At 37.0% G+C, this 125,854-nt stretch overlaps 3 protein-coding genes and 2 long non-coding RNA genes across 7 annotated transcripts; 2 read left to right on the plus strand and 3 right to left on the minus strand.

Annotated features, from left to right (window-relative positions):
• The first annotated feature begins 22,412 nt into the window (after nucleotides 1–22,412).
• On the plus strand, nucleotides 22,413–96,379 carry LOC139973233 (uncharacterized). Of its 2 annotated transcripts, none has more exons than XM_071979769.1 (34): nucleotides 22,413–23,003; nucleotides 57,368–57,438; nucleotides 64,375–64,434; nucleotides 65,291–65,423; nucleotides 66,030–66,239; nucleotides 66,820–67,003; nucleotides 67,676–67,747; nucleotides 68,295–68,324; nucleotides 69,522–69,578; nucleotides 71,297–71,395; nucleotides 71,975–72,019; nucleotides 73,068–73,121; nucleotides 73,865–73,909; nucleotides 74,702–74,767; nucleotides 80,634–80,684; nucleotides 81,016–81,069; nucleotides 81,603–81,674; nucleotides 82,615–82,668; nucleotides 82,973–83,026; nucleotides 84,039–84,092; nucleotides 85,141–85,194; nucleotides 85,885–85,938; nucleotides 87,139–87,246; nucleotides 87,817–87,870; nucleotides 88,620–88,727; nucleotides 89,613–89,711; nucleotides 90,166–90,273; nucleotides 90,667–90,738; nucleotides 91,417–91,530; nucleotides 91,885–92,031; nucleotides 92,249–92,303; nucleotides 92,688–92,879; nucleotides 93,403–93,480; nucleotides 93,771–96,379. In XM_071979769.1, exons 1-34 carry the CDS (start codon nucleotides 22,969–22,971, stop codon nucleotides 93,968–93,970), a joined length of 2,943 nt encoding a protein of 980 aa, XP_071835870.1. In that variant the 5' UTR covers nucleotides 22,413–22,968; the 3' UTR covers nucleotides 93,971–96,379. The 2 variants fall into 2 exon arrangements, with proteins under 2 accessions (XP_071835870.1, XP_071835869.1); XM_071979768.1 differs by lacking the exon at nucleotides 22,413–23,003 and adding an exon at nucleotides 52,970–53,275.
• LOC139973511 (uncharacterized) lies at nucleotides 75,472–80,237 on the minus strand. 2 transcript variants are annotated; one of them, XR_011795234.1, is made up of 4 exons: nucleotides 79,129–80,237; nucleotides 78,115–78,329; nucleotides 76,125–76,229; nucleotides 75,475–75,856 (listed from the first exon to the last, which is right to left on the minus strand). It is a non-coding gene; the product is annotated as an uncharacterized lncRNA (long non-coding RNA). The 2 variants fall into 2 exon arrangements; XR_011795233.1 differs by having other exon boundaries at nucleotides 75,472–76,229; nucleotides 79,129–80,236.
• LOC139973236 (uncharacterized) lies at nucleotides 96,031–105,257 on the minus strand. Its single transcript, XM_071979771.1, has 3 exons — nucleotides 104,848–105,257; nucleotides 101,709–103,867; nucleotides 96,031–97,665 (listed from the first exon to the last, which is right to left on the minus strand). The coding sequence occupies exons 2-3, from the start codon at nucleotides 103,845–103,847 to the stop codon at nucleotides 97,588–97,590; spliced, it is 2,217 nt and encodes a 738-aa protein (XP_071835872.1). The 5' UTR covers nucleotides 103,848–103,867; nucleotides 104,848–105,257; the 3' UTR covers nucleotides 96,031–97,587.
• Nucleotides 97,986–99,981, plus strand: LOC139973237 (uncharacterized). The gene is made up of 3 exons (XR_011795172.1): nucleotides 97,986–98,382; nucleotides 99,112–99,273; nucleotides 99,675–99,981. It is a non-coding gene; the product is annotated as an uncharacterized lncRNA (long non-coding RNA).
• Nucleotides 105,258–109,775: 4,518 nt separating the features above from the next.
• On the minus strand, nucleotides 109,776–119,556 carry LOC139973235 (uncharacterized). The gene is made up of 3 exons (XM_071979770.1): nucleotides 119,253–119,556; nucleotides 114,916–117,281; nucleotides 109,776–113,288 (listed from the first exon to the last, which is right to left on the minus strand). The coding sequence occupies exons 2-3, from the start codon at nucleotides 117,244–117,246 to the stop codon at nucleotides 113,163–113,165; spliced, it is 2,457 nt and encodes an 818-aa protein (XP_071835871.1). The 5' UTR covers nucleotides 117,247–117,281; nucleotides 119,253–119,556; the 3' UTR covers nucleotides 109,776–113,162.
• Nucleotides 119,557–125,854: the final 6,298 nt, after the last annotated feature.

Consider the following 125,854-nt stretch of genomic DNA (forward strand, 5'->3'; position numbering starts at 1 on the left):
AGTTGGGGCTGTTGGTTATGCTGATATAAAATAACATAGTACGCACACACACTTTTATTGGTAACTAGCGTTATAAAATCGTCCCAATTGGTTGCTCCCGAATTGACAATTATCCGTGGGAAAATTGTCCGGGGGAAAATAATCCTGGGGGGGGGGGGTTCCAGGAGGAATTGTCCTGGAGGGTAATTGTCCGGGGGGTAATGTCCGGTGGGGAGTCGTCGGGGTGGGAATTGTTCAGGGGGAGTTTTTTCTGGAAAAAATGAAAAATTTCGGTCAAAATTGACCTTTAACCAGTCATATTTACCACGTTTTCGTTGCCACGTTTGAGAAATTGTGTCCTACGTTCCTTATACTCCACCATACAAAACTTCGTATGATTTTGAATACTCTAATAGTCTAAACAAATGCCTAATAGATCTACCGTACAACGTTCGCCAGCTTCAGTTATATGAATTAAAGTCCAGACATTGGACAATAAACAAGAATCATCCTGCTGGAAACATTGTAAAAGAGCACTATGTTTGTCTTTCTGATATAATATGTAAAAGAACATGTAAGAGAATAATTCAAACCGGAAGTAAAATCGCTGATAATATGATATCATATGATAATGATGAAACTGGCAAAACATTAAATCAGAAGTAGGATAACTTGTCGTTACCGAGCCAGAATTCTCGTTGTAAGAAGCCAAAGCCGTTTTTGTAGTCGTTCCAACCACGGTAAAAATCTACAGCGCCATCAATCCTACGTTGAAAAACCTCTTAAAGATAAACTTTATATTTCATAACAATACTATTTATTTTTGGTTGTACGGTGGGGGGGGGGGGGGTGAATCATCTTTCTATTAATACCCTCTACATCGATCATCTGTTTCAATCAAACAAGGAAACAAAGAAGTATTTCAAGAAGACAGATATAAAGCACATACCGTCCATCCACCTCCATCTATTGAATTATTACAGTGGACGTTGAAAGGTTCAGGAGCACCGTCGGGTTGTATCATGAAAACACCAGATTCAGTTTGATCATCACATCGATCATAGACTTCCTTGCAATCTCTCGGATACTGAGGCTCTTGGTAGTAGAAGTAAGAGGAACCTATACAGTATATAAACATAATATTTTGTTTGCTAGCTAAGAATTTCACAAACAAAATGCTTTCCTAATATTATCCCTAATATAGCGTTCTTAATTTAATAACTCTTCAAATTTTCGTTTCGTTTAACAAAATGGAGAAGACACAATTATTGCTTTTGAAGTTTGAAAATTCCTTTCGAATATGCAAAATTATGGACAAGTTAATACAGCAATGCAATTTGCCTCCAATGTTTTCCCTTTCTCACCACACCAATACATTAGTCAAACGTTAATTGTCCTTTTATACATATGCGGGGGTTTCATCATTGTGTGAAAGGACGTATAATGGGTTCCAAATTAATGTCATCACATGCTTAATAATATTCTTCACTGTTGGTTGAAAGCCTGATCTTAATATCGTGTCCCTAACTCTAGTTAATTGAAATGTTACCTATTTTGACTGGTTTCACCTCCCTTATTCCAGATAATAGAACACTTCATGTGATTTGTGATGTCTCAATTGCAGCTACTCTTCTATACTTTGAATTATAGGCTATTATAACCTTCATTTTGATTTATCCTTGACACGTGATACATTTGGGATGTTTGCTTAGCTGTCAACGTTTTCTGTTGTTAGAATTCCATCAAAATGCAACGTTTATGTACAAATATCAGCCCCCCCCCCTGCATACATAATTGAAATAATATATAAATAAACTAGCTAAAGACATTTCAACTCAATTGCACAAATGATATCTTTCACTCTGCTGTTGCCAGAAGCAACTTTCAAAATATAAAGACCCCCCCCCCCCCCAACGCCCTCCCTCGCAGAATAAAACAAAACATTCTTTGCAGTACAAACTATTATATGCGGATATGGTTTCATCTAACGATACAGACAATATTTAGACACATGAATATGCTTTCATTAATGTAATGCATCACTATTAAAACTCCTAATGAAGCATCCAGCTGGTTCGTGCTATAGATTAAAGACTAAAACACTCCTGAATATAAAATCAGTGTTCAAGCACAATTGTCACTCAAAACAACAACAACAACAACAACAAAATAAAAGGACATGTTTAGAAACAATTACTTACTCTCAATGCTTCTTCTTTGTCTGCTTTGACTGTTATCGTCGACTCGCAAATCATCCTGGGAGCGAAAGAACGAAATTATAGATAAAAACAAATTAACTTTACTATAACTTACTTTACATTCATACCAAGCTTAATAATTGTAATAACGGGATATAGTAATTTGCAATTCAAAACTCTCATATATTTATGTCAATATGTATTCCTTAAAATAGGCTAAATGTTAAAATTATTGATCTATCAAAGTATTGTTGCAATGTTTTTCTATTTATTTGTGGAATGAAACTCGACCAGTTATGCCATTCACGTTTTCATTTGAATGCAGCATCGAGTAACGTCGGGGAATTTCTACAATTCAACTCATTCAGCTGCTTGATATGCGGTAACTGTTACATGATATACATTATAAACCAACTAATTTCGCTGTGGGAGTAAAAAGTATCACTGATGTAGTCAAAAATAACGTTACTATATCTTCAAAGGTTCAGTGGCGGAGCTAGGGGTATTGGTCAGGGGGCGAGAATGGTCTGTAGGGGCGCTTTCGACACTATATAAACGGAGCGCCACCACAGGTTGGCGCGGAGCGTACAGACATTTTTTGAGTAATTCTCCCTAGATCGCCGGAAATGACCCTTTCCGGGCCTTGCTTATTTGCAGATAAACGGAGAATAAATAGGTGTCGTCGCCATTTTGTCAGAAAATTACACTGTCCAACAAAATGTGACAAATGTCAATAGGTAGATGAGAGCGCAATAAAAAGTCAATAATCGCGAATAAGTAAAAAGTGATAACAAGCTGAAAAGGGCGCCAGCAGTCCATTTGAGTCCGTCGGGGGGGGGGGGGGGGGGGAATCCGCCCCTGACTGTATGGACGCTTCGCCAGTGCAAAGGTTACTATTAATTATTTAATATGAGATATCAGAATTGACGTACCCTCAACTATATAGAATATAGAAAAGGAACACGAGTATGTAATTAGCTCTAATACGTCAACAGCTTATGATAAATTCACATAAAAAAATCCATTCTGTATTAATATTTCCTGTAAATCTCATATTTTCATTCATACTGTATTCATGTTGATTTCAATTTGAACTATACAATCAGTGTATTACTGAAGACTTAACTTTCAATTTCTTTTTGCATAAAAAATACGTACATATATTTTCAAGTAAACTGGGTCAATTAATATATAGGAAGTTAGTGTGTAACCCATTGATTGTAAAGTAAATTTCCTCATTTAAGTAAATCCTTGGATATTTGGGAAAGTTTTTCTTTTTGGCATTAAAACAATTATTTAGTTTGTGTTGTAACTTAAAACAAACAAGGCCTTGGCGTGTTTTATTCTTTTTTTGAAACGAAAGAGCATATATTCTTTAGAAAAATTTCCAAGGAATATGTTCTCAACATCCAGTTATTGTGTATTTCTCATTTTGGTTTTGGAGATATACTTTTCAACAGCGAGTGTCAATTTAAAACTTCTTGGATATTTGGAAAACTTTGTTTGTTTTTTCATTTACAAAATATTAAATTTGTGTTGTAAATTGAAAGAGAACCTATGGGTGTTTCATTAATTTTTATGAAATCAAAGAACCAATATTATATAGAAAATATAAAATAATTATCATGGAATATATATTCGAAATCCAGTCAAAAGGAAGAAACAATGTAACAGACCAAATAGGGTCTGAAATAGTTACTTCAATAGTTTACAATAGGTATAAGCTTCCATTAACACCACAAATTATATATAAAACAAAAATTGAAAGTAGTGTAACTTATAGTCTCTTTTTAAATACCAGAGACTAGCAAAAATATTCGACCTATGTTTTTATATTGAATTTGTTATTTCACTCTGCAATGCGATAGTTGGGAGTAAAATTTCCTTAATTCTAACAAAATAGATCGACTTTTCATAACTCAGATTAAAGATTACGCTTTTACAAATTGTGTGTATTGCAAAAATCCTCTACGTTACAATTGCACTGAAGAAATATTCAAGTATATTTAATAATGTTTAAAAGAAAGTATTTCCACACACCGACGTTCTCCTTAAGGTATCTAGCCATTAATTTGCCATTACACTTTCAATAACTTTAAACCTTCCAAATGAATAGGACTTAATTATCACTGTCTGGCGTTACACCTCATCGTGGTTACCATTCCAAATTAGTTTATAAATAACAGTATTCAACTCCGAGATAGAGCTATTGGGAATTTGGCAGATTTTGAAAAAGATGAACAAGATGCGGCATAGCAAAGAATGTCTTAAAACTTAGGTTTCTGCCAATTGATGGAATATCTCTCGATTCGGTATGTTTAAAGATGCGTTAGAGACGAGCGACTTTCGTAGGAGAGATGAGCATATCAAGTTCTAATCCTGTTGTAAGTAAAAGTAATACCTAGCGTTAACGGACCATGTGACTGGAAACTATATCTTATTTTAATACTCACTGCGTCTTCGGTAGACTTCGTAGATGAGAATTCTTGCAGGAAAACTCCCACGACACAAAAGCACAAAACTTTAAACTGCATGGTTGCGTGAATTAGTGAAATGTACCAGTCAGGAAATAGAGATGATGTGTAAGAGATATAATCTAACAAGGAAATAAACACAATACTTTGTCGGAATCATGAAAACTACGACAGGATAATTATAAGGATGCCTAGAATGAAATAATTTCCCCAAAATACTGACCCTCATTTAAATGACTTCTGTTTCTTTCAAATAAATTATTAATCTTTTATCAAAAAGATTTTTTTACCTTCATTTTTGTAATGTATTGATATTGCGATCACATTGTAATTCTTGTAAAAGTAAAGAGCGACCTCTTTCTGATCAGCAATAAACATGGCGACCTCCAAAAAGTTCTGACTCTGTTTATATCTACGTAAATAAGACATATACGTAAACATCAAATGTTACATATGGCGACGAGGATGGGATAAAATCATCACCTATCATCATGGCAGTAGCACTGGACGTGGATACGGTGGCATCGTTTAACATGACGGGCGACTTTGCAAGTATGTCTCCTCGATGGAAACGTTGGAAAAGGGCATTCACCTTTTACATAACAAGTAGGGGGATAACCGATGACGCACAGAAAACTGCATTACTACTACACACGGCGGGCATGGATGTACAGGATCTGTTTGAAACGTTGCCAACACTACAACCTAGTACTAATAGTACAGATACGACGACAACGCAGAGTAAGTACGAGCTTACTATGAAAACATTAGATGACTATTTCACACCTAAAGTCAACGTGCCTTATGAGCGGCACATATTCCGCCAAATGAAACAGGAGGAATCTGAAACCGTTGACCAATTCATAGCGCGATTAACGCGACAAGCGGTAAATTGCGAGTTTGGCCAAGAATCAAAGGAGCACATTCGTGATCAAGTGATTGACAAATGTAATTCATCAGCCCTACGGCGTAAATTGTTGACAAAAGGGACAGGGCTAAAATTAGATGATTTACAAGAAATTTCTCGAGCAATGGAAACCGTTGATGCACAGATGAAAGCAATGGAGTTAGAAAATAACCATGGGTCAAACTTGAACACTGAAAAGTCAGAATCAGTTAATCACGTCGGCCAAAGGTCAAATCAGGTGAGGCCAAGCCTTAAAGGGGCACACTGGAATAAACATAAAAAGGGAAAAGCCTATAATAAAGATAATGGTTGTTATCGCTGCGGTAGAGAAGGACATTTCTCACGCGATTTAAACTGTCCCGCGAAAGATGAAGTATGCACAAAGTGTCATTTAATTGGGCATTTCGCGAAGATGTGCAAAACTAAACCAGAACGTTATCAAAAGGGGAAGCAAAAAGGGGGAAGACAAAACCGGAACAGAAAAGAGGATGATGACGTCAATCTAGTTGACTTGGCAAATGACTTTGCCTTCGCAGTGACCAGCTCCCGTAAGTCAGGTGTAACAGTAGATGTAAAAGTAGGGGGAGTCAATGTGGAGATGCTGATTGATTCAGGCGCGTCATGCAACATTATCGACAAAAAGACATGGGACAATTTAAAGCAACAACGGATAACCTGCGAGTCGGCAAAAATAGATAAGACTTTGTATCCATACGGAGGCGGAAAACCGTTAAAAGTGCTTGGAAAATTTGCAACGACAGCAAAGATCCGCGAGTCTAAAACCGAAGCAACATTCTACGTCATGGATGGAGAAGGATGCCCTCTATTAGGGAAAGAGAGCGCAATTGAGCTGAATGTGCTTAAAATAGGGCTTGACATTAACCAAGTAAAGAGTGCACAGGATATTCCTGCACAATATCCGCAATGTTTTGAAGGATTCGGCAAACTAAAAGGATATCAAGCGAAAATCCACATTAATCAGTCCGTGAAACCGGTAGCACAAAGCGTACGCAGAATTCCATTCAGCCTCCGACCAAAAGTTAAGGACAAGTTGAAGGAACTAATGGAACAAGATATCATCGAAGAAGTTAAAGGCCCTACACCTTGGGTAAGCCCAGTAGTTATAGTTCCTAAACCTGGGGGCGATATTCGATTGTGTGTTGACATGAGATTAGCCAATGATGCGATCATCCGGGAAAGGCACCCGATCCCTACGGTTGAAGAAGTTCTCTACGAAATGAACGGTAGTTCCCTATTTACCAAGCTAGACCTAAAATGGGGTTTTCACCAGATCGAGTTAGAGGAGAGTTCTCGGGAAATTACAACATTCGTCACACATGCTGGACTATTCCGGTACAAGAGGCTTATGTTCGGGATTAGCTCTGCTCCTGAAACATACCAACACATCATACAGCAAGTCATAGCAGGATGTGAGGGAGCCCACAACATCTCTGACGATATAATTGTTCATGGGAAAGACGAGGAACAACACAATACCAGATTAGTTAAAGTACTGGACTGTATCTCTAAAGCAGGTTTAACATTGAATAAGGACAAATGTCAATTTGGTCTTGATAAACTTACATTCATGGGTCATGATCTCTCAAGCAATGGGGTAAGTCCCAGTGATGAGAAAATTCAAGCAGTAAAAGACGCATGCAGGCCTACTAATGCAAGCGAAGTGCGTAGTTTTCTTGGATTAGTCCAATATTGTGCGCGATTCATTCCAGATCTTGCGACTGTGTCTGAACCACTAAGGCGACTGACAAAAAAAGGGGTCAAATTTGAGTGGGGCCCAGACCAAAACAAATCATTTTGTGATCTTAAAGATGCATTGACAAAGGCTGAAACGCTAGGTTATTTCGACCCAAACGCTAAAACCAAAGTCATAACTGATGCAAGCCCAGTCGGTCTAGGTGGTATATTAGTGCAAATTCAAGCAGGCCAGCCCCGCATAATAGCATATGCGAGTAGAAGTTTGAGTGATGTTGAGAAACGTTACTCACAAACTGAGAAAGAAGCATTAGGAATCGTGTGGGCATGTGAAAGATTTCATATATATCTTTATGGTATTTCATTTGAGTTGCTGACTGACCACAAACCTCTTCAGTATATCTATGCTAAAAAGGCAAAACCTTCTGCTCGAATTGAGCGATGGGTCCTGAGGTTGCAGTCATATGACTTCCAAGTAGTCTATATTCCTGGTCCAAGGAACATCGCTGATTGTCTCTCAAGGTTAATTTCCAAAACGGGGGCAAAATCGAGTGGTCAGAACATAGGGGAAGAACATATTCGGTTTATTGCTAGTCATGCAACTCCAGTGGCGATACCAATCCAACAGGTAGAAAAAGAATCATCAGTGGATCCAGAAATGTCATTGTTAAGAAAATGTGTCATAAATGAAAATTGGACTGACATTCCAGAAGGGTACAAAAGTGTGAGGTTCGAATTGGCAGTGTTGGGACAATTAGTTTTAAGGGGCACCCGCATTGTTATTCCACAATCTCTTCGTGCTCAAGTGATAAATTTAGCACACGAAGGCCATCAAGGCATAGTTAAAAGCAAGCAAAGGTTGCGTACAAAGGTATGGTGGCCTGGAGCCGACAAGGACATAGAACGAAAATGTAAATCATGTCACGGCTGTCAGGTGGTTGGTAAGGCAAATTTCCCTGAACCAATAAAGTCGACACCATTACCGACAGAACCTTGGCAACATTTGGCAACTGATATTCTTGGCCCACTACCTGATGGATCATATTTGTTAGTAACAGTTGATTACTACAGTAGATTTTTCGAAGTAGACATCCTGAAATCCATAACTACTGAAAAGGTTATTGAATGTTTGGAACGCATATTTTGTAGATTTGGCCTACCAGAGAGTCTCAAAACTGACAATGCTTCTAATTTCACTTCAATTGAATTTGAAAACTTCTTGAGTACCTCAGGAATTGAACATAGGAAGAGTACACCGTTATGGCCTCAGGCAAACGGGGAAGTTGAAAGGCAAAATAGGACGATTTTAAAAGTACTCAAAATCGCACAGATTCAAAAGTCTGATTGGAAAAGAGAGTTAAATAACTTTCTGCTGGCTTATCGTTCCACCCCACACTCTACAACAGGTGTGAGCCCTGCAGAGAGTCTTTTCAAAAGGTCACTCAGGACAAAATTACCTGATGTGAAATTTTCCCAAAGTCAGGAAGAAAACATGAAAGACAGGGATACTGAAATGAAACAAAAAGCAAAGGATTATGCTGATGTAAAACGACATGCTAAAACTAGTGACATTCAAATAGGCGATCATGTACTTGTAAAACAAAAGGAGCAGAACAAGTTAACTGCACCATTTTGTGAAGTACCGTTTGAAGTGGTTGACAGATTTAATAGTCAGGTAACTGTTGAATCCCCAGAAGGAGTTCAATACAAAAGGAATTCCGCTCACCTCAAAAAGTATCAAACTGATGAAACTTATTCGGATAGGAGTGCAACTCCACTACAAACTGAGAGTACACCTACCCGACCAACTCGAATCAGAAAAGTTCCCAAAAGATTTGAAGACTTTGTTACCGAGTTGAAACCATAGACTAGCTAAATAGTTAGTTATGGAATAGTTGTGTTTTAGCAACATTCAAAATTGTTATAGTTTAAAAAAAGGTATTTCACACGTTTCAAGTTTAAGTCTAAAAGGGGGAAGGGATGTAATGTATTGATATTGCGATCACATTGTAATTCTTGTAAAAGTAAAGAGCGACCTCTTTCTGATCAGCAATAAACATGGCGACCTCCAAAAAGTTCTGACTCTGTTTATATCTACGTAAATAAGACATATACGTAAACATCAAATGTTACAATTTTCATCCGAAAAATAGAAAAAAACAGGAGATTATTTGGAAGCTTGGCAAAAAGATCTTGAAAGAATAATTCATTTTCTCTCCCAAAGTTAACTAATATTCTAAGGGGAAAGAAACCTGTATGTCATCATTTACTCGGGTTAATATAAGATACCGTAGATGAATATAATTATCTTGACATAAAGACCTTAGTAACTATTATGAAGAAGTAGTATACGGAAGAAATAATTATCGTCGGCATGGTAACGTAATACACACAATATAACAACCATCTATAGATCATACGTTTAAATTTACTCTTTACTTTTATTTTTTGTTATTTACAACTATATCTATGATTTCATAGTATTGATAGATACATATTCTGTTCGGTAAACAAACTGTACTCATAACGTGCTTTGTAGAAGTAAAGAACAAGTCTCCTACATTCATTATGCCTCCTTGCTCCCCTAATTACTTAAAAAGGAAAGCCTTACTCCCAAAGATTTGTATGTAATCAATTTCTAAAATTTTACTACCTTGAATGTTAAATATCTTTTAGTATTTTAGTGGAAGAGACAACTAGAGTTCCAGCTGTTAGTTATATAGCTGAAAGTAAGAGATGTAGAAACCATCGACCGTATCAATACTATGGTAATCTTTATTCTGATGATATAACTCGGTTTAAAATAGAAATGTTTGCCAAATGTATGCTTCTTATTGCCAGGGGTTCTCAAAGAGATTCTAAAAATCTTTTGTTGACGTTTATTTATTTTGTGTATACCATTTATGGAACCAATAGATATATACATGATAAATAAAGTCTGTCGATTGCTTTAAATGGTAGAACAAATTTATTGTACGTCCACAAAAGATTTTAATAATCTCTCGTTTAGAACTCCAGGCAGAGTGAAGAATACATTTGGCATTTGTCCAGAATATAAGGATACAATGGTAGACATACGGTTTATGGTTGCTACATTACTTATTCCAATGTATTTGAAGCTAATAACAACGAATGACGATATTCATATAAAAATTAATCTAGCATCCCGAAAATTAATAACGGCATTATTATTATTATTTTCTCATGGAGGAGATTGATCATAATGTAAGAGTTTTGCACAAGACAAGAATAAGTTAAAGAAAATATATAAAGTAACAAATATAAACGTTTGAAATTAGAAAAGTCTAATATTTGCACAGACGAGAAAAAAAAATCGACGAGATATCATCATCGTTATCGTCATCGTCGTCGTCGTCGTCATCGTCATCGTCACCGTCATCGTCATCGTTATTGTTATAAAAATGTACATATTACGCTTTGCATCAGATTGTTTAATTCTATGTTTACAATAGTGTCCTTGTAATTCTTTCTCGGAAGAGTTCTGTGATTAACAGCAATATTACATAATGGATGTAAAATGTTTTTTTTTTAACTTACGGTGTTCGATTAAGTTTGAATGGGTGTTGGCAAGGTAACGCGGCAGTGAAAACATGTATAACCACTTCCTTAGAGGATCATGGTACACCACAAAGATCATTAAAGTATAATATAAAGTATACGAATTCGCGTAACTAGGATGAGATGTATACGTGAACAGACTTTTCTGCTCCATGTAGTAACTAAGGGTGTCAGAAAATAAGAATTTCCTTTGGGTTTAAAGCAATTTGCAGTGATTTGATGAAAATATGTACAAAATATATATTAACCATGGGTGTATAGATAAGTCGGATCAATAGAATATGACGTCACATGGGAAATAGAATGACGTCTTATACTACAACACATTAAACTCTTTTATAAACACTCGGATGTTGTGACTATCATCAAGATCCTCCGTCAAATCAACAGTATATCGTGAGACATTGGACGATATTGCCAGTACTAAATTTTCCGACTTAACTTTTTCTTCTTACACCCGGAGTAATTTTTATGATGGTTATTTGTTTCTCATTAGAGGCCTGAAAAGTTCGGGATATTTTGTGTTACATCCTCAATATCTCAAAAGTATTTGTGTGTGTGGGAGGGGGGGGGGTGGCATGTCCCCCGTCCACCACGGGTTCTACTCCCATGATAGTAACCACTACAGTGAAGAAATTAAAATAAAATAGAAAACTTTCAAACTAATTATCTAATGACATAAAAGTAGATAGAATTACTAAATTTACCACAAAATATCAAAATAGATATAGATAGTTTGGGCAAAACTTTTTTCTCACTTGATATTCATAATGCTCTGTCATTCTTTGTATTCTCAGGTGTTCATGGGGTGCAGTCAAGGGTGTACCGCCGTTTTTACTGAATTTGTATACAAATTTACATTGCTATTGCTTCACTTCAATGTCTCCTTAATTATGATTAACGTTACTAAGAGGGTCTTGAAAATAATATGTTACAGACTATAAGCAACTTGATGGTGAACCGTTCGATCACAAGAAAAATTGATATTTAGGCCCAGTGAATATTTTCTTTAGGATAAAGGAAAAATCATTTGCTGAAAGGGTATAAGTCATGTTTACTATACGTCCACCAATGACCTGAATAATCTCTCGTTTAGAACCCCAGGCAGTGTAATGAATACATTTGGTAAACATTTCGAGTTTTATCTTCCAGAATGAAGGATACAATAGTATCAATGGTAAGAAAGATTAACTACCTTTAAATTAGGAAAATTAAACATCACGAAAACCAAACAAAATATCATCTTTTACAGACTGTTAGAAAATTGATAGTGAACCGATCGATCATTTTTAATATACGTTAACAAAAGATTTTAAGAATCGCTCGTTTATAACCCCAGGCAGGGTGAAGAATACATTTGGCAAACATTTCTAAAACCGGCATTAAATTTAGTTTGATACTTAGAGCTTAGAGGGAATATTTACAAATTTTGGTGAACCGTTCGATCATAATTAATTTCCTTTAGACCCTGTGCATATAAAAGCCTTTTTTTCAAGTAAATCTTACTCTTTTTGTTGATAGTACGTAAAATCGAAATAAAATATTCAGATACAGGAAAAATCAAGTCTTTGGATTGCTTAAAGGGTGCAAAAAATTGATCGTAGGTATCATACGTATTGATCGTACGTATATATATATATATATATATATATATATATATATATATATATATATATATATATATATATATATATATATATATATATATATATATATGCGTGTGTGTGTGTGTGTAACATAGGCCTACATAGTTTTTGCGTGGATAAAACAGTTATCTGCATAGTAACGACACAATTCTCTTGCATATATACATTGTATCATAACTAACTTCTGATCTGTTAGCACTTGTCACGAAAATTCAACAATACATCTACAAAGAAAGCTTATTGATGAGACCAATAAGCAATTGAGCAATGGAAACAGCTTGATAAAATCAATATAGAGAGGTTAGACTTCGTTTGTTTTCTATATAAATGATATAATTCTCAATAACATTTACTTCAACAAGAAAATCCTACATATTTCTCCCAGTTTATTTTGCAATGCTTTAGCACAATCCAAATAAATGCCACCAAAAGATAAGCTTACACGGATGGTATATCCCTTCCTCGCTTTAGTAATCTGCAATCGTCTATTCATTGTGGTATAGCAAATAGTTTACTCCGCCCTCTATTTCCAATCTAAATGTCTTGGAATTTTTTTATTGCTGTCGTTAGTTATCGGGTATGACGGAGGAATAATATATTACACTACAGTTACAGAATGTCGATCGGTTGAACCGTGATTTTAAAGGAAAGTGATATACATGCCTTCACTAATGTTTCCCCTTTAGCTTGGTATTCACAAACATATAGCATCGTTATTTTTTGACCCAGCAACGACCCAGCAGTTAACTTTTAAGTTTGGTAAAAGAAAGCCTTCACAACAGAATAAAAATGTCTGCCAAATTTCTTCTTCACATTGTCTGAAAATCTGAATGACATATTATTAAAAATCTTTTGTTGACGTTTAATTTATCTTTTGCACTCTTGAACTAATCAATAGACTTGATTTTCCTGTTTCTGAGTACATTTTTCGTACAAGAGACAAACTAAGAAAGACTTAACATTGTATGTAATATGTAATAGGCATGAATATCCTTTATAATAAACGGTTCACCAATCTTTTGGTAATAGTCTGTATCAACTTATATACAAGACCATCGCAGAAAACATAAAGTGATACAACACCAATGTACAGTTGATGGTAGTGATGATTATGATCATGGTGATGGTGATGATGATGGTGATGGCGATGGTGATAATGATGATGGTTATGATGGTGATGATGATGGTGATGGTGATGGCGATGGTGATAATGATGATGGTTATGATGGTGATGATGATGGTGGTGTTGATGGTAGGGATGATTATGATGATGGTGATTGTTGATTGTGATGGTGGGGGTGGTGGTAATGGTGGTGATGGTGATGGTTCTGATGATGGTGATGGTGATTGTGATGGTGATGGTGATGGCTTCAAATGATGTTATCGTGTAAGGTGATAGCTTGCATGACTATAAGATCAGTTAAAATACTCACTTCATGGAATGAGACCGCCAAATCCATCCTCGGCAGCGATTATTTAAACGGTCCCATATGGAAAGTATATGTTGTACTTACATGGACAACACTCTGTGACATTCCCTCAATTTGGAATATATAAATCCGCATATTAAGTGTAACGGTGCGTAATGTTTTGCATTGACCTTTGCCCTATTCTCTGGGCCACCGTGGAAGCGACCAACAAAGCTGACGCTAGTTACCCTTTGCCGCGTGGGACCGCTGCTATGACAAACAAGAACAAATGTCAGTATCGTAGTAACTAGGTTATCCGCGTCTTGTCTGGCGGCAATTATTTTAATGGACTTCAAAAGTCAAAAAATATTCACAAAGAAATATTGCGGCCTTGTATCCTGGTAATTTGTACCAATTATTATGAATTATGTTCGCTAAATAGGTTACATTTGGTAACATTCCTGTAGCTAGATATACAGATGGTTGTAATTCGGCGATGTAACATATATATATATATATATATATATATATTTAAACCAATGCATGATGCAAAGTCACTTTCTTATACCACTTTGATAAGAAAGAAACCAATTCAAGATCATTAGCTAATGTAGTAAATATCTTTAATTCCTCCTTCAATCTAAGCTATTGAGGTTATTACCATGCGTACAGGGGATGTGGCGGTGTACACCATACTTTTTCATCCCCCACCAACAACAAATCATAAGTAATATTTACAGTGGCGTAGGAAGGTACTTTTGAGTGGAGGGGGGGGGGGGCTGAAGACTGATGGCCGGCCTGGGGAGGGGTCTAAGGGAAGGGGGTGAATTGGATTTTTTTTGCATTTCCAGGTGGCCTCAGATGCAATTTGGTGCAATATAGCACACTTCAACCCACCCACTCCATTTTGTATATAATTTTGCATTTTCACCTGGCCTCAGATGCAATTTGGTGCTCCAAATGAGATTTTTTCTCATTTGGAAATGAAAAAGGGAATTTCTGACTTGCGAAGCTGGGGCGGAATGATTCTTCCGCCCCTCCATATTTTTCACTGGGGGGGGGGGGGTCTGGCGCCCCCAGCCCCCGGTTCCTACGCCTTGATAATTTATAAGCACAACCTTTCGTTTTTCGTTTAGCCAAAATTACAAAGCTAATTTATAGTATAAATAATCCTCACAGTGCATCATTTCACGGTTAAATTCAAGGGGTCGGCGTCCACATTCCCGGGGTCACACCCTTCCTTTTAATATATTCTCCGCCACTAAACCCCGATCATTGAGGCACCATTACGGTACTATACATACATAGGCCACGCCCTTCCTTTTCATAAATTCTCCGCCCTACACCCCGATCATTGAGACACCATTACGATAATATACATACATAGGTAACACCCTTTCTTTTCATAAATTCTTCGCCTCTGCACCCCGACCATTTGGGCACCATTACGATAATATACAAACATAGACAAGCCCTTCCTTTCCATAAATTCTCCGCCCCTACACCCCGACCATTGAGGCACCATTACGATAATATACATACATAAGCCACGCCCTTCCTTTTCATAAATTATCCGCCCTGCACCCGATCCTTGAGGCACACTTGGGATAATATACATACTTAGGCCCCAGCCTTCCTTTTCATACATTCTCCGCCCCTGTACACGCCCCTTGAGGCACCATTTACGATAACACGACAATCCTCATGACGCGACATCTGATGGGAGATATCTCCAGAAGTTTTGTTCTTATATATTTCGGGCGTTCATCATCAGCAAAGATGTCTATTGTATAAAAAACAAAGAAGATAATGATTAGACGTGCTTCTCCTAGTTTCATCCGACAAAGCTTACAAATTTATATATATATATATATATATATATATATATATATATATATATATATATATGTGTGTGTGTGTGTGTGTGTGTGCGACAAACCAGTACTAGGCAACTGCTGTGTTTACGCATGCTATATAATGCATGTAACTGTGTCATAATAAGCAAACGTCATTTCGAGTAAGGGAGTTGTCATCTTGGCAGGTCTGTGTCTCATGGTACCGACTTGATTCGAGGAGTTAGACACCTCGGCCGACAGGTCAATGCAGTAATGACTTAATATGTGGTCAACGACTTTAAATAATATAAGTATAAAGAAAAAGCATTGTTATCCCTTAGGGGTGGCTGCAAGGGGTTGCTTATTAACCAATCACTATCCTTGTTGATGGATTAAACAAAAAATAACAATCATAATTTGTTGCACATGTTTACAGTCATCTTGGCGGTTGTAAATGTTTTTTTTTTCTCGATCGATACCAGTTTGAAAAACAAGCTCATATCATACATAACAAATCGGTTTACCTTCGCCAAAAATATACCAAAATATGGCTAATCAATCTTTATAAACTTTGGCCAGTATTTTCTAATAATTTGACCAATCAATTGATAAGTGCATTATGCAGATTGAATAATTAAATCATTTATCGCTTCAATATAAATTTGCTCGATGCCAATTTCAGTAGGTAAAATGACCATTCATCTCCAGAATGGCTTCATGTGTCTCTAAGTAAATCTATTTAAAAAAAAGTGTTACATAGATTGGATTTGACTAAGTGTGGTAACATCCTTGACTTCATACCACACATAAAGTGCATACAAATATATATTAGTTGAAATTCTTTGCTAGAAAATTTAACAAATCTTTTGCCGCAAATTTGTTATCATTTCACTCGATAAAGGTTCACCTACTAGGGTTTCCTGTTGGGATCCAATTATTATGTGGGAGTCAGTGACGTCATGATTACCACAACACCATGACCTCTGTTATTATGTTGGTTTAGGATTATGATTCGATAGAAAGTTTGAAGAATTCTACTTTGTATTTGTGCTTCTTAGTTAATAAGTCCTGGCTCTCACATAGACCTCTAACCTTACATTCTGAACTGGTTCCGTTTATAAACTTGATTCCTAGTTTGTCTTTTCGTCCAAAGATTTTAATATAGCGGGAAATCAGACACTTTGAGGAGGCCAAAAAGAAGTGGTATAATATTTTGAGCTCCGAATATCACCCCGATTCTTTTAGAAGACTATAGCTGTACTCTGCAGACATTATGTCATACAAGTGATAGCAAGGTGTATCATGGAACGCCAAAACCTTCGCAACATAGCGTGTTGTTCTGAAGAGGGCGTCCATGTTTCAAAATTCATTTTCAGTTGTGTAACCGGGTATGTGAATATAGTTAAACTTAAAATGTTGTTACACAGTGTTGACACATCTGCGGTAACAAATACCACTTCACTCTATATAGAAAAAAAAAACTAGCAGTTTTCTTTTTAACAATTCGACCCTAGTGAGATTTAACAGTTTCTTACGTCATCTGTTTATGATCATAGAGCCGGTTAAAAGGGTATAAAACGAGCATTTTTCCAGTCAACAGTTTTCCTTTATTCATGTTTTGTTCCAGAATTATGAATATGATCTATATAAATAAAAACTGTGACAATCAATGACAGTTATATCTGGCTTATGAGAGTAGTGTTTTTATAAATTCTTCGACAGTCTGAAGGAAATCTTATTCGGAAGACCATGAGCGATCATAAATCTCTAAGGATCATAGTCTTCGGTGACAAAGATCCTAACCCCGTGAATTGTAGTCTCATTTCATACATTTGTTAAATTATATCGTAAATTGTAAGTTATTGATGAGCGTTCGATAAATTTAAAATTACACACTGAACTAGACCGCCACACCTCCCCCCCCCCCACCCCTCCTCGCACTTTTCAATATTTCTTATGTGACGAGTTACTCGGTATATTTTGAAAATGGACCAATATTAATATATTTCAGTTAAACGGAACTTACATACAAGGCAGCTAACAATGATATGAAACACTACTACACTTATCTCCCATCAAACTGTTTTGTTATACCTTCGCATTGGTACGTACGTGAGGCCCTCTTGTGACAAGGTATATTACATCGTAGTTGATGTTTTCCATACTCAAGATTCGGCATCATTTTTAGACTGTTTTATACCCGAGTATGTACTCGTAAAAAGTCTCACCGTAAATAATTGCCTGCAGGACAATTCCATACCAAGGCATTTTACAAGAGAACGTGTCAAAATTACAATCCTTTTGTTAGCTAAATTGGAAGATATTGCGGCCTATATTAGTGTGGAATATATCTGTACGGAATTGTTGATTGGTTATTGACATAACTACAGTCATGGAAGCTGGGTCATCTGCAGCGACCTGTATTCATACATGTGCGTTTAAGATTCCTTCCTGTTGTGAAAGTAAAATGTATAATGAGGCCGGGGAAGTTGTAGGAGGGGGAGGGGGGGAGGGGATTCTTGAAGAAGAGGGGGCGGACAGAAAACAAGGGAGAGCATGAATTCAACAAATGAAATGTTATTTCATTCGCCGGCAAAGTATGTGAAATTGTAACCACAATTGTAACTTTACATTTGTGTCTTTCCGAACAATTTGAATGATAAATTGAAACGTTAACAAACGATTCTTGTCTAAGTATATGAAATGAAACAGTTGTGCAAAATTTTACTCGATGATAACATGGAAATATATTATACCGTCATATGATACTACCGTGTACGATTTCATAGATGTGCAGGTAATACATTCACTGATAAGTTTGGAATTTAGCCCCAAAGTCTGACAAAAAAAAATGGAAAACAACCATTTCAAACAAGGGTGTGATGTAAAACAGTCGCGGTTTCGCTTTAAGTGTGTGTAGGCACCCTACCCTATTAATTTAAGTTTCACGAGGACATTTCATGTAACCTCTTGTTAATCTCAGTTCAAAATCAAAATTGACTAAGGGCGGTTTACTCTGCGTGGATTCCTTCAAACACGTTCATCTGGAAATACCAAACACATGACGGAATGTCTGACGTCATGGATACGACAAATAAACATCTTTTTTTCCTATGATTTGCATATCTTAGCAGAGGGACAAAAGGATCAGGACCACCTAGAGCGGTATTAGGAGAGGGAGAGGGAGAAGAAAAGAAAAACATATCGTGGTATGTCCTTGCCAACAATCATTGCTTAATTGAAGGGAAATTAAAGAAACTTGGTTTATCGGACACAAACGCTCAAAAATAATATAAAAAAACGTTCTCGGTTCAAAGTAGTAGATTTTATTTCATTCCGGTGATGAGACTAACATTTTTTCCCCTAATTATTCTTTTTTGTGTGGAAAGTTAAAACCTGCCATCCTCTTTGATATACTCTAAGAACGAAATTACATCATATTTGCCTCCGGGAACTTTGGGCAAAGATTATTAATAATTTAAACGTTATGTTGAATCATAGGTTCAGCTATGGTGCACTACTATAGGTGTGAAATACACAAAATATTAGGTCAGTCCCTTTAGATGCAACACTAATCCCAATGAACAAAGAAAATACATATATGACTTTCAAATTATATTGACAGTAAATTACAATTTTTTTTATCAAGATATACTGTGTTGAATAGCATCCAATGGTGCTTTGTTGTTAATATTATATTAAGTTAAAAAGAGCGTGTTTTCGTCATTAGAATTTATATCACTGTGGATTAACACTTATAGGTCTTTACTCTGGTGATGACGTCATCATATCTGAAGCCTTGGTTGAGCATTCAACAATTAAAGCATATTTTAAAGTTGAATATGTTTGAGTACTTTGTAGTAAAAGACTGTAGGCCTATATACTTTGCATAATAAGGACATCTTCTGAGGGGACTGGGCTGAATGGGTATCAAAACGATTAAATATTGTTTGAGATTTGGTGGATATCGGTGTATTAAGACTCAATGTTGGGTTTACTCTTTCTTTCTTTTTAAATTATCTATTTATCACATGGATTGTTCCTGTTTCTTTCTTCGTACGCAATGGATTCTAGAAGATCAACATCGCTATTATATGAAGTTTAGATAGACACTGAGAACATGATGGTAAGATATGATCAAATATTATGAAGTGATCTTTGGATTTCTTTCTTAAATTTGGTTTCGTAGATTTAAGATTATGTGACATTTTCAATATTTTATTATTTAGTTTTTATTTCCAAACGTAACCAAACATATAAAAAACTATTTATAAAACTTTGATAGCTCCAGGAAGATTTCCGTTCCAATTTCGGTCTTCAATTTCTACCTGGCATATTCTTAATGGTTCTCAGCTACTCCTACACACCTCCTAACAAGTGTTGTCACCTCGGAGCACGATTTTGTAAAGCTTCATCCCATTCCAGTAGGATCAAATTGTTGCGTATTGTGTTACATAAACGGATATCTCACGAACTGAGATTTGAAAGAAAACAGCTATATAGTGTCGGTAAAATTGTCTGGTCTTTAATGGTCCTTAGAGACCCAGTTATAATGTTGCCATGAATTCAAGATGGTCAAAGTTATCTCGAATTTATTTTAGGGACACTGCAACTATGTATTGCAAGATAAAACTTGAAATAAATAATTAATGAATGGTAATATTTAAGGGTGAACATAATGTTTAGGCATTGAAGGAATGTTTATTAGGAATTATATCAAAATGTACCTTATAGATGTCAAAATTATTTGCAAAGATATGTAAGCTATAGTGTTCAAGAACACATAATTTCTGGTAACAGATATATTAATTAAATTAAAAAAATAATAATAATATTATTAACCTCATAAAAGAAACATATTTGTAATGGAATGTAAAGTTGCCCATGTTATATAGTAACTATATTATAATATTATTCAAATGCAATGAAAAATTGAAATATTTGATTCAGCAAATGTAAGATTGTTAAAATTATGTTAATAATATCGCAAATTCAATACAAGACCCAGTGTAATGGATAACTATTATGATTACATTAACTACATTGGAAAACTTGCATTCTCATAGCAAATGAAACTTGACATAAAGACACCACAATAGAATAAAAATATATCTGAATATCATTATTGTTCATAGTTAATAATAAAACTACATCCACGATGTTTGGCATGCTATTGAAAAGATTTGAAGGGCAATTTATTATTGATATTGCTTAAAATACATTAAAGATATCGGAAATTCAATAAATGATATCTGAATTAACTTATTACTGTAATAAAAATATTATTAACCATATTAAAGATATTAGACTGTAATGAATGATATAGCTCAGGTACATTATTGTGACTCTACTGTAACTAAATTAAAGAAAATCGAGAAAAAAAAAACAGTTTAAGTGAATGAAATAAATTGCATAACTGTATAAATGTTACTAAAACTGAACGATATTTGATTTGAATTTATTTTACCAAAATTCATAACCAAAACCAGTAAAGATGGCCTGTCAGTCAATACAATGTATTATAAAATATTAGAATTAATTATATTCATAACCATGCTGTAAAGTACTTCAATTACTTTAAAACGAAATAAAAATATAAAAAATGAATCAAGAGCTCAATCTTATTACTGCAACTGTTATATCAATACTAAATAACTTCAGAGATATTTAGAAACGATTGATCTGAAATCCACTTGTGTATAGTTTAGTATTATTGAAACTACATATGTCAGGTTTGCAAGGAATGATATATGAGTTATTAATATTACTTTCCATTAAAAGTAAGATGTATCTCGGTCACCAAAGACGACGACAACATTATACGCTATGTTTTAAAACAAACACAGCGGATCCGTGTCTAAATAACGGTTAATGACTGCATACTAACTACAGACAAAGATTAAGTTTTAAAACGATCGAGTAAAATGAGTTTTAATTTGAGTTATTTATAACATTGTTGGTCGCTACATGTGATCATGAAAACAACCACTTCCTCTTAACTGTCGCGAGTTATGACTTTCACGTAATATTTGCGACATCGAATATTCTTGCTAATTTAAGTTAAAATGAAACTTGGCAAGTTGGTTTCTACAAAAATCCGTAATTTTATATACCCCGGTGAATAACGTAATAGCGGATTGATAAAACATACGCGTGGAGGTCGATATCCCGAATCGATGTAATTTTATAACTTTCATAGCCTGGCAGTCAACGGCCTTTGGTATTTTCTCCCGCCTTAGATGATTTAGCTTGCCTAACATAGTGACATATTGCAAAACAAAGCCTTTACCGTCATAGTCCTGCTAAATATGTTTTGTTTTTCTGACTGATACCGCGTCGTGTCAAGTTTTTAACAAGTTCGAACTCAGCGCCCCTGCGGCAATAGGCCAACGCGTTTTGGTAACCACTTTCCGTATCATAGGCAGAAGTTTGTGCCATGCAAATTAAATCGACATATTACCGAGACGATGTTGTGGTTACCATGTTAATATCGGGAAAACAGCTCGTACCGACGAGCCGGGATTTCACAGCGTTATCGTAACTGGCCGGGAACCCCCGTTGAGGCTGAGGGACAAAAGGGCATACGAAGGACCGGCCTCGGGCAAAAATCAAATTAGACATTTCAAGTTTAAGTTGACAACTGCTGGTAGGAATGAATTGTTCGCATAGGACTCCCTGGGTACTACAGCTTCCATGTCGCTATCACATCACGCTCTCTACTACCAGAAAGTTTGTCACCATGCTTAGTCGGCATTCCTCGCGAAATTTGGCTATACTCATTTCAATGATTCTGGGGTCAGACGTAGCCTGCCCGATAATATTAACTGGCAGCGACATTTTTTAGTTGAAACTTCATTTTGTACACCACGTCTCCCCAAGGGGTGCTGATTTTTGTTAGGGCCTTTTCTTCTTATGTTCCAAACTGGGTTTTTTTTCGCGCGACAAGCGTTAAGTTCGTTAGTTTAGGCTCTTGTTTTTCAAACCTGTGAGGTTGTATTGGTCGCGGGTTTTTAATTCTGTTGCCGATAGTACAAGCTATAGTTTCCATCGAGGAGTGCGTCCTCTTGACATCTCGGTGTAACGGCTATGGAATGAGCGATCCTCCTTAATTATAAAACATAAAAAGGAATTGAAAAGAAACCCATCTCACCTGTGTTTGCTGGATTATTTACCGCTAACCACAGACCAAATCAATCAATGAATCAGTTCTGAAGACGTGGATTATATAATGAGAGATATGGCGATCGTTAAACCTTTGAAAGGGTATGTCCAAATTTTTCACTTATATCACCAATTTATAAAGATTAATATTTAAATATATATATAAGTGCTTATAGGTTACAGTATAGGCTATTCTTCTCTTATATCCAACTGATCGTACTTTGTTTAATTTCGCGCCCGTTTCTAGTTACACAGCCATTGTTTTATCACGTGAAATCCTTTGTCAACGCCCTTATTGTAGACTTCCGCCATATTGATTATTATCGCAGTGATTAGTGACGTCATTATGATGATGAGGGAAGGTTAAACTTTTGTCTTTTCTTTTCAACGGGATCTATATTCAAAAATATCTTCCTCGTAATTAATTTTAAAGGATATTTCCCGGGTTTTTAATCGTCATCAAAGTTTTCCTTTCCATCTTGGAATTTTACAGTAACGCGTGGTCTTGTTTTGATCGATCCGCAACTTATTGTTACGTCACAATTATGCCATATTTATAGAAAGAAGACAAGATAAGAAAACGAAGGCATTTTGAATATATATTTGTTTTCCCTGAATATTTGATTGTAATGTCAAACTTCTGTCGTTTTCAAAGAGGAACGAAAAAGGTTTTTTCAAAAAGGTACAGCAAAAGTCAATGGTTTTAGTTTTCATCACACAGACCCAAAAATGTACAGTCTGTGAAAATTACGAACTTCGCAACTGTTTACTCAAACCGTGAATACGCTAACAAAAAAAATCTTGCAAACATTTAAGAACTAGCAATGAGGTGTCTCTATCAAAACATCTTTCGAAACATTCTGATATCAACAAAACAAAGCAATAAATTTTAGATTATTATTCAGCTGTCGTGTTTATATTTCCTCCGTCTCATTACTGTAAATAATTGCGCAGTCATTGCTATCAGTTATATCTTTATCTCTAGAGAGACACGTGGTATTTATTCAATAAATTCAAGACAAATCATCGGATTGGCTAAACATTGACTGGGTCTATGTCATCGTCAGTATATGTCAAATTCTACTAATTATTCCTCAACTTTTGGGAAACAAATATGACTTAGGTGAGTGTTTTCCTGGAACTCAGTAGGGTAATATCGTTATGCGAGGGTAAGATCATGGCAGATTTGGAATCGATTTGGCATATGTTTTAATAATATGCGCACCATATGTGGCTATGACTCAGTCCTACTTATAGTTAAGTAAATGTAACGTGACATGATTGGAAAGAGTCGATGAGTATATTACAACTCAAAACGATAGTAACAGGTTTTGGATGAATGTATGTGCTGTGGCCGACCCCCCCCCCCACCCACCTCCCAGCGTCAGACGGGGGGTAGTTCAGTCGGGGGATTTTTCACAATCAGCCGGGAAAAATATAGATCACTTCTGTGGGTGTAAGCCGCCCCACCCTTTCTTAACCTCAAAACAATTATACTAGTTTTAAAGATCTTATTTATCTAATATGCCTCACAATACACCCATTGACTACCCCTCCCCCCTTCAGCAGCCACAGGACCGCACTTCTCATTTACAAACTCTTTGGTACACCTCTGGCCCTTCCATAATGGTTCGCGCCCTATACACTTAGTCGGAGAAATTTTGAATTCAAACCCCCACCGCCACCCCACCCCCCCCCTCCCCCCACCCCCTCTCCCAGCGTCATGTACACTCCGCTATAGACGTGCTGGTACACAATGTACACATATGAATACTGATAAGCTTTTGCAAAGCATTTAAGACCACATTTTAGTTTTGTTTATTGTGTTACTGCAGTGTAAAATAGCCTAGTATAAATCGATTATCGACTTGTTTTGTCCCCGAATTCGTCAAAGCTTTTCCCTGTGGATATTTCCCGGCCCTTGTATGTCCTTCAGTGGCTTGCACAGTATTTCATATGTGGAGGGGTGGAGGGGGTGGAACTGATGGCCTGAACGTTTATGGTAGGGGCAGAGTCGGATGAAGGATTTCTAAAGGAGGGAGACTGAACTGTGGTCATTGAGGTCAACTCTTAGTAAGGGAATGGGGTGGGGTTCCTCCATCAAGAAATTAAACTTTTAAACGTCATGTGGTATATTCTGAGACGTGTTCAAATTATAATTAATGTCTTTATAAGTAGCCCCCAAAACGCAAGCTTGTGATAAAAACAAAACTGATTTGTGTGAGGTTGCAAAGAAGGGGCCATAAGACCGTAGTAATGGTCCAATTCTTTCCCGGCTGATAGTAGAATACCCTGACTGAACAATTTTCCCACGACTCACGCTCGGGAGGTGGGGCTATGGACCCCCACCCCTACACCCCTGCTCTGTGAACGACACTGATGTCCTTGGTTGTAGGGAATGTTAGTAGTCTAGACCGCCCTAACTTTTCGGTACAAAGAGACCAAAGTATAGTTTGATGATATGTTTTGGTCCATTGCTCCACTGGCATACGCATCATGCAGATGTCCCCAGAGTGCATACCTCACACACTATATGATGACTGGCATGTGACCCGTCGTTTTGAGCTAGAAATAGGGGATTAGCATAGTAATTAGTTAGAAGTCGTGTGTCAGCTGTCGTGACGTAATCTTTTCATTTAACCAAAGATTTTCTAAAATAACTTCCATCAGCTTTATCCCACATTTTTTGTATACAATTTACATTTTTTGTCTTCGATACCCAAGCACGCCAACTAGTGACGAAAGCTACAAAAATGCAAAGAAAATACACTTCATTTTGGTCTCTTTGTGTACTTTGAACCTTTCAGGCGAATGATCTGTGCTATTTATATTCTAGTTATGTTATAGCACATTCTGGTGGCTGTTTCTTGTGTGTTGCACACATATCACTGGCTAGTACATAGATGGCAGGCATATATACTTGTAAGAGCACCATAGCTCGACGACCAATTCAATATTGTTTTGTTTTTTTCGTATCAAAAACCTCTCTGTAACATTTACTGGTAAATACGAAACTCGGTCGAAACTATTTTTAATCAAGTAGCTTCTGTCTTTGATAACTACATTCCATTTAGATGAATAACAATATTATAACCTCCTATATCTGTATGTCATTTAATATCGTGTCCAGGCTTAGAGGCTTTACCTTTTTCTGACCACAGTTCATGCCTTTTTGCCAAAATCAATAACTTCATCAGATTTGATTCCTCGGAATTCATACTGTTAAAAGACTAAGAAAGGGAATTGAAACTTATCTCAGCATATGTTAACAAGGACAGCTACAGGTGGTCTGTTTAAAAAGAAGTAAACAGTTGGATTTTTCGTTCGTAATCTTTGCAGGGAATTTCACGAAAAGGTACGATATGTTTGGATCCACGGACCTTTGTCCAAGTTAAAGGATACTGGATAGATGATTGCCAAGTTATAGCTTGAAAAATCGTCAATCATAGACTTCTTAACAGATTAATATTTCAACTTAATTTATAACTATTGACTCTACAATAATCAGTCATCAAATAGTTTCAATAAGATAAAGCCGTCGAGATGACTCAGGGCGCCCTCTTTAAAGTCATCATTTGACTCAAGTATATTTAAAAATGAGAATATGTTATTCTTTATCCCATATCTTCCCGTGCGCCTAAATGATCCCATACCCGGGACTATTATCTCCCAACTCCCCACCCTCCCCCGTCACCCCACCCCCTATCCCATCCCTCTAGTTAGCCCTACGTCTGGCGTCTACCTCAAATCATTGAAGTTAGAGACGTTTCAAAAGTAAATATTACTTTTAATTTGGTAACATTCTGTCCTTGACACTATGATACACTTTGATACGCATATTTGTTTTCATTTTCCGTATAATATCTTGTTTGTAGGACCCAGCAGATCTAAGCAAATCAACAATCCCTAATTTTTTTTTTTAATTCCTTAACCGCATTTGATAGACAGGTCGGATGCATGCAACTAAATTCCATACCCCCTGCCTTGTCACTCAATTCACTCAGACAAAATCCCCCAAACAACATTCCATATGATGCGAGAAGATTGATATATTTGTGTCAGAAAATTGCGGATGAGGTTGGCTGATCCTGCTTACCGTCAAAATTCATCTTAACACAACCAATTTAACTCTTACCAGGTTTTGGTCTTTCCTGGCATACCAGCAACAACAAAAAATAACAATTTGATTGGGTGAGTAAATGAGGCATAAAGGGTTGGGTAAACAAGGTTAGGGGGTGATATTAAGAAAGGGGTTACATTGGATTAATGAAGCATATCCCAGTATTCAAACCCTTTTGCTTGGTGACCCTAGTTTCTCAACGACCCTAAAATTTCGGCTACCCCTCCCTTTTGAGAATTCTTTATATGACTAAAGGTACTTAGTTGCGAAAGAGCGTTATATTTTGCAACTTTCGAAACAATTGATTTTCAAAATTTACCCTCTTTTATTCTGCCACAAATATCTACAAGTTTTTTCACCGAAGGTTTTTGCCGGCCCTCTAAAATATTTTGTTGACCCTTAACCGTCGCGAGCCCAGTTTGAATACCAAATGAATTAGGTCATACAAAGGGTCAGCGTTTAAATGTTATTCCTTTATCGACGAAGTACTTGTCGTATACTGCGAATGGTACAGTGTTGAGGGGGTCATAAAATGTAGGGCAGGAGGAAGCATCTCCCTGGGGGTAGGGGGGGGCGGGACCGAACGTCATCAAGTGGAAAGGTGTCGTTGTGTTTTATTAACTATGGATAATTATTGTTCCATTCACCCTCAACCGCAGCAATGACGGCTCTATAGTGTGACGTCATTGTGTTTTCAGGACAGAGTATAGATGGGTGGAAGTGAGAAAATGGGAAATAGGCAGAGTTGTATCGAATCACCATATGTTAAAGGTCGAATCGATTCATCACCAGTAACGTGTCTGACTTGAGTCTCTGCACTATATATGCAAATTAACTTTCGGAATCTATATAATAACTTGCGACTCGTCTTAACATTAGCAGGAGGGACAATAAACATATTAAGATGATTAGTTATATATGAAACTTTTTATTTATCTTTAGTCTTATGTCTCTGTACCCCCCACCACACACCCACACCCCCAACACACACCCCTTCACCGTCTAGTATTTATGAATCTTCTTTACATATACGTATAAATCTGTACAAGGTCACGTTAGCAGCTTTATGTGACGTCAATGTGCGGTTTGCTGTTTACACCAAGCATAAAGTAATAATATTAATTCCATGCCGTATTCCTGAGAACAAGTTATTTGCTAATTTTAAAGTATTATATGCACATCTGCTCTGAAAGCAAAAACAGAAAACAAATCCGAGCTTATAAGACCAACCTATACTGCATGACTGAGCACTTAATTTAGGCTGATAAATCTGATAGGCTGAAATTGCTCGCTATCTTCGACTGCGATCTTTACAATACCTTCCGGCAAACTGATTACATAGATTGTATCTGATAGAGTTACTGAGAAAACCGTGGAAGTGTTTCAAAGTGTTCGCTGGTGGTGAGACGTGTAGGAACTCAGAGTTATCGTAACAACAGGAGCATTATAGGACTTTGTTCTTAAGAAATATTTAAAAAACAAAACGGCATTTGGTTGACGTTGTCATTTGATTACAGTAAAATGTATGAGTAGTGCGGATACAGGGGCTTTGGTGTGAAACCCCCTCCCCTTTCCCAACCCCACCCCACCCCCTCCCCTTTCCTAACCCCACCCATACCAAAACAAAGTTAAAATTAGCATAACCTTGCATCTAGACTTATAATTATAGACCTAATTAATAGCCTAAATATGATTCAGAATACACAATCCATGTTTAAAATTCTAAATTTGTTCTGGGGTGGGGTGCATTGAAATGAGGTTTTATTACACCATAATTATTTGGACCCCCTCCCCCCCCAAGAAAACCAGAAGTACCCCTTCCTCTCCCTTCCCTCACCTCCACCCTCCCTCCCCAGTGCAAGCAATAATTGAGTAGTAGACAAAACAATTCGCAGTTCTAGTCAATGTTGATGAAGTGCTTTTGTAAGCTTTATCTAAAACCAACTAAAGAAGGCATCGCCTTTAAATTAAAAGTGAAATTAATTATGAAAATCTTATTATATCTATAAATGAGCTTTTGGAGTAATGGCAATTAAGTCAATCTGCGCTCCTGTTGTATTTAATTATTTTTATCGCGAACTCCTGCTAAATTCCCATGACGATGATAGTTTAAAATTACAATTTGTGTATATATTGCAGTGGAGGAAATGAGCTCATTTTATTATCCTTTATACAAACCAGAACAAGAGACCAGGACAAGGTCTGACATAACTATGCTATATTTAACGATTTTAAGTTTGGTTTGGTTTGTTTTATGTTACTATAACTTTGTGAAATATTTAGCGAAAATACCAACGAATTCCAAAAGTAGGCTACTATGTCGGGTGGTCTTTCTTGCATTCTTTCAATCTGCCGTCTTGTTTGTTTATAAGATATCGACCAATCAAAATATTGCATTAATTGACACGTCCAAGAGCTTGACCATTGCTATGACATGTTTAATAGGCTCTTTGGAGATTAAAATAATATCATAGCCATGTTTTTCTTCCAGCGTGTTTTGAAAACGGGTTATGTTACACACTGCCTAAACACAAAAAGCCACGGGTCACGGTGTACTTTTAACATGTACGCTGATTAAAACGGCAAGGTTATAGGAAACAGGATAAGCCAGGTGGACCTTTGATAAATGCTACACGCTGCACATCCGATTCTACTTTGAAATTAGTAAAAATATTCGTTTTATTTCATTTCATTATATTTATTATATATAGTAAAATGTTACTCCGACTAAAATATTAAAACACGCTTTGCTGTTGAAGGCTATAGTTGTATCTGTTATGAAAATGTGAAACAGGTGAGACTATATGTTGAGAATTATAGAAAAGCAACATATCCTCAAGAACATACAAAAACAATTGATGTGACATTATTAATTAGCCACAGAATGCATCAATCTTAAACTCCTTTTCCATCATATTGCTATGAAAGCAATTGGTATCCCACTATGACAACAGTTTGACCAACATCTGATTAATATAAAGAGAACGGTCGATGATTTTGCATAGCTAAAGTAATGAATAACGGGCTTATGAGGATATCAGCAGTGACGTCATTTACTCACATGTTGAATACTTGTGACGTCACCTGAACTCATTACACTGATGTACCTGTCTTAAGAATACTATATAATGCCTGCATATAATATTTGACTTTGAAGATTTGGTAATTTTCTTCAAGATTCCATTCTTTTGACGACTTATCACATTTTGGTTTTTAATCCTATCTTGTTGATGTTTCAAATAGATAACGGTGTGGAAGACAAATTTGTTATATTTCAAATTCATATTTTTATTTTTTTATTATGAAGGCGTATTATATTGAAAAGAAATATTTAAAGCATTTTATTAATGGACTTTTATGGACAAATTTACCGTGAACATGAAATGTATAACAGGCGCGTATTCAGGATTTTCTAACCCGGGGGGCGCGAATTACTATCTAAGCGGAGCGCCACCATCGGTTGGCGCGGAGCGTACAAGAAAATTTCTGGTTTTGATACCCCCCAGATCACTGGAAATGGCACTTCTCTGGCTTGAAAATGAGCAACCAGATGTACACTTTTGCCTGAGAACCAAGTATTTCCCAAAAGTTTTTTCCATCCATAACCTTTTTGAAGATTGTCACCAGTCACACATCATGTTCGACCTGATTGCATGTCCTATGGATCATTGCTTTTGTAGGTTATTCTACGTCACGGCCCACAATATCCGAAAGCCCCACTTTTCAAGGTTTTAAGCCCATTACTTGTTGAGAATTTGAAAATTCACTTTTCTCGTGAATAAAATCACTTGAAAACATCCCCATAATGTTGCACAAAATTCAATCTATAGACAACCAATATAGAAAAACCTCCTTGAACCCCTAACAGACAGGCCAAAATTGAACGAGTAGAGGAAAGTATGATGAAAAATGTTGGTGAGGAAATTTTGGAAAATTCCGACACAGTTAATTTCTTGGTGTAGAAATATTGCAACCTCTTATAATGGCTTTTACAAAACTTGGTTGAAGGAACAGAAAAATAGGAGATATTTCCGATATGAGGTATATCGAAACCGAACACTTCACTCATAGGCGTAGGTCCCGTAGGAGGCGGGGGCTGCAGTCCCCCCCCCCCCAATTGTTTTCCCATTTTTTTTGGGCACCTACTGAAAGAAAAATAAATAGCAATGAATAGCTTAAAATGATCTCCTTGGTAATTGAAATAAAGTTGTAAGCTTGGCCGACATTACCTTTGTAAAAGAGAGTTTTGACATAAATGGATCTGTATGGTTTTTCTCCTGATCTACATAAGACATTTGGTTGTTTACATTAGCATCCGGCGGTATACTGTGCAACTTTGACGGACCGTGCGGTACACGATGCCATACAATGTAATGAGCGAACTTGCCTATATGATATTGGCATCGACATGTTGAATGCGCGCTTTGCGCGCGAAAAATTTTGGCTTTTTTTTCGGGCAAGTCATTACAGCCCCCAAATCCAATCTGGCTCCTACGCCTTTGACTACACACATTGACAGTTTTTGAGGCTGTACATCGTGGAACATGCATTTCAATGCTCATTGATATGATGTTATATCTGCTCTTTGCTTTACAAATTCGAACAGGCGTGTAGCGAGTAATTGCCAAAGGAGGGCGAAGCCTGTAGGCAAACTATCTAAGCGAAGCGCCACCATGGGTTGGCGCGAAGCGTACAAGAAAAATTTTGGCCGAAAATGCCTCCCAGATCGCTGGAAATGACACTTCCCAGGCCTTGTTAGTTGCATCTAAGCATTGTCTATTTTGAAATTACTAGCGATGTCATAAAGAAAATTTGCTCGGGGGGGGCGGTCGCCCCCTTCCCGAAATGCGTTATGTTCCCCGACGACTCGGTCGAGTTCAAGTACATTAGTGAGAGAGGAAAAACGGAAACGTCAAAAATGAAGTTGTCGGGGTAAGGGGCAGGGTGAGGCGCACACCCCCTCCGTAATCCTTGATCTGTCACTGGCTACCCTGTGTATATAATAGGGATCTTTCTCTTCCCGAGGTCTTGGCTATCTTCTACTCCCTCCTTTTCTCCTTTTTCTCTCTTTTTTCTTTTTCTTTTCCCTTCCTTCCTCTCCTCCTTTTCTTTTTCCCCCCTTTTCCCTTTTTTCTTCTCTTTTTTTTCTCTCCTCTTTTCCTTACCCGGGGGGCGTGCGCCCCCAACGCCCCCCCCTGGATACGCACCTGTATAAGTCAACATTATTTCATGCAGGGATATGTTAGATCCTTGTAACTAACGAATCTATACGAATGTAAACAATGTCTGGAGACACCCACCGCAGTATTCACCGTTCAGTCTACTTCTATATAAGACTTCTACCAGGGTTACCGGGTGTGGTTCATGTCTAGTTTCTCTGCGTGAGCACATTTCTGACATAACGCTGCAAATTGGAGGTTAGAACACCTCAAAGTTAGCCTCAAGAATGCTGAGCTGTCTCCTAGGAAGCTAACTTTGATGTTTGTTCACTTTCAGGCCTACTGTGGATATCACTGAACAATTTGACGCGACATTATGACACTCTGGGCACGCCTAGTGTTATGAGACCCAGGGAATGTCGTGTTAGGTTGGACGGGGCTACACACAGAGAGGTCACGATAGTATATGGTATTTAGGCTGACCGTAGACTTCAGAGACCATTGTGAAAGTTAATAGGGTTCAGTTGGATTGCGTTAGGTTACAGACATGGCTATATACGTAAATTACGTTAAAGAATGTGGTCTAGCCCGCGGTGATCCATCAAGGTGCAGTTACATGCTTGGCTTCATCGGTAAACGGTCTTTGACTTTTGTATTTCGATTTAATAAATGGTATGTAACTCGCGACATATTGTTTGACGGCGGGTGCATCTAACGTAAAATGTAGTCACTGTGTTAAAGGTGGCATGTTGTCTGAGACTAAACATGCAGGTATATTTAAATATTTTTACGCATCAAAAACCATCACGTTTCTACACACGTGAAGACATCCTGTTTATAAATGTCTTAAGTTTTCATTTTCTTCAGCATTGGAGGCTTACTTACATACATGCATATATATATATATATATATATATATATATATATATATATATATATATATATATATATATATTTAAATATATATATATATATACATACATATATATATATATTATATATATATTATATATATATATATATATATATATATATATATATATATATATATATATATATATATATATATATATATATATATATATATATATAAATGAAAATCGTAATGAGTTGGAAAATCAAGAACAGTGAAAAAACTTTCAGCCTCCACCGGGATTCGAACCACGGGCCTATATATATATATACTTGTTGGTCGTTTACATTCTTAACTGAGAAATATTTCACAGAATATTTCACATACTTTCACGTGAGTTCAGAGTTCACGAGGAAATCTTTTCTAAATGATAACTATTTCCACGAATAGCCAAAGGCTAAATTCTAAAGTGTCTGTAAAATTTCAAAGGTTATCTGAAATCATTTATAAGCCAACCTCATCGCAGGTGAATTGGAACGTGGCTTGACCTATTTCATAACACATATATTTAATATTTAAGAATGAAGAAAATTTAACATTTGAACAAGGATGATAAAAATGATCAAATAATTTTGCCAATGACCTCATTACAAGATTAAGATCAGCTTTTCTCTTGTCATATTGTTGTATTCGTTTGCAGGGCGTACTAATTATGATCCATGCCATTAACATTGTTTAACCTGTGCAACAATCGGATCGAGATATGCATTTTATAGGGAAAGGCACCCTAGATAAGAATCTGGGCACGAAAACTAAAATATCTTGATCCAAGCTCTCAACCCTACTCGTACCCTTACATCGAGATTGTAACCGTATCATGATGCGGGGAGATATGAAGTACGTTAATCTTGTAAAGGTCCAGATATACTATCATTGAGAACTAAAATATATTGATCCGAGCTCTCAACCCTGCTCGTACCCTTACATCGAGATTGTAACCATGTGACCATGATGCGGGGAGATATGAAATACTCTGATCTTGTAAAGAGGACCCTCTTCGCATTCCAAAAAACCCGGAGGATGAAATTTAAGCTTAATCAACGTGATGAGGCAACATGCCTGTATGTATGTACACAGTAACGTATAACCAGTGTGCCTCTACAGGCCCGCTGTGCCAACTTGACATTGGCATTTTATGGTGCTTAAAACAGTGTAACATCTCCACGCTGTTTGGTAGAATTCGGATAGACAAGTTATCGGAAACCAGTAATAAGACCGTAATTTCTGCATGACCGTCAGAATTATTGGAGGAGTTATCCTACCGAGGGCCAAAGCGACCCTCTCCAGGGGTCAAAGGGGTATCTAGTATAGGCTAAAAAAGACCCAACAAAATAATCTCGCCTACTGTCTCTTACAGTTGAGGTCAATTTTGCTTGTGAAAGAAATTTCGGAATCAGGAGGAGCACTAAATCAATTAAAAGAAGAAATTTTAAGCATTGAAAATAAATGTAAGATACCAGAGTTTTAACATCAGACGTAGAGTTCGAGAATAAATAGGTTAGGTACATTACTGTCGTCATTTCATAAAGGGGATAAAAACCACTGTTAAACAAATTGCTTATCTACTGCAAAAAAACAACAAAAACCTGTGCAGGTAAATATGTAAAAGTAAAACATGTAAATATGTTAATGGGGGCCTGACGTTTCGATCCTAACAGGATCTTCTTCAGAGGCAAACTGAAAATAGAAAGGACACATCACTAAAGAGACAAATGGATAGACGGATGAACGGACAACTAAACTGGACAATTGATGGAACAAACGTAGCAACTTAGCAACTTAAACTCATGTAGACAATGATTTCACCGGAAGGCATGACTGGCTAGGATGGTGTGGGGGTGGGGTTGGGGGAGCGTGGAGGGGAGTGATGCTCTCTAAACATGCATACGAAACGATTGCTTTCATAATGTAAACACAATCCCTTTCACCAGAAAGACAAAAAAGGAAACGATGTAATTAATATTAACATTCACAGGTATTGCACTAATGAGCCGACTTTATCATGAATTTAGCTTCGAGAATCGTTTCAGAGATTTAACAGACTCTAAATGTGAATATCCTGGAATAACTTGAATAGCTCATGAAACAAACACACACACATAACAAGACTAAGATGCTGCCTACAAAGTTATCCTTTAATAAAAGTATGTGTAAAAGTAAGTTTCGATCTTATCAGAATCTTCTTCAAAGGCTAAATGACAAGTAACAGTAACAGAAGGGACAAAAACACGCACAGAAAACAGACAGGTTAATGAGCATGGTGAACACAAAAGTAAACAGATGATAAAACCTAACCCTTTCCACTAACAAAATTATAACTGTCACATGAATGATTGGATCCATACGTGGACAAATGAAAAGTTTTATTGATTCTATGCAGAAACCTTCACCCCAACCTGAACTTCTTTCCAATTATCCTGATACTGTGTCAGCAACACATCAAGAATTCCCTTCCTTAAGGCATGTCCGATTCCACGAGATATGACAACTAAGTGTTTACTCACAGCAAAATATTTCAAACCTTTCTTCTTGTTTGTATGTACAATGACCATATATACCCAACAGGGATTTTTCGAGGTTGAATTTTGACAATTAAAAAAAAAATTATTAAATGAGCCAATCGCAAGAACCCATTGGCTTTAGGTGGAATTTAAAATATGGTAAATATGAGTTTTTCGTTTTTTTCCCTCGAAATTATCGCGGACATAACGTGTGTCCACGTAAGAATAAATATAGTGCATATTGTATGAATATTTGGAAACTGTGAAAATTAATCTCTGTGGAACTGGAGTGTAGTGGGGAGGGGGCGGGGGGCGTTGGCTCAGTGATGTGGCTTTCACCAATATGGTATATCCCACAGCTTGTTGCTGGAATCGTTTCTCGAAGGCCTTCTGTTCATATTTTATCAGTGAAATAAACAGAGTTGTAACCGTGATATATATTAAGTTAAGGTTACATAATACTGACAAATACCATCTCTGTCAAAGAAGGTCCACCCTTGTCCACCCATCAAAGTTCTCATGCAACGGGTTCTTACCAAAAAAAAACTTCACGTACATGGACAAACATTATCTTCAAAGACACAGGACTGCCATGGGTACCAGGATAGCTCCTTCCTTTGCTTGCCTGTTGATGTCTAGCTAGAACGGATGCTCAGTCGCAGCTCCCTGCCGTCCTATTATATGGTGGCGCTACATTGATGACATCTTCTTTACTTGGACCAGTGATGAAGATAGCCTACTCACCTTCATTAATCACATCAATTCTTTCCACAGCACCATTAAATTCGCCTCTGATTGCTCTCACCAACAGGTTGTCGTTCTCGATGTGACTGTTCCCAAGGAACACGGTTCTCTCTCTACAGACTTATACACCAAGCCCACAGACACACACCAGTATCTCCATTCTACAAGCTGCCATCCCCGTCACTGCAAGTCTGGAATTGCCTACAGTCAAGCACGTCGTCTTCGTTGCATTTGCTCTAACAATTCCTCTTTCATTCGTCATGCAGATGTTTTAGAAAATCACCTTATTGCCAGGGGCCATAGTGCCCGAAGGGTGCGTGAAGCCATTTAGAGAGTCCGCTCCCTATCCAGGTCATCCACATTGGTAGTGAAGGTCAAAAAGGGAAGAGACTGCGACGACAAGCTCCCTCTAGTTGTTACTTTCCACCTTAATCTTCCTCTTCTTCAGTAAATCATCAATAACAACCAAAACATTCTCCTCACTATAGACTCCAACGAGCCGTCCCTGAAAACCCACCATCGCCTACAGACGTCCACGCAACCTACGAGACCTTCTTGTGCGTGTTGTTGTTCCATCTCTAACTTCTTACCCTACACCCATTCAGCATGGTACTTTCAAATGTAATCGTACTTCGAGATGCATCGTCTGCAGCCACCACATTGTTGAAACCAATTCCATCACCAGCCAAAGCATCCAACTCACACACAAGACTAAGGGTCACATCACTTGCACAACCTCTAATTTCATATATCTGCACTCCTGTAGAGTTTGCGGCATCCATTATGTTGGTGAAACGAAAAACACCCTCAAGAAGCGATTCTATGGTCACAGATCAACAGTCAACACCGTGAAGACTGAGACCCCAGTTGAAGAACACTTTAACCTTCCCAACAATACCATTAACGACATGTCCCTACAGGGGATTGAATCCTTAGGTAGCCGTCCTCACCTAGTACGAATCAGCAGAGAGAGGCTGTGGATGCAACGCCTTCACACCATTCAACCTCATGGGTTCAACATTGAAGAAGGACATGACTAACTTTTCTACTGCCCCCTACCCCTTCATCTCCTAACTCTCTTTTCTCCACACTTTCCTGACTTTGTCATTTTACAGTATATTCCCTACACCCTTTCTTAATCCTCTCTTTTTCACTCTATAGTTTATCTGTTCGTTTACGTGTTCGATGTTTTACACGCTTAAATAGAATTTCCCATGTAAGCCAATTTAATTTAATGTCAAAACAGAAAACCATATTGTTTCGGTACTACATCGATGTTTTACTTCATTCTTATGATTTTATCAACCTGACCAAAAACACATCTGCATCGTATTATGTAACTTAGACAAGGTTTCGGTTAGTTTCTCCAGAAGCTAACCGAAACTCCAAAAACTAACCGATAAAGAATGACATTAACAATGTTAGACTTTGGTGGAAGGAAAGTGGAAAAAAAATAACAAACACATATGACAATGTCGATCAAAAGCTGGTGACATGTTGAGGTGATTTGCCGAGAGGTTTAATCGTGGTTCTATATGAGTGAGATGAAAGTCTCCCGTAGATGTAACAACCCCCCCCCCCCCACGCAGACTAGATATATGTAGACATCAAAACAACATGGTACAACTATGATGTAAGTTTAGCTGACTTTGATCAACATGCATGGACTCTTTAAAACTGGTTATTGAAAAAAAATAAGCTAACGAAAAAAAAAATAAGCTAACGAACCTTTTTTTTTGGTGGTGGTGGTGGTGAACAGGAGGGGGGAGGGGGAGGGACCCCTACGACTTTTCTTTTGTGGGGTCAAATGTCATACTGGAGCTAGTCCCTTCTCGTTTTCCGCCTACAGTATATTTATATTTAGTACTCGCCATTGTGCAGTAGTAATATGGTTCTCGTACTCGGGATACGTGGACGTTTAGTACAATGCTAATGCAAGATTAACTGTACTCGGAATCTCATATAGCCTTGCACTCATACCAGGCGAATTTTACTTGTAATTTTACTCAACCTGTGTACTCATACTCATCCTGTTGCACTCATACTCATCCTGTTCTCTCATACTGTTGTTACCATCCTCAACTTGCTGTACCCATCATGTTATTATCATACTCATCCTGTTGTCTCATACTGTTATTATCATACTCATCCTGTTGTACCCATCCTGTTATTATCATACTCATCCTGTTGTCTCATACTGTTATTATCATACTCATCCTGTTGTACCCATCCTGTTATTATCATACTCATCCTGTTGTCTCATACTGTTATTATCATACTCATCCTGTTGTTACCATATAAACTCATCTTGTGTATTAATTCTCACCCTGTTGTTCTCATACTCATCCTGTTGTACTCATACTACAAGCCTATACCTAATGGTATAGAAATACCATATTATTACAGAACTCTATTCCAAAGCCTTGAAACATCATCAGCCGTTCCCTGATTGATTCTCCGGTGATAAAACAAGCTCTAATATTACTTAATATTTGCTACCCTACATTCCAACTTTTAACAAAGCGTATTTTGATTCGAACGTTTTCGTGTTTTGCATGAAAATCTGCCATCGATTACCTTTATTCATTGCAAAAATAAATAAAATAAACATCGCCAAGTTTGTTTCAGATCAAACATTTAAACCTGCACAAAGACCTGTGTTGGTGCGAAACTGCTCGTAACATTCCATCGTGTCATACATGTCCGAATATCAGACTACAGAGAGTGTTCAGTCTCTGCATTGATATCACGTCACCTTCGTTACATACCAGTATATTCAACATCCCAGCATGTGTACAAAATATCTTAATACGTATAATCTCACCCTGGAACTTATTTTATATTATACTCTCTAAATTCAGTTAAATGCATCAAATCTTGTTAATAATCCTTTGCTAGCAGGTGAATGAACAGTGTGACATACATGTCGTCATGAAGTATGTACCTGGGTGGAACGATCTTCACACGTACCCTCCAATATGCTAGACGGTCATATAATACAGTGTGACATACATGTCGTCATGAAGTATGTACCTGGGTTGAACGATCTTCACACGTGTCCTAATATGCTAGACGGTCAGATAATACAGTGTGACATACATGTCGTCATGAAGTATGTACCTGAGTGGAACGATCTTCACACGTACCCTCCAATATGCTAGACGGACAGATAATACAGTGTGACATACATGCCGTCATGAAGTATGTACCTGGGTGGAACGATCTTCACACGTACCCTCCAATATGCTAGACGGTCAGATAATACAGTGTGACATACATGTCGTCATGAAGTATGTACCTGGGTGGAACGATCTTCACACGTACCCTCCAATATGCTAGACGGTCAGATAATACAGTGTGACATACATGTCGTCATGAAGTATGTACCTGGGTGGAACGATCTTCACACGTACCCTCCAATATGCTAGACATTCAGATAGTACAGTGTGACATACATGTCGTCATGAAGTATGTACCTGAGTGGAACGATCTTCACACGTACCCTCCAATATGCTAGACGGACAGATAATATAGTGTGACATACATGCCGTCATGAAGTATGTACCTGGGTGGAACGATCTTCACACGTACCCTCCAATATGCTAGACGGTCAGATAATACAGTGTGACATACATGTCGTCATGAAGTATGTACCTGGGTTGAACGATTTTCACACGTGTCCTCCAATATGCTAGACGGTCAGATAATACAGTGTGACATACATGTCGTCATGAAGTATGTACCTGGGTTGAACGATCTTCACACGTACCCTCCAATATGCTAGACGGTCAGATAATACAGTGTGACATACATGTCGTCATGAAGTATGTACCTGGGTGGAACGATCTTCACACGTACCCTCCAATATGCTAGACATTCAGATAGTACAGTGTGACATACATGTCGTCATGAAGTATGTACATGGGTTGAACGATCTTCACACGTACCCTCCAATATGCTAGACAGTCAGATAATACAGTGTGACATACATGTCGTCATGAAGTATGTACCTGGGTGGAACGATCTTCACACGTACCCTCCAATATGCTAGACAGTCAGATAATACAGTGTGACATACATGTCGTCATGAAGTATGTACCTGGGTGTAACGATCTTCACACGTGTCCTCCAATATGCTAGACAGTCAGATAATACAGTGTGACATACATGTCGTCATGAAGTATGTACCTGGGTGGAACGGTCTTCACACGTACCCTTCAATATGCTAGACGGTCATATAATACAGTGTGACATACATGTCGTCATGAAGTATGTACCTGGGTGGAACGATTTTCACACGTGCCCTCAAAAATGCTAGACTGTCCGATAATGGTCAATCACATGACAACTGCAAGAGTTTTCCAACTCAAACCATCAAAACAATTCCCATCAGTGTGAAGTTAATAATCGCTTTCACGTAACACTGCTGAAAGCCTGGAAATATATTGCAAGGTCATACACTTATGGAATCACTTTTAAAATCTTAGCAGCAAGTTATATGCTTTCATTAGTTTGAAATTCATACATACTCATCACAAATTAAAACAGTTGGTTGAGCTTTTCGAACTTACCATTTATCGTCTACCAAATATGGGAGCTAGCACACAATAGAGGGAACGGGGGGGGGGGGGGATGCAAAGCATTGCAAAGCATCATAAGGTGGGATTTAACCCGGCGCCGCCTATACTGAGAAAACACTGTTATAACTCAAACAACTAGAGCAGCGGTGGATTGTCCTAATAGCATACCGCCATGGGCGCAGATCAGTCTTGGATAATGGTGGGGACGCGTGTCTGTTCTCTGATACTATCTAAGCAGAGCGCGACCACGGGTTCGCGCGTAGCGTACAAGAATTTGTTTGGCAAATATACCTCCCAGATCGCCGGAAATTACACTTCCCAGACCCAATGATGCTTCCAAACCTCCTTAAATTTTAGATCTCATGGCTTAGAAATTTAGTTTGGGGAAATACATGGGCGTCTGCAGAAGAAAAATCAGGGGACTAATAATCCAAGCAGACTTTCGTATGCGATGGGTCTGGGATCCTCTCCCAGAAAACAATTATAGACTGCCGCAAATGCGATTTTCGTCCAATATTTAACAACTGCGGATACATATAACAAAATGAGTACTGCTGCATCAGTGTCATTTGCACAATGCTGGATCGAACTGCGCCAAAGTTCAATACAGGTGAATTTGAAATGCAGCGTTTGGTCAAGACAAATTGGTGGGGACACGGTATATCATGTCCCTACCACTGAAAAAGTTGGTGGGGACGCGTCCTGCCGTCCCCACCAGGATCTGCGCCCATGCATACCGCCGACTCGGAAAGGCGAGCCACTGACTTCTGAGTGACCAATGTCGTCGCCGGGTTGAGGTGTTCAACCTCTCCTGATCATAAAGAGGTGCAAGTTTCTTGCAAAAATACCCAGCGACTTGGTAAAATGCCCCAGCGCTTTCGGTTGGATAAAATGAGTCGATAGCAATTGATGGACCAATCGTCACTACACTGATGAGTTAAACTGTAACTGTCGAGTAACAGCAAACGGTAATCAAGGGTCTCAGTGACGTCACAGTGTAGGTGTTTTTAGTTTAGTTTTCTCCTTTCTTTCATTTTCTTGTGTGATAAGCTAAGACCCTGCATGACAAGGTTTTGGTCTTACTAATCAAGGAGCTACCATTTCTAAGTAGGGAATGACAACTCTTCTAAAAGTCGATGTCCCCTAAATGTATTCCCTAGTGTATATACCATTGCAATAAGTGAGCATGAAAACTTCACGCTGACTTTTTAATTATAGCTTTTCGTCAAACGTGTAAGTATACTTAACATTCCAATGTGAGTTGTTTACATTATGGCGTATCGGTGGTGAATGTTTGCCGCCTTTTCGCTACCGTGTAGTAAATTTAATCAGATATCAGTATGTAAATTGGTATTGGTTATGAATAAATATTTCAACCAGAGAAGGCGCGTCCGGGGTGGAGTAACTGAGTGTACGTGTTCAACCACTCCCCCACCCAGTTCCCCACTGTATAGTAATATGATGAGTATGATGGCATTATCGTTTTAAAAAATATGTTTTGCACTTCGAGCTCTAGGATTTAGACGAGGCTGTGGAATGTGCAAACATATGGGTTGTATTGCATTATTAAATTTGTACAAGGCAAATTCAGTTCCCAGCAAAGTATTATAGACCTGTATAATAGTATGGTATGGTATGGCATGGTATGACATGGTATGGCATAGTATAGTATGGTATGACATGGTATGGTATTGTACGGCATAGTATGGTATGACATGGTATGGTATTGTACGGCATAGTATGGTATGGCATGGTATGGTGTGGTACGGCATAGTATGGTTTGGTATCGTATGGTGTGGTACGGCATAGTATGGTATGGCATGGTATGGTGCGGCATAGTATGGTTTGGTATCGTATGGTATGGTATGGCATAGTATGGTTTGGTATCGTATGGTGTGGTACGGCATAGTATGGTTTGGTATCGTATGGTATGGTATGGCATAGTATGGTTTGGTATCGTATGATATGGTATGGCATAGTATTGTATGGTATGGTATGGTATAGGTTAGTCTGTGGATGTTCCCCACCCTTAAATTGTCAATGTTACAACACCAATTCGGTATTGCTGGATACGGGTCTGTGTAAAATTAAATGTGGTGAGCTATGTAAACTAAGTCACAATACAAGTTTGACACCTCTCATGCATATTCAACAGTTGTCGTACATGTCAGTGAACATTACAATCAGATTGGGTGGTCAGTTGCCTATATAGCCTATATACATACAGCATTATCACAAAATACTTTGGGCGGGAAATGTTAAGTTTGCCAATATCAAGAGCTTCTTTAATTTGATGGTCTATTATTTGTAGTTGCCAACTCGCATCGCCCTCGCCTACTTTTTCCGTCTTGGCTTATTTCACCAAACGTCAACTAATTCAGCTTATAATTAATAATTCAATTCCATTATCGATATTTTTTATATATAAGTATCAGGGAAATTGTCCCAACTTAAGGACTTTTCGTAATATTTTGGAGGAAATTCAGTCAAACATGATAATTACCACTTTAATGGGATTTTATTATCAAAAGCATTTCTGTGTTGATTTCAATCAACACAGATAGGTCATTCAACCTTTGCACTAGAAATAAAACGTTTGCATAATTCATTTATTTCTTATTTCAGGTTGTAAATGATATGTAGGCTATGAAATAATAGGACTGCCAAAGTACATTACATCATCTCTCTAATTTCTGTCATATCTTTGATGATATTTGTCACTTGTGTAAATTCTTTTCGTGATTTGAAATCAAAGGTCTCCCTTTTATTCAAAACCTTGTGGGAGAGATATGATTATGTCCTCTTATCATGAGCGAAAGTCGATGGCCGAAGTGAACATAAGTTCAGGGAGATGTTATTACATTTCGCGCCAAATTTGTTTTTTTCTTTTGTGTTTAAAAAGCATCTGTTTAGTGGTAATCACATCCTGTCGTCTGATCATTTTGATATTAAAATTCCAGACACTCTCAAAGGGAAATAACCCACAAACAACAGAAAGAAATCCATTAGAATTAAATTTAATAACCTTTGACCAATAACCTACTTTATGTCTAGATTTTAACTCGAATATTGAATTACACACATGGAGCGGAAGAGAATTTCTGATAGCCTATATATGGCCTTATATATATATATATATATATATATATATATATATATATATATATATATATATATATATATATATATGGCCTTATATATATATATATATATATATATATATATATATATATATATATATATATATATATATATTTATACTGTAAAATAAGGCACAGTAAGTCTGAGAGTAACGCGTTAGAAACTTGGAAGTCGGAACGAAAGTAGACTCACGTTAAAGACCCCAAGTCAATTTATAATGGATTACAAAAGAAAATAAATAAGTAAATGAGACAAACTTTTTTTTTCATATTTAAACATTGAAATACACACACACAAAAAAGGGTAAAACTTTCATCTTCTATAATTGCACAGTATACGACATCATACATTATTCCTTAAATGACGTCCCCCTAATATAACTAAAGAACAAGCAAGATTTTTCAGGAAAAATGGTATGAAAAAAAGGTAAGAAACCGACAAAAAAACGATGATAATTGTTGTGAAGTGAGAATATGCTTACACAATTGAACGCAGCTGATGCAGATAACGATATATGTAGCCTATGTGATGAACGTTCAGGAGGGAACAAATTCGCAGCCCCCTTTCATGTTCATGTGCATGTTACAAGGTCAAATGCAATCTCCTGTATTAATCATACAGTACACAATTTCTTCTTTCTCATCCGTGTACAATATTCACATATTGTGTTTTCTTCTCACAGTTTACCACAGTTTTCATCTTCTTCTTCTACTAACTCCCCCCCCCCTTTTTTTTTACAAAATGCGGTCAGATCTAAATCAGATTATTTAAACGTTCGACGTATCAATAAGTTTCTCAATGGGGGTTGCTGAATATCTGAACAGATCTTAGATGTAATCTCATATCTGCTTTATTAATCCATGGTGAGTTGGATCCAACAGGTGCTCCCATGTGGTTATACTAGGTGAAGCAGAATACAACATTTCGGTCTAGTCAGGTTGAATATATATATGTATATTTAGCCTTATATATATATATATATATATATATATATATATATATATATATATATATATATATATATATATATATATATTTAATATAAGGCTAAATATACTACGTTTCCTAATATTATTAGCATGGATGTTTAAAATGCTCACATTAATTACCTAGGATTTGAGAATGGAAGAAAACAAGGGCAGAAATCTGCCCGAGGCAGGCAAACATATTGGTTGTCATATGTAAGATTTTACAACATTGTCGGTTGACTTTGTGAAGCATGAATACGTTAAAACGTGACCACCGTGAACTGGAATATGCATGTCGCCCTCATTTCAGGTTCAAACAATAATTAGCACGCACGCCTAGCTGGCGTGACTTATCATAGTTTAGGACATAGGCCAATTTCATAACATAAAACTAGTTTGTAAATATTACATCTGTCCTCAAAAATGTTTCGCTGTTATATTGTAATTTATAATTATAATCAACTGTTTTAATGTATTGTAATGTTACGTTTCCCACTATGTAAATGTATAAGAGCACAAATAAATAATAACGCTTTCAATTATTATTACAATGGATACCATTCTATAACGAATTTCTATCACAAGTAATGCTATTTCATTAACTGGATCATTAATGAAACAAAATTCATGAAAAATGTCAAAAATATATTTTTAAATTTATATTTCTAATACATTTTGTAGTTGTGATTAATATTAAAAGGCCTATACCTGAATTATGTCTTAGTGGCCAAACTTGAGAACCAACATGGAACCGTTGATTACTAAGTTGTCCATCAACCTTCATATTTGGGAAACAACCAACGGGATTGTCTTTGTTATACAACTTCAAGTTTTGGTTTAATATATATGATAGTTAGTCCGTTACCTGTCAATATATATGACATCAACATTTGACCGAGGAATTTGCATAATAAAACTTACTATTGTTAAGCGTATGGAGAAGGTGATGGATCTACTAACTTTGGCTTATTTAGTATACCCGACGAAAAAATACCATCCTCAGTCAAAAGCGTCTGTAGGCTCATAAGAATTGAGGCTGGCTATACCTCGTCCGAGTGTACAACAGGCATATAGGCACACAGACAAAACAATTGGGAGCAACACGTTCCCCCCCCCCCTCCAGAATTATGACTTTTATAGACAACATTACAACAAACTTGAAAAATTTCGTATCCCTTTTAAATCAGATTTTTATGGTGGGGGGGGGGGTTCAATAACATCGCCATAAAAGTCAACAATAAACAAAAAATATAAACAGCGAAACTAAAACAGATGCGTATCAACTTTTTTATTAGTCGTTCATTTTCGAACATTACTGCACACTTATAATTAATATTTATTGCGAGTGATCCGTGGTGATTTCTGGCATTTTATCTAGATAACAAATATTCGATTCTTTTCGTGGTTTGAAGGCCTGTTCTTCAAACAACAAATGATTTTCATAATACGACACGTATAGGTGCAAAAGTGACAATGAAACTAAACGTAGAGACCAACGTGAAAGATATTTACAACCAATTGAGCCATATGAAAACATGAGCTGTCTAAACATTGAGGGTAAGAGTTGTAAATTAGCTGAAAGTAAATATGCTATTAATCACTCCCTGGTCGAATTTTATGGTATTGAAAACAAACGGGTAACGTTTGCTATCGGTTAGTCAAAACTTTTCAAGAAAAGAAAAAAGTAATGTAAGCTTTACATATTTTTTTTTAGCAAACCATTTTCAATATATGGAATGTTATGGAGGACAAACCAAACCAATTACTCCATTCTGCAGTTTCGTAATTTGGGAATGACTGTAAATATTAGGAACATTTTTTGGTAGAGCAATTTAATTTGATGAAGACTTGTGTATCAACAGAGATATCAACAATAGTAAATATCCCACGAGTGGTTGCCACATGTGATGTAATGGGTCAAAGGTCAGTTTTTCCAGGTGTTTAGATGCTGCGGGGTCGTGCTGAGATTTAAATTGCAAGTTCAGCTTGCCTTGACTTTGTATTGAGACTGTGTAAAACCGTAATATATGGAAACCATATGTTGCGGTTGAATAACGTGTGTTTTGTTGTGCAATACACAGTTTGGTTAGGCCAACATGTATAACCTACATATAGTTTTTTTTATAACAAAGAGGAATGTAAAGGTTAATATTGAGTTGGCCTACAATTAATTGATCACGTGTTTAATTTTCCTTAGCAACCGATAACTCATTGAATCATTTGTTGGTATAGGACCTGTAGATATTTTCACTAGAATGCTCTTTATTAATTTGAATAACTCATTATTTCTAGTAAGATGGAATTATGAAATTGAGTAGTAATTACCAGAGTGAAAAACAATTAGTTCGTTTGTACCTATACATGGCCTGCAGTTAAATAGGTTTCAACAATAGGCGTAGGCCTATATACAGCTCTTCAACAATAGGCGTCGGCCTACAAACAGCTCTTCAACAATAGGCGTAGGCCTTCATATGTACAGCTCTTCAGCAATAGGCGTAGGCCTACATACACTATTCAGCAATATACGTAGGCCAACATACAGCTCTTCAGCTATAGACGTAGGCCTACATACAGCTCTTCAGCAAAAGGCGTAGGCCTATATACATACAGCTCTTCAGCAATAGGCGTAGGCCTACATACAACTCTTCAGCAATATACGTAGGCCTACATACAGCTCTACAGCTATAGGCGTATATTCCTACGCACAGCTCTTCAGCAATATGCGTTTCGTTTCGTTTATTCCAGTATAAATTGCATAAAATACAGTTCATAGTATAGGCCTACATACAGATCTTCATATTTCTAAGATAGGCAACATGTAGTTTTATTGTTGTCGTCGTCATTGTTATTGTTGTTTTGATGACAGTGCTTTAAGGTACTGATCATAACCTACATGCTACCTTGTGTGCATGCATAGGCCTAGGCCTATACAGAAACAATACGTGCTCCGTACGATATGACAGCTCACAATATACATACGCGGTTGCTTACGGTATGCTACTTGTTTCCTTACAGTGGTTTCTTTGGTATACTACTAACAAACTACCGACCTTATATACACGAAGTTAAACCGTACAACCTATCCAAAGCATGTACCTCTACCTTGTACTTTACACACTCTCTACACGATAGGCTACAGGTTTCTTATCAGAACCACTTGAAGAGATATCACTACCATAACCTAATTCAACATTCAATGTTAGGCCTTAAGGTTTCAGTTATGTTAGAGCATCAGTAATGTTCGCACATTATAACATGCAAAATTACATAGTTTAGTCGCTATGTTCGACTGCCTAGCCAGAACTACAGCTATGTCTGCCCCCGCATTTTCTCTGCGGGACATTAGTTTCGTAGGAGATTAGCTTACCCACACCAGACGCTTCTTATTTCAAGAAGCAGCAAAAATAGCTGATGTACCATACTGTCATGTGTTCTGTCTTTCCTGGGACGTTCCAGCTGACACTGCCGGGCTAAAGTAATCTAAAACTTCAATGTTAAGAAGGAATTTCTAACCGAAACGTGCAGGCTCTTAATTTCCTCACCTGGCAGATCAGCAAAAAATAAGACATTGTGTCATCAATATTCCGGTATTCAAAAGATATGATTGAAAACAACCACGTTTCTATTAAAATGTCTAGAATAGATAAACTTACATAAAAACTACTAAAATAACTGCCTCGCCAAAACCGGGGCACTATTCAGTTGGTTAGTATCGTTTCTCAACCCAAAGAAGAAAAACAAAATAATGGCCTTCCTTGACCTCTCACGGGAAGTGGCGTCAAGAGGCAAGTAAGGCCAGAGGATATAAATACATTAACGGGCCGGTGGGCCCGTTATTCTAGTATTCACGATATTCATGATATGATGAAAATGACCAAATATAATATTAAGCCGAAATATTTGCCATCGCATATTTTTCACGACATTCTTATTGTCCCTTAATTCCGGGGCTGTATTCCTCTAACGCTCTCGACAGGTCTATTCATCTGTAATGAACATTATTCAGAATGTGAATAATAATAACATTGGATTTTTATAATTCCGTTGCCTGGATATCCTTTCTAATTATAACTATTATTCGCATGCAAGAACGACAATATCATGGATGTTAGGGTCAATTGCATCAGAAATACACCCCCCCCCCACCCCACCCATATATATATATCGTTACTTTGCCTAAACGCCACAATGTGCATTTACGAGTATCTTCGTTCACTGTTGATCCATGCGAATACCAGAGGCTTAGAAGGATATATTATATCTGATGGGTGTGTTTGCGGAGGGGGGGGGGGGGTGTGGGGTGGTCGGGGGCGTGTTTGGTTGGAGTCCATGCGATCAACAAGGGAGGAACCTTCAGCAATTTAAGATATTTCTTACTCGATCGTAGCGGTTTCAATTAAATACATATGTAACAAAAACTCTTTTAAATTTCTTGGGAATTCACTTCTTTCTTTCACATGCCTTCATTCTATATTTATGTTTATGTTTCATCAAATTATTAGTGAGAGTGAGGGGTTAATTACTTATTATCCTCTTGCTATGGCCCCCTGCGCCCCTGTATTCATGGATACACGGTTCTTGATATTGTGTATAGACTATAGGCTACCATGTCATATAACAATTCATGCCATAACAACCGGATTATTCGCTGCCCTCTGTTTTATTATCGTTTCATTCTGTCACTCGTGTAATCGATATGCACAAACTGTCAGATTGATCGCGATACTTAGGAAATATATTTGCACGCTTCAAGTTAATTGTTTCATCGTAGGAAACAAACCATTACATGTGACGAAAGGTGCAGGGTAGAGTGACAAACTCATTGGTATTCGGAGTCAGCCTCCGATCGAAGCGAAGACAACAGTATGTGTAGAAGGGAGCGGGGAGGGTATAACGGTAAACAGTTAAAGCAGTGAGTCGGTGGCGAAACACCGCCCGCCATCAGGGGCGTATCCAGGGGGGGCGCAACAGGCGCGCGCCCCCCCCTATTGGCCGTCACCAAAAAAAAAAAAAGTTTAGCAAAAAAAAAAAAAAAAAAAAAAAAAAAATTGATGAGATGTCGGTGATCGCTCAACCCCCCCCCCCCTCCCGTATGCTTTATTTTTTGTTTGCCAAAAAAAGGTTCTGGCGAAGTTCGGCGGCATAATAGTTTTAGAAACATAGATGGTAATTGTGTTTGTATTATCACTATAAACACTAAATGACATGCCAGCCATACTAAATTGTGCATTTTGTGTCCATATTTACTGGAAATGTTGCTTATTATTAAGGTCGAAAAATGGATCACATATGGCCATGGGCGGCGATCCTGGGTGGAGGGGGGATATATCCCCCCATGAAAATGGGTGGAGGGGATGTAATGCACCATATCCCCCCCCCCACCAAATGCCAGGGATAAGAATATTTTCATGCCTACATTTATGCATCTTCGTTAATGTACGGCTCTTTTTTAGCTTCATTTCTCGCCTACCATAAACGCAGTGCGATCTTTTCAAATAAAGCGTCTTTATAAAGCAAAAATAGTTGACTGTAGGCTTCATTGGCCCTATAACAACAAAATGTATTATTGCGCCCACGGTATTGATATAATACATATATGCACCCTCATAGTATTCATATAGGCCCTATAGTAGGCCTACACACGTACATGTTCCCTCGAACAGCTGAGAATCTCATGTAACCAGGGTAATGCTTAATACACGTTTCACCTGGATGCCCTAGCAATCGGTACCTAGGAATGTAACTATGTGTAATTGTGTATTGCATGTGTATAGGCCTATAATAGACTGCATGAGGCCATTTTCTTCATCGAATAATATAACAGAGCTCTCGAACATTCTAACGTTGCGCCTGAAACAAGATTGACAGGGGCAATTTTCCCAAAATAACACCCGAAATTAAAAAAAAAAAGTATTTTGGATCCTGATTATGAGATATTTCGGACATGACATCCCTATTTTAAAGTTGGGTATATGCCGCTTGGAAACCTCGGGAAGTGCCGTTTCCGGCCATCTAGAGGGTTTGTTAATCCCAAAATTTTCTCGTACGCTTCGTGCCAATTCATGGTGGCGCTACGCTTAGATAGTCAACAAGGTCATATCCCCCCCCCCCACTCGGAAGTACGGATCGCCGCCCATGCATATGACACCATTTTGCATTTCAGCGCTTCTTTGAAAGCAAAAATTGTACACCCCTCCCCTTAGACCCATCCCCCGGGACGGCGATCATTCATGCCTGGCGCCCCCCCTATTGGAAAATCCTGGATACGCCCCTGGCCATGGTTAAATCAAACGAAGTCTGTAATGAGTTCGGTAGATTTTTATGAGGACCATTATGAATAAAGACAATCATTAAGATAATATAAGCCCAGTTTAGCTTTGCTGAACTCGTGTTTTTATATATAGCAAGTGACAGCTACCAGTTTCCAGCTACATTTTTTACCCGTCGGTCCAATTGCGGACTAACGATGGTGTGGACCCCTGGGGACTTGAGAATAGTCTTCGCGTCCCTCTAAACCAACAACCTACCCTGGAACCAAAAAGGTGAGGGGTTCCTAGACCCCACTCCACCTCCTAACACAAAATGTCAAGATTTAACCCACTTCTGAATGAAACCTATCTGACATTGGATAAGGCCCACGGTGTTTTTATGAACCTTATACGCATGCGTACTTAATGTCGGGTTTGAAAGTGGAGGCCATGGAAGCTGGTAGGCCCCCAATTGTCATGGGCTTTCGCGCACAGCTAGATCGCCCGACCGCTAAGTACCCCCATGGTCCGTCTTGCCCCCCCTATCCCTTCCCCTAACCGCACAAAGTTTTTTATTATTATTATTATTATTATTATTATTATTATTATTATTATTATTATTATTATTATTATTATTATTATTATTATTATTATTATTATTATTATTATTATTATTATTATTATTATTATTATTATTATTATTATTATTATTATTATTATTATTATTATTATTATTATTATTATTATTATTATTATTATTATTATTATTATTATTATTATTATTATTATTATTATTATTATTATTATTATTATTATTATTATTATTATTATTATTATTATTATTATTATTATTATTATTATTATTATTATTATTATTATTATTATTATTATTATTATTATTATTATTATTATTATTATTATTATTATTATTATTATTATTATTATTATTATTATTATTATTATTATTATTATTATTATTATTATTATTATTATTATTATTATTATTATTATTATTATTATTATTATTGTTATGTTTAAATAAGATACGTCAATGATGAACGTAAGGCCAATGTTCGTTATAGTTACAAACGTGTCTTCATCTTAATTGCACAGATTTGTAGCTACAAAAAAAAAATGTAATGCACTAAATTGAGACAGTCCCGCCCGGATACATTCACACCAAATAAAAACGGAATTCGCGATACGACTTAATTCCATTGATTCTAAATATGTTTGCCTTATGTAGTATTTAAGTTCAATAATATATATACATATGCTTCCATGCTAGACCGATCAATATGGCATTATTCCAATTCCCTTTGAACATCAAGCCCGCAAACAGAATGTACACTTCTAGATGCGTGTATATACGGTGGTTCTTTTATTATACCAAACAAACTAATTAACTTTTGGCAAGTACATACTATATAAGTATGCTTTCCAAATCTTTACGGAATAAAAGAGAGATTATTACACGGAAGGTTAGTCAAATGTTATATAGTAAACACGTGATAACATTTAGGGATCCTATATCAAATACATGTGTCGTCGCCGGTGATTTGCTGATCGCTTCTATTGTAATTCATTTAGCTAACTGTTCAGCCAATCTCGTGCCTTCTAATAGAATGCATGGCCTCCGTCTGTTCGTTAGAGACCGTAAAACAAATAGTCGGGTATAGTTGTATGAACATTTGTAAAGCTGCTATTGTGGTCTTTACCACTGGACGTCATTTTACCCTACACCTATACAGTGGCGATATTCATATCTATGGCAGTTTTGCTCTATTTCCACACTTTGCCGGAGAAACTCGATTGGTTTTATGTTTGAAACGTTTAACGGTACCTTTTATGTTCGAATATTTCGTTATGGAGTTACAAAGAATACATTTCGTAGAACAATTACTACACGAATCGGCGAGGATACGCAGATATTCTAGTCTTCTTCCTAGTAGAAAAGAGAAGGTTTACTGGCGATTTCTTCGACGAAAACGTTCACAAAGGCATGTTTTCCATCTTTACATACTAGGCCTATTAAATATTATAGAAATATTTGCATATCGTTTTCAAGATTATCAGTTTTATTTTTTGTTGGAAGTTGAGGGTTCCACCAGTGAGTTGTGAGTCATTTATTTTTTGGGTTATCGTTTTCTAATTTTGTTTGAGCCTATAGCTAGCTTATATGCGAATAAACTGTATACGTCTTTACCTTGGCAGATAGGCTACAGCCTAACTGACAAAAGTAGCCCCCCGGTACAGGGGATTGTAATGAAGGACTTACAGATGGTACACCCGCCAATATATTAGTACGCTTTTCCTCAAGCTGAGATCATATCCGTACTGTGCACTGGGCGGTATGCAGTGGTGCATCATCCATGTCTGCCAAAACCCTCTGGAAGTTGTGTAATATTACTAAGTGCAGACTGGTCTGGTGGCTGGCAACATATTGTGACGTCAAGCATATTGGATATGGCATTTTGGGTGTGACGTCACGGCGTCACCTTAAAGTTATCAACGATACAGTAAAATTGATCTTTGATTGTATGATAATTTCAACACTAACATTGGTCTAACCCCCCCCCCCTCCCTCACTCTCTATTACAAACATTCGTCCTGGTGTCCATGTACAGTGACGCGCACTCATATAAAATACTCAGTACAATGCGTCAGCGGTTAGAATTGAAGCTTAGGATTTCAGCTAACAAGAACAATTATAGAAGAAAAACAAATTAATAATAACTTTAATTATAGATCGTTTCTCAAAGTTTTGATTTGTGCTCTCAGTCCATTATACTTCTTTAAGAGACACCAAATATTACGTTTGGTGCCACCGATGCGGCTGTGTGACTTTAAGGTCATTTGAAGGTCATGGTTTGCTTCTATAGTCATGATAAATAACGAAAACATTTCAATAAGTCAACGTTAACTGGCACAACACCAATGTTTCGCGCCGTTTGAATTTCAACGGCAATGAGGCCTTACTGAAAAACCCAAATGAGCTGTGATCGTCTCTGTTATTTGAGGAACGCCGTTCGTGACAATTTGTGCTGTACCTTGATATCAAAACCCTTCGATATGTTACATTTTAGCTCTACGGATAATATTAACGACTTGTATTACGAGTATAGCCAAATGCAATATCGTGTATTAAATTTAAAGAAACGATGTAATCAAACATCATCAACCATTTTCCCATTTTGCATTAATAGAAATTTTAATTTATACAAATAATTTTCAAGTGAAATTCATTTTTGCTTCTACAGCCAGTTTGACCATCAAAAGTACTGGCGAAACAATTCATTGTATTTCAGTTTAGACTGTACTGTCATATTAACAGTAATGGGACCTTGTGTTTGCTTTGTTTTTGGACACAGAAATGGAACATTATACAGAAAACGCAAACTAGAACTTAACATATTTAACGGAATGACTAATGTGTATACATCAAATTTCAAAAATATCGAGCGAGCTTATTGCACTCGATAGTCAAAACAGTATGTAGGCCCATTATGATATAGTAGCGTGGACGAGTTCTCTAAGCAGCGGGCGAAAGGACTCAGTTTAATATGATCACGCTGGATCGAATTCCATTCCTTCCAGTAGAGCGTCACTTGTACGTTTCAACGTGTTTTCTTTTTGTATAAATGTTTTATATTTTTTGATCCGTGTTATATCCTTTGAGTTGCCACGGGAAAGCCAAATGTATTCTATGATACATGATATACCTTGATTGCAAAACGCATTAACTATGCAAAGTAGCCTGGCCGAGTGGTCTAAGGCGCTGGTTTAAGGCACCAGTCATTTCGATGGCGTGGGTTCGAATCCCACCGCTGCCAGTTGAATAAGATTTTTGTCATGAAAATATAAGAAATACTATAAGCTTTTACCCACTCCCCCTCCCACCCTGACCCCCAATGCCCACACAAACATAAAGTATGCACTGGTTTTCATTTGTAGATGTATCCTTTTATTGTTATTTTGCTATTCTCTACGATGTAAATTATTGAATTATGGGTATTGTGTATAACATGCAAACTATTCTTCACATATCATGGCTGTATCATATACTTCATGCGTCTCCCATGTATCGTAATATCAATATTATCAAATCCTACTTTGCCTCCCTTAACGGTCGTTATGCTATACTATATATATCTTTCCGAAAATGTCCGCAGGGAGAATTTTTAATGTTCCACTTTTTGTTGCAGTGATCATGTGATATGTACTTTAAAAGATATATTTTGTTTATGAGTATAGGTCAGATTAGCAGGGGATAACCGCTGAAATTAGTCCATGTGGGGTACTTGCATATAGTCAGTCCCAATTGCCCACTAATTTGTCGAATAGCCATGGGGAACACTTGACAATTATAATTATTAGTGTTTCCATTTTAACTCTGAATGATCGAAAAACTCCTATTTCAGATTTGTATTGACTTATATTTGTATTTCTTGGTATGTTCAATCTCGAATTTGGTAAGTTGTAGATATTTTCGCTCAGTTCCATTGAAGTCTATGCACTTAGACGGCGTTAAGGTAGGGTATGTTGTATCGCAAGAGCGATTGATCTACCGTAGTTTGTTTATGGATTCTGTATAGGTCAAGGAAATACGTACTATGCACAAGTATGCATGCATCGGTACAGTTTCCATGCTCAATTCGGATGTAATTTTTTATATTTTATTTTGTGAGATTTATTTAGATCATCGAAGGAAATCGAAGTAGCGTAACTGGTTACTTCTGGTTTGGAAAATCGCTTTTTAGTCTTAGACGCGAATCAATTAAAAATCATGCATAAACGCATATAGGTTCATGAATCATTTTATGCCTTTACAAACTAGGATGGCAGTCCCCTCGTGTTAACTATCTGCCACCGGAAGAGAGCAGCAAAATAACTTTCATTCTATCCTATATTTGTCCTAATTGCAAGGTGTTAAAATCAACCTGCAGGTCACCTTCTGATATTTACAAGATTTAAAGCTTACACTCTATAGAGTGTAGGCTTTAAATCTTGTCAATATGTTGACACTGCGTATAAGCTTGGGGTTTTGCAGTCTGTCGCGAGAATTCTGAGTCGCCTACAACCTTGATATACGTGCCGGGAACTTCCTAATGCTCTTGATGGGCTATCGCTCTCTCCCTCTGCAGTAGTTAGCCTTCACGCAGCATAGGCTGCATCAGGGAAATTGCAACAACAAATATGCAAATGCAACTTGTAAAGTTTAACAAAAATATAATCTCGCCATTACGTAATCTGTGACAAGGAACGATTGAGGCCTGTTTGGTATATTCATGTTCAGACATGTGATTATTATCAAGGAAAAGCGACTTCGGTGGGAAGGGGGGGGGGGGGTGGGGAGGGGTGTACCATGGTCCCCAATGTTATACGTTGTACCATGCTTTCTAAACCAGGTAACATTGATCTGATTTCTGCCTCACCCCCACCCCCATCCTTCCCTAATTAGCATATTTTGCTCGGATAGATTTATCGTCATAAAGTGATCATGTTAATTAGGCCTACTGGTTTGACCAATCTTTCTTAGACCGTGAAGAACTCCTGGGTGTTCACAGATACCCCGTAAACTACCATAGTTCATATATAAACTAAAAGTCTTCAATTTAACCCCAAATATACTAGAATTTTTATTCCATTTTGAATTTCCACAACTATGTTACTACTTCTCTCAATTCATTTTGTCCTCACTAAGACATTACTACTATAACTATATATGATACCTGTAACTTTCCTTTAGATTGCCCTGGGAAACAGTATAGAAATTTAGACCCCCAGTTAAGTTCTTTTTGAAATCTATTCTCAAATTTAACCTGCTCAAAGATTTGGTGCGGGTTGGGGTAATATTATCAGGAACTTGAAGTAGAATTTTCATACTTTACGTAAGCAAAATTATTTATTTCCATAATTGGTAAGTTATTTAAGTCAATTAACAGTCTTCCTTAATCTTTCGTACTATTTGCTTCAAAGTTCCCAGAACTGGTGGGCAAGTTTATCCTGATGGAAGACAATCAGAAAATCACAAACAAACAAACGTTTATAAATATAATAAACTCTCATTTTTCTCTCTGTTTTTCTGACAGGCGGTGCTGTGTACTTCTAAGACTGTTCCAACTCCTACTAATTTCTTTCATCGTTAAATCTACAGTAGCACGTAAGTACCATACACTGTTCTCTATTCATTATTTCATAGTCTGTTATATAGATGTCTAAATCCATACAATGTTTTACGAAACTAATTCATTCTTTCGAACTGCGTCTGTGCGCAACGTGACGTCGTAGTGGATACTAAACAAAGGAAGACAATTCTCATGACCTTACTTGACCTATGCGATTGAATGGCTAAATGCCTTTCAAATCATGAAATATGTGGGGGGAAAAGCTTCGATTCGGCCAGGGCACAAGTTTTAGAAATTGCTTACAAAAATGTAAAACAAATCACTACCATCGTGACAATTTGCAATACGTTGGTCCGTACGCATGCCTTAATTTGTATTGTGTTGTGATTGTTGGTAACCAGCAGTGGCGTGGAGTTTGGGAGGTGTTTCAATCCGATGTTCCGCTACCCCTTCCCCCCCCCCCCCCCAGTAGGCTCACTGTGGTCTAAGTATGCTACATTCCACATGGAACTGATTGACAATCTCTGCTTCAGATTTACAAAGTTATTTCTATATATAAATAAACATCACCTTGACGTGATTACGAATTTATGGAAGTTCTTTCTTTATTTTAAGCTCAGCCAAAACACGACAAATTATATCAAGTATGCTTATCGTCAAACTGAAATGACAATTGAAAGAAATTACTAAGTGTCATCAGGTTTTGCTCGAGTGACCTTTGACCCGAATCATTCCCCGTCGCCAGTTCGTGCTGTTTTTTCTATGAAAATAACTTCCAAACAAATCAGGGATATGAATAAGTGATAACAGAGCTTATTTGGAACACACATTCCATCGATTTTTGAGTTCCTGTTAGCAAACAACCTATAAAATACAACCACCACCACCTGTGTCGCAGAATGCCAGCCTCCAAGAAAGAGATATTGATTCGATTTAAAGAAGAAAAAACACAAAATAACTGACACTGTTGTTTTTTCTCAAGTTTGTTAATGTCTTACCGCGAGTTATTTTCCCCAGTAAAATGGACGGGCGTGCGACATTTCCGTAACCTACGGCTGTCATTAGCAAGATATGGTCATAAGTATATGTGTATGATATGTATGATATAGTATGGTACACGTCGAATAGATACTTACCGGTAGTATACGATGTTAAAAAGAACCTAATTTTCCCTGTAATCATGCATGACAGTATTTAGTCAAATATATTTAAGATTTTCGAGTATTTTGCTTCAACGATAAGCGCCTTCAGGAGGGGTGGGGAGGGGAGTGGAAGGGGGAAGGAGGAGGGGAGTGGGAGGGGTGGGGAGGGGTGGGGAGGGGAGTGGAAGGGGGAAGGAGGGGAGTGGGAGGGGTGGGGAGGGGTGGGGAGGGGAGGGGTGGGTGGGGAGGGTGGGGAGGGGTGGGTGGGGAGGGAGGGAGAGGGGTGAGGGGTGATGGTTGAGCAAATGGGCAGCATACGTACTTACCAGTAACATCACCATCATTCTTACATATATATAGTTCAGCGTTAGATTTGTTGCTATAGTAACACTATATACCCACCCAGACTCAATGGATTTCATTCGTTGCTGCAGTTACCAACAATTACTGGAGTTAATATTTATAAAATATGTACTTGATTAAGGAATGTTTGACAGGTGATGGTTGCACACGAGGAGAAGAATATTTCGCGATCGATTAAACAAATTCTTATTCAAGTGGGTAAACAGTGGATGTGACAGTCTTCATGGCGAGGATAAGGCTTTCGCGCCAGACGCTTCGTGAACATTTTGTATAGGTGTAACTTACCGAGAAGACAAGACATTAGTGGGATTTTATCTTCTTTGATTTGAACTTTTACTGGGGATAATTTAACATGTTGGTATGTCGTACTGAAGCCGATCAGTGATAAACTATGGTGTCATACAGGCCAAATAACAATAACAGAAACGTAAATAAATTCAAACCGAATATGACATAGCTTACAAGCAATGTTAAATGTTTGATCGTAAATTAACTGCATAAATGTTATCAAAGTCAAGTGTAAGATTCTTATACTAAACGTGCGGCAGTGAGCGACACGAGCGGTTTCTACGGTTTAGTATATAGTGGATTATTCATGTGCTGGCCGTTTATGTGTTAAGGCTAAATACGCTTATGGAAGGAATCTGTGTGTAAAAGAAAGGAGATAAGGTTATCATGGGATCGAGACCGAATATTAAACAACATATCTGTTCACATTTAAAGAAAATTTCACTTACTTCGATTGATTCAGAATAGATCGACATTCTTATTGTTGATTAACCCCGGAAGTGATGAAGGACGTGATAGAAAGGGGAAAGTATATGGTTATTTAATGTCTGTATGGTAAACCGAATGTAAACCTTGTTCTACAAACTAAACGTAACAAAACGAAACGATACGAAGGGAAACGAAACGAAAAAAAAGAGAAAGAAACAATACAAAACGAAACGAAACAAGAGAAGACAAAAAAATGCAAAGCGAAACGAAACGAAGGGAAACAAAACAAAACGAACCAAACAAGACAAGACAAGGCAAACAAAAGCAAAGCGAAAAGAAACAAAACAATACGAAACAATACGGAACGGAACGAAACGAAGATAATCAAGATAAGACGAAAAAAAGCAAAGCGAAACGAAACGAAACGACACAAAACAAAAAGAAACCAAACAAGACAATACAAGACAAGCAAAGCGAAACGAAACGAAACGAAACGTAAATAAACAAGACAAGACAAGACAAAAAAAAGCAAAGCGGAAAGAAACAAAACAATAAGAAACCAAACAAGACAAGACAAGACAAAAAAAAAACAAAGCAAAAAGAAACAAAACAATACGAAACCAAACAAGACAAGACAAGACAAAAAAAGCAAAGCGAAACCAAACCAAACAATACGAAACCAAACAAGACAAGACAAGACAAGACAAAAAAAGCAAAGCAAAAAGAAACAAAACAATACGAAACCAAACAAGACAAGACAAGACAAGACAAGACAAGACAAAAAAAGCAAAGCGAAACGAAACAAAACAATACGAAACAATACGGAACGGAACGAACGAAGATAATCAAGACAAGACGAAAAAAAAGCAAAGCGAAACGAAACGAAGCAAAACAAGTTTTCGAAAAGTGCCTGACAACATTGATTGCTCAAAAACAGCGTCACCGCAACCCTGCTACCATTATTGAATGTCTATAACTGCCATCTGCAACCAACTTCCATTATAATGACACATATCAAACTTTCCAGACAAGGTGTTCTCAAAGCTGATGTAGGGGGTCTTAAGTCCCAAACGGCCGCTTTAGATATCAGTCTCCCTTCATCTCCTCCTAATGAATTATAATTCCATTCTGAATTCGACAGGCCTATTTCATTCATATATTAGTGACTTGTTTTTATTTCCCTGGAGGAGTTATCATAAGGCAACTTCCGACGCCTGTACAATTTGTTGAATGTTAGTAGTTTATTGTTTCAGGATTTTTCAATTTCCTGTTTCATATCTCGAGGGTGTATACCTAAATTTGGATCCGTATACCTGAAAACAAACACACAAACGCAAATACACATGCACATTCACACACGTCTGTTTTTGGAGTTTTATAAGTTAAGGTATTACTATATATTCAACGTACTCAACAACTTGAGTAAATAAAACATAAGTAGGTCGTGATATCTAAATTTTTAATGTTTTGAATGAAAATAACTAAACCGCCCGATTCTTAAGTCAAGATTTGGTCTCAGACAAACCATTTCTTGTACCCAACCTTATGACAAAATAAGCAACGCCACCAATTAAGGGTCGCACATGATACATAAACTGTATCCAGGAATCCTATTTCAGGTCAGTGGCGGATTGGCTTAAAAAAACGTGGCCGGTTGCTAAGGCGAATCCGGACTTTTCCCACTGGCGTGGGAAAGGTGCTAGCTTCGTCTCAGGCGCCAAATGCGCCGCCTTTTCCAAAGTTTCATGGTAACATCACTGCATTCTGGATATATGAACCGGTAGCAATTTACGCTCTAGTTAGGTTCCTGCTTTGGGGGTTTTAAGTTAACACAATGCACAATATTATTACTCAAAACCCATCTACAGCCTATTTTTTGCGTAACGTATTTGCCTTTCCAATTCCAATCAATGTTGATAGCATGTTCCTATATCTGGATTATATCATTGGATGATCTTTCTGATGTTTTGAGAAGACAAACTACTGTCAAATTTTAAGGACTGTATATATAGCTAGAAATAACTTCAAATGCCTCTTGATAACTGACGAAGCTTGCCTTCATAAATATACTACCCCTGGAGGTCTATGGGCCATGCATGGTATCAAAATGAATGTATATTTGATTTCTCGTCAAAATTGTTTACTTATTTGCCCAAGTGTGAGATTGGCAGACAATATTTTGACGTTGCTGACATTTACCGTCCTGATTTGATTTACAACTACCCCATCATTTTTGATCGATTATTTGGAACATACACATAAGTCTCAGGAGGTATTTTGGGAACGCGGTCCACGGCCAATTTCGTTTTAGAAGTTAACGAGATCAAAACATCGTCTTCGTAATGTAAAGCTGTCTGGAACATATAAAGAAAATATGTGCAGCGAACAAGTGGGGAACAATATGTCCGTGGGTCTATATTAACGAAGGTAACATATCTAAAATTGAAGAGTTAGAACAATTGTATATATGTTTCTTGATTTATAGTATTATCTTTCATGTTTTTTTTTTTTGTCGGTACTGTAGAATCACATTACAATCTAGTCCATGAACCTTACTATACATTTTGCATATTGAATAATGAATTCGGCCTAAATGCCGATATATTTTCAAGAAAAGAAGAAGATATTTTACAAGTGATAAATGCTGGTTTGAATAGTATCAAGGGCAACAAGAAATTAGGGATTCAATGGATTTGTACCATTCGGTCATCAGTAACATTAATTTGTAAAAATAAATTCTAGGATGATTAATTAATTTGATAACTGCCATCTTGTTTGGTTAATTGTCGACCAAACGTAAATGGTTGCCTTAAAGAGTAACGCAAATTCTTCGTGGTACTTGTCTTTATAAGTCAGGATGTATTGCTCTTCCTATTGGGGATTTTCAGCGGTAGGATATGGACCCTAGCTTTGAGGTGTGGGTCGACGGCCTGTAAGACAAGTAACCAACTGTCACTGCAAAATGTCGTTACACATTTAGACAGCTTCAAATGCAATCATCTGTTCGTAATTAAATCTTAGTATCACGTAAATAGTTGGCATTTTTCCATCTTTAACACTGAAATACAATTAAACAGCAAAGTTAAGTGCGCTGCTGTTATAAGTGGGTACCTCGTGTAAAATATTCCCATACCCACCCCACCCCTCCCCACCCCTCCCCACCCACCCGATTCCATATCAGCTCTGTACATTTGGCAGCCTTTTTCAAATATATTTTTTCGCCAAACCTATAATACATATAACGTTGTTAATTTCAATAGTATTGCGTTCTCGTCCACAGGATTGTTATCCAGTGAGCATAGCTCATTTAATGAATTCATTACGTTAAATTTTGAAATTTTTATCTCCCAGCCAATCTCTAATAGTAGTATTAATGACATGTGAAAATTCTTACGAATTGTTTGTAATTTTTCGGACTCCCTCTTCATAGGTGAACTGCAAATTAGGGAGACAATGTACAATGAATTGTGATACTGTTTTAGTATTGGATAATATCAAAAGAGCAAGCAAAAAGAGAGGAAATTTCCGATATTGGCTTCCAAGCACAGACGTAGGCGTTTTAAAAAGTGATGTTAACTTCACATTTCACTTACAAACATACCTTTGGACTCTACAGCATAACTTCTGCGGACGATTACTTGTGTTTCAGCAGTTCCGCGAAATATACCCTATGGTTTGTCATAAAAGTACCGTAGAGCAGTTTATCGTATACATGTAATTTCACAGAACATTGTTGATAAACGTTTAGGCCTATATGTCCAACTAGACACATGCAAGACAAGAGAAGTCTATTGGATGTTGAACAGCAAATTTGGTAAAGATCTTCGACATTAACTGACGTTAGCAACAGGGAGTTTTCATTCTTTTGAAAGGACGTCCCAAGGACAAGTCTTTTGTTTTGTTAAATATTTTAAGAGAAACAGTGACCCCTCACTACGCAGGTGGTTATAGGATTAGCTATCATAATTAAATTCATCTCTGTGGTATAACACGGCCTTCTTTTCATTACGAATTGTACATGCTGAGCACAATGGCACAGTTTTAGGCGGTGACGTACTGAAATCACGTATAGACATCAAGTGACAGATATCATCAGTGGTGAGACTAGGGCTTCTCTGAAATATGAAATTAAAATAGTTATGAAACTTTTAGAAAGCCTTTGTATAGATAAATGGGGTCAATTAGCGACATTATGGTTAAAGTTGTCACTTAGATGATATATCAGTCAGAGACCTCCTAGTACTGGATTACACAAAAACAAAAAAACCCCAAAAAACAACATATGTACGGTGTTGTCTTGCATGCGTCCATTGTGGTTATTGGCAGGCTTAAAACAGTATACTGGGAAGCATTCATCTGTAAGAATTACACTGAGACTGCGCATGGGCAGTAAGTCTGCACTCTGCAGGGAGACACAAATGATATTGGCAGGATGCAACAACAACAAGTATAGTCGCTATATCTCACGACCAGACGATATATATAAGACAATAGTATTAAAGGCGAAGCTTACATAAGTATACATTTGGTGACGTCACAGCCTGTGTTTGCGGCTATGGTACCATAGCCGCAAACACAGGCTGAAAACAAATCAGCCGCACAAAAGAGAGAGAGAGAAAGAAGAAGGAAAAAGCTAAGACTAAGAGCAAAATTAAAAGACTGAGAGGGAATATTTTGAATAATGATTTTCAGTTTTCGTTTTAAATGTATTATTTCATGTCAGTTTTTCTGTTTTTCATTTTCCAACAGAAACTAGTGGTATCATCGAATGTCCGGAAGAAATACAACAGGCAGAGAATGATCTCCCAGGTAAGAATTATAATTCTTAAGGAAAGAAAAAAGGAAGACAGATTGCACCCTATCACCCCATCCCTGGCACCCATTTTTGGACCCCCTTCCCTAACCAGGCTGATTATCTTAAATATGTCCTAAGAATGGGCTTCTGCAATGACGTGAGTCGTTAGTATACAATAATGATGATATGTACCAGGCGCGTAGCCAAGGGGGGGGGGCGAAGGGGGCAGCCGCCCCCACCCCCCTTGAGCATATTTTTTATATATTTTTTTAATGTTTTAATGATATCGCTAGTATTTTCAGAAGAGAAAATGCTAAGATGCAACTTACAAGGCCTGGGAAGTGCCATTTCCAGCGATCTGGGAGGCATTTTCAGCCAAAATTTTCTTGTACGCTTCGCGCTATTCATGGTGGCGCTACGCTTAGATAGTTTGCAATGTCGAATCTACAGTTTCGCCCCTCCCTTGGCAAATTCCTGGCTACGCGCCTGCTATGTACGCTGATAAAGGGAAAGTTTTACTATTAATAAACGAGGGCTGTGTATTGATTTGGATGAGCTTGTTTCGTATAACGAGGTTATATATGCTTGTACAGCAGCATCGTGTACATACAACGCGTACTGAGTACATTATATTTGCTTTATTGATTAGAATGTAGTCTTACAAGCGCTTTGTTATGCTATTTGAGTCAAATCACATAATGCAAATACAATTCTGAATCAGTTCAATCAATGTAATTACACTCAATTCAATAACATACTAATCAATAACATATATAATCAAAGATGCAATCACATTCTAATCAATAACATTTCAATGCAATTTAATTCATTTCAATAACATTCAACACCATTTCTTTTATCTTATACAAGGTTGGGACGTAATAAGATTGTTTGGTCTGGACGAGATAGATTCGTCGAATGTTGTGAAGGTTATTACGGGTTCAAACGAATTTCAAACGGCCTATAGGTTGGGTAAACGCCACGACATAAGTGCATCCACTGCGTAAGTATCCCTTCACTACCTCATAACATATATATCTATAGTTCCGGCTAAGGTAATATTATAAGTCAGGTCACGTGATACAAAACGTCTGTATCACATTTGTGACGTCACATATCATGTAACTGGGAAAATCACGAATCAATGTTCTCACCTCCAGTAGTGGGAGGAGTTTGATTGAATTCTATCCGAACAAATATCATTAAGGATAAGCTATACAAGTCCAACTCTGATAGTGTCAGTATGTATACTGACATATTACAAGAATAATGGTTTAGTCAAGTTTTTAATTCCAAGTAAAATATAACTTTGCGCATGTTATACTCATGAATCATCATGATCAATTATCAATTAAAACAATCAACCTCTTTGTGGCGTAAGCGCAAGTATCATGCACATATCTTTGACGAGCTGAACAGCTTCTTGTGCATCTCCAAGTTAGTGCGATTTGGCTAAAGACAAAGAATAACAAATCCTGTTTTAACGATATTGAACAATATGCATCATTATGCTCCGATATGCACCAGTGTGCACCGACATGCACCGATATGCACCGATATGCACAACTATGCTTAATTTAATTGAACGTAATAATTCTCTTGTTTACAGATCTTTATTCCCACAAGGGATTCCAACTGAATTTGCATTGGTCACAACGTTTCGAGTAACTCGTCAATCACAAACTCAGGATTGGTTTCTCTGGGATGTCCAAGACCAATTCGGCGTTCCACAGTTAGCTGTTCGACTGGAGGGACAATCTAAAGTACTAAAATTTGTGTTTATCGATGCGAACGGTAACGTGCAGTCAGTCGATCTGAGGTGAGTATTGGGGAATACAACTTTGTCTACAACAAGAAACGTGGTCGCAACAAATATATTATCACTTCAAAAGGCGAGGAGGGTCCAGTTTATAGAGAACTAGTCAGAGAGAGAGAGAGAGAGTGAGGGGTAGGTTGGGAGGGGGTGTGTGGGAGGGGGTAGGTGGAGAGATAAATTAAATATGAAAACAAACTGCTTGGCTGCAACTTGAAGAAACCTTTATGGATAAATGTGTGAAGATTGTCTGCTGACACATGATCAGTTTGTCTCTGAATGAAATCCTGTGTTAACTTCAAAGAATTCTATTGAAATGTAGGGGTATAAAATGTATGAGATTTTCATAATCAAATGATGATATAAAAACCCAGACAATAGCGGATCAGCCACTAAAAGCTTCGAAACTGTGATCCTGTGAAATGACTCAATGATAGGCAAAGAGAAATGCTCCTCATAACTCATTGGATTCCACGACTGCTCTCATTATCTCACCTTATTCCACTAACTCACGATAAGTCAAAGCATTCTGAACAGTTTCCTTAAGTCATAAATATGACAATCATTCATATTCTTCTCTCTTCAGACCATCTGAGGTGTTATTTGACAAGGAATGGCACAAGCTTGCGATTGGAATCCACCAAAACAGTGTAGACTTATTTATAGATTGTGAGTATATTACGACAGTCAGAATACAAAACAGAGGCGTGGTCGATATACAAGGAATGGTTCGAGTTGGACGTACATCGCTGACGAATGAACCTGTACCGGTAAGTATTGACCAGAGGAAACCTATATTGAGGAGTGAGAGGGATTCGGGTGTATTAAGAGGACAATGGTATGTGTAGGGTACAAGAGGGGTATTGGTGCATTAAGAAGATATGGTATGTGTAAGGTACGAGAGGACTATTGGTGCATGGGGAGGACAATGGTATGTGTAGGGTACGAGGGGTATAGGTGCATTGGTGCATTGGGAGGACATGGTATGTGTAAGGTACGAGAGGGGTATTGGTGCATTGGGAGGACATGGTATGTGTAGGGTCCTACAGAGGTATGCGTGCATGGGCAGGACAATTGCATGTGTAGGGTATTACAGGGGTATTGGTGCATTGCAAGGAAAATGGTATGTGTAGGGTACGAGAGGGGTATTGGTGTATTGGAAAGACCATGACATGTGTAGGGTATTAGAGGTGTATTGGTGAATTGCAAGGACAATGGTATGTGTAGGATATTGGAGGGGTATTGGTGCATGGGGAGTACAATTGTTTGTACAGGGTACTACAGGGGTATTGGGGCATGGAGAGGACCGTATTTCTTTTTATAAGCATTTCAGTTTTAGTATCCCACGACATGGCCGAGTTCCTGTCATAAGTTTCGTGATATCAAATGATATACTTTTGAACTGATTAATTCTCCCTTTTTCCCCTCCTATTTTAATTTAGTTTGAACTGCAATGGATGATAATGCATTGTGACGCAGACTTTCCTTTGGGAGATGACTGCATGGAATTACCAGTAAGTGCCCCCTCCTCTTTTCCCCTCCCATCTACCCATTCCTTCCTCCCCTCCCCTCCCCCCCCAAAAAAAAAATTGAAAAATCCACAAATGGTCAGAGACAATGACACCTATAAGGACAGTTACAAAGGACTATTTTTATCACATATCAAAGACATATATCCATTGAAGTGAATAGAAAATATATACTTGTAAAGGATAAAACTCGTCAGGAAAGTGATTTTGAAATTTTTGAAATCTTCTGAAGACAATTATAGCCTTTTATAATGCAGCACAGACGACCTTTGACTTCTCAATATTGTAAATATGTTTCAGTACAACGTTAACAATAATTTGGTTTTTGAACAATGATTAACAAGCCAACTCGTCTGTTTTGAAGTGAAACAAACAATCTTTGAAATGACAATGTAAATTCAATCAATGGTTACTTTAATAAAAAAAAAAAAATTGCAAATGCAAGACAAGACATAACAACAACAACACCTTTGATACTTATTTCAAAAAGGAAACCAAAACGTTTTATTTTTCCGTTTCGTTCGTTCGACAGCCAAAGAGAGTCGTTGAACCAACCGAAGAGGTAAGTCATAATAACATTGTAAAGTTGGTTTTGTTAAAATGTATAACATGATATTATTATGTTATAATAATTAAATAATCCTGACAAATTGAGTGTTCTCATGATATTCACCAATTGGTTGGAATGCTCCTTTAAGGTTCAATTGATGATGACGTCACAGCTGCTCACTATACCGGCCTAAATGTCGATATTAATTCATGATTCTATACATTGTAAATAACTGAATCAAACAATGCTCTTCGTATAACCAACATAGTACCAATACATTACCATAGTTCATGACAGATTCTGTAATTAGCACAAGTGTCATTTCAGACCATAACAGTATTTCGTTATATTCTATTGAGTTATGTATGACCGTATGGTCTGTTTGCTAGACTGAGCAGACCAGTTACATTGAACGCAGAACCTTTACACGTAATAGAGCCATTTCTTGAACAACAACAACAGATACAGAAATACAAGGTAGGCTTCTAGAGCTGTTCTAATTAGGAGTAGTATACTGTCATAGAAAAATAATCAATTTGTGGCTACGGGATCATCCCCCATCCTGCACAGGAATAAACGCATAATAACCTTATTGCTTTTTAGACATATCTATTACAATCAAATACAAGATTGTGTTAGTTTAAGGTTACTCTCTGAATGTTGTTCATGTAGTTGTTGTTATTTTGTTGCAAGACTTAACAGTTACTTTTTATGTCGGTATTTTTTTTACAATCTCATTGAACCATACCTTACAGATTAATGAACGTTTACCAGAAACATGTAACTTTAGTTCAACCAAAATAGCCTCTGGCAAGGGCCGGATTAGGCAAAACGATCTTCGAAAGGAACAAAATAATACGTTACATTGGTGGGACACCTTTTAGGGCATGAAACGATTAAAAGACTTGTATATGCTCTAACGAGACGCAGTGAATTGATTATGGTGACATAAATCTTTCACTTTTGATTGAGGAATATCCAATTAGGTGTAAATATGACCTTGGTAACAGTCACACCAAGATAAAAACGGTATCAAAGGGAGACAGTTAGTGAGTGCTGGTAGCCTTATGTGAAGTATCGGAAGCACTAAATGTTTCGGTTGAAAGTTCACTTCTTCTAAGAATCTTAAATAATAAACAAATTGACATATATTATTTGCTACATTCATTTTATCATCTGTTTCTATTATTATCTTTATAATTATAACAGCCTGAGCAATGTCCAGTGATTTGTCCTGAAGGACCGAAAGGAGAGAAAGGAGAACAGGCAAGTTTTAACCAATCACAGTATTACTACTTACAACGTCAAATGACGTATCAAAATATCAACCAATCAGCATCCATCCTCTTCAGGCAACTACATATAGCATTGTATTATAGCATCTCACAGTTTGCACAAAGGGTTTCATAATCGATATAGGTTAAATATCCATAATCGAATTCTCCATATAGTACAGTATACAAATAATGAATGGTTATGAGTGCAATAGTGCAAATATTTCATGAGTTGAAAGATGGAATGTTCCATTCAACGAGGCGCAACCGAGTTGAATGGAACAAATGACATCTTTCAACTCATGAAATATTTGCACTATTGCACGAATGGAAACCATTCATTATTTGCTTTATACAACATATTATATTAAGATGGATAAAATGCACTCATGCAACAGATTGTTTTGAACAGACAGGTTTCTCTGCTCTCTTACCATTGAAAAAAGTGCTATCAAAAAATTATAACGCATGGTTCTATCATCATAGCGTGCAATAGAGCGGATTTTGCATGCAATCGACGAGCAATTGACCAATCAAATGGCCGGAATATAATTAGGTGTTGTATAATAGTTTATATTCCCGTTTCAAGGAACCCACGATACTCACTTGATGTAACATCGTATCGTCATAGTCACACGGTTACAGTCTCCATGTAAGGGGACGGGGCTTAACAGTGGATTAAATTGTTGGGTTTTTCGTACCCAGTATCTACCCTGGATAGTATTTTATGCAGTTTTTTTTTCTCAAATCCAACCATCGATTAAATGTTACGGTATGTGGTAGATATGCCTGAGATGAACAACTGTCTCAACTTCTAAGTGGAATATTGCACTGGGTAACAGTGTCGTGTAAAGGAATCGGAGGGGGTGTAAATCAGGCAGGGGGCTTGAACGTATATGGAAGGGCCAGAAGCGAATCAAGGGTTTAATGAAGGATGGGCATTACCCTGTAGGGGGGGGGGGCGTTCTGGTGGTCCTTTGTCACAAACAACTGAAGTTTCACTGAAGGCACCATAAAACTATAAATAGGTCTATAATAATAATAATAATTATAATAATAATAATAATAATAATAATAATTATAATTATAATAATAATAATAATAATAATAATAATAATAATAATAATAATAATAATAATAATAATAATAATAATAATAATAATAATAATAATAATAATAATAATAATAATAATAATAATAATAATAATAATAATAATAATAATAATAATAATAATAATAATAATAATAATAATAATAATAATAATAATAATAATAATAATAATAATAATAATAATAATAATAATAATAATAATAATAATAACAACAATAATAATAATAATAATAATAATAATAATAATAGTTATCTGAAAGCAAGGTTGTGTTAATAAATACTCGTGTAGTTTGTTAGTATGTGACGTCACAGTACCACATAGTACCACATGTTGTTTGCAACAATATCTGCATTAAAACAAATTACCTTAATAAAAGTCATTAATAAATATATCTGAGTCGATGATATTATATTTAGACTTGCCTTGGCATCTCCCAAATGGAATGAGAGTTTTCTTCACTATTTTGAGAAAAGTGTCCACCACAAGTACCTCCATCACATATAAAGACTAATAATGATCTTTGGCTTCCCAGCTGAGAGAATACCTTTAACGGTTTCGTCATATTTTTCCCCTTCTCATTTGTCTTGTCAATGTTTAGGGCCAACAAGGTTTCACTGGCCAGCGTGGTATAGAAGGAGATGCAGGAGCCCCGGGACGAACCGGTGTTCCAGGAGCTAGGGGATTTACAGGTCCACAGGTAAATAACTGGAAATATCGGTCATTGTTTAATAGAATTTTTGTCTGCTGTAAGAAAGATGGTAACTGGTTAACACGCTATCCTTTATAGTCATACAAAAGTTACTACACAACTTGAAACTAGATTTGTCGTTGATTTTTGATACAACTTGATTGTTCCACATTGCACAGATAAATCAGAGATACGGTGAATGGGAAACATAATCTGATGCCTGTCATCCATGATAATAGGAATAAAGTTCACCGGTTTGCAATTCAAAGATTGAAACGTATTTATTATGACACGCAATTTTCTGTGTCGGACTATATGCATTGCATGTTATTCCTGATGACTTTTACTATACATCGATCCGCCATCTTCCTTGTAGATATATCCATCTTCATCTTTCCAAACCAACGGACAACACTGGCATCTTTTAGGGACAAAAGTTAACTGATTTTAAGCTGCGCTAGTTTTGCGGCCATTGGTATATAAATAAAAACATAATAACAATACAATGTGCCAATTTTATCGTTACTAATGAAACTCTTCATAGGCCGTCATCTACTTTACAATTGATTTCTATAATTCATATTTCAGGGAGAGCCTGGGGCTACTGGTGCCCCGGGAGCAACAGGGAGTAAGGTAAGCTAAACACAGGAATTCATTGTTACTATAAATCAACATGGTTTTATCTTCAAAGGAGGTGGATTGAACGTAAAAGAGATTTAACAAATTAATACATGATTGCCAAGTTTGGTTGAATTTTGTTGTTCGCATTGAATAACAAATGAACAAGAATATGAACGGGTATTGAGACTGTGGCCGGGGGGGGGGGGGAGGTCTCAGTTGCAGGCGAAGGCGAGAAAAATAACAAAGCGATTGGACTAATGAAACTCGGTGTCCTAATATTGTTGCTCAGATGTATGTATGTTCAGAGTAGCCAAATCAAATGATTACATGAGGGGGAGGGGGTTAGAATGAGTATAACATTAGGGTTAAATTCAAGGTGAAATGTCGAAAAAGTTGGTGGGATAATACCAAACATACTCTTGTTTATATATGGTCATTTTATTTACAATTTATGATAATAATTTGATCAGGGGGAACTTGCATGAGCTCGATAAAAGAAACAGTGATTCAAAAGCTACTAGGAGGCATGGTGCAATGTTTAGACTCGGTGAAAGAATAAGAAGGGAAAATGTTACCCTCCCCCTCCTAGGTTGGCACCTCCCCCACCCCCTACCACCATTCGTTGCTCGTGAGAGAAAACCAGATATTCGTTCACGTAGATAAGTATCACGGAGTCTCACACTAATACCTATGATATTGGATACAACTTACGTTAACAAAGGACAAAATAAGAAATGTACGTAATTTTAGTAACAAAGCAACAGAAACAGAACAAACTGCTTTCATCTGTATGCAAATATATCATGTATTTAAAAGTATTGAAAACCTTTGTCTTTCGTTGTATTGATAGTTTATGTACTATAAAAAGAACAAATTGTATTTAATTAATGAAGGTCAAGAAAACAAACAGCACATTCATTGGTGACAGATCAAAAGTTCATTTGAATTTATTGATTTGATTGGATCACAGTTTATTATTAAAGCCGACATAAAAACAGCTCTTAAGTTATTTGCATCAATATTAACATTTTCCATATTTTTTTTTATTTCAATATTTTAGGGAGATACTGGAGAACGGGGAGTTCCCGGACTGAATGGAGCTCCAGGACTCAGAGTGAGATTAATGCTCTCTGGTTGTTTGTGAATGTGTTTGTACATCATTATTAAGTTTCATAAACTGCCTAGTAGATAAGACCTTCTCGTGGACGCACCAACCAGGCAGGGCAGCTTGTAAGGCTATTTCGAGCTTTATTTTAAGCAAAACTCTAACAGTATAGCTCCCCAACCCCCGTCCCCACCCCTCGTCCCCACCCCATCCCCAAACATCACTAATGAAAAGAATTATCTTGAACACACAATAAAGAGAGATACTAATACGGTCATAGGCGTAGGAGGCGAGGGGGGGGGGGGCTGGGGCCGGGGCTCCTAAGCCTATGAATACGGTTGCTAAAGTAGTCCGTAAAATGTTTCAGATTATGGTATGGCTGTGTCCATATGATCGTGGGGGGGGGGGGGCGTAGTTTCTGGTATGTTGAACAGAAGTAATGAAGCGAAGAATGAACAGATGAGAAGACAAAAGAAAGGAAGAAACAATTTATAGGTGTAGCAAAAGCTATAATACTTTAAAATAGTGCATGATAATTATATTCACTTCAGTTTCAAAGCATTGATTAAGCAAAGAAAATAATTTGGCCAAGCTCTCTTTTATTATCACCATTATACTTTTTTGTTCTAGTTGAAGTCCTCTTCTTCTTAATATAATTAAAAAACATCTATTTAATTGTACAAAATTCCACACGTTAAGCACACTCATGTGATTTATTAACTGATACGTTCCTTTTTAAATGTTTGTCTCAGGGCAATCCAGGACCTCCTGGACGAGATGGTGCTGCAGGACAAAAGGTAATACATATCTTCATATATAATGTCACCAATTTCGTAACTAAAATTTAAAAGGAAAAGGAAAAAAAAATAATGAAGGATTTTGTTTTGCTTGTGATGTGTTTTTCTTCCCAATGAATTAATTATGAGTCCTTAACCAGGATAGGTTTGTATATCATCACCGTGTATTGTTACCTTTTAGGCGTTCCATACAATTGTCCTCTGAGAGTTATATTACAGACCTACAAAAGTCTCAACAACCAAAAGGGCGGCTATTACCTAGGGAGCTAACATATAGAGCTCCCGAATTCAAATTCCAACGTTTCTTAGAAACTTTTCAGTAAGGAGTACATTCTCTTCCGTGGATGAATAAGCCGACTGCCTCTCCGTAGGAATGGAACGGGTGCGACATTTTCACGTCGGCTTCGTAATTTCCTCAATGGTCATCGAAGAGCTACGTTCAATGGAGGTCGGTGGTTTCCATGAAGCAGGGATACAAACTAGGTCGATCTGAGACAGGCGCAAGAGACCCTCGGATAGGGATGGGAGGGGGGGGGGAGATCAAACAGACAAATTGATAGGACTGGGAGCACGAAAGGATGGACACTGAACAAGAGAAATTAACCACATCAAATTAGGTCCACCTGTGATTCTGATTTTACTAGGAGCTGGTGAAATACATTTCCATGAAGCATGTACCCCATAGAAGCCATTTTTAGGATTGCTTATCTTTCAAAGTATCCTTATCTTGATAGGATATTGATAGGTTTTATCGCTCGATGGTTTTGTTTTTATATTTGTTTTCTATCGCAGGGCGATCAAGGTGAGGATGGACAGCCTGGTGCACAGGGACGGCCTGGACCAGCACCCACTGCTGAGGTAATCATTATACTGTAGACATATTGATCATAGTGGTCCTTCCAACAAACGGAACCATGTGACGTCAAGCAATATCATTATTAATAAATCGCGGCCAATTTTATCACACGCTCTCGCTTTAATGTATTGTAGAAAATGGGGAAGGGGATACCCAGTGGGGTTTCAAACCAGGGAACACGCAAGGAAGTTAGTGTGTCTGTTAGTTTCATTCGCCCTCGATAACTTACTCGCTGCATGCGCGGTATTCTTTAAATTTACCTGTTTAGAAAAGATTACGTGACTATTAGCTGACTTCTTAACCTGAATATTGCACTTGTTACGACAAAAAGTTGCCAATAACGGAGTTATTACTGATGTAGCATCGTTATAAAGTTAGATTTTTTAGAAACATTAAAACTTACAATAGAGTATAGATATAACATATATGTTATAAATGTTACTGCCCTTGTAATATTAAATATGAATGAATTAGCCTATATTTGTTTTTTGTTTTTTATTTTGCCACGATCTGCTGGTACCAATAACGGTAATCATTAAGATTAATGGTGACGATAAGGTATTTGTAATCATTACGGTAGTCTTATCTATTATAATCCAGTCCAACAAATTACTTTAGGTTTGGAAGTATAGACATAGGCCTTAAGGAATTTGAAGAGAAGCAATAAAACACGACAGTTTGGACAATTTTGTAATGCTAATACACTGAAAACTTAAATTGGTTCACCGACTAACATAACGTTAGTCCATCTGGTGCCTCTCCCGACTAACATAGCCTTAGTCATTTGCTATACCGACTAATTTATTCCTTAGTCAGTTGGATTTCTTAGTCGGTCATCTTAGTCCGTCAGCTTAGTCGATCAACAATTTCTTAGTTGGTAAATGTATATTAGTCAGTTACATTAGTTGGTGACATTAGTCGGTCTTTACCGACTAATTTATATGAGCCACCGACTAGTTTATAGCAGGTTTTACATTAGTCAGGATGGTGCCTCTCCCGACTAACCTTTCTTAGTCGGTATCGACTGACTAGTTGCACTGACTAGAATCACTGAAAGAATTAAACCCGACTAGTTTCACTGACTAGCATCACTGAAAGAAAAGAGAGCAGAAGTAACACAAATAATGTGTACGTTGGCAGTATTTATTTCTGATAAAACTTCTGATGTCTACAAAGGCTGACTTTCGACAGATAGAGAAGAAATCACTGTAAACAAAAATCTGAAAATATGATTTCATTCCAACAAAGTTAAGACAAGTTAATGGATCAAACATGAATCGCAAAAGTATAGCACTGCACAATAATGCAAAGTTGAATCTTGGGCAAGGGTTCCTCATGACTTTCGTTTTAAAGTGGTACCTCAAATCGACACCAGTTAAGTCTTCACGAACAAAGAGTGTTTCTCTTAACTACAAATGGCCTCCCACTTGTCTTCAGGAAGCCAAAATCTGCACCATTATTGACCTGTGAACAGAAAATATGATATACGTGTAAGCACAGATACAGATATAGCACATGATAACTCACATTATCATAAACATACATTTACATTAAAATTTTATAACATATTGGGAGGTATACATTTAAATCTAGGTCCCTCAAATTATAAGCCAGGATTAGCAGCTTTACCAAATAATTATTAGCTTTGAACAGCATAACACCAAGTTATTTTTCAAAGCTTAATAATTATGTTAATCATGTTAATTATGATCCCAATAGACCGGGAGCCCAGCGGGTTTGGTTAGCTGGGAAGGTAACCAATTGCCTTGTACATCACAATGTTCACAGTGCATTCCTGTATATGAAACCAGACGACTGGCAAACCGACTGTGGTGAGTGTGGCTGGGAGAGTAATTTTAAAGTCACCTGATAGCTAACCTAGATCAGTTTTCATGGTAACACATCAAAGTAAGTACAATGTGTCAGGTATGGCCCCAAGAGCAACAAATGGCCATTGCCAGTAATTATTGGTGGTGGGGTGCCCCTGCCAGTGATCTATAATTGACCCCTCAAGGCTGACCTAGGTCAGCTCATGAGGTAACCACTTCAGATACAACTGATGGGCATTGCCAGTAATTTTTATTGGTGGGGTACCCCTGCCAGTAGGCCCCCAAAATGCCCATCCCGTCATTGACCTAGGTGAGCTCATGATTTGACCAGTTGAAAACTACTGGAAAATGGTATCACTTCATATGAAAGGGATGGGCATTTCCAGTAATTTATATTGGGGAGGTACCCCTGCCAGTAGACCCCCAAAATGCCCATTCCCTCATTGACCTAGGTCAGCTCATGAGATAACCAGTTGAAAAATTACTGGAAAATGATAGGTATCACTTCATATGTAAGGGATGGGCATTTCTAGTCATTTACATTGGTTGGGTAACCCTGCCAGTAGACCCCCAAAATGCCCATCCCCCATTGACCTAGATTAGCTCATGAGGTAACCAGTTGAAAACTACTGTAAAATGATTTGCAGGACTCGATATGTAAGGGATGGGCATTTCCAATAATTTATATTAGTGGGGTACCCCTGCCAGTAGACCCCCAAAATGCCCCCCCCCCCCTCATTGATCTAGGTCAGCTCATGATTTAACCAGTTGAAAATTACTGGAAAATGATTGACAGGATAGATATGTAAGGGATGGGCGGACTATGGCAGTGGTGGCCCACCAATATAAAATACTGGAAATGCCCATCCTAACATATGAAGTGATACCTATCATTTTCCTGTAGGTTTCAACTGGTCAAATCATGAGCTCACCTAGGTCAATGAGGGGATGGGCATATTGGGGGTCTACTGGCAGGGGTACCCCACCAATAAAAATTACTGGCAATGCCCATCCCTTTTATCTGAAGTCCTAACCAACATTTTCCAGTAGGTTTCAAGTGGTTACCTCATGAGCTGACCTAGGTCAGCCGTGAGGGGTCAATTGTTGATCACTGGCAGGGGTACCCTACCACCAATAATTACTGGCGATGGCCATTTGTTGCTCTTGTGGCCATACCTGACACATTGTTCTTACTTTGATGTGGTTACCATGAAAGCTGATCTAGGTTAGCTATTAGGTGACTTTAAAATTGCTCTCCCAGCCACATCCACCACAGTCGGTTTGCCAGTCGTCAGGTTCCATATACAGGAATGCATTGTGAACATTGTGATGTACCAGGCAATTGGTTACCTTCCCACCTAACCAAACCCTCTGGACTCCCGCTCTACAGATCAGTGAAAATTTGACCAAACTTATGAAGCTTGCACGTAAATTATATACTTGACTGTTTTTTTTTTTAAACAGGTTACGAAAAGTATCTTTAATATCATTAAACAGTTGGGTACAATAGTTAAACTCACTCTTCCATCTTTTTTCTCTATGGTACTTGTTCCTTTGCTTTTTGGACTCTTGGATAAACTCTTTTGTTCTGCGAAGGGTACCAATATATCATCTTAAAACATGTCTTTAAGCCATATATAACACAGTTCTCCTCTTCTGTTGTTGCCTCCACACTGGTGTCGTACATCACAGGAAACCTCACCCTTGACTTAGATATTTGGCTTTTCAATTCCTGCTGGAAAAAAGAGACAGCAAAGTATTCATCATTTGAAAAAGAAAAAAAAAAAGTTGTCACCACAAAGTTATGTGAGATTTGCTTCCACTATAGTCTCAAAAAACAATCCCAAAGTTTGAAGCAGACTGTATAAAGCTGAAAATTTGAACGAGAGTGTCATCACCATTGCAACCAGAATCAAATGCCCAGAATACAGAGATAATAAAACATGGGCTAAATCTTTGTTTGTTTTTATGATCTTTAAAAATATAAAATTTTAGAAACAGAAATGCACTGAGCCAACTTATTTATAGGCATAATCGTTTTTAGTTGTTATTTTGCTTGCTCACATAACAAGCCTGTTTAGACCTAGGCTAGAGGAGAATCAGTACTTTGTTACACTAAGTTTGTCTTTCGGTCGTTCTGATTTAGTCTTACTAGTAGTACTAAAGTATATAATGGACCGGCGAAGACTAGAGAATACCCAGAGTTTTAGGAACTGCGTTAAACTGTATGATCTGACCTATTATTTACGTCAATGAGTTTCATTCAATCTAGGATCAAAAAGAGAAAACTAATTAATCTTAACCTTTAAACTTTGCTACTAAACAGATATGCTTGAATTACAAATAAATGTCCAAAAAACATCATAATCTACGAATCGATGCATATACATATACATAAACAGAATAATTTGAATTCGCGCAAGTGAACCCTGCACTACATTGGACAGAAAAAGAACGTGCAATTAGACCAAACTAAACATACTAAATTTTCCGTTACTTCTACATAAAATATCAATACAAATACAACAACTTACTCTTTTTGCAGTATACTAAAAGCACATGTTATAATAACTTCAGACTATCAATCTTTCCTGAGAAAAAACGGTTAATACTTTTTACAGTAAACAAGTCGACCGTGAAGGAATGTCGCAACTGTTTCCTGGGCGTGACCGGAAATTAAATACTAAAAAATGATAAATGAAAAGGTTAAATAGAACTGAAGCGTGCATCCTGACTGCTCGCAACATATAATACCGTTGACTAGCCAACATAATTTGTTCAGCCTACTGTAACTGTACGTTTGAAGGTCTAGCCTTGCTTATTCAATATCACAAAGCCTACCCATTTAGATTCACATGGGAAATTACAGGAAATCTTTACCAAATGAGTGTAGACTTCAAATAAACTATTGAGACTTATAGTTCCAGCATTTGTTTGGGAATAAATTAGAAGATTATGTGCCACTGTTCAATCTAGCCCAATACACACATAACACATTGTTAATTGGTGTTTAGAATGCACACTTTAGTGTTGAGAATGCACTGCAGTACCCAGTAGAAGCCTATAGGCTACTCACTGTCATTGCACTTGTGTATTGCGAAACGCCAGCGTGACAACGGTAGCGTTACACTAACCATAATACAGTACTAGTGCCAGTGGCCTAACAATTAACTTTAATTTTACCTTCAAGTTAAAGGAATAACAGGTAGGCCGATGATGGCAGTTAATACCTCCATTCTTCTAAAGACCTTCTTGGGTGATTTACGGTTGAAAGTTGCTTAGAGTGATCGTATGAAACTATGCCAAGTCCAGCAAGCTGCCGTTGCCTCTCGGTTTCCAAATTGAAGTGAATCGAATTGGGTTAAAATACATTAGTCCGTCGACACCGACTAAGCTACGATTATGGCGTAAATCGGGTGTCCGTATCGTTCTTAGTCCATGGGTTAAAATATCTTAGTCCGTCGCCACCGACTAAGCTGTGATTATATTTTCCTTAGTCAGTGTAAACTGACTAAGAAGCAGCGATGAAACGAAGATTTTTGCTAGTTCGTGTGCATTGACTAACGTTACAGACTAATTTAACGTTAGTCCGTGGCAATATTGACTAGTTTATTTTTTCAGTGTACCACTCTATACTGTCCTCTCACATCATGCTTCAAAGCAGTTGTACTCACAGCATTAACAGTTCCTCACCTTGTATCTCACGGTCCGATATTCATATACGATCCAATATTCATACTGCTCAAGTATCATATGAAAGTACAAATATTAAACAAATAAACAAGTGTCCAAATGAGTTATTAGTCGTATGTGTGGATATGCATATCCAACGGTTAATAACGCACTAAGTTTTGATGGTATTAAAATACTAATGGTAACCGGATTAAGTGTGAACATTATAATAAAATAAACATGTTGATAACATCAACTCTATATGCTGTTTTATAAGTCTTGCAGCTTTCCCATATGTATAATACACTCATATCTTCTGTTATAATTCCGTTTCACATTTCAAATACTTTTTCGTTTTCACGTTCAGGAATTGCTAGCAATGGGACTTAAAGGACAGCAAGGGGCTGAGGGTCAAAGGGTAAGTTTTTAACGTATTAAAGTAAGCAACATACTTAACATGTAATAATAGGATAACATTCAAATCTAATTCAGCTTGCGAGTAATGTTAACATTTTTGCTCAGGTATAAGAGCACGGACCAGATACATATAAAGTTTAGTGGCTACAGAATATGCTATGAATTGCCCTGGTAAATGGTTCTCAGTACATCTAGTTCTGTGGTTGCTGGTTAAATGGTCTGAAACACATAAGGCGCTTTATGAAGAAATATATCACCTTTTTATTTCTCATTAACGATCTGAATATATTTTAAAATTTCTTTGTTAATTACATTAACAAATTTCTTTGCAGGGCTTTGACGGGGCTCGAGGCGAAAGAGGTTTTCCAGGAGCTGATGGAAAATTGGTGAGTTAAAGTATAATGAATTTATAAACTCTTGTATAAGTATCCTTTGAAATGCTTAACTACTTCTAAAGGGCTGAATCTCTGCTAACGTATCTGAATATGTGTATTACTTGCATAGACACCCTCACCATTGTTGAATTTGCTTCACAACGTAAGAAATTATTATTTGTGAATTAAACGTAGATGCATATATATATATATATATATATATATATATATATATATATATATATATATATATTTATATATATATATATATATATATATATATATATATATATATATATATATAGAGGTAGAGCAAGTACATAATATAGTTTAGCTTTACGGTACCTTACAGTATGTTGATACTCGAGTATCAACATACTGTAAGGTACCGTATAGGTATACTATATAATTTATATATTTCAAGTAAACTTTTAATGCTAATTTACCATGCCTGTTAATATCTGTCAATGCGTTACGCAATGATTATTTGGTTTAAATTCCTGTTATAATGTAAAGATTTGTATCTGTGTCAATTTTCATTTCAGGGTGTTCGCGGTTACCCGGGTAGTCGCGGTCCTCAGGGCTTAGACGGAAGTAAAGGAGAAAAGGGTGAACCGGTATAAATTAATTTCATAAAGATTCAAAACAATGCTTTCTCTCTTTTTTTGTTTAAATAGTTAGTATTCTCACAATGAAATAAATCAGAAATGTAAAACAAAAGTCTATTTAGTTAATATACGTTGTTGTCAAACCGTACAGTATAAGCTTGCTTAAAGGTCTTTCCGCTAATTAGTTTAAGAAATGTTTAGCCCACTGCCCTTGAACATTTTCATACAGCAGATTTTACCTATGCATAGCCTAACTTGATTTTATTGATTCTTGCCGGTTGACTTTGTTCCAATAATGGTGACGTCATTACAATCAAGAAGATATATTTTCAAAGATGGAACACATTTACTTCCGTTCATACTCTGATTTGACATAAACATTAATTGTTTAATTTTAGCGATGAATGCTGCTTTAAGCTTAAATCAAGTAATGTATTATTTATTTTATATTGATATGTTAGCATTTTTTTATTGAATTTATATTTTTATTGTGTATTTGAGTTATGGTCTTACCTATAGAATGAGTCAAGTTTTAAACCGATACCTTCATGAACACTGATACGTATCTCCTACTGTACACACATATTTAAGACGATGATCTTACTCACGTGGATCCAGGGGGAAGGGGGGGGGGGTTAGTAGGGGTGTACACTAACTTTTCCCATTTTCAGCTCTAAACACAAATTCAGTAGTATTCTCTAGTTATAACAACAACGTTGCGTAAAGAACCTAATTATAGACCCAATTTACAGCCTCAAAATGCACCATTTCACGTTAACGAATTTATGTTCTCTTATGGCGGAGGACTCACTCCACACTCTGGCCACATATTCACCCACCCCACCCCCATTCGTTCTCGGATCCTGGATCCATCTTTGTCTTAGGTCTTCAAATATCTAGCATCGGCTTTGAGTACTAACTTGTTAGTTTTCTTCAATGTCTATCCTAGGGTATCACGGAGATAAGAGAGATTGCTGTACCCATTGACGTGGACGCCATACCGGTTTGTATTCTATTGTAATGTAGCTTTGTCTATTTACAAAACTGTAAAGAACAGTAATATACTCTACATGAGAGCAGATTTGTATGTGTTAATGAACTAAGTAAACAATAAGACATCCTCTTACCCCCCCCGCCAATTAGAGTTAACCCAAACACCCATTCCCACCCCATCCCTTGTGAAATCACATTTTGATACTGTTTTCGCTATTGTTGGAACCTTCCATAAGCTTATAGACTTTTAAAAAACTTTACAAAAGTATTAGTTATAATCGTTTCTTTCCTACTCTTCTTTCAAATCATTAAAGGGACCCAGGGGTCCAATGGGTATTGCTGGTCTCGATGGTCAAGTCGGTTCACCGGTGAGTATTATGGATGGGGGAGTATGCATTCTTCAAATTGCAAAGCTTCCATATAACAATATAAACTTATATTAATATGTGAAACAGGCAGGTGTACAATTTTATCGTACCATTCATCAGTAACGAACGTATCACCTGAAAACTTGTAAACAGAAATGTTGTCACAAAATAATGAATATCATATTTATGTAGCAGGGGATGGGAGGCAGATCTGCGTTTCCTACTTTCGTTTTTTTTTTCTTTTTGGACGACTAGTAGGTTACTTCTAGGTTAGAAGATAAATTAGGTCCATAATTAGGTATAAACGCACGGTATAGTGTTGATCAATACGCTTGAAGTTGTCTGTGAGGTTGGAAAATTGGGTGGGGGATTATATTAAGAGGAGTGGTCGATGTTTTTGCGTCGCGTAGGAGGCTAAATTCCACAGAAGTATACGTGGTTGTACTTTGTGAATTTACCAAACAAATCTGTCAAATATGGTTTACGAATTACTTATTCATCAAACATGACATAAGTTGACTAGAATAATGCAACGTTACACTCCAAAACATCATAATGTCTTATAAAGAACCGAAGTGATATGTGTCATATTCATCGTCATCGTCATATCATCTTCATCGTCATCATCATTACCATCGTCATCGTCATCGTCGTCGTCGTCGTCGTCGTCGTCGTCAGCATCATCACCATCATCGTCATCGTCATCGTCATCATCATTACCATCGTCATCGTCATCGTCGTCGTCGTCAGCATCATCACCATCATCGTCATCGTCATCGTCATCGTCATCGTCATCGTCATCGTCGTCGTCGTCGTCATCGTCGTCGTCGTCGTCATCGTCATCGTCATCATCATCATCATCATTCTGTATTAATATTCTACACCATGACACTGGAGTAAATTAGAAACCATTCACAGTAAAGGCTCACAACATCAAATGTTACGACGGAATATCTCTTTGTGCATCTAGTGAGGTAAGCAATCAAAAACTCCCTATTTTGTCTTTTCATAGGGAGCAAGGGGTCCTGTTGGTTTGAAAGGCGAAGTTGGTAGTCCAGGGGCAGAGGTAAGAACTTTCATTAACTACTTATTTCTTTATTCAGTGAACCAGATCTATTGATAGGCACGTTTGGAACTGAAAATGTTATGTACGATACCGGTACTCCACATTATTGTAACAAGAGTACAGTAATAGAAGTATGAATACAATTAGAAATCCCCCTGAAATGAGTACCAGTGTATGAGTACAATGGTACTCAGTGTATGAGTACAAGGGTACACATTCTATTCACTATTATCAATACTAAACATTCCAGAATATAAGATGCGAATCATTACCCACGAGGGCTAGAACGAATACATTTAACTATGCTAGACTATGCGTAGAAGTACCTACACACGATACGTCTGGTACACCCCCCTCCCCCCTCCCCCACCACTGCCTCCTAAAACCTTCCTTATTTTACCATCACTACTTAAGTCGGTTATAAATTATTTCACGGTACGTTTTAAAAAGTTATTTTTATACATTTTGCTTATCCAGATTCTCAATGCAAATTTTCTTTTCTCTACCTAAACTTTTTTTTTTAAAGTTTGTTTTCTTTTATTTTATAAGGGACCAGACTCGCAAAGTTTTCTTATTTCTGGCCCCGCTGCATCTTTATCATATAAATGATTTATGTATTAACGATTGGATATCACTGTGTTTTAATGTCAGAAAAAAAAAAAACACGTAACGAAAAAAGATACTCCACTCAGTGATCAATGTCGATCGAAGTCTGTGAATAGATGTAACAACCAATATTCTCCGTTCATGATCTGTGAACGCTCGACAGATGAGGGCGATACACTAACAGGATACAGTGAATACACTTTCCTAGCCTAACCACCCCACCCATTTGCTCTATCTCTATCCCTTTTAAGTTTAGATTTAGCTTTATATGGACAGTATACTAGGAATGGCTTCACCTATCTTAAGTTCAAAACTGCCTAATTAAGTTATAGAATAATCTGACTTGTCGTGTTCCCATCAGTTTGTCCTTTGTTAGTGTATATTCATTGATTGTATGTTTGTAGGTGAAAGGGAATAAAAAAGCATCTGTTGATCTTCACAGGGAGCTGTGGGGGCGAGAGGACCGAGGGGCGAGCAGGGATTGAGAGGACCAGAGGTAAGACTAAACACAAACAAAAATAATAGTAAAATATCACATTGTATACATGCATAGAATTACAAACACGGCATATATATTTTATCAGATTTGAATTTTGAACACTACCATATTCGTTGAAATCATTTTTCTTCCTCATGTTAAAGATAATATTTGGCTTGAAAGGTATTGTTTAGCCACCGTATAACACTGCAATATTCTTGAACAATGCTATTTCTTTTCTTGTACAACAAAATACATCGTCGTACGGTTTGTAATAGAGAATGTTTTCATTTAACGCTATTATTTTAGTATACCGCCATCACTTGAAAATCAATTGTCTTTCTCAAGAGTAATCACTAATATGCCTACTATAGAAAATTGCAACCGAATTCGATTTGGTTCCCTCAATACAAACATAGCAAGGAAGATAAGTACAAATTAACTGATTGAAAAAAAGGGGGGGGGGGAACAGCCACCAGGAGAGGGCATTTTAGATGTCATTTGTAACACAATGATATGACGAATAGTTCAGTCACGTGATAGGGACAAATAATGATTTGGTATCGACCTGTAAATATAATGTTCTTAAAGAATTGCGCCTAAAGATAAAATCATTGAATATTTCATACTATATAGAGTATTTACATTCTAATCGAGTTGTCTGTAAACTTGTTTATTTATTTATTGTATTTTATTTTATAACTTTAGGGAGAACAAGGAATCCAGGGTGTTCCAGGACCAAGGGGCGACAAAGGAGCACCGGTAAGACATTTTACTGTCCTTGAGATCCTAGGTCATCTATAGATGATGTTCATGGATTTTATACTGTAGAAGAACAACATGTGTCCATCATAAATGTATTGTATACCGGATAATAATAATAATAATAATAACCACAAAAAGTAATAACCACTTATATAGCGCCGTTATCGGACAGGAGTCGCTCATGGCGCTTTACAAAAGAAACGACTGACAATTAAATAAATATAAAACAAAGTTAGTGATATTATGTGACGTGGGAAAGATATTCCTTTCAGTTTGTTTTGAATAGACTCATGGTATTGTTATGCCTATAACCGGAGGTGGTAAGCTGCTCCACACGTTTGCTGCGGCAAGAGAGAAAAATAATACAGCCCTATTTGTTCCTATAGTAGAATGCAGCAACACAGGAATATCTACAACTCCATTTATTCCTAGTAGCAAAAACCTGAAGAAGCCTTTGTGAAGGTGATGTGAGATTTTTAGCGCCTGGTTTTTATGGTTCAACTAGATTTGATAGACAGACAGGAGAGATACAGTTTAGAATTTTGAAGACGAAAAGAGAAACTTTGTTTACCATTCGCTGTTCAACTTGCAACCAGTCCAACTTGAAGCTTTTCATCAGTATTGACAGACAAGTGAATTTGAGTGTCATCAGCGTAACACCGGTAGTGGAGATTATGATGGTGAATAATCTCACTTAATTGGAAGGGTGAAGATAGGAACAGCAGTGGGACCGATGATAGAACTCTTGGGGTGGGGGGGGGGGGCGTCATCATAATAATTGTACTCTCTCTGAGAAGAAACTGATTATGTACACAACCTGGTGTCTTCCAGAAATGTAGGATTTAAACCATGCAAGAGCAAGGCCGTGAATACCTCAGCGATATTAAATTAAAGAGAAAACAGTATATACAAGAGTCTATCATATCCCTTTTTAATTAAGCTGCAGAAACTGAACTGTTATCTCAAACTTTCAGTAGCTCAGCTGATGGAGGGCGGCATATGCGCCTCATTCAAAGTTTGATTTATACGATGGAAAGTTCAAACCGAGCTGCTATTTAATCACCCTGTCCTGATCCACCATCCCCATCTCCACCCCTTGAATTTCCTCCTCTTCTTTTTCAACCGTTAACTTTAAAAGTTTATCGAACCTTATATTTTGTCCAAGATAATCGAGACTAATCTTAACTAACTTTTCAGGGTTTGGATGGAAACCCTGGAATACCAGGAGTAGAGGGATCACAAGGGGTACCGGGTTATAAAGGCGGCATAGGCCCAATAGGTCCACCTGGACCCCCCGGACCAAGAGTAAGTTTAATTTTGTCATTTAGCATGTTTCATTGTAGTGTTATGTCGGTTCCCAATCGGAGTAAGCATTTTCCATAGGGTAAGTGCGATGTTAAAGGGCGTTTGCTTTTCAATTAATTGTCGAGAATCGTATAAGATTCACCATGCATTACCATTGTACATACTCGACAATTGAACCATTTGATCATGCGTGATGGTATATGTACTATACGGTTGACCGTTCAGCAATCTTTAACTCCATCGTGTGGTGCAAGATGTATTCGCTTTCGAAGGGATATAAATATATATATATATATATATATATATATATATATATATATATATATATATATATATATATATATATATATATATATATATATATATATATATTTATATATATATATATATATATATATATATATATATATATATATATATATACAAAGAACGTTTATTTTATACAAAGAACGCGGGTGTCATCCATCTATATATGCTATATGTTTTTAAAATAATCATCGTTTTTTTTTATTTTGATTCTGCTTGAAATAGGCCCCAATGAACTTGCTTACATTTTATTTACTTTCTTAGGGTCTTACTGGACCACCGGGACAAATTGGGCAACAGGGGTACACTGGAAGCAAGGTAAGTTTGAAATATCGAATGCCTTTAATTCTGTAAAAGATTCGGAAATTCTCAATCAGCTTTGATCAACTTTAAAGGCTGGGACTGCAAGAAGAAGTTAGATAAGGGGTTATCAACGGTCTAGCGTGCGTTACTCACAGGATTAATGCACGATCGGGGGATAATGCAAGCGCTGTACGAGGGCGGAGCCCGAGTGCATCCAGCGATAGCATTAACACCCGGAGTGCATTAATCATGTGAGTAACGCACGCTAGACCGTTGATTAACCCCGTTCATTCATACACTACCATTTGTGTGGGGGAAAAATCATAAAACAAAACATTTTTGGTTACATATAACCAAAGATTTATTAAAGTGATGCCCCGTAATTTTACCGTGCGTTACTCACAGGATTAACCACGGTCAGCTGACCTGAATGGACCAATAGGATTTAGGAATCTTTACTAAGTATGAATGAACAACCAATTAAAATGAGGTATCACTTGTTGCCGTCAAAATACCAACATAAGAAGATCTCAGTACACGCAGAAAGGTAAACTGTTTCATTGTTTTTTATTTTGTAAACCGAGTGGCCATTTTGGCCTGTTTATCAGTTTTTGCGGTGCTAATAATTATAGTCTGTAAGAGTATGAGTACTGTATTTCGAGTTTAAACAAGTAAAATAAACTATACGAAATATGAATCAATCTCCATCTCGGAAATATTGCTTAATCACCTGATCTATTCCTGTTGCCTCCTTTCACCTCCAGGGTTCGAGAGGAGATGTCGGCCTACCAGGTTTAATCGGTACAAAGGGAAGCAAAGGAGACACAGGGAATGACGGGATCAAGGGTCAAAGAGGTGACACTGGTATAACAGTAAGTATCCCTCCCCCCCCCCCCCAACACACATACACACACCCGCCCTCAAGAACGCTATTCATTACTGTCATGGAATGTAAAGATTTCAACGGTCAATACATGTGTGCGAAAAACGTGTAAATTGATTGTACAACATGAACTGTCAGTATGGTCGAGATCAGTAAGGACTGAAAAATCAAACAAAACGAAAATATTCCGAACAGAACAGAACAGAATAGCAACAAAGCAAAAAAATCCCAAAACCAAATGAAAATTACACATTACCGAAACGAGATTGACGAAAACGAAACACAAGTGAAACGAATATGATAGGACGGCATGTTTACCCTTGAAGATCAAGAAATGTTTCATATTCTTGTTCGTAAGGATTCATTTAATCAGTTTAAATTTGATCAGTCTTCGTTCAGTGAGTTAACAACGTTCATTCCATTGAACAGTTTGACAAGTTTGGGGTTATTACCTGATCAAAAGTAAAGGATGAAGAAGAAAAAGACAAAGAGATAATTATAATTTAAAGTGTTTGATTATTATTATTATTGTTGTTATTATTATTATTAGTATTATTATCATCATCATCATCATTATCATTATTATTATTATTATTATTATTAGTATTATTATTAGTATGATGATGATGATGATGATGATGATGATGATGATGATGATGATGATGATGATGATGATGATGATGATGATGATGATGATGATGATGATGATGATGATGATGATGATGATGATGATGATGATGATGATGATGATGATGATGATGATGATGATGATGATGATTACGATGAAGATGATGATTACGATTATTTTTATTATCATTATTATTATCATTATTATTATCATAATGATTATTTTTATTTTTATTTTGGCTTCTAGGGATTAGACGGAGTACCAGGAACTACTGGACCAATCGGGCCTAGAGGGTTTCCTGGTGCCAAGGGATCAACTGGTGACATAGGAGAACCGGGGAAGAAGGTAAGAATACTAGTCTTATATGATATATCTAATCATTTTCGCATCACAACTATTAATGGTCAGTCGATATTATTTGATGCAGATGACATTAAGGTTAACATTTTCATAAATTTTTGGTACGAAATTCACTTCTCTGAAGAAGATTAACGTCATCATAATCTTCTAGTTTTAGTAGACCCACCAGGGAATTATGAGACACAGGGAAATTACACACAGGTTAAATAGATCAATGGACAGTCTAATTAATTGGAACATTGGACCATGAATAGTGTAAAATAAGACAGAAGAACTGAATTAGTATGGTCTCTCTATACCCTTAGTTGTCATAAGATGAGTGTACTGAATTATCGTGGTAGTTAGAGGAAATATATAACTTGTTATGAAACGAATGTATGAACAAAAATATGTAAATATCATGGAAAGCTATAATGTGTTCTAATGTCTCTCTGATTAGGGTGCACAAGGAGTTCAAGGTTACCAAGGATTCGACGGACAAAAGGGGGAACCTGGCCGAGAGGGTGGTCGAGGCTCTAGGGGTTACAATGGCGACAAAGGATCAACGGTAAATTATTGACTTAAAATCGATAATCATTATCCATTACATTGATCATAAATTCAATAAATCAACAATATTGAATAGGTTAGAACAACTTTCGACACGGAAATCTATGTCAATGGGCCAATTTTGCATTTGCCAGGAAGGAGAGGAGAGAACCAGTGATTATTTTATATCTGCCCTCATCCGAAGCATATACCACATTGTAAAGGTGCTCACGCGGGACGCAAGTGCTCAATTATTACATCTTAATAACCCCCCCCCCACACCACCCCCCGTGAAATTTGAACCTGGTGTCTACACTTCTTTAAGCTATCTATTTATATGACTGACAACTATATCCTTCTTTGAGTACAGAATTATCTTGTTACGTATTTGAATTTTTTATTTGGTTGACAGGGTGCTGTAGGACCCATGGGACCGATAGGCCCACAAGGGCTAAAGGGCAGTGATGGACCGATAGGTGCACCGGTAATATTTTATCACCATATAATTTCATTCACATTTGTTTTCATGTCCCACATTTGGTAAGGTTACATCCATTCCTAATAAGGCATGGCGCACTTTTAAACATATTGACAGCAGCATGGGACTTTGTTATGACATATAGGAATACTGTATTGAGTTAGAAAATATAGTTTTCATTCTAAATTACTATACCAAAGAACAAGTGTTAATACTTAATGTTACTAGCAAACGGTATATTAAACGAGGATAATTTTTGGTTTGAAAAACTAACTACTTAATTTTATATCGGTTTCTAAAGAACGTGTAAATCTGACGATATTGACTGGTTTCATGTTTGCAGTCAATACATTTTGGTTTATAGAGTAGCGTGTTAGATGAGGTTATCACGTGATTTACTAGTTGCGATCACCTCGAGTCCGTAACACAACTGATATACAAGTCAACTATAGAATAGTAATACAGGTGTGCGATTAGCATAACAATAACAACAATTCACATATAAACACCAATGAAAACGATCTCTCCTTTAACACCTTACATTTTTTTCTCCTGCTTTTCAACCATGTTCTCAGCTCAATATAACTATTCAAATATAACAACTCTGACTATAATTTATAGCAAAAACAATGACAAAAGAATCATGCCCCATTTTATGTTTTGATTTTGGTTTTGATTTCATAGGGTCCACGAGGTCCCCCTGGGCCTAAAGGACTTTCTGGCGTGAATGGTAATTCTGGACCACCTGGTAGAATTGGAGAACATGGAAAGCCCGGACCGCAAGGATTGCAAGGAACGGTAATAATACAAAGAGCAGCAAGGCGTTAACATTCCATCGTCATCGCTGCTCTTCAGTTGCCATGACAGCCAATTTAAAACAGCTTCTTATACCTGACCAATTATTAAAAAAGTCTAATAAATATTACCTCAGGATATTTGCAATCAATTATTACATCGGTGTCTCAAAAAATGGAATAAGCGAGCACACAACACTTACAGATGTATTGATGCCTCTAACGAAGTTCCAAAACCTGTTTTCTATCACCATAGCAACTCACTGTTAACACATACTTTTAGTTTATAAATAATTCACACTACACTGACATGAACAGAATTAATACTTTGTTGTTATTTTTACATATACAATGTTAGGTTGGCACCAAGGGCATACGAGGCCCTACTGGGGTAGCAGGTGCTGATGGCGCCCCTGGTACACCAGGTGTTCCTGGATACAAAGGAGATAGAGGTCCACAAGGAGAGCGAGGGTACATTGGTCCCGTTGGAGATCCGGGGATACCGGTAGGTACTTTTGCTCAACAATTCCTGTGTTACATGCGACGCATTTATTACTTTACCTTGGTATATAAATATGAGCTAGTTTCGTGGCATCCCGTTTCATGTTACATCAACTTTCACATCTATTTTAACTCCGGAAAGTTCTTACTATTAACATAATTAGCGTAGACGAGTGTGTTTATTAACTGTTTACCAACTTGCTTATGTTATCTTTCTATAGGGTTCCTCTCCTACTAGGGAAGATATTCTTCGGTTAATCGACCAAGTTCTTCAAGGTAAGAGTTGAATAACACAAACTAATCTGTTTTTGATCTTCCAATAATAAATACGATTAGAATTTTTTGTAACGTTTATTATGTAGGAATCGCACATGTTGAATATAGAGTTCCCTGTGGTCTTGACTGGTTTAACACCCAAGCTACGTTCTGATACAACGCTATAAATTGACCAATATACAATAATATTCTCCTTGATGATAACATTCGATGATTAACACTGCTACAATAAAACAATATTTCCCATTAGTTACAATAGTAGAGAAAGTTGTGGAGGCAATATTGATTAATTTTACATCGTTAGAGAGCACGAATTAATTACAGCTGATAAACTCAACAAAACTCTTTCAAAATTAAAGTTACTCTTATGTTTGTCTCGTGCAGAGAATATGGAAGTACTGGCTGATAAATTCCGCGGGGAACCAGGAAGACCCGGACAATCAATTACTGGTCCTACTGGAAGAGACGGTATTCAAGGCCTGCCTGGTCCTTTGGGTCCGGAAGGTCCTATTGGTCAGCCAGGTATCCCTGGACCTCAGGGTCTTATGGGAACACCTGGTCCTCAAGGTCCCCCTGGTAAGTATTCTCAAAATTATTAAAAGCATAATTGTTCTATCAGCTTCGTAATAGTTCCCATCATCCGTTACAATGGTTGTATGTACACCGAACTTTATGACTAACGGTAACTTGTAATGTTACCCGAGGCATTATCGGGTTTTTAAATATGATAAAAAACTATGATCAAATAAAATCACTTGATCAGTATAGAGTAAAATGGCGTACTTCCTGCAGAATGTCATTCTCCCACAGAACTTAATTGACTTATGGTTGCTCTCAATACACCTTACCATGTAGAGAACTTGAAAAAAAGGTTATTCAGAAACAAAAATATCACATACTACTTCATTTGGTAGGATAAGAATAACTCTAGATGTGAGTTTTAGTACCGGTATTTAACTTACAAAACAAAAAACACACCCAGGGAAATAGAAATAAACTCATAAAATAATAAACAACAAAAATAAAAATAATGATAAGACAAGACACTTTTAATTCATATAGTGGACTGTTCTTAAGGAATTTTCTGTTTTACATTCAGGTATTCGTGGTGAACCAGGAGAGAAAGGATCTCGTGGTCAGGGACGAAGAGGATACATTGGAGAACCCGGCCCAAGAGGTAATAACATTAACCGGATTCATCGCCATAGTTATATTTGAAATGTTCCATGCTGGTGAAAATTTTGAAATATAAATATAGTGCCCATATCCTAATGTTCTCCATCTTACTTGCCTATATCTCTTATTATCACACAATCCGGTCCGTCGTTCTACCTCTTGACCACTCAAGTTATTCTTCCTTCCTTATTGAAGTTGGAATCAGCATTACAGGGAATGTTTGTTACAGAAGAGGTTCAGAGGATAAGAGCAATTTCATCTCCTTTTTTTTTAACATTCTCTTCTCGACAGGTCCACCTGGTATTAATGGAGTCGGCACACCCGGTGCAGAGGGTGAGAGAGGTGGACAAGGTCCGCAGGGTAATGCTGGGCCTCCCGGGCCTCGTGGTTTGACAGGTCCTCAAGGGTATTGCAGATCCTGCCCAATACACTACCCTGTCATTGCTCCACCACCTCAATATGTCAACAAGGGTCCACGTACTCGACGTTAAATATATGAAATAACGATCGAGTCACTAGGGAAGTCAAATATTCCAAGTAATAATGCTACCTTTAAAAAGTACCGTAATTCTTTTCACAAGCTGTGTGGGTGTGTGAAGGATTGGGAGGGGTTCACAATGACAGGGAGGGTGGCTTATTCCGCAGACCAAAATGGTAGTTATTTCACTCTGTTCCTTATCATCAATACTAAACGACATTAACAACCAAGTTTAATATTATCATCATGATGTTCTTGATGGCGTCTTTTATTAGACTAAACTTCATATATTTTTTGCGAGGTGAAACCACATGTCGTATATCATTGCAACCTTGTAACAAGGGAACCTCAAACTGTTCCTAATTTCAAATTATGATGGAGCTAAACCTCAATTTGTTTGTAAGCTGGAGCCTCAATATGTATGCCATTTCAAAATAGATGATGTGAAACTTCAAGATGTATCTGACTGCACCATTGATGAAGTGATACCCCGCAATTTATTTTGTGAGGTGAACACCTAATGTACCTGTCGTCGCGGACTCGACAAAGAGTGTATGTTAATGGATTGCACGACACGAGACAGCATGCTATATATCTGATTGCATAATTTATTCCATAGCGTAATCAATGAAGTGAAACTTCATCGTAACTGTATATGTATCATTCCGTGGAATGGCATTTTATTTTAAGTTTTGATTACATCATTATGGAGACTCAGTCTCATTAACCACGTGGTTGCCTTTAAAGGGATACCACCTTATAATTTTTAAATGACGCACATCCATAAGCACAGCTAACCCATTCATCGTAATACCTCTGTGCTTATATGCAAGCCTCTTAGAGACTTGCTAAAAGCAAAGCTTGCAGTTAAAATGTAAAATTGTGAAATTATAGTTGACGTCCATGTGAACAATATCATTTAATGATATTTCGATGCGAAATCATCATTTTTCAGTTATGAACACTACATGAATTATTTCTGAAGTGGTAACTCATGATATATATGGTTGACTGGTGAACTTATTCTCACATCTGCCGACTTCATATTCAACTACAAGACTATACAACTATAAAAAAAAAACTTCATATACAACTACAAGACTATACAACTATAAAAAATTCTATTTAGTTTATCAAAAAAAAACATGCAATCATGATATGTTTTTCGGAAGCATACTGACACGTAAATTGGATGTTGATAACTTTTGGCTCAAAATGTTTTTTATGTAAGCTTCTTTTTCACGATGAGTCAACTTGAAAATGTATAAATTGAATTTTATTCTACAAAACGTTGTTCGAAATTTAAAAACCAAACGTCACCATACCCTGAAGAGGGAGAATAGTGGAGTTTATTTGATCCTGCCCGACTGATTATTTAGATGAATCTTTCCAATAGAGCTTTGAATCCACATCGTCAGTGCTTAATTTTGGATATTTCTATTATAGGAGTAATAATCGAAAATTAGAAAACAGGCTCACCTTCAGTTGATTTGTGAAAAATCAGCGAGTGTGACGGGCAAGAAACGTAAACCTTTATTCCAAACTATGTTACATAAAAGAAAAAACATCAGACTCAGTCTTATTACGTAAAATCATGCTTAGAATTCATTTATCGCTGAAGGAATATAATAAATTATATCTGCTGTTTAATTAAGACTTACAAAGATGGAACTTATTTATATAACGAATAACCAAGATTAGTTCCCAACCGCTTAAAGTGTGTCCGGTAGTTGGCATTTTTTATTTCACTTTTGCACTTGATGAAATTACTATAAGTTATGTACGTTTTAGTTAAATGATGCAACCTCAAGGTATCCCGAATAAAGGGAGGTATATGCAATATTTTGCAGAATATTTCGTTTCCCATTCTTAAACATCGCTCTTTCTCCTCAAAAGAAACACATCTATTGCTAAATAAACTGAATATATCTTCAACTGCTTTTGAATAAATTGTTCACGGAAAACAAGTTTGTTGGGGACGTACTATCAAAGTATACATTTGTGTCGCAAAGTAAGAATAACCTTATTTAGTTAGCCACATTGATGCTTCCTATTAAGTTTATCTAACAAGTGTTGTTTTTTTTTGTTTTTTATAAGATGAAAGCAAGGATTAATGACATAAAATGAATACTCATATGCTGCAATTTTGTCTGATTGTACAAAAATTAATATATTTTCATATTTTTTTCATAAGCTTCAAATTTGATGTGTCTTTTTATAACTGGATGCGCAGAACCAGATGGTTTGTATCATTAAGTTTCTTACCATAAGCAGTCGGATTTTAATACGCTTGCTTTTTAAATTTAGTTTACTCGTAGATGTAATATCGTAGCGCAGACTAGTTCAGTAAATATGCATTAACAGTTTAATCGCTGATCCAGTATCTTTTTTAATAAATTAAAGAATAAAATAGCCACTTCGATTTTTATTAGTTTTATCATTATTTAAGTTGTGTTCTACATGTTTGGGCTATTATGTGAAGGAAATGGTTACTTTTGTGAACTTTTGGAAATCCAGTAAATTTAAAATCCATCTTCCCTTCCAAAATGTCCACTCATTTCTCTGTTATTCGTTCTTCCAATCACCAATCTTCTTCTTCCATCCTCATTTCTTTCATTCTACCCTCCACTCGTTTCCTTCTAACCGTCATGCGTTTCGTTCTTACTTTCCGTTTCTTGCTTTTTTTTCGTCACAATCTTTATCTCTCAACAAGCATCTCCCTTTCCATTTATCCCCATACCTCATTCTATCTGAAATATGCAATGGTCCGCTCACATCATAATCACACTGTACAGAATGAGTAATATTGACACTTCAAAATTCCTATAACAACATTTCAAACGAAGGATTCCGTTCTCACAAACGGCCTTATAAACCAGCTTCCCTAATTCGCCATCTCTCCCCATTGCCATCTCTCAACCTCCATCACATCCCTGACCTTTATATTTTAATCGCCACACCACAATTTGTAGATTACGATTAACAAGCAATTAGTTTGCTGAGTGGAAAATAATTCGAATTTAAACTTTCGACAACTTACTTTTATAAGATCCGCATAGTCGTTGTTGTTTTAACGTGAAAACGGCACGTCTGGCCGATTTGTCTAGTAACGTGGGTACATACACCTATTGACAAACTTTATAGCCGTTGAGGGAAAACGTTTTCCTTGATTTGTAGCTGACCATAATGAGGACATCATTATCATACGAAATATTTGAAGGCACACGATGTTTTTTAGTTTTTATCTTAATGCTATCCCAGATTATGGGTAGAAGTTTTCAGTTCCATCAAATGAATGTCACTATATAACTACCCCTCGAAGTTGTCTTCCATCGTTAATAATAATTCCCCGTTGAAAGACAAAGAAGATGATCATTTCAATCAAAGAATTAATCATTAATTTATCTCAATACCATACTGTAATACTGGTAAGATCGTCAGTTTTCGCAATCATTTTAAACGATGTCTTTTAATAAGTCATCGTAAATTGAATTGTTCCTTCATATTCATTTTGACATGTTTTTCTTTCGTTATTTAATGTAAATACACCTATTCATTTTAAATGTTGATAGGTAATGTAGCATGTAACTATGAAACACAACCTAATTCGGCACTGTCTGCATGTACTTCTCAAATTTTTGTTTCCACACATTCCTCGGCGGTCTCTCTCTCCAGCACAAATTTAGTAAGCATTTCACCGTAACCGTTCTGTTCACGAAAGAAAAAGAGAAAGAGAGGATGTGTGTCATGTTTCTGGAAGGTATTTTCCTTATCAAACGCAATTGGTTGGTTTTAATTTATTATGTGTTGGGGGGAAAAGTATACAAAACATCTTTGTCAAGACACAAAGTAAATGAATCAATCACATCAATGATTGTGAAGTTAAATTTAGCCATCAATTAATTGTGTGCGTTTTAATGTGCACAAAAAAAACTAACAATAAAAAGCAACTCCGGTGGCTAAAAGATTAGAAATCATAGACAAGATTCATATGCCACCTGATCAGTCAACCCTTTCCATTAACTGCACACACTGTAAAAACACCTGGGTCATTTTGTGTGACCCATCTGCTGAGTCAGCCATACTTTACCCAGAAATGGGTCGTATTGGTTGAGTTATTACGCAAGATTGTTTGAAATTGTGAAATAGCTCGATGAAAGTTTGACTTTTTGCACTGGGTCACTCTCAAAGACTTTTCTCATTGGATAAGTTATGTCATGTGACCACTATCAGCGTTTTTGCATGACGCCTTTCGTAGACGACAGCTGAACACCGTCACACAAATCTACAAACCATACGTAAATTCAGGACCAAGAAGGCAGTCTAAGTTGAATCAAAAACTTTGATGGGCTCTGAAAATGGACACGTTTGTTAGTTCCACCCTTGATGACTGGGGTTTGCCAATGTAAATACCAATATTCAAAGGTAAATATACGCCAAAGTATGCTGACTAGTTCAGGCCACAGGTGCTCGCAACGTTTATTAGTTAAATACTATATTATAGTATGCCATTGTAGATATGATGATAGGCTAGGCCTAAGTAACATGTTATTAGTGCTGCGAGAACCGTGGTTCAGACAAGGCCATTATTACCCTGATACAGTGATACTGATAGTGATACATAGATAGCTGTAATGTTAGACCTAACGTTTGGTCTTTGATAAAGCATAGGCCTAACCTCACTACGTAAGTTTAACTAAATATAACGTTAGAGGCTAAGACTAGTATAATGTTACTTGTTAATAGCTATCTTGCTGAACAGAGAGTTAACAGTGTGCTATTAAATGTAGTAAAACAGTAGCATAATCAGACTTTTTAGTGGGGGTGGGGTGGGGGAGAGCTGAAGGGTAGCAAGGAGTCTGTGCAATGGGAGGGGGACAAGATATGGGGAAGGGGTGTAAGGGGAGGGATAAAATTCTTGTATTTAAGGGGTGGACAAGATGTAAAATGGTTCATCATTTCTATCTTACTAATTTACTTGTATGTCAATTTGGGGTGGATGGGGTGACCAATTGGGGGCTTTTCCCCTACTGGTTATGCCACTGCAGTAAAATATGATATACTCCAACAAACAGTCTTTGCCAAGACTATAGTCGGTGTAATTGAACAATTGAAGTTAACTATATATGTCCTATTTTTATCTGTGGACTATAGGTAGCATGGTACACAAAAGCCCATTGGAAACATCCTGCTACAGACTATCTTGAGGAAAGATTGCCCGAAAACGATCCCATGCCTTTAAGAAACAAGAAGCAACACCGAAAGAAGTAAAGAAGCCTACACCTGTAAAGTGCAACATAAAAACAGATCCAAAAGGTACTAATACCATTATCTTGAACAGTCTACATACAATATACTCAGTAAGGGATAAGGGTAAATTTTTTTAACTGTGTAGGCTAAGTAACTGATATTCCTACATCCTCAGTCATTCCTACTGGTATGTAATTAAATCGCATAAAATGTCATGATGATTTTTCACTTATAACAGTCAGGTGCCAAGTTAAGTTGCTTGAACCTTAAACTTAGTATGTAGGTAGCCCTTTGCGAGTAGATGATCCCTCTATTTTTTCATGGAGGTCCAAGGTCATTTGAGGTCAACAGAATCTTAAATCTGCTATGGTAATGATTCAAGTGAAAAGATTTGCTAATTATTTAAATTAGTGACAACAGAATTAAGTGTGCATTGAAAGCAGCAATTTATTTTCTTTCTTCCAAAGGTTGGGACCAATCTTTCTCAATTCATGGAAGATGAGCTTAAGCAAGATAGAACTCGAAAGCAGCCATTCGTCCTTGCATTTGGTGATAGAAGGTATCCGACTCAGTCATTTGTGATCATCGAAGGGGTTGCTCTGCCAGCAACAGATTTGATTGCAGCTTTTGATATTTGTTTCAAATCATTGTACTTGTTTGACATATCCTACCCCTGCCAGTGTCAAACAACCTGGGAATTTATACACAAATTCCTCTTTAAGCTTAGTGAAGGGAAAGGAAAGGTTTCGACATCTCCTTCAGTAAGAAGCCTAGGTGCTTTTTTAAGTAGTCAGTAAGAGAAAAAAAGGTATGTAAACAACTTTGTCAAAAGTAGTGTTTAATATGATTTATTTCTTTCTTTTTTTTATACATTGTAACCTTTTATCGTATAATTTTCTCAAAACACATATAAGGGATATGAACATATCTCCTGTAAACCTTGGGCAGTGCAACATTAGGTTAACACTTTGTTCATGGTCATTAACATGATGGGATGATTACATGAGGTTTTTAATTTACATAATGTGACAAAGTTGTTTTCTATTTATGTCTGCATGTTATATTACCTTGAACAAGGTTTCATTTGGTATTTGTTATCGTTAAGTTTAGAGGGACTAAAGAAGCAGAACTGCCTCACAAACAGTGGTGCAAAACTAGTGTTCCAACCATACATCATACATGCACAACTAGCCAAAAGCATGACTGATGTACATTTTTTGCCTGAGCAACTGAAAATTTAATACATATTGTAACATATTGGTGGTGCAAAAATATTTATTCACAGTGTTTCCATTTATTGAGGACTTTTGAGTGATTATAACTCATGTACTGTATGTTATAAACAGCTTTTCCTCATTCAAATCTAATGATGTTTTGGTACAAGAACTACTGAGGAAATTATCACCTTTGGGATATGCTTGCAAGATTTTATTAATTGGCAGCTGGCCATAGGGTTTGTCTTGCCCCACCAACCCAGTGCAAAATATGTTTGATATTGTCTTTGACTTTTGACATTGACAAAGCCCCCACCAAACATTGAGCTTTCCAAAATATTTGATTTCTTACAGCCACCATTGATGTACTACATGTCTTCTTTGTATACCTAACATTTTATACAATTGATAACTATGGAATGTTGTTTATTTATATTCTTTAAAAACAATTAGAAATGCTAGCTAATAATCAAATTACTACAGTGACTAAGGATACAAGTAGAGAGTGAGTGCATGCTCCAGTCTTGATTAACTTAATATTACAAACACTGCAGCAAACCTAGCTGTGAGATCAACAATTAAAGTCTTTCAAGTAGTACAGAACATATTCCTCAGTGAACTAAAATTTGTGCACATGAATAAATGATCAGTTATTTTAGTTAAGTATGTCAGGATTTTAAGGAACATTGCTTAGTTTCCAATGATTCTCAGTTGGTACATTAGACTTAGCCTATGTTCTTGTGTTCATTGTTTGTTTAGTTTTATGGGTATCACATTACTCTGATTTTTAGTGTTACTATGATGTTCTAGTTGGAATAAAACAAAATGAATATCGATAATTATATGTGAAATAGAAGAAGTTGCATGCTTTATTGTAACACCACTTTGTGATTTGAATAAATTAATTTATCTTTAGAAATCAAAGACTTATGTCATTTCTTTTATAGCCTTCCTGCAACTGCAAATGTAAATTCAGCTTTGACCCATTTACGTGGTCAATTTTTTTGACCCAATCTGCTGGGCTGGTGGAGATTGCACTAACCACTGGGTCAAAAGCTGGGTCAAAGTAGCATATGGGTCAAAGTAGCGTATGGGTCAAAATAACCCAGTTTTAGGTCAGATGTCAAATGACACAGATCCTTGGTCAAATTGACCCAAACCTGGGCTGGTGGAGATTCCACTAAGTTGCTGGGTCAAATTTGGGTCAAAAAATGACCCAAGTGTTTTTACAGTGCATGACATGACACGACCTTCTGTTTAAATCAATCATCGTAACAAAATACTTACCATGTGAAACACATCAGAAACGCCATATGGACCTGCACAAGATATACCTTCGGTGTTATCTACACCAAAAGGGACAGTCGCCATCTTTTGTACATTTCCATTAACTTCAAATTCACTGATGAACTTTCCTTTTGGGGTATACTGCATAACTACTTTCCTTTTGTTACTACCTCTTGCCTCCCAATCATATTCATCAATAAAAGCATCTTCATCATTCATTCTGTCGGTGTCAAGTTGACGGCAGTCATTCATTTCATCTTCAAGAGTGGTATCACCAGCATGTCCAATTTCCCACAACACATAGACAAACCCTTGTCTATCTGCTGTGATGTGAAGGGGCTTGTCGTGTATGTGCCTGCTAAAGTATTCGTACATAAGTTCACCATAAATATCAATTGCTACGGCTTTGTTGTTTGCGTCACATAGGAGAATGATACCACCCTTATTAGATGCCAGAGAAACAGGTGGTTTTAATTCGTTGACTTTGGCTTGGATAGTAGATATTTCTGCTGACTTGAGGTTGCATTTATAAAGCTTCAGACTATCAAAAACACCAACAATGATTTCATCGTCAGAGAAACCCTGCGCGACACAGCTGCCAATGTGTTCCGATGATGTGATTTTGAAGCATTTGATTTGGTTCATAAGGTTGTCATCGTTCCCAGGCTTAGAAGACACAGTCGCCAGTAAAGACCCAAGTGAGAGCATTTTATACATATCCCCAGTAATCGAATCTGGAGAAGTTTCAGTCATCGTAGGAAACAGAGAACGGTCATTATCTAGATCAGCGGTTCTATTCATTTCCAGGACTGCAAATCGAAAACGCCGATCTTCCTGATGCTGATACCGTTTAACTACAAACTTTTTGTCGACAAGGGGAGTATGTATATCCCAAATATGCAGAGCTGACGAGATATCAAAGTCATTAGATGAGCTAATGTCGTCCCTACGTTTCCAGTAGATGCCACTGAATGGGGAAAGTCGCAGTCCCTGGAATGTCCATTCTTCCTCCTCTTCCTCCTCCTGATCGGTATCCTCGTCAGAATCTACTTCTAGATGAAACTCCTTCTCCGTTAAAAGTACTTCACTGTGAATCACCTCACATACAGAGTTAAGTTCGGAGGCAACCTTAAGGAATGCCAAATCATCCGCATCATTTAAAAAATAACGAACGATTTCGCTCAGTCTCTTGGACTTGGTCTGCATTTCTTTCAGTTTGGTGAAAAGGTTGTCAATATACTGCTCAGAGAATGCCTTAACAGTTACAATCTCAGACATTATTGAAGCTTTTGCTCTTCTGATGTCTTCAACTTTCTTCTCCGACTTCTGTTTGACATTGCTTGTGGCTTGATTTGGCAAATTCAAAACAGATTCGTTTGTATTTATAATACTTTGCTCCATGTTATCAGCGTACTCTTCTACTATAGTTTCTAGAGTGGAGTAATCTGGAACATATTCGGCAGCAAACATTTCGTATTCAAATTTAGTGTCAATAAGTGTTACCCATTGTTGAATACATGATGCAAGTTTCTCCCTCTCTCTCTTGGCCATCGTCACGACGTCTTGTAGCTGAGTGTGAATCTGAGTACCGTCGCGGTTTTGACAAGACATAGTCTTAATATCCTTATCCTTGTCTACTACGTTTTGGGTTTCAAGCATGGACATCGCGCCTAGATCCACGTTAATGTAACTTCCAGTTTCATTTATATCAACCAAACAGCCACCCTGACCTGCGTTCTTTGCCATAGATGTATATTTTTTCAGGCAGTTGTTGCAGACGAGGTCTCCACAATCGAGGCAGGTTGCGACTATCTCTACATTTTCCATACACAAACTACATGCTTTCCTTTTGTCATTCCCTTGACCGCCTTGATTTGTTGTCCGTCTCTCTAAAATCACTTCCAAAAGAGTATCGTTCTTCATATCCTGTATCCCACCTTTTGGTACAGTTGAAACCCGATGACAGGTTGGACAATTGATCACTTTGCATCCCATACTATTATTATGGATAGCATCTGCGAGACATTTCTTACAGAAGGAGTGAAGACAAGGCAGTGACTTCGGTTCATGTAACATATCATGGCATATGCCGCAGTTCATAATGTCTGTGTCCAAGTTACTCATAGACTTTGCTGCCATCACGAAAGCAAAATTTGGATCTGTACAGTTAGTTTAAAGGAACATACATTAATATCCGTAGAATCAAGAGCGAAATAGAAGGAGTATGTGGAGAGGGGATGGGTGTGGGAGGGGAAGGGGATGTGGTTGGGTGGGGCTGTTTTAAATTAAAAATAGGTTTAATGTTTACAATAATAAGGAGATCTTAGAAGTTAACATAATGTAAATTTTAAACTGAATTATGTGGCATACATTCTTTTCAGACCTTAATAAAGGTCGGTGTATTTACTGTATATAATAAAAGCAACAAATTGATAGTTTGTTGAGATTTCCCTTTAAGATGAAACTGAAGTTATTCATAGTATCTACAAACCGGTAAGAGTAAAAAAAGGAATGACAAGGAAGGAACGGAATGAAGATTAGCCCTGTCCGGAAAGAAATAAGAGTAAAAAACAATCGACAATCATTCTGAACGAAACTAGGTGACAGCTTCACTGTCTCTATCAATACCACTAAAGACAACCATTTAGCGATATGCTAGTTATTGAAATATCCATAGAGACAAGTATGCGTACTTCCAATGCAGAGTTTTCCTCAATTAACGGCAGTTAGTGAACGTAACATATGAACACTGAGATATTTTGTCATGAAATTGCCGTAAGCCTTACAACTTCATTGAGCCGTACCATATGCCTATATACCAAGTAGACTAAACACAGCCTATAGGAACATACTCGATAGTATGAACGTGAAGGTGGTTTAGTACCTAAAGTTAAATATGAAAATATTTGAAATAAACGAATGATTTTAAGGAACTATACATAATGTTTGGAGTACTATTAAATGTGCATCATCTGCTAATCATAATACGAGTGACTTAAACCGTTGTCCATCACTCTATCTAGACTCCAAACATGTAGACAGACCTCTAAATATATTACCTTAATTAGTGGCATTCGTAATAAGGCCTATTTCAATCTGTGTGTTGAAAAATACGATATCAAACTTGATGAAACGTTACCTGCGATCAACTTTTAGAAACACAATCGTTCCAACTCGTCCAATGTTCACCGACGCTTTGGTGAAGCTGTAGGTGTTGTGCGGTATATTGCAAATATGTTTCCTATGTCCCAAAAGATGTTATAATAAAAAGGGTGCAGTAAAATCCAACAGTACGCTCACAGTTCATTACCCCAGCAAACAAGAGGGTTATTTACACTTCAACTGCCAATTGTTAGACTGCCATAATTGGTTACGGTACTACAATGGGACACATCGTGCTAAGCCCTAAATAGAACCAATGGTATATAAAATCACGCGATAGCGTTATAAAACTATTTGAGCGTGTGGAAAAATGTCACAAGAGATTTGCTACGTGCATCCCCGTAAGGCTGTTTCCTACTTCAATGAAATGATAGAATGTGGACATGACGAGAATGTAACACGTATTATCTCCATATGTGAAGATTGTTGACAGTTCGTGTATATAATTGTATATTTTTTATAGGAGTGAAAATATACCGCCTTAACTGACGTAATGATGAGCTAAAGTTGAGTAGCTTCATCTATTGGCATATCAAGTTCAGACGATTGCGGTCGAGGCTCGATAAGCAAACTGTATGGCTTGATACAGCTCTATTGTAAATTGTTTCCAAGCACGTAACCCCCACGATTGTATACAAATGGCTACATGGGAGGTTAACTATGTGGTTGTATGCTTGCTTATATCCTCCAGTACATAATGTCAGAACGTTGTAAACAGGTGTCGGTTATATGGAATATGATATTATAGACTGTGTAGGGTAGCTTCACAGTATGACAAGGGATTTGTATGGAAAGGGAACGATGTGTGTTCAATAAGAAATGCTGACATCGTGTAGCCCATTGTATGCCGGAATGTATGGAACGTTATACTTAAGGCCCGGTCACACTACAGCGATATTTTATCGGAATACGGTCCGATTTTTCCGATTTTAGGCCGAAGAGTGAGGTTTGTGGTAGTGAATGTAATGAATGCAGTGGAATATTCGAATGCCTACTTCAAATCTGAGGGGTTCTAGAACTGACTACATTCTGAAGTGACGTCACATCGAAAAAGGATAAAAATCAGAAGAGAAATCGGATAGCTAACCGATAAAAGGAAACGGAGTCAATATCAAAAGTTAGGAGAGGGCTATTCCACATCGGAATGGCTCAACAGATAGCAAATCAGGTCCTTTATCACTGTGGCTAGAAGACCCGAACGGAAAACAGGCTGTTTCGAATCCTCCGGGAAAATCGGATAGTATTCCGATAAAAACTCGGTATAGTGTGACCGGGCCTTTAGAGTGGAAGTTCACAACCAGTTTGAATCAGTTGACCTAAGACCTTTTGTTTGAAGGTGTTCATGATGTGTGAATAGTAGTGCGTCATTCACGCAGTGAAAGATGTGAACTATGAAGGATATTTATTAACGGGCTTTGACACAAACACAAACACCGCCACCCGATTCATACAGAGATAAAATCTTACAGTTTAGTACCACAGTAAAAAATACTGAAACGTGCTGATAAATCGGTAGCATGTGTTATAGGACTACGGTAAGAACTGAGGATATGTGTAATCCTAGCAAATGCATCATCATGTATGGTACGATTTATCAGCACGATCCTCTTCGTACTGTACGAGGTATAAAACTAACATTAATACTATTAATATTAGAAGCCTCGAGTTACTGTGTTCTCTGTGTGTATCGGTTGCACACACACGCCATTGTAAAATAGAAGTAATCTGTAATAACTATCCTTAAATTAATCAATACTAAAATTGATACGTACAAGATGCAGGTGTAGTACTTCTATTATTTCCCATTAGTTGTTGTTCCTTGCATAGTTATGTTCCCAGATTCCAATGAATGACAATTGTCCATTTCTTTTGGTTTAAGGAGAATTGGTGTATAGGTCTGCTAAAGAGGAGCACACATGTCCCGGTTGTGATCTCTGGCAAGCGTCATAAGTTACAACTAGGTTGCAACCATGGGAGACATATGTTACTTAACCTTGGTTTCCCTTACGAATCCAATATTAATGGTTTAGGTTTTTGTTTTATCCTCTCGTTTAGTGTTAGCCTAACAGTAATCTACGTTATTTCATGTTCTGTGTAATCTTTGGTAGAAGAAGTGAAAAGTTCTAGGAACAAGTTTTGTCCACTCCCTGGAGATTGTGTAGCCGAGCTTACGGTAAGATCTGGTGTGGTACTGTACTGGGATGAATAATTTCTCAAACTTTGAGCCAGAAGAATACTGAAATTAATTATATTAATTTCTAAACAGGTAAGAATTCATATTTTAATTTTGCCCCAGACCTTTCCATAATCTTGTCATTTTCGAAGTGCATTCCTTGTGTATTTTAGTTGTGAACGTGTATACATGGTAATTTTGTGATGGCAATATGCACACAGAATAGCAGTCCACTGTGTAAGTTTCTATTTATGTAAGTGATCTCCTGTGATGGCAGAATGCAAACAGGTTGTATCTATTACTTAAAGCGTTTTATTTTGTTCTATCTACTTGTGAAGTCTTTATTTTTTGTAATCTACTTAAATATTGCTTCATTTTTACTGTTGGTTAATACTATGTTTATAGGGTTGATTACGGCATTTATAATACCCTACCTCAACCAGGACAAGATATGTGTGTAGCGTTATGATGTGACCTACATTGAGATTATGTAATAGTATCGTAAGTATAAGTTTAGGTTGTTGTTGATCAAACGAAAACCCACATTTGGGATATTTATTGGTTTTATTAGGCTTATGTATTGTTATGATACTGTAGAGCATTACCCCCCTATTACTGTAACGCACTCATGATTGTTATATGGTTGATACTAAGTGGCGCCTATTCGAACTATGTTTAGATCCCACGATGCAATGTTACACGTTTTACTAGTTGCCATGGTGACCGGAATTGCCAAACTTTTCGTGAACTGGTATGCTGATAGAGTTGTAGCCACATGTCAGTAGACATGTCGATTAATCGTGTATTATGTGACCTGAGGAACCAATGAGGTCGTCTCGTTAAAATGTTAGCAAAGGCCTTTGCATGTCTTTAGCTCTATAAGTCATCCCATTAATTGGTGCAGATTACATCTGACCAGATATAGCGGATAGGCTTGGTAATCACATACCAGATATAGTGGATAGGCTTGGTGATAACTATTGTCTCTGACTAGATATAGTGGATAGGCTAGGTGATCACATGTAGTCTCTGCTTTGCAGCTTATTGTTTGAGTTAGCTCGAGTTAGTTAGTTGCCAAGGCAACCAGTAGTCTAAGTCAGTAATTATGCATTGTTGAAGTAGTCAGTGTGTTAGTTGTGCACTGTTGTGCCCCTGTCAGTAAATGTTTGTTCTGGAATTATGGCGACCAGCACCTAGTTATAGTATGCGACATTTCTAGATTAGTACTGCTATTCTGACTTGGTACAGACAGTCCACTTCTCATCGCTCCCAACGGGATATTGTAGTTCCTTTGCCAGTTTTGACATATAAAGTTATTTCAGTTGCCATAGCAACAGTTGCCGTGGGTAATATTTTAATTTTCCTGAGTATTCTCTCTCGGGGGGGGGTTACCCATGGTGACCGAAATTGCATGACTGTGTGTGTGGGGGGGGGGTCAAAACCTGTTTGTGTAAGTGGGCGGTGTGTCAATGTGTGTGTCCAATTATGTGTCAAAAACTCCTAAACGGCTAGGCCGATCTTCAACCTTGGTGGGTAAGTACTCCAAATAAACCATTGTATCTCGCAGACAGAAGCCAGAGGCCAAAGGTCAAATTCGAATGGAAATCTTAATTCACTGAAATTTTTCCTTTGTTAGTAATCAATGGTCAGCTGTAAGTTAAGATGTGCACTTATTCTTGTAATCGTTGTAATCTTTAACTTTCTTCTCATATAGGACTTACAGAGAAACAACGAGTTTTCTACAAGGAATGAGCGGAATTCTGTTTCAGCTATAAGGGAACATGTTTATGAATTTATAATGCCAGTGATGGTAAGGTTAGTACAGGATTCCATTCTGTCGAGGTTCGGAGAGTGAGGCGCTGTAGAATTTTTTTTATTTATTTATTTTTTATTTATTTATTTGTTTCATCCCATAGTATAACAAGATGAGCAAGACAATATAACTGCAAATAATTAAAAAAAATGAAAGGAAGTAAACCAAGAAACCCTTTTGGGTTTAATCGAAGAGTAATCCCATCACAGACACTAGATAACCTTAACACCTATCAAAGAATTACCCCCATAAAAAAAATGGATGACTTTACCAAATAAGACCTATAACACTACCCCCACCACCACCAACTCCCACCCCTTGCAACGGATCCAATAATATAAAAAGGTTTTTATTGCTATTTTTCAGTTGTCGCCTGAATGAAGCCACGGAAGTATAAGATTTCAAGTTGATCGAAAGATTGTTGAATCATAGGAGAACAGGACTAACTGATTGTTGCGAATGCGGTAGACTTTAACAAGCAACTATACTTTTTTTTAAATGAGGTTGTTATTGTTTTATTAAACTAAACCAATACGGACGAAACATGCAGACTGCGCAAGAAAGTCGAATGAAACAATTCGACAATTAATTGCTGTCTGCGCTCCTCGCAGATGCCTTGTATTTCTTTTAACAACAACCTGAATATGCGGGATATTGTAAGGATGTCTTTGAACAATGTGACGAGGAATCGTCTGACGGGGTCTACCACATACAACCCGACAGTCTAGATCTATGGAACCATTTGCTGTTAACCGTAACAACACTATAGATGAAGGAGGCTGGCTGGCTCGTACGTGAATGATGATTTCCACAATCATCAATGCCTAGTAGAAAGTTGGCGTGATAGTTACAAATCTCTGTTATCAATAGTGTTTATTTTCATGACAGGTTACGATGCTTTGTCAATAGAGGAATGGCTTTCTCAACAAGAGGTCTTGACAATGACCGTTGGACTTCTCTCTGCGCTGATTATTATAACAACGGCTGGTGGGCGAGACTGTTTTCAAGCTCTTCCGAACTTTTCCGTGTATTGATGGCCCGCCCTCATTTGTATAACTTTCCAGGCGGTAAATCTTGCAACATCCAACTTATAGAAATAAAGATAAGGCCTTTGTAATGTCACAATATTTGATTCTGGATAGCTTAGCATAATATGTATATAAGTAATTAGAACGAAAGTCTGCAACCAGATGGTACCCAAATTACCATATTTCAAAGGCCATGTGCTATTTAAAGACTGGGAAACCAATGAATTTAAAGAAACTGTAGCCCCGCCCTCCAGCTGAAAAAGCACTTACTGTGGAATAAACCTCAAGAGAACATAATCATCAAAATAATAAGTCATTTTCAACTGATATTCTCTCTAACATTTTTATTGACATATACAAGATATTATAAAATTTCCAAAAGAAAAGAAAAGCGCAAAAAAAGAAACGTAATACGAGAAATTACCATATGTCCAAAGGCCATGTGCTATTTTAAGACTGGGAAACCAATGAATTTAAAGAAACTGTAGCCCCGCCCTCCAGCTGAAAAAGCACTTACTGTGGAATAAACCTCAAGAGAACATAATCATCAAAATAATAAGTCATTTTCAACTGATATTCTCTGTAACATTTTTATTGACATATACAAGATATTATAAAATTTCCAAAAGAAAAGAAAACGCAAAAAAAGAAACGTAATACGAGAAATTACCATATGTCCAAGGCCATGTGCTATTTTAAGACGGGGAAACCAATGAATTTCAAGAAACTGTAGCTCCGCTCTCCAGCTGAAAAAGCATTTACTGTGCTTTAGACCTCAAGAGAACATTATCTTTAAAATAATAAGTCATTTTCAACTGATATTCTCTCTTACATTTTTATTGACATGTACGCAAAAAAATTCGCAAATAAGAAACGTAATAAGAGAGAGATTCTAAAAAGTGTTTCCCAAGGACGATTGCCCTCTAATGTGCACTTCAGTTCATGTAGTTTCATATTGGATCTCTACGATTTGGTTTGATTAAACTCACTTCCCAATACACCTTCATTGCACTCTACCGTTATTATTACAGGTAGAATAAAAACCTCACAATTATAATTTTTCTAAAGGTCGTATCTGTGTTTGTCCGAACATATTTATTTCAAGTTTTAGGTATTGGTTAGTGGGATCATATCATGTTTTGATTCTGTAACAAAACGAAGGAGTGAAAGCCCTCTCTTAAAATACAAAGGATGCATTTTTAATGTCAACATGAAAACTTGTGTACTATACAGTTCTGAGCGTATAATATATCCATGTTAATGGAGGGGGGAGGGGGGTAGAAAACAAGAAAGGGTTAGGGAGAGGGGGAAATCTAAGGTGACGCATAGTTCGAGGAGTGGTACAATCAGACTTTGATTTGAGATCCAAACAACAATGAAACCGTTTGCAAAGGTGGAACCCCTGTGTATTACGTGCTACAAATTCCGGTCTCTATATGTGTTTTCATTAAGTAATTTTGTTGCCCTTAATTTTACAACAAAGTTGCACTTTTTAATAACCCTATTGTTAAGGATTAACAACAGGGTACATTATTTTAGTCCGCAATTCGTCTTCATGAAATAAAATGAATCTCTTTTGGTTAAAATAAGTTTGGCGTAATATTTATATCTCATGATGACTCGTTTGATTTCAAGGATTACTTTAAGGATTACTTTAAGCATCAAATTATTATAATTAAAACACATGCTGCCAGTCCGAGTTGTATTCTTATACAATTTAAATAAAAAACAAACAAAACATGCAGCTCATCTGTAGTTAACCCGATGGGCTATACTTAGTCTAACGTACAAACCATTTGTATACGTTACATAAATCTTTAGGAACGAAACGTGTATGGTCTCAAAAGTCATGTTTGCTATTGTATTAAACATTAATGTCATGCAACATTAAAGTGATAAATAAATGAACCGAGATGATCTAAGTTACCTTACATGGCTTATTCCAATGGTGCTTCACATATATAAACTACGTAGTTTGATGAAAAAAAAATGGAGGAGTATCAAAATATATGTGTGAACTCTACTCTCCTCATAAAAACAACAAACGGTTTATGATATCGTTTATCATGAAAATTGATAACAATAAAAACGTATACATACGTTTATATACCTCTATTAAAGTTAAACTTTGTCCCTGCAACAAATTTGTTTTGAGGCCTCTTCATATCAACATCATAAACATGCTACTTTGTAACATTTAATAGTACTTGAAAGGGAATAACATTGGATTAAACACTCGATTCTCATGGCTTTATCAGTTAAAACTGGTAAATTGTGAGTACCTGTTCATCAGATATAACTGATGTGTGTTACAATTTCTTAACATGTGTTACATTTATGACCAGTTGCTACTGAAAAGGACCTATACAAACACAAAATACTTAACACACAACTATATCCACATAATACAAACCAGACTACTCTAAATCTAAATATATATGTCCTCACAACATTATTGTGTGGCTAAGATATGAATTTATCAAATTTGGTGGTATCTACATCATTTGGGAACGGCAGAGTTAAAGATGTCAGACGGTGTGTAATGAATTAATGAAATTATAATTACAAAGAACATTGAAAGTGAGGAACACATTCCAACGGTATCAGGTTTCAAGGATAAAGAAAGAAGAATTCAGATTTTCAGTTTTGAAGACCATGCATTTGTCGTTATTGTATCCAAGACCACTTACTGCTATCTATTCCTAGGGAGAATCGACGGTTTAGTCAATGAAAATAAGTTATAGTCAATCAGCCAGTTCTTCAGTTATGGACAAGAAATTGAGATGAAATTACCAATAAACAGTTATTTATAACAGAATATATGTCCATCCATATAGGTGTTACATTGTCAGCAACCGAAAAAACAAAATAACAAGCAGTTAGTAGTGCATTTTGTATGAAGTGTCTCTTCACTATTTTATAAATGATTTATATAGTTTTTTAAAAGGTTTTTATAGTCTTTTACATCATTATGCTTACCCCTTCTCCGTGTCATTCATGACGAGTTCAACCTGATTAGTCCTTGCTTGGTATACACCCCCATAAAAGACGATGATTTCCGGGTGTCACGTGATCTACGAAATAACCAACGTTGTTTTCCGAATCTTTGCTAATGAAGCAGCTGCAGCAAAAACATACTTCACAAATGAGTATAATGAGTAAGATAAGAAAGAAAGATTTGTAAACATCGTTGATCACGTTTTTCTTTCCGGGCATATACCAAGCGAGGGCTAACCAGGTTGAACTCGTAAGGTAGGTCATCGGCATTCAATAACGTCCTAAACTTTAACAGTCACGTCTTTATCGTCAACCTTTGCTGAGGCTGTTTCTTTTTGAGAATCTTCACATTTCAGAGTGTCTTCTTTGTCTTGCACAAATCTACTCAGGTTTATACCACGGGCATTCTGTTAAATAAAAGAAAAAGCAACAAAATGATACTTAAAAAAACCCACATATCTGCATATTTTTCTACTTAAAGTATCAAAATTTTGTCCTCATGCTTATTGCTATCTATCTCACCTTCGAAATGATGGTAACAGGAGTCGCTCTCATGTAAAGGCTTATTAGATCAATTAATAGAGTAGAGCAATTCTCTGTGATCCAAACGAATATTACAACAGTTTAAGCAACTCTCTACTAAATGTGCGAGATTTAATTGCAAATGTGTAATCGATTAATAAAATATATTATTTAATGAATGCCTGCATTTGGTGATTTTAACATCGCATACGCATACGTGTGTGAACAACTGCTGGGCTACTGCCTTTGACTTGGAAGATTCTGTAAGTAATTTGCAAGTAGAAAATGCATGTATAGTTGAAAATGATGAACAGGTTTGTAAATACGCACTTGATATTCGTACCTTTGTTATCATGGAACACGAGAACTATATATTTCTAAACGTATATAATTACTTAACTAATGACGTTTATCCTAGCTATTTCTATACTCGGAACTATACTCGTAGATTCGTAGGGTTTATACGTCATGAAGTAGGCTATAGGGTCTAAATTTATCAATGAAGATATATTTACTTCATCATTACTCACTCTCCACAACCCCTATAGTGTTCGTCCTCGCTTTAGCGATGTTATTTTCAAATTGCGTCATACTCCTTCGAAATCAACCACATTTATTTACCTTAGCACTCAGAAAAGATGGTGTCTGGGTAAAATAACTCAATATCAGTGGGCATTTTGTTTTTCAAAACGACTCATTCTTTAATTATAATCCTACCGAAATTTATGAATGTAAGGTAAAATAGCTTCAATTGGTCATGCATAGCTTAGTAATTAAAACAGCTTAATAATTTGAAGATAGAGGGGTGGCATAAGGTAACTTTATAAAGTCCAAACAGTCGTGCATTCTTATTCTTTCAATACAAAATAGATCATTTGCTTAAAACATATCCCTTGGTATACTTCTTACGTTAAATATTTACCTGGCTACATGGAATATTTTTAGTGTTACTAATATATTACTATCTAGCGTGATCCCACTGCATTTTATGTTAACTATTATGACCAACACATTATGTAAAGAGATGGTTAAGACAGCTTTATGTTCTATCATGAAGTTGCAAAATGTTTTCATTAGTTGCTGAAGATATTGATTTATGAATCAGCAATGATGTATGCGGCCTTACCAAAAGCTTGGCCTAAATGTTTTAACCTCTAGATAATAAAAATAATACAGCCTTACACTATATATATATATATATATATATATATATATATATATATATATATATATATATATATATATCGAAATGATAATTTCACTTTTTCCAATAAATCAATTTATTCAATAAATACGGAAATGGTAATTTCATAATGGTGTCCTCTTGAAGTTAAAAGTGGCGTTTCATCACACACTGTAGCCAATATGCATCCCAGCCTACGCAGCCTATGCCATCTTGTAATTTAGACAAACGTTAGAGAAGAGGTTGGGTATGTTTTTACTAAGCGTTGCGCACCATGACTTGATAATTTCTACAAAACACAATCGATGTTAATTTAACTAATATCTTACCATATAGAATGCTGTTAATTCGCCGCGAGGTGTGGCCACCGCTATGCCACCAAATCCCTCCTTTGGAGTAATAGGTGCCATCATGGTGACCTTTACGTCAACTGTAAACTCGCTGATAAAGGTTCCTTTTTGGGTATACTGCATAACTACTTTGGGTACATCTTCATCCTCTTCATCGCTTTCTGATGAACCAATGGAAGGAAAAGACTTCTGACTTTCGTCACTGCCATCTTCGTCTATGTTGTCCATGTTTGAATCGGGAATATTAAGACTTAGCCTTTCCCATAACACGTACACTAAGCCTTGTTGATCTGCGCATATTTTCATTGGTCTATCATCGTCGTGTCGGCTGTGATACTGATATAACTGTTCGCCGAGGTCATTAATCGCCACGGCTTTACGTTTTCCATCACAAAGGAGAAGATTTCCATCTTTAGAAGATGAGAGCGAAACAGGATGCGCCATATCATCGACCTTAATTGGGATATTTGATATTTCCTCGGCTTGAAGGTTACACCGATAAAGTGACGTTGTGCCACAGATGCCAACAATTACTTCAAGTGCATCTAACCCTTGCGTGATACATGTAACCTCTGTTTGATTAGTACTTAGCTCAAAGGGACTGCGCTCGTCTTCCCCGTCATTATCTATATAATATAGGTCTGACGAGTTATTTATGATTGCCACGAGTGAGTCTTCAATAGTATGGTTCATCTTTGCAATAAGAACCTTTCCCTCTGTGTCCTCAAATGGAAGCTCAAGTGTGTCATAGTTACCAGTTGTTAAAGTGTCCTCTGTTTCTGTATTAAAAGTGTATACCTCCGCGTTCCCATCGGCAGCAATCGCCAACGTTAGAATATATTTGTCGGAGAAAGCTCTTAGATCAGTAATTGCTTCATCGATACTAGTAACATGCAATTGATGCCATTCTTCGTCGATGAATGGAGAACGATATAAACCTAGAAAAGAAGACATAGTTTCTTTCATTTCATCTTCGTCGAATTCGCTATCCTTTTCTTCGCCGCTGGGGATACTGCCCTTTTCGGAATCTGTCTCACCTTCAGATTCATCGCTCGTACTGCATTCAACTTCAACATCAGATCCGCTGCTGGGGATACTGCCCTTTTCGGAATCTGTCTCACCTTCAGATTCGTCGTTCGCACTGCATTCAACTTCAACATCAGATCCGCTTTCGTAATCTGAATAGCAAAAACACTTTGCAAGGTCCTGCCTCATAGAACGTGAGTCATTACGTACCCCTGAACAAGCTGTGAGAAATTCAGGGGCTGTCGAAAGAACAGACCAATTGTCAGCAGTCTCGGTTAAAACACGAGATGTTTTACAAATATTTTCCACTTTACTTTGAACATTAGTTAGGTATTTGTTTGATTTTTCAATGAAGTGTTTGGAGAACATCTTTCTAGTGTGAATCTCAAACATAATAAAGTCCTTGCCAGTTTTGAAGATTTGGAGTTTTCTTTCTGCTTTCTGTTTAATCTTCAGTTTCTTTTCTTTCAGTCTTCTCAAAGCAGATTTCATTTCTTTCTTAATTTTGTCTTTGTGTGCTTCACTGTACTCGTTGACTGTGCTTTCTAGTTTAATGTAATCTTCCTCAAGTTCTTCAAAAGCTTTTGTTAACAGTGCATCATTGCTTATCCTTTGCCTTATTTTTTTTGTAGAGGATTGAAATTTTTCTTTCATTCTATCGGCCGCTGTTGAAATTTCTTCAAACTTGTGACCAGGATGATGTATTGGAGCGCACACGGGGCATATCAACTTATCGCATGTTTGACAGCTGATATGCAAAGGCATGTCCTTGTGAGTAGGACATTTTGGTGTTTTGGATAGAGAAGTCACGGTTTGAGCATTAAATGTTACTGTGCCTGCTTCAATATCTTTTAACGTTACAAGATGAGTATGAAGTCGTAACATTTTCATCGACTTATGGCATAACATACAATCATTGCAGAGGAAACCACCACAATCAGGACATATCGCCACGACCTGCTTGGTCGTCTCACACGAACTGCAAATTTGTTTCTTGTGCTTGTCTTTCAGAGTGATCTCCAATTTCCGGCTTTCCAATATAGCTTCCAAGAGAAAATCACCTTTAAATCCATCGGCTCCACTTTCTGGTACATCTGTCTGTTGTCGACATGTAGGGCAATTGAAAATGGTATCCCTGGTAGCAATCCTATTGACAACTTGAGACAAACATTTTTTACAGAAGCGGTGAAGGCATGGTAACATTTTAGGCTCTTCCAAAGTATCAAGGCAAATGGAACAAAGTAAGATTTCCTCATCTAAGTTCGACGGGTTTGCCGTTGCCATGGTGAATTTCGATATATATTCTCCTTGAGGTTGACCTGAGTGGTGAGTGAAAAGTTACATCTGAGAGTTTATTTGCAGTATTAGGTATGTGGTAAATTAGACGCCTGTACAAAGAGGTTTACTTACAGAAATTATTATTCCTTCAAAACCACAATGGTTGTCACATTTTGATGCTGGAAACATCATTATATGTTGCGACAACGTTTACTTGTTTAGGTTCTTTCGAGAAATGTGGAAAAGGTTACTTAATCAATAGCGTAATATTACAGGGATTTTTATTATTTATCTCGTTTTCATTACTTTTTCACCTAGCTATTTATCCGGTAGTTTTAAAATAAAAGTACGTCTTCGCATTGAGAAAGAATATCGCTTTCTTTGCTATTTTATTCTTAAGATTACTCTTTGACACAATCAACATCTTGAGATTGAAAGTAACAATAAAAAACAATAAAAATAAAAGTCACGAAAGTCACGAAACATTTGCATCAATTTTACACAGTGGGTCAACATTCCAATCAAATGTTGAGGCGATTATTGATACGTCGAAAACATCAACAACAAAATTAGATTATATGACCCATTCCTATTTAGAGTTTTCAAGGCAATTACATTTGGCAGCTGAAGCAAAACAACAAGCCATTCACCATCAATTGGTCGATCGCCAGCCTACAGCAACGAATCGAAGCGGTGCAACCTTTGCCTCGGAGTAAGAGTCCCCATAGGTTAGACTTATTCTGACATGCCTAGAGAGTAAGTGTTTATGTCGGAGGACTAGTCCTCATAGGTTAGACAGAGGACTAGCCCCCCCCCCCCCCCCTCCATAGGTTAGACTTATTCTGGCATGCCCATAGAGTGTATGTGTTGTGCTTTGTTGTGAATGCTGTCATGGTAGTTACAAGAGAGCAATACAATAGAACCCGGCTGTTCGATTATCAATTATTAGTTTGTGGTGAACTTGCTACACTGCTGTTATCATAGCCTACATGTCCGTTCAAAGAAAGGTCAAAATAATTGACGAAAAATGTTGTTAGTTAACTATAGTTTTAGTTCAGTTCACTAAAACGAAGCAGTCACGATGAAACTAAAGGTGGGCGTTGTCAGACATTTGGATTTGAGAGGGAGAGGCGCACAGAACAATATTTGATGGTCGTATGCTGAGGGTAGTTCAAGCTGGAGCCAGGGGCGACAGTGAGAGAGTGGACGCGGGACGAGGGGCACGAGGCGCAAGGCCATACGGGCGTAGGGTCTCTCTAATGGGGGTCCAATGAGGTAAGTCCCCGTAGGCTCTAAAGTTTCATCGTTTTTCAGAAAAGTATACACAGAGAACTAAGATGATCATAATTGTATGCTAAATGTTGAAAGCCATCTGGGCATCATGTATTTGACATTTAGATCAAGAAACATTTGATAAGCATCAATGTGTTAGGTATGTTAGGTAAGCATCACAATTTTGCCCGCGTATGATATTCTATGTTTACTATACACTAACAAAACCAGCAGTATGAATACCCCATTGCACACATATATCATTCCCTATGAATTAATCCTTTCTATTGTAAAGAATATAACTTAAAAGGATCTGTGTTTTTAAGTTGTTTAATTTACTGTACCTACAGATTTTTCAACTTAACTTCCTGTTCAAGATGACGCTTGCTACAGTTCCTGATATGGATTGTCGGTTGTACTTCCTTGTCTGGTTGTAATGATACAGTACCTTTTTAGATTCCAATGCAGTCATTAAACTTTAAACTGTCGTTTTCAATCGTGTGATAGACCTATCTGTAGCCTTTGAACCCACATTAACATTATCGCACTTCACAAAAACTGAAAGAACTTTCCAGAGTACTCATAGTATAGATAGGCATCAATATGTTAGGTATGCGTTGCCTTTGCTATTCTATGTTTACTATACACTAATGACACCAGCAGTAGGACTACCGTATAACACGTAATGTACAAACACACTCAATAGAGTACACAAAGTGACAAAATATGAATATATTTACTGATTGAAGTTTAGTTCTCTTCGATGTTTGAAGGGTACAAAATGAACCTTCGATAGTTAATGTGGCAGCTGCAGAGTCATCGTTCGATATCCAACAAGCCAGTAAGGATTTTTTTTTTTATGCTAATACCTCTCTAAACTGTACTCCAATATCACGCTCTCAAAGCACTGGTATTGACTGTACACCTGGTTCCTATCCTTGAGCTGATTTAAACATGATATTTGTACTGCTCGTACTGACAATACGAGTGCTCTGAAGCGGAACATGACACTATTCAGCTTAGAAACAATTGTCCCAACTGGGTGTAGTCACAAGTCTGGTTTTCTCATGCAACTATATTTTGCGAATCCTGTGGACTATTTGGCACCTTCCAATCGAATGGGGCAGCGTTGGTGGGTGGGGGATGTCCAGATGATTTTTAGCTAAGATTCTGTCATCTGTGGGGCTAGTTTTCAGTTCGCAGTGCTCTTCAGCCGTGACGTTTTGGTTTCGCTGGGTGGGTGGGTTTACAAGATTTACTGATTTAATTGGTGTAAGCTGTGTGCAGGGGATTGGTTAGTTTGCTGTTTTGTGTTTGTTCTCTGTAGGTATTGTTTTTTTCTAAGGTCAGGGCAGGGCGGACGTCACATGGTACCCAGAATGACGTCATACTACAAAACATTCGTCACTATCATCAATATTTGGATTTCCGGAATATGTTAATCAGACTAGGCTATGAACGACGTAGGTATCACCTCGAAGGAGAATTTATATCATGTGGATTTTCTAGAACAGAATTCCACAAGGAATAAGAATATCGTGGGTAAAAAGCCCGAATCCTGAACGCAACCCCCGAAAAGGATTGTTCTTTCTTGAGGTGTGCTATTTTTTAAGGAAAAAATACCACAGGTTACATTTACATACAAAAAGGATAAAATGTGGTTTTAATAGACCATAGTTTCATAACGAATAAGAATATTTTGGGTAAAATGCCCAAATTCTGAACGCACCCCCGAAATTTTTTTTTTTTCTCGGGGCAGTCCCTTTGTTAAAAAATATACCATCAGTTACATTTACACACAAAGAAGATAAAAAAATCTTTATTAACCTCAAACTTTAAACCCAGCTTATATATTGGATGTGGTAACACTGTGGTGGTGGGGAGTACTGGGAAGTCTCTAAAGGCCCCCCCCCCCCTATTTAACCCTAAACGCACTGGCGGAGCATTATGAATTTTTTTGCAAAGGTTTTTAACCGTTTAAGATATAAACTACATTCTTTCATGACTTTACCCCACGTCTTGTGCACATTATGACACCACTTTTGTCCATATAGGGCCCCCTTTGGGTGAGTTGTGTACCAATTTGTGATGACGTCACAGAAATATTTTCGATTTTTACATTGACTTGTGTACAAAAATTTTAGTTTAAATAGGATACAAATACTCTGGGACAAATTTAAAAGTCTGTTTGCTTTGACGTACATAACAATTATGCTCACTTCATCTCCTGAATCGCTATCATTACTGTCGCCTAGAAAGTCATCACAATCATTATCTAGAAACAGTTTTTGCACATCGAAGTCTTCCATAACCTTCTCGGGCCATCCCAGCTCTAGTGATTCTCTCCATCCATTGTCGACAATGTTTCCAGCTTCATAACTACTTACGATCGCTGAGCGCCATTCTCTAGCAATGAAGTTTGATCTAATAAGGATAATATAGATTTGGAATGAGCTAATGTATATGGTCACAACTTCGACAGAGATGACCTCTTTCTGTTATGATACTGTAGAGCATTACCCCCTGTTACTGTAATGCATTCATGTTTGTTATAAAGTTGATACTAAGTGGCGCCTATTCGAACTATGTTTAGATCCCACGATGCAATATTACACGTTTTACTAGTTGCCATGATCACCGGAATTGCCAACCTTTTCATGAGCTGGTATGCTTCTAGAGTTGTAGCCATATGCCAGTAGACATGTCGATTTATCGTGTATTATCTGACCTGAGGAACCAATGAGGTCGTCTCTTTAGAATGTTAGCAAAGGCTTTAGCATGTCTTTAGCTCTATAAGTCATCCCATTAGTTTGTGCAGATTACATCTGACCAGATATAGCGGATAGGCTGGGTGATCACATACCATATATAGTGGCTAGGCTGGGTGATCACATATAGTCTCTGACCAGATATAGTGGATAGGCTAGGTGATCACTTATATTCTCTGACCAGATATAGTGGATAGGCTAGGTGCTCAATTATAGTCTTTGACCAGATAAAGTGGATAGGCTAGGTGATCAGATATAGTCTCTGCTTTGCAGCCTATTGTTCGACACAAGGGAGTCAGTTAGTTGACAAGGCAACCTCTAGTCTAAGTCAGTACTTGTGCATTCTTGAGGTAGTCAGAGTAAATGTTTCTTCTGGAACTAGGGCAACCAGCACCTAGTTATTGTATGAGTATCCTCTCTCGCGGGGTTACCCATGGTGGGGTACCCCAGGGTGACCGGAATTCCATGACTGTGGGAGGGGTCAATACTTGTCCGTGTATGAGGGGTAAGGGTGTGTCATTGTGTGTGCATCCAATTATGTGTCAAAAACTCCTCCTAAACGGCTAGGCCAATTTTCTTCAAACTTGGTGGGTAGGTACTCCAGGGTAAACACTTGTGTCTTGCAGACGAATGTTAGAGGTTAAAGGTCAAATTTAGTTAAACTCGAATGAAGATCTTAATCCACTGAAATTTGTCCTTTGTTAGTACTCAATGGTCAGCTGTAAGTTAAGATATGTGCACATATTCTTGTAATCGTCGTGATCTTTAACTATGCAGTATTCTTCTCATATAGCACTATGGAGAAACAACGAGTTTTCTACGAGGAATAAGCGGAATTCTGATTCAGCTATAAGGGAACATTTTAATGAATTTTCAATGCCACTGAAGGTTTACGGTTAGTAAAGGATTTCAGATTGTCAGGGTTCGGCGAGAGAGAGGTGCTGTATAATCAATAGGAGAACAGGACTGACTGGTTGTTGCGAATGCGGTAGACTTTAACAAACAACTATACAATTTTTTTTAAATGAGGTTGTTTTTTTTTAAAGTCGAATGAAACACTACGAAAGGCGAATGACACACTACGACAATGAATTATGTCTGCGCTCCTCGCAGGTGCCTCGTGTTCCTTTACCAGCAACCTGAATATGCGAGATCGTAAGGATGTCTTTGAACCATATGACGAGGAATGTTCTCACGTGGTCTACCTCATATAACCTGACGGATCTATGGAACCATTTGCTGTTTACTGAAACAACAATACAGATGAAGGAGGCTGGTTGGCTGGTATACATTACTTTATTATAACATCTGATCTCTGTGTGATCGTCATTAGACTATGTGAATTCAAAGTATTTCGGAGACTTTGAGAACCGAATAGATTCATTTGTTATTTGCTAATTACATCAAAACAAATTTGTATAAAAAATGATGGCTAAATTTTGCATATAAAACGGTATTTGTATTGTTCCAGAATAGAGAGTTAGATAATAGTCAATCGTGGGCAAATTCAACAAGGATTGTACTGCTACGTGACTCTAAATAAAGATAGAAACACGAAGAAATTCAAGTGCATGAAAATGTTTTACAAACAAATTAAGTGAATGATGATTTGCAAAAGAAATGCAAGTTATGATTTTCATAATCCTCAATGCCTAGAAGAAAGTTGGCGTGATAGTTACAAATCTCTGTTTTCAATATTGTGTATTTTCATGACAGGTTGCGATGGTTTGCCAACCAATCGAGGAATGGCTTTCTCAGCAAAAGGTCATGGCAATGACCGTTCGACATCTCTCTGCGCTAATTATTATAACAACGGCTGGTGGTTCAAGACTTTTCTCACAGCTTTCTCATAGCTTAGCATAATATGTATATAAGTAATTAGAACGAAAGTCTGCAACCAGATGGAACCCAAATTACCATATGTCAAAGGCCATGTGCTATTTTAAGACGGGAAAGCAATGAATTTCAAGAAACTGTAGCTCCGCCATCCAGCTGACAAAAGCACTTACTGTGGTTTAGACCTCAAGAAAACGTTATCTACAAAATAATAAGTCATTTTTTACTGATATTCTATCTATCATTTTTAAAAAATTTCCAAAAGAAAAGAAAAGCGAAAAAAAAATAGTAATACGAGAGATTATAAATATGGTTTCCCAAGAACTATTTCCCTCTAATGTGCACTTCAGTTCATGTCGTTTCATACTGGATCTCAATGATTTGGTTTGATTAAGCTCACTTCTCAATACACCTTCATTGCACTCTACCGTTAAAATTGCAGGTAGAATAAAACAAATTAAAATCATAATTTTTCTAAAGTTCGTATTTGTGTTTGTCTGAACATATTTATTTCAAGTTTTAGGTATTGGTTAGTGGGATCATATCATGTTTTGATTCTGTAACAAAACGAAGGAGTGAAAGCCCTCTCTTATAATACAAAGGCTGCATTTTTAATGTTAACATGAATGAATAGATCAAATTAAATTTTTCTTATGTACTATACAGTGCTGAGCCTATAATATATCCATGTTTAAGGAGGTTGGTAGAAAACAGGAACAGGTTCGGGAGGGGGTAAATCTAAGGTGACGCATAGTTCGAGGAGTGGTACAACAGACTTTGATTTGAGATCCAACAATAAAATTAGATGGAACCGTTTTGCAAAAGTGGAACCACTGTGTGGTACGTGCTATAAATTTCGATCTTTAAAGGTGTTTCCATTAATTTATTTTGTTTCCCTTAATTTTAAAACAACGTTGCACTTTTTTAATTACCCTATTGTTAAGGATTAACAACAGGGTACATTTAGTCCGCAATTCGTCTACATATATTAAAATGAATTTCTTTTGGTTAAAATAAGTTTAGCGTTCTCATTTGATTACTTTAAGGTTTACTTTAAGCAACAAATTATCATAATTAAAACACCATGCTATCAGTCCGAGTTGTATTCTCATACAACTTTTAATTAAAAACAAACAAAACATGCATCTCATCTGTAGTTAACTTGATGGGATATACTTAGTCTAGTATACAGACCATTTGTATACGATACATAATTCTTTAGGAACGAAACGTGTATGGTCTCAAACGTCATATTTGCAATTGTATTAAACATTAATGTCATGCAACATTATAGTGATAAATAAATGAACCTAGATGCTGACATCAAAGTTACCTAACATGGTTTATTCCAATGGTGTTTCAAATATATAAACAACGTAGTTTGATAAAAAATAGAGGAGTATCAAACTATATGTGTTAACTTTAATCTCCTCATAAATACAACAAACGTAATGATATCGTTTATCATGAAAATTGATAACAATAAAAACGTATACATACGTTTATATACCTCTATTAAAGTTAAACTTTGTCCTTGCAACAAATATATTTTAGACCTCTTCATATCAACATCATAAACATGCTACTTTGTAACTTGTAATAGTACTTGAAAGGGAATAACATTGGTTTAAACACCCGATTCTCATGGCTTTATCAGTTAAAATTGGTAAATGGTGAGTACCTGTTCATCAGATGAAACTGGTTTGTGTTACAATTTCTTAACATGTGTTACATTTATGACCAGTTGCTACTGAAAAGGACCTATACAAACACAAAAAACTTAACACACAACTATATCCACATAATACAAAACAGACTACTCTTAATATAAATATATATGTCCTCACAACATTATTGTGTGGCTAAGATATGAATTTATCAAATTTGGTGGTATTTACATCATTTGGGAACGGCAGAGTTAAAGATGTCAGACGGTGTTTAATGTAGTTATGAAATTCTAATTACAAAGAACCTTGAAAGTGAGGAACACATTCCAACGGTATCAGGTTTCAAGGATAAAGCAAGAAGAATTGAGATTATAAAAGAAAAATTGAAAATTTTGCAGACCATTTGCCGTTATGATATTCCAGACCACTTACTCTGATCTATTTCTTGGGAGAATCGAAGGTTTAGTCAATGAAAAGATATTCTTCAGTTATGGACAAGATATTGAGATGAGATTACCCAATAAACAGTTATATATAACAGAATATATGTCCTTCCATATAAGTGTTACATTGTCAGCCACTGGAAAAAAAAAACTTTGAACAAGCAGTAAGTAGTACATTTAGTATGAATTTTGTATACATATAAGAGCTAGCAAGATATAAGTATTATATTAATCGTTAGAGGGCAACATTGGTCAATATTAAATCATCCTCGATATAGGATGGAGTAGACGAAGGCCGCACTTTCCTTTACCGCATGACTGAGAATCTGTGAGTTTATATAATGGTTTATATCGTATTTTACATCATTATGCTCACCCCTTCTCCGTGTCATTCATTACGAGTTCAACCTGATTAGCCCTTGCTTGGTATACACTCCCCAAAAAACGATGATTTCCGGGTGTCACGTGATCTACGAAATAACCAACGTTGCTTTCCGTTTCTTTGCTAATGAAGCAGATGCAGCAGGAATATATACCTCACAAAAGAGTTGGTTGAGTAACAGCAACAGCAACAAAAGGATATTTAAAAAAAAACACACATATCTGCATATTTTCTCTCCTTAAAGTA

This window comes from Apostichopus japonicus, chromosome 9 (genome assembly GCF_037975245.1).
Source record: "Apostichopus japonicus isolate 1M-3 chromosome 9, ASM3797524v1, whole genome shotgun sequence".
NCBI classification, from domain to species: Eukaryota; Metazoa; Echinodermata; class Holothuroidea; order Aspidochirotida; family Stichopodidae; genus Apostichopus; species Apostichopus japonicus.

Bases quoted from the DNA above. Each gene is read 5' to 3' on its own strand.
- LOC139973233 (XM_071979768.1), top strand. From the start codon at position 53,124: ATGTTCGAATATTTCGTTATGGAGTTACAAAGAATACATTTCGTAGAA. The intron at 53,276-57,367 runs GCATGTTTTCCA...TTTTTCTGACAG, and splicing joins CGACGAAAACGTTCACAAAG to GCGGTGCTGTGTACTTCTAA. The intron at 92,304-92,687 runs GTAAGAGTTGAA...TGTCTCGTGCAG, and splicing joins AATCGACCAAGTTCTTCAAG to AGAATATGGAAGTACTGGCT.
- LOC139973236 (XM_071979771.1), bottom strand. From the start codon at position 103,847: ATGGCAGCAAAGTCTATGAGTAACTTGGACACAGACATTATGAACTGC. The intron at 97,666-101,708 runs GTAAGTATTTTG...TTTCGTGAACAG, and splicing joins TTTCTGATGTGTTTCACATG to AACGGTTACGGTGAAATGCT.
- LOC139973235 (XM_071979770.1), bottom strand. From the start codon at position 117,246: ATGGCAACGGCAAACCCGTCGAACTTAGATGAGGAAATCTTACTTTGT. The intron at 113,289-114,915 runs GTAAGATATTAG...TTTATTTAACAG, and splicing joins AATTAACAGCATTCTATATG to AATGCCCGTGGTATAAACCT.